This window comes from Neopsephotus bourkii, unplaced genomic scaffold, assembly GCF_033783945.1.
Source record: "Neopsephotus bourkii isolate Nb327-2 ecotype Australia unplaced genomic scaffold, CSIRO-AGI_Nbou_v1 NB_1462, whole genome shotgun sequence".
Taxonomy (NCBI): domain Eukaryota; kingdom Metazoa; phylum Chordata; class Aves; order Psittaciformes; family Psittacidae; genus Neopsephotus; species Neopsephotus bourkii.
In genome coordinates, this window is record NW_026901939.1 from 117230 (window position 1) to 253958 (window position 136729).

General features: G+C 50.0%; 1 protein-coding gene across 2 annotated transcripts; it reads left to right on the forward strand.

Moving 5' to 3' along the window:
* Positions 1-4173: 4173 nt before the first annotated feature.
* On the forward strand, positions 4174-97069 carry LOC133220634 (acid-sensing ion channel 2-like). 2 transcript variants are annotated; one of them, XR_009727767.1, is made up of 11 exons: positions 4174-4736; positions 48339-48489; positions 76989-77116; positions 88506-88656; positions 89307-89363; positions 89882-90035; positions 90567-90658; positions 91962-92041; positions 96173-96241; positions 96430-96605; positions 96965-97069. XR_009727767.1 is itself a non-coding variant. In XM_061368885.1 (10 exons), the coding sequence occupies exons 1-10, from the start codon at positions 4197-4199 to the stop codon at positions 96529-96531; spliced, it is 1524 nt and encodes a 507-aa protein (XP_061224869.1). In that variant the 5' UTR covers positions 4174-4196; the 3' UTR covers positions 96532-97069. The 2 variants fall into 2 exon arrangements, 1 of the variants encoding a protein (XP_061224869.1); XM_061368885.1 differs by having other exon boundaries at positions 96430-97069.
* Positions 97070-136729: the final 39660 nt, after the last annotated feature.

A 136729-nucleotide genomic window follows, 5' to 3' on the forward strand; every position in this document is an offset into this window, starting at 1 on the left:
TTAAGATCATCCAGTTCCAACCCCCCTGCCATGGGCAGGGACACCTCACACTAAACCATGGCACCCAAGGCTCTGTCCAACCTGGCCTTGAACACTGCCAGGGATGGAGCATTCACAGCTTCCCTGGGCAACCCATTCCAGTGCCTCAGCACCCTCACAGGAAAGAATTTCCTCCTTATATCCAATCTAAACTTCCCCTGTTTCAGTTTTAACCCATCACCCCTTGTCCTGTCACTGCAGTCCCTAATGAAGAGTCCCTCCCCAGCATCCCTATAGGCCCCCTTCAGATACTGGAAGCTGCTCTGAGGTCTCCACGCAGCTTCTCTTCTCCAGGCTGAACAGCCCCAACTTTCTCAGCCTGGCTCCATACAGGAGCTGCTCCAGTCCCTGATCATCCTCGTGGCCTCCTCTGGACTTGTTCCAACAGTTCCATGTCCTTTTTATGTTGAGGACACCAGAACTGCACACAGTGCTCCTCCAAGTGAAGTCTCATTCCAACCAGGAGAAAACACCCTATTTTCTTCTTTGTCCTCCTGAAGATGGAATAATTTCTCCAGCTTCTGGCCATGTCTTATGCATCCCCCCAGCTCCCCATCCCACTTCCCACCTCCTGGGCTTCTCTTTAAAGGTGTTTGTGGGGGGTGAACCTCAGATGGCAACGAAGCGCCATACAGCTGCTTGTTCACTCACAGCTACTGAGGCGCTGGCACAGGGTGCCCAGAGAAGCTGTGGCTGCCCCATCCCTGGGGTTGGAACTGAATGAGCTTTAGGGTCCCTTCAACCCAAACCAGGCTATGATTCTGTGATGCTGTGATCAGCCTTTGCTTTCTTCATCAGCATCTCCAGCGGCTCCTGTGCAGGGAGATGGGTTCCCTTTCCTGACCAACAGTGGCTTGAGCCTCCTGCCTTGCAGTGTGTCAGCCCTGCTCCTGAGAGCTACAATCGAGCCCTTCATTTTTTCAGGGGCTTTGACAGCACAGACCCCAGTGCTGCCAGGTGGAGATCAGAGTCCTGCACCCTTTGATCCCATCCCTGTGATCTTATCTCCTGCTTTTAGGGACTTAAACTGCTATAAACCAGATGATATCGCAGCATTCGTGAAGCTATCCACATCCTGCAACTACCAACCCATAACTCCTTGTGGCTTCGAGCCAGAGACAAACCTGCCCACTCACCAGGAACTGCTCTGCGGAACTGAGCAATGGGATGCATCCCATAAATCCCCTGGGATGCCCCAATTCCCTTTCACGGGGCTGAAGAAAAGCTGCAGCCCCATGAGCCAAACCCTGAAACCTCAGAAACTCTTTTGCCCAAATCACGGTTATTGAGCTTTTAAGTCAAGGTCTCACTCTCCCCCAGGGGCTTGAAATGGGGCTTGTGGGGTTTCCAGCTTGCCAGTCCCACTGTGAGTCTGGAGGGGAAAGCATTGGGGGTTGAGTTTCCCCTCCTTTTGCTCCCTTTTGGGATGAACTAAATAATAACAACAAAAGGATGCAGCCGGAACAAAGTGTTGTGATTTACTTCCTGGGGGTTGTAAAGCTTTTATTTAATCCTTTTTGTCTTAACCTGAGTCAATGTTTGAAGTGGAAATGAAGTTTCCAAAGAAGGTGATGCTTTTGGTTTAGAATGTTTGTCTTTTCCATACCTTCCAGGGGCACACAGGTTACCAGGAGGAGAGAAAGGGTAGGACTCGCTCAAAATTATGCCCTTAGTTTCTCCCCCCCCGTTTTCCCCATCCCAATCCTTTCTGCAACAGAAGCAGCAAACTCACCCATCCCAAGGGATAACTCTAAAAGAGACTTGTTGATTAACCAGCAATATTTATTGATTCCAGCTCTATTGTTCCATCCATGCATTAAGCCGAATAAGCTTTTAAGCTGCTCTGGCTGCGAGAAGAATTAACCAGGACTCTGATGAAGCGAGTGCTCAGGAATGGGAACTGAGTGCATGGAATGGGAGCTGCTTTCCCCAGTAACTCACAAAACGGGGATGGTTTCCAAGGAGCGGGGGGCCAGGCGGGGTGAAGCAGCACCACACCAGCCGTGCAGGGGTTGGGTTTTATGGTCATGAGGTTTCCTCTGCTTTGTTCAGAACCTTTTCATGGGAAGCTCTTGAATTGCAGCACGGGGTGAAGTCAGCCTTGGCCACCCTACCCCTATTTACCATCAGTCAAATCAGGGAGGTTTGAGAAGCTCATTCAGAGTGGGTGCACTTAAAGGGGAAAAGCAGCTTTCCACGCAAGCCTGCTATGCTTTCCTTTACAACCCCTTTTTGCTGAGCTGCCTGCACCTGAAAGAAACCCACCAAGATGATAAAAACCCCTTAGAGAAGGGGAAGAGGTTGAAAACAAGCAAGTGGACAGAGTCCAGGCGCTGCCACAGAACCTGCCTTTGCTGCAGAGTAGCGATGAGGTGTGTGGGAGGGAGTATGGGAGGCTGTTTATAGCCAGGCACCTTTCATTTCCTCGGGTTTGTGTCAATATATCACGGGTGTAACAAACTCCGACGGCCTCGTGGCGAAGCAGTCGGGATGTTCATTACCCTGCGAGTGCGCCAAGGGGAAAAGCTCCCACTGATTTCAACAGGAGCCAGGAAAAAAGCCGAGCTCTGCTTCGAAACCGGGCTGGGAGGCGCAATGGCAGCTGCTAGACCCAGCGTTAGGATGAGCATGGGGACTCCTGCCCTTTTCCCAGTCGGCTTAAGAAAGGTCACAGCCGTCTTGCTGGGTTTGAAAAGGATCTGACCCCACATCGGGGTTCGCAGCTTTGCCACAGCCAAAAACTCTCCCAACGGGGGCTGGAGCCAAGCAGGCTGTAATGACTCCATCTATTGGGTGAAAATATATAACGGATCAAAATGCACATGGAAAATGAATTCAGAGAGAAAAAACACCCAACATCAGAGGGGATTCAAAGCAGTTATCGCCACTTACAGCTTAATTGGACACAATTAGAGGGATGCTTCTCAGTACTATTCAAAATCAGAATGAAGGTAACAGCAAGCTGCTTTGCAGAGATTACAGCTAAGCAAGCCCGCTGAGATGCCAACGTGTAGCACAAGTTACTGGTGTCTCATCGAGGTGTTGGGGGAAAGGGGCTTGCTTTTTGCGTGTCCGGTGCAAAATGAGCCCTCGGTCCCCCAAAGGGCAGCGTTGTGGCACGGGCAAATGCATAGCAAGGGTCGGGTCGGGGGTGATGCTTCCTTGAGTCCGCTTCTCCACAGAGAACCATAGAGTATCTTTGCCATGGAAAAGAAAAAGCATCATTCCCCCTCCCGCGGAATAATAACCCGCTTTCCTCCCCCCGAGAACAACCGCTACGAGCAGCCTATTGAGACCTACACACACACACACGGGTGTCTGGGGGCTTCGTTTGTGGCTGCGCGATCGTGTTTCCCCCCGGGGATGCTGAAAAACTCCAGCGGGAGGAGGGAGGGAGGCGGCTCCCCCAGTCCCAGCCGGTGCCATCGGCGGGTTCGGGAGCAGCGAGCAGATCCCCCCCCGGTGCTGCCGGGCGATAAGGGGGGGGCTGCTCTACTGAAGCAGCGGCGCGATCGGGGCCGAGCCTCCCTCCTTCCCTCCGCCTCCCGAGCGGGGCTGGCGCCGAGTGGCGGGGCTGGCCGCTGCAGCCGGGACTGGCACCTCGGGCGAGCTGCGCTCCTCTCCTCCTCCTCCTCCTCCTCCTCATCGCCGCGCAGGGCTCTGCCAGGGGGCGGGCAGCGGCCGCCCGGCCGGGGCAGCATGAGGACCGGCGGGGGCCGGAGGGGGTAGGCGGCCGGCCTGGGGAGGGGGGGGTCCCGCCGCGCTCACCCCGCGGGGAGGCGGTCGGTGCCGGGGAGCACCAGCGGACCCGGGGCGGGGGAGCCCGGTAGCGGGGTCGCGGTGGGGAAGGGAGCGGGGGGTGCGGCAGCATGTGAGCGGCGCGGCCCGGCGGGAGGCTCGCCCGGCGGCGGGGCGGCCCCGCTGCCCCCCGTAGAGCGCGGGGAGGCGTTGGCAGCGGGGCCCGGCATGCCGCGCTGCCGGAACTGCTGCCCGGCGGAGCGCTCGGTGCCGGTGCGGCGGGCGGCCCGCGCCCGCTCCCCCCGCCGCTCGGGGCCGCTGCCGGCCGCGGCGCGGGGCTCGGCGGGGCTCGGCATGGAGCGGCGCTGCTCGCACTGATCCCGGGGCGGCGGCGGCGGCGGCGGCGGCGGGGAGCGCCCATGGCGCGGGGGTGCCGGGCCCCGCCGCTGCGCACCCGGCTGCACGGGCTGCGGCACATGTGCTCGCGGCGGGCGGCGCTGCCGCGGCGGGCGCTGTGGGTGCTGGCGTTCTGCACCGCGCTGGGCTTGCTGCTGTCCTGGTCCTCCAACCGCCTGCTGCACTGGCTCTCCTTCCCGTCGCACACCCAAGTGCGTACCGAGTGGAGCCGGCAGCTGCCTTTCCCCGCCGTCACGCTCTGCAACAACAACCCGCTCCGCTTCCCCCGGCTTTCCAAGGGGGATCTTTACTACGCGGGTCATTGGCTGGGGTTGCTGCTGCCCAACCGCACCGCCCGCCCGCTGCTCACCGAGCTGCTGCGGGGCGACGAGGCGCGGCTGCGCTGGTTCGCCAAACTGGCCGATTTTCGCCTCTTTTTGCCGCCCCGGCACTACGAAGGCATCAGCGCCGAGTTCATGGACCGCCTGGGCCACCAGCTGGAGGACATGCTGCTCTCCTGCAAGTACCGCGGCGAGCTCTGCGGGCCCCACAACTTCTCCGCGGTGAGTTCTCCCGCACCCCCCTGGTCCTCCTAGCATCCCCAAGCGATCCCTGCCCGTGATCCCGACCGCTCATTCTCCCCCGGACTGCAGCTGATGCTTTCAGGGTAGTTGTGGCCATCGGCAGAGCGGGTGGGTGTTAAAGGCTGGCTGCCCTCTTAGTTTTGGATTAAACAGGTAATTGTGCAGCCATCGCGGCTGCTTCGGTCACATTTCCCCTGTTGCTTCCCTGCTCTCCGGGTAGGAAGCAAAGTTTCTTCGGTCTGGGCTCCCGAGGTGGGAGTTTGGCGCCCGATCCCAGTGCGTTCCCGGTGGGATAGAGCCTCCCCCCGCGCAGCTGTGTGGGGCTGGGCAGCCTGATTTGGTTTGCAAACGATGAGCTTTGGTAATTGGAGCCGGCGCCTTCACTTCCTAGGAGGCCCCTGCTCCCCTTTGTGTGAGCCCAGATGCTCCAGGCAGGAATTTCCCCTGAACTCAGTCCCTGCATTCCAAGTCACCAGGAGTATCTCTGCTTGAAAACCTTCCCATGGGACTGTTTGCAAGCTACAGCCGGTAAGAGGAGATACGCAATGGCAATAGCTCTAAATGAAGAGCTGAAACCAGGCTCTCTTGAATGATGCTTTCATACTTCATTGATAGCAGCAGGGTGTTTATTGTGCTGGAATATTCTGCTCTTTTAATCTCCGCAGTTATCTAGGAGGGAGAGGTGTACGCTGTGATTAAACACTCCTGCTGCTGGGAGTGGTGCTGGTGTCTGTAGAGAGATAACTATAGTTTGAGCTGTTGCTGCTCCGCATGCAGGAGAGGAGTTGAATTCCCAGTTCTGTGAGTGCTGCCTGAGATGCATGCCTAAAATCAGAGGAAATTGTCTCTTTGGACTTATCACATCAGCCGAGCTGGCTGCTACATTGCTAAAGGGGAGGAGAGAGAAAATCCCTATGGGATGAAGTGAGCTGCCTAGGACTGTGGAGTTACCGTATGCTGCTGCAAAGGTGAACAGAAGTGCCTCACTTTAAATGACATAAATGAAATAGCACGTTGAGATGGACCCTTTCTAGCAGGACAAGCCTGCAAACCCATACAGTGGCATAAGGCAACTTGGGAGTAACAGGCAGAACCTCTGGGCCACGAGGACCGGCCTCCCTCTTCCAGTTCCCCAGCTCACTGGTGTGATGAGGTTTGCCAGCCCTCAGCAGGGCCTGGCTGCAGGATTTGATGAGCTCTTGTTCATGATGCAGTGAGGGAGGCAGCACGACCCATGGTGTCCCAAGAAACATCAAGCCTGGTGCTTGGTTTTGTCTTGACACTGGTGAAGGATGCTGTGGGCAGTGATGCAGGAGTTGAGGGCAGGCTCTTTGATGTAACTGGTTACTCAGTGCTCTGCAGCAGCTCTTTGTACCACCAAGGTGGGCTGGTGACTGTGGTCTTCTCCAACCACCCTGCACAGATGTGAAGAGCTGCCTCTCAAGGGTAGCAGAGGAGGAGATGGGTGAGTGTCAGTCCCAAGAGTCTTACTGGGAGCTCTGGCACACTAGGACCTGGCCTGGGGCACAGGGGAGCACTTCCCATCTTCCCGTCTCCCATCAGACCTGTGCTGTCACTTGAAATCGCTCAGCTGAGGAAATAGAGTTGAATTCTTTCCCTTTTTCCCATCCCAAAGGGTATATGGCCCTGGGGGGACACTGGGGTGGAGGGAGATGGGAGCTCTGGGTGCCATGGGGAGCAGTTAGACCTGCCTTCCCTGTGCCAGGTTGCTGCATGGAGCTGGGTGAGGGGGGTTAGTGCCAACTCCTCCATCATGGCTCATTCATCCTCCTCTCAGTTTTAAAGCGGAAGAGATTGACCTCTACGTTGTCCTTGAGTAAAGAATGAGGAGCTTTCCCACCTGTGAGTGGGAATGGGAGATGCTGGGCACAGCTCCTCTGGGCTCTGGTGTGTGCCCAGAGAGCTCGCTCCTGTGGCACGTTGGCTTGGATCAAGGTGCCAGACCCAAGGCTTGGCAGCTGCTGTGAGGGCTGAGAGTTGGGCAGCCCAGGTCGTTCCTTTGGGTCTGGGTTAGCTGAAGCTTCTGCTTTTCCTCCTGAGTTGAGAGGGAATAACACCAGTGAGGGGTGAGAGAACTGTGTGGTTTGAGCTGGGCACAGATACAAGCCAAGTGGGTGCGAAGGATCAAATGCAAACTGATTAAATGATAGCGTAAAGAGTGTTTTGCAGTTTTTATACCTACTTGGATGCTCAAAAAGCATTTTCTGGCTCAAAAGATAACCGTGAGGCAATGCTTGCAGGGTTATAGCTTTCGCTGGGTAAAAGAAAAGCAAACAAGACCAAACCAGACTTGTTTTTGAGCAAACAAGTGCTTCCTTAGATCTGAAGCAGAAGAAAAGGCTGTGGATGAGAGAGAGCTGGTCTCCTTTTATACTCATAGTGCATCTCTTACAAGAGATTGCCTCTCCTTTCAACCTCACTTTGTTTATGCCATTAGGGTACGGTGGGAATTGCACAAAGGGCTACATGAGAGCAGGCACAGCAAAGGCAACATGTGTAGGTACCACTGCTTTTGGGTTCCCCAATGTATGTGAATACAGGGGCTTGCACTGATTTGTGGAGCTCAGCGCTCCGCAGGACTAATGGGGTTTGGTTGGGCTTGGTCTGTTTTATTCATGAGTGCTCAGGTTTGAGCTATTCTCTGGCTTGGGCAGGGGCTGTTGGCTATGGACAGTGTTCTCCAGCTGCATGAGGATGGTTGTACCCCTCAGTCAGTGTATGTGGCTTTACTTATGTCCACAGACTGGACCTAAAATCTTGTCCCTTCCCCTATGTGGTGGTTCTGTGCACATTAAACCCTTGACTCAAAGGGGAGCAACTGTTCAGCAGTTGGTGTCCGTCAGAAACCTCTTCCAATTTCTGATCTAAAGCTGTCAGAATTGGGCAATTTAATGCTCCAAGATGGTATTTGCTTTCCCTTGCAGGAACAACCCCATCTATCTGTAACTGAGTATCAGGATTAAGTGGATGATTGCTTTGCCTTGCATCGTTCGAGTTTGGGGGTTGATTTATTCCACAGAGCTCCCTTTGTTTCCAAGATATTTAATATTGGGCTTGGTTGTCCTGTGCTTATTGATTTCTTTTTGTATTTAATTTGCTTTTTCTTCTTTCTGAGCAAGTTATTAAAGCATCCCCCAGTTGGGATTTATGGGCTAATCCCCTCCTCCTGATTGCAGAACTTCCCAGATGAAACTTATCACCCATGGTTCTGCCTGGGACACTGTAATTCACGACTTGCCCATTGCACAGGGATGAGATGGGCTTTGCAGGGAGGGACAGGCTCATTCCTGGTCCCACCTCAGTGAAACAAGCCCTGGTGAAGGCTCTGATATATGGGGCTGCCTCAGGGCTCTGTAGTCAATACCTGTTAGTGTGTTTATTTCCTCACCATTTAGCTTTTAAAGCATTTTAATTTATTTTTTAGTATTTATATTTACATACTCATAATTTATTACATATGTTTAGATTTAATTTATTTTACTTATTCCCGGAACAGGGACTTTATGGGACAGCAGTTGTATAGAGACCCAGGTGCTGCTTTGCTGCAGGAAAGGGCGTTCTTAAAAGGACCCCTGAATGCTGGGGCTGGGGGGGGGTATATTCCTGTGTTCCCATCAGATAATCAGCTGTCCCCGTTGTGAACCTGACATCAAACTAAATGAATGAGACATTCCCAGCACTGGGTTGCACTGGGATTTGTGGTGGCTGCAGACGGGAGGCTCTGTGCCATGGGCTGGGATGGGTTGAGCCTGGGAGTAACTGTAAGCACCAGACTTATCATCGCCGTCACTAATGGCAGAGTAATTCCACTGTGTGTGTGTGTTTTTGTTTGGGAATTTTGCTAACTCAATACAAACCAACTGTTTTACCAAATTCCTTTTTATACCCCTGTTCTGTTATATTTTTACTTTAATTAATCTTTTTTTTTTTTTAGTGCCAGTTCCAAACGTAACTTCAATCTGGCTTGCTGTTACTATTGCTGTTGGAAGGGAAGTGTTTAATTCTGCTGATGTGGGGCTGGAGCTTTAAGTATGCTCCTGATTTGTGCAACTGCCATTGAAGGGAACTGCGAGTGAAGCCAGTTGGATTCGGTCTGGCTCATTCAAGCACCAGTGCCAAGTCAGTGCTCTCCTCACCAGACTGCAGCAGCTCAAAGGGATGCTGCTCATTTTGTGTTAGTTAGTGTCAAAGAATCCAAGGAGAAATTGGGACCAAACTGTATTAAGTGCTGCACAAAATGATGCTTGCTGTGAAAGATGGGCTGGTCCGGGGAGGGGTTTGGGGTGATTTCAGGTATGTTTGGGTCGATTGGTCCCTGTACTGCAGTTAGATACTCTTGTTTTCCTGCAGAGTTGGTAGTTGAGGTGATTCTAGCTGTGTGGAATAAAAATTGAGATGAGCTGGCTTGGAGCTTGGTACCTGACTGCTGGATCCTGGATTGGCATGAGGTGGGCATCAGGCTGATGAAGAAGAGGGGTAGAGACCATGGAGCATCCCTTTGCTGGTGCTGCAGTAGCCCTTTCAAAGCAGGTTTCCTCTGGAGAGTTTAAAAGATCCCAACTAAATCCACAGAGCCAGAAAAGCCAGTCAGCGTGCACGATCTGGGATCATAGGCTTCTGCTCACCTTACTGAGTTTGGAGCCTAATGCTTGTGGAGAACCAGCTCCTTCAGCAGCAGCTCTGCAAGGCTTTTTATTGTCGCATCTTCTTGATTTAGGAGTCTGAAATGGGATGCGGCTGGAATGTGGGTACCTAAGTCCTTTTTACTGTTATTTGTCTTGCTTTTGGGATTGATGGGCTGCATCAGTACCAGCAAACAAATGGGGAGGTTGGGGTGGAGCAGAGAAATATGGACCAAGAGGTTTCAAGGGTGGATAGAAACTTGCCTAATTGATCTCCTATTGGAGACAGGCTGTTGAGAACAGGCTGCAGGAACAATCCTGTCTCAAGAGTGATCGGTTTGGTCCAGAGAAGCTGCTCTGACTCTTGCCTCTTCTTTGGTCTTTTAATTTGAGAAATGAGGCTGGGTTTTAAGGGCTGGCATCAAACTGATGTGAGGAACGTGCCTGGCTGCTGGGTCAGCACTAATGTCTCGAGCTTCATCAATACACCACGCCGGCAGGGCCACAGGGACATCGTTCAAGCTGATGTGGAGATGCGCTGCCCAGGCTCTTCCTTCAGGCTGGGTAGGGTGAGGGTGTTGATGGAGACCTGCTCTCATTGCTAGTTAGTATGGAAGGTTCTTTATATGTTAAACCTTTACAGCCCCTTGGTCTTTATTTCTGGGTAGTACTGTGCTGCAAGTGAGCAGTGTGGAGGATATCCTTAAAGACTAAGTGTCTCTGGTGTCGGAGCCTGTGCTTGGGTCACTTTTCCTCTAGGTTTGGCCAGAAACTGGTCTGCAGCAGGAAGAGACCTTTGTATTAGGGCTTCTTGCTGGGCTGGTGGAGATGTGCTATGGATTGTGTGGCTCTAAAGGGAGGTGGGTTGCAGCTTTTTAGCCTGATGGGTTTGGGAAGAACAGAGCTGGGTTCTGCTGGTGCTGATAACGTGCTCCTGAATCCTTTGCATCCTGTTCTTTGCAGCCTGGGTCCAGATGCAAGCAGCTGTTTAAACTTTGCAGGATTGTAGCTTTTAACAAAATCTGGGCAAGTGTTTGGGGTGGAAAGGATGGGGACTGTTATTTCGGGCAGGAAAGAAGAGAAATGTGTTCCATGGGGCAACAGCTCGGGTTTCTCCACTCCCACCATGAAACTTCTGAGCTTCTCCCAGTGTCTTGTCCTGTTCTGTCCCTGGGTTGGAGCACAGGATGAAACCCCATTGCTTACCCCATCCCTGGCAGTGCTCAAGGCCAGGTTGGACACAGGGGCTTGGAGCAAGCTGCTCCAGTGGAAGGGGTCCCTGCCCGTGGCAGGGGTTGGAACTGGATGAGCTTTAAGGCCCCTTCCAACGCAAATCATTCCATGATTCCATGATTTTTTTTCTACATGCTTATTTTCCCCTCCTTCTTTTATACCAAAGCCAGCAGGCAGGAAGTGAAATCCCGGTTAGCTGCATGCTAAACGTGTAATCATCAACATAGGTTTGTTTTAGCTATATAATAGATTCCAAATAATTACTTGCCTCCCTACAGCAGAATTAATATAATTATGGCCATAATTACAGTTACCAACCACTCAGGGATGCTGCTGAGGCTTAATTAATATTTGCAAATTGCTTCAGGATCCGCCGACCATCTCCTAATACATAATGAACACGAAGAATAATAACTCTCAGATTGTTATGTAGGTACCAAAGGAAACTGGTGTCAGGAGGTTAAATAAACACAGTGGAAATCCAGGTCTTCTGCAGGATGGGAGTGAGTCGGAGCTGGGCTCCCTGCTGTCCCCACACACTTGGGAGATGCTGCCAGGAGTTTATTTAGTGGAAATGGCTGTGGGGAGCCTCTTACCCCCAAGAGGCTCCGGGGTTTGCTCTTTCCTCTGGGTGTCGTTGAGGATAATGTCATTTATCCTCAAATCCCCAGGCTGCCGCAGTGGTGGTTGTATGGTGCCATAAGGGCTTTGCAGCTCTCTGGCTCCAGAAGCAGTTGCTTTTCCCAGCGGGATGGCTGAAATTGCAGTTGGGATGAGCTTTTTCTTTTGGGTTTGCTTTTTCCATCCTGGCTGGGGGCTCATCACCTCCTGAGCTGGAGTGGAGCAGAACTGCTCCAACCGGTAGCGGGATGCCACTGCAAATGCATTATCCCTGCTTAGGGCTAATCCTGCCTGCAGGGCTGGTGCTTGTCCATCAGTTCTGCACCTTGCTGTCGTTCAGGGATTGTGTTTTCCATTCCCCATCCATGCAGGCAGAGGCCAGCCTGAAGTAGGATCTTTCCCTGTGGCTGCAAGGCAGGGATGGTGCCTTGGATGCTCTTATTGCCTCCTGTAGGGACCGCAGCCACTGTGTGCACATAGGGCCTGGGACTGACTGGGGCAGTCCTGCGTGTAATGGATTACCTGTGCTTCATAAGATACGAGTCAAACTCAAAAGACACCGTGCTGGCACATCAGCAGGCTCAGCCAGGGGTTAGCAGCAGGGCTGTTGTATTTCTTCTTCCTTTGCTTTCCTCTGCCCTTTTGCTTGATTGCAATCCCTTTCTGTGGCATTTTCACCCTTCCCTAATGTCCTTTCCCTTTTCCATTCCCCTCTGTCACCCAGCCAGGAGCCACCCATGAGCCTTGCTCTGTTGTGGAGTATGGTCTGAGCTACCCTGTTCAGGGTACCCTGTTGAGGGTTCAGGGGAACCCTGTTGTTGCAAACCTCGGTGATAATGCAGCTGATTCATTTTGCTCTCAGTGCTGGGAGCTCTTCCTCTTGGCTTCATTTCCTCCCTCACCCTGAGCACTGTAATTTCATGCAGTGGGAGCAGGTATTTGTAATCTGTTTTCAATTGTTCCAATCCCCTCCCTCCTAATTTACTTCTGGAATAAAACAAACTCCGGCAAAACATCTTCTTCAACACCCTTGAGCTTTCCATCTCTCAATAATAAAGTGTGAACATCAATTAAGAGCAGAAGCTGTTACTAATCTTATGACCACACTCTCTCACAGACCCATTTTCATATGGTATATTAAATCAAGAAGACTGGCCTATTATAATACAATTAGCTGTGAATCACAAGTAGGAATTACTGTCGCCAGTGTGGAGGAAAAGTTGCATAATATGATTGGAAGAGACTGAAACTTTGGGGGTTTGGGGGTTTTTCCTTTCCTTTTTGCCTTTTAAAAACACTGGAACCAGGGAAAACCTATGAAAGGGAATTCACTTTGTATTCTGTAGTAAATTTATGTCATGATTGAAAGTGTCTCCATTGTGGGCATGTAAATCTTTATAGGTTCCCAGCAGATGTTATGAAACAAAGAAATAATCTCATCCTATAGCTTTATTAGAGTTTGTGCATCAGCACATCCCAGCCCACTCGTGTGGAAGGACATCAATTTGAGCAGTGGGCAGGAGCAAAGGCCTTAGAGCTGTGTTCCTTTAGCTCCAGAACTCAAGTTCTTCCCTGTGAGGGTGCTGAGGCGCTGGCACAGGGTGCCCAGAGAAGCTGTGGCTGCCCCATCCCTGGCAGTGCTCAAGGCCAGGTTGGACACAGGGGCTTGGAGCAAGCTGCTCCAGTGGAAGGGGTCCCTGCCGATGGCAGGGGTTGGGACTGGATGAGCTTTAGTGTCCCTCCAACCCAAATCAGTCTGGGATGCTATGATTCTACCTCCCTCTGGCTTGAGGGCTTGCTGGAACATCTCCATGTGCAGTGCTGTGTGTCTGCTCAGGGTTGCATTTCATTACTGTGGCCTCTTAGAGGAGTTGCTTGGAGCTGTGGACCCCAAACTGTGTGTTTTGTGGGAGGATGCTTTGAGGTTCATCCAAACTCATATGGATTTGGTGCCTGAAGTCCTTTGGGCTCTGTCTGACCTAGGCTTGTTCTCCTTGAAGCCTTGTTGTTCCAGTGAGGAATCTTTGCCTTTTCTCCATCCAGGTGGCAATGTCAGTAAGAGCCACTCCTGGGTGTTTTGTCCCTCTTGCTTTTTGGGTGGGATGTTTGATAACTTCCTTCTGCATGCGGGAGAAGAAAACCGCTCTCTTGCCTCACTGTCTTTAACCAGGCAGTGGGAAGAGACCTGATTATCTCCTACTGTGCCTGAGGGCAAACACAGTGACCAAAATATCCAGGAAAATGGGTCTGGAAATCACTTGCAAAACTGTAAGTGAAATTTAAGTCTATTTGTGTCTGCAGCTCTTTCTCAAGGTGCTGGGGTCTGCTTCCCCTTATGCAGAGATTTAATGAGCTGTGTTAGAGAGATGGAGAGTGAGAAGGTCAAATGGGCCTTTCCCGTTGCAGTCTAGAAAGCATTTGTCTGTCTTGGTCTGATCCTTCTCTTGGGAATTGTCCCCCATCACCTTCAAGAGCTCAGGGAGAGGCTTTTCCCTTTCTGCAGGTAGGGAGGTGAGGAGATGCTGAGGATGGTGCTAGGTCCCAAGGCAAGCTGCAGATGTGCTCATACACCTCCCGGCTCCATGGGGAATGGAAACAAGGCCTTGAGGCTGCTTTTCTCTGCACAACCGCATGGGACACCCACTACCATGTCACCAGACTCCTCCCTGTTGTGGAGCTTCATCTCTCAGACCTTACTCCTTGTGAAATTTAGGAGAAACTCCCAAATTCCTCCAAAAGTAGTGGAAAGCAGGCAAGTTTTTCTGCTGTACTTCAGAAGGAAAGCAGCCTGAATGGTACCCTAAAACACACCAGTATGCGTTGTATGGTTCCCTAAAGCACACCAGTATGTGTCGTATGGTTCCCTAAAACACACCAGTATGTGTCGTATGGTTCCCTAAAACACACCAGTATGTGTCGTATGGTTCCCTAAAACACACCAGTATGTGTCGTATGGTTCCCTAAAACACACCAGTATGTGTCGTATGGTTCCCTAAAACACACCAGTATGTGTCTTATGGTTCCCTCAGGTGCATATGACTTTATGATAAACATTTTGCAATAGCAATGGATTCCGTAAGGTCTTTACCCTCTATTATCTTCCCTCTACCACCTACTTGGCATAATGCATGGAAATGTGTGCTGCTTATGGTGGGATCGGGAGTATTGAGGCTGGAATACCCGTTTGGAGCTGGAGCAGCATCTTGGTGTGTACTAGTCAAGATAACCAGCTAATTCCCTGCCCTGGGTGGTAATGAAGCATCTCCTGGTCTCTAAACTCGTTTATGCTCAGCTGAATGCAGAAATAGCTTCCTTCCAGAGTGTATTTTCAATGTAAGGTATCACCCTGCCTCGAGTGAAACAATCCTTAAAATATTTACTGCAGAAGGTGACAAATCCAGACGCTGCATGCACATAATCCCAGCTACCTACATCATCCTCAAATCAACACGCTCCATAACATCAAACACATCAATCACTCTGTTTCTAATAGTGTCTGCATCCATATACTGTCTGTGTCAAAACCTCCCACAGGTCTGGGATGACTTAGTGTGCCCGGGGCTGCGGCTGGATTCTGTGCTGTGTGCTTTAGTAGTGGTTGATGACACTGGCTCTCGTGCACCCACCAGTATATTTCAACTGAGCAACCAGCCAAGGCTGCACATAAAACTGGCTGATGGTTTTCTCTTGAAAATACTTTGTTTTCTGTCTTTACAGACTTCACCTCCCTTCTCTGCCCCTCTGTTGGACGTAGCTCTGATTTCCCCCATCCTTCTCCCTCCATTCAGGTTTATCAGTCTCCAGTTGTTTGGAAACATTAATCCTCCATCCTTCCTGCCCTCTCTGCTCTCAGCCCACCCCTTTCCCCCTGCATGCTGGGGTTGGGGACACAGAAATCCCCAACCTTTTGATGAGATAATGGCCCCTTGCTGTGCAGGGGTGGGTTTGTGGTAAGAGGCTATTTCAGCATCATGGTTTCTGCTTGCTGCTCTCTCATTAAATAATTAAAATGCAGTTTCCAGGCATTAAAAGAATGATCTTCCTGACTCCAAGGTCATCTGTTTTCATGACCCTGGAGGGCAGAGCCTTTGCCGTGGCTCTTCTGCCAGGCACGTGGAGCAAGGAGATAGACAGGACAGATGGATGCTCCTGCCTTGGCTGGGTTTCCTTCCTCCCGCTTGCAAGCTCCCAGCTACTCCCTACTGTTGGCACACACAGGAAGAAGGCTCCTTCCTTGGTGCTCTGTGTCACTTTGACTGACTTCCCCTGGTCTTCCCTCTCCTTTCCATCACCTCCCTGCTGTTCTTGTCACATTTGCCATTGTCCTGTTCCCATTTCAACTCCCAGTTTTTAGATGTGGTCGGTTTTTGAGCATCCAGCTGTGGTGCTGCTTGGTGGCCTGAGTCCAACCCCTATTGCTCTGATGGCTGAGCAATGTAACACATGGAAATACTACGTTTTCCATGTAATATTGAACACAAACCTTTTTGTGTTTTAAGCATGCTTCTTAAATGGTGGGGTCCAGCAGTGTGCACACCAGTGCCTTACCTTGAGCCCTGTGTGCTCCCTACAGCTTCCTGAGGAGGGGACATGGAGAGGGAGCTGCTGAGCTCTTGAGATCCAGGGACAGGACCCCTGGGAATGGTTCAAAGCTGCATCAGGAGAGGTTCAGACTGAGCATGAGGAAGCTATTTCTAACCAAGAGAAGAGGTTGTAGAGATTATAGTGAGAGTGACTCCTGGACTCAAGATCTGTCACCTCTTGGGAAGGATAATCCATAGATGGGGAGGAGATACATCAACATGAATTGCAGGGTTTGTATCTTTACACAGGCTGGTACCCTGCGTGCAAGCAGCTCTGTTGCAGTTTGTGTGTATGGGCACAGGAGAGGGTTACACCTGAAGATGCAGGGCTGAATCCTGATAGTTAATCCCATTTGAAGATGGTTAAAGATTTTCTTAGGTATTTGTGTTTTGCTTTCTGTCTGAGGCATTGCTAGAGGTGAAACATCCAAGCTTTCCTTTATGGTTGTAAGGATTAAGCACTTAGATTACAAAACCCATTCACCCCATGGTGAATTCACGTTCCCGAGTGTCCTTAGTGCTGGCCTTTAAACATTGAGTACTGTGAGTTCACACAGTGCAGGGGTTTGGCTGGGTGGGATGAAAGCCCAGGGTGATTTTGTGATGTCTGTGCATGTTGTTCATGATGTGGTCACCTAAAAATGGTTACCAGCTTTAGGCTTGGACATGAGGAATATGGGAGTGAATAGGAAATACTTTGGGTTTTTACCATCCCAATAGGACCTGCCAAGGGGGTTTCATTTATCCTTTGCTTCAGTTAAGGAGAAGCAGTGTGGATTTGATAAAATGCTCTGATCTGTTTCAAGAGCTCTGCTCGTGCTGATGGAAACATCTGCAGAGGCTTGCAGACGGTCAGCCAAGACAGGCAGAAAGATGCCAAGTGCTGGGAAAGAGCCTTGAGTTTGTGGTAGGTGGGTGGTGGGGTTTGTGCTATCCAAACAGCAAAAATAGCACATGATGCTCTCCTCACTGCATTTTATAGCCTGGCTGAGTCATCCATCTACCTTTTTATTAGCACTATGGGCGCTGCTGTGTCGGGGATCTTCCTTGTTGGCTTGTCATCCTGTCTTGGGTGGTGATTGCTTCTCGGGGAGGATGCTGGTGGGATTTGCCTGCGTTCTCGCGCTGCTGATTGAGCTCCCAGGGTGAGTGATGGAGAGGAGACTTGGAAAAGGGGGAAGATTTTCTTGTACAAATCACCCTACACAATCATAATATATATATAAGAGAAATGAAAAACAGCCCTCTGCTTCAGAGAGCAAATTAAGCTTTGTGTGATAAGGGAAAAGAACAGAGAAGGGTCTCTACAGAAAGTCTTTCATCCTATCCTAGTGTGCTAGGATGGGGGGAAGCTAGGGATCCTCTCTAGCCTCTGAAAGGGGCGTGGGCTCCTTGTTGCCTGCATCTCTGCAAGGGCAATTACATTTTGTCTGAGATCTCATGAACCCCATCCTTGCCCAGTCTCTGCTCTTGACTCTTTATCCCTTCTCCTCCCTGTTTCAGCTCATTGCTTGAAAACCACAGATTGGCAGAGGTGGTTCCTGCTGCTATCCATGGAATACGTGGTGTAGGGAGGCAAGTGCTTGTATGGGCTTCTGGAACTAGTGTGGAGCCACCAGCTGTGTAGGGTTAATGGAAATGTTTGGTCCACTGATTATCCTGCTTGGCAAAGGAGGTCAGAAATCAGGTTGTCACTGGCAGCTTAGAGATGTTAGAACAGAGTAGGTCAATTGGAACAGACCTACATTCTGGTCCATGTTCACCTCCTGCAGATGGTGGAGAGCTCAACTCCAGGCTGAGTTCCCCAGAGTGATGTGAGAAGAGAAAAAAGTATGAAAAGGGAAGAAGGAGAGAAATAAAACATGAGAGCAGCTTTGAAACATGCAGGTGACTCTGGGCAGCTTCTGCAACGGGAGAAGAGAGATGCTTGTGAGGGTTTTCATCTGTGTGGTCATCATAATGCTGAGGTTTTTGGGGCCTACGAATCCCAAATGTTTAAATGCCTCGTTTCTAAGAGGAGAGTTTTAAGAAGGTGAAATAGAAATGCTAGAACAGCTCTTGTTCATTTTAAATACGTTCTTAGCAGCAAGGCTGGCTACAGTGCTACTATGAGGGATGCTCCGCAGCGAGGGGTGCATAGGGATGCTCTCCAGGAGTATTGCTTGGAGGTACCAAGATAGGTTAAATGATTAAGTGGGAAAGTTGAATAGAATTGAATAGATAGACATCCTCACTGTGGCTCTGGAGAAGACAACCTTCTCAAGCAGCACCAAGCTGGTGTGATCTTCTGTACAGCCAGGCACACAAATCTGAGCAACTTCCCATGGAACATACTGCATTGTGGTTTGGTTCCCCTCCACTGTTTTGAAGTGGTTTTGTTTCTTTGGCCTCTGTTTCCTGCCTGCCTTATTAAAGATGATCTCCAGTGGAGATGAAGGGAAGACCAAGCCATTGGTGCCAATCGTGTGAGCCCTTCTGCTGTGTTGAGACAGGTTATTAGTGGGACTGCTGACTGCTTGGTCTTAAAAAGCCCAGCGCCGAGAGGGGCGGCAGCACCGTGGTTGGGTCTTCACCTCTCATTTTCCCATCCAAAGGATCACAGTCTCCTCTCACCTCCCTGCTGGCATTGGATGGACTCACTCCAGGAGTTTTGACTTCTCTCAAGGAACAGGGAGTAAGTGCAAAAGGGTCTGAGATGCCTCAAAAGAGGCGGTTTCCCAGCAACTAAAGAAGAACAGGAAGAAACCCAGACAAAATACTTGATATCTGGCAACCTGTTTGTTTTAGAAGCTGTTCCTGAGAACATCAGTGCTTGTTAGCATTAATCTGACACTTCTTTGGTTTTCATCTTGCTCTCTGGGTGGGGAAAAGCAGTGCTTTTTTTGATGTTAGACATCAAGAAAACAGGCTCCTGTCTGCTGATTTGGGGATCCCAGCCGGAGCGGGGGGATGCAGCCTGCCTGCAGCCTGCTGATTGCATTATGCACAGAGCTCATGTTTCTAATTCATACTTCCTTATCTTTTAAATGTAAACAGCACCCACAACTAAATAATGGGGGGAAGAAAAGCTGGTGCATAATAAGGCTAAAGCTCACTGTGATGAAGGCATGCTGCTGCTGTGGAAGATCAGCATCAGGCTGGGATATGCTGTGGGGTAGTTCATGCTCTGCCTCTTGAATAAGGTTTTTGGAAGGAGGAATTAGTGCACATTTATAACTTTATAAATGGCTCTATTTAGTGTTGTATCAACACCGGTGTGGAAAGCCTTGAAGGGAGATTTCACTCTTGTATGGATGGGCAGGGCATTGAGGCGCTGATGGTTGGAGAACTTGGTTCAAAAGCTGAGCAAAACCCAGCACAAACCATGCAGTGAGTGAAATCCTGGTTAAACAAATGATGTAAAACCTGGGCCCTTGAGGGAGGACTCATAAACTTTGCAATACAAATTGCTCCTGATGTGATAAAGCAGGAGAATATTAGCTGCTGGTGAGCTTTCATGGGTCAGAAAGAGCTTTGTCGTCTCTCTCGTGCTGGAGGAGGTGGTGGGATTGAAGGTGTCGGCACAAGGGCTTCAGCCCTGGCTTGGGGTAATTGGTTGTAGGTTTGCTTGTGGTTTTATTTCATTACCTCTACGCTGATTCTCTGTTATGCCTTGAGGTGGAGGAGCTGGTCTTGGGCTCCACATCACTCCACGTGCATCCTGCATGTGAGCATGGGCTCGAAGTCCAACTCCCCTAGGCCCATGCTGTAGCAGAGTGATGAGCCGCAGGGAAGGTGGGTGCAAAACTGCTCCAATGTCCTTACCCTGCGCTCAGGGACGTGCTTCCCCCAAACGTGGATAGAGTGAGCTGTGCTTGGATGGATGCTGCCTCATGTCCCTCCTGCTTCTCGGCTATTGTCCATGGCAGAGGGTGTGCGGGGTAGGTAGGACCCTCAATGTCCAGCATGGCACAGAGCAAAACAACCAGCAATGATAAAGAGACTTTGCAAAAAGACAGATCTATGCATCAACCACCAGCTCACACCATGCAGTTCCTCAGTTCTCTGGTGTAGCTGGGACACCGCAGCTCCAAAGCAGCAGCCCTACACTAACCCCCCATGACTCCTTGTTCCTCCAGCAAGGTCACCTCGCCAACATCTGCCTTGCCTCCTCCCATGATTGCTTTTTACCTCCCAGCACCCAGCTGGGCTCAGCTCATGAATCTTCAGTCTCCCTGCGAGCGTGAGGGTTGGAACCGCCTCTGCATTGACAAAGTTCAGATGAACTTTGAGGAGGGAGCCGTTATGTCGGGGCGAAAAGGGTTGGGGTTTTTTTGCCATTGCTGTAGGTGTTTTTGTTGCTGTTTAATGAGATCAGTGCTTGAGGTTTGGGGTCCAGCTGTTGCTTTGCAGACAGGCAGAAGAACCGCCAGCATCACACTCCCGCTGCTTTCATCATGTAATGAGCTTGTTAGCAATTAGCTCCTATTGGAACCAGCTGCTGTGGTGGGGAGCAGCAACGCAAGGAGCTTGGTGTTGGGAAAGTGGGGTTTTAGTGGGAACTGAGTGGAGAGGGGCTGGAATGTAAATGGGTTCAAGACTGATGGGCAGGACATGTCAGCGCAAGTGGCTCGTGCTTATGGTAGTTCCTTTGGCTTTTTGTGGATAGTTTGGGATTGTAATACACAGATCTAGTTTGAGGCTTCATATATACATCTCAACTGGGGATATGAAGACAGGCTGAGAAAGTTGGGGCTGTTCAGCCTGGAGAAGAGAAGCGGCGTGGAGACCTCAGAGCAGCTTCCAGTGTCTGAAGGGGGCTACAAGGATGCTGGAGAGGGACTCTTCATCAGGGACTGTAGCAATAGAACAAGGGGTGATGGGTTCAAACTGAGATAGGGGAAGTTCAGGTTAGATACAAGAAGAAGTTCTTTACTGTGAAGGTGCTGAGGCATTGGCACAGGGTGCCCAGAGAAGTGGTAAATGCTGTATCCCTGTCAGTGTTCAAGGCCAGGGTGGACAGAGCCTTGGGTGATATGGTCTGGCATGAGGCGTCCCTGCCCGTGGCAGAGGGTTGGGACTGGATGATCTTTGGTCGTTTCCATCCCAAACCATTGTGTGATTCTATGATTCTATATATTTTCTATTTTAAACATTTCCAGCCTGGGAATTTTGCCTTCTCTCCTAATCAGCGTGCTGGGGAATTCATTGAAGAACTTCATTCTCTCTAAAGTCTTTTCCCAACCCAGCCCTGCCCATCTCTGCAAGGAGATGTGGACGGCACAGCGTATCTTGGGGAGAACGGGATGTGCTTCAGGGGATGCTTTCTGGGGGAAAAGGAAGGTTTTACAGCATGGGGCTGATGCAGGACACAGCTGAGCCTGGCAGGGCTCTGAGCTGTGGGCTCTGCTGTGGACTGCTTTGAGGTTTAAACCCCCCCCAGTTAGCTAAAAGCAGACCCAGTTTCTTCCCAAGCAAAGTTGGGCATCTGGGTTAAGCAACCTCTTGCTGGTCCAAACTCTGTATTTCAAAGCTGGGCTGCTCCAAGGAGCCTTTCTAAAAATGACCCCTGTATTAGAAACAAAAAATGGAGATGGAATTGTTGCTTTTACGTGGTTCCTGTTGCTCTCCCCCTATTCTGTTTCATTCATCTTCCTTTCCAAAACCCACCAAACCGTAATGGCTCAAATACCCTAAGCAAATTAATCCTTGGAAAGGCTCACGAGTGGAGGTGGGGGAAGGGCAATAATAAATGTGACTTTTGGGAATGTCCTAAGGAAAGAACAAATCAAGAAAGAAATGAAGCTTATTCTTGCAAGCTGCTTTAATTTAACCCTAACGACCGTGGCCCTCCCACTCCGCAGATGCATTTGCAAGTCACTGAGGCTTTGCAGATGCCACACACGTGTGTGTCCAGCTTCCTGGCCATCGTGGCCACGTGCAGCAAGGAATTGCTGTTTCCCTTCCTGGCTCACATGGCTATCGGATGGAGGAAGTTGATAATTAAATGAAGCTGGAGGCTTGTATTGGCAGCGAAGTTTGCATGCAAAGGGGGACTTACTCTTATTTAGCAATGAATAAAGGAACCCACTGAGATTTGCTCATGACACACAACCAGAGTTCTGTATTTGGACCAGAGATGTGTTTTCCCAGGGGCTCTGCTCTCTCTGAGCTGCAGCCAGGGGTTAATGAGGGTTAAAGTTAGCCTGCAGCCACCGATGCTCTGTGTGTGTTCACATGCGCGGTACATGTGAGGATGTGGATGAGTGGCTGATGAGAACTTCTGATGTTCTAGCCAAAAAGCTGTTTGTTAAGGAAAGGCAGGGTCGCTGGCTTCTTTATTTACCGTCACAGAGATGCTCTTAGTATAGGAATGCATGTGCTTACTCCAAACAAGATGCGAGTGGTTTCTCTGGGCTGCTACAATGAAAGCGAAGGCTCGCAGCAGAAAAACCAGTCGTTGTCTGCTGCCTCTTTTGTACCCGATGACTAACAGGAGCAAAAAATACCATCTCTGGGAAAACAGCTCCAGGTTCTTCCAGCTAAATGTGTCATTTTATCTACTTTACACATTCACTTCCTTCAATCCCTTATACTCTCTGTCTGGTTTGCATATTTACTCCTCTGCTCTGTGGGGATGGTGTTACAACCAGGCCTGGCAGCCATCTCATCCAAATGCCTTGTACCAAGGTGATGTGGGATTTAGGCTGGAAGCAATCAAACCACTGCACCTTTTCTGCCCGTTCCCCAGCTCTACAAGGTCGGTTGTGATTTCCCTGTTAACACAAACCTTACACGACTTCGTGTGTTTCAACACAAACTCCTACATGTGTCATCTCGCACATCAGCGATTACTGATGCCAAGTGCCCAAGATCCTCATTAGCTCCTCAACGTTCCTCTTGCCTGGCTTTAGGTGAGCCCTTTACATGGTCAGAGGGTGGAAGCGGCAGCAATGCAGGGATGCTATGGGAGCTATGGTGTGCTATGGAGTTTGACACTACCTGGCTTAGGAGCAGAGGGGAAGGTGGGGGCAGCCCTGCTGCTCAGAGGGTGCTCAGGTACTTCCACTGAGATGAGTGAGAATCACTCCCAGTTTTGGGTCTGGCATCTGCTGCAAGTGCAGAAGGGCACCCAGCACAAGAGGGATATGGACCTGCTTGAGCAAGTCCAGAGAAGGGCCACAAAGGTGCTGCAAGAGCTGGAGCAGCTCTGCTCTGGAGCCAGGCTGAGAGAGCTGGGCTGGGGCAGCCTGGAGAAGAGAAGGCTCCTGAAGGGGAGACCTTAGAGCAGCTCCAGTGCCTAAAGGGGCTGCAGGAAACCTGGAGAGGGGCTTGGGACAAGGGATGTAGGGACAGGGCAAGGGGAATGGCTTGAACCTGCCCGAGGGGAGACTGAGCTGAGCTCTTAGGCAGAAGCTCTTCCCTGTGAGGGTGCTGAGGCGCTGGCACAGGGTGCCCAGAGAAGCTGTGGCTGCCCCATCCCTGGCTGTGTTCAAGGCCAGGTTGGACACAGGGGCTTGGAGCAAGCTGCTCCAGTGGAAGGGGTCCCTGCCCATGGCAGGGGTTGGAGCTGGAGAATCCTTAAGGTCCCTTGCACCCAAACAGTCTGGGGTTCTATGACTGGTGGCATAAGGATGTAAAGACATTGTGGAAACTTGGCAGCTAGTGCCCCTGCCAAATTAGTGATGTGTCAATCACTGCTCTGAGTCCAGTACAGTGACTGTGACTGATGCTGGGGGCGATGGCTCCATGTCATGTCTGGGGGGTTGCTGTGCTGCAAAAGGGACCCCAAGCTGTGGGCTTAGCAGGAGGCTGCTCACTTGGGAGATGTTGCAGTGTTACTTCATTATCCGCAATGATGCAGCGATGGTGCAGCTGCAAGAAGTCTAATAGGAAAACGAATCTTGCCATGTATAATGCATCAGTTCCCCCCTCACCTGTATTCAAGGGGAAATAAGAAAATAGGCAGTTTCCTAGCAAGGAAGAGTGACATTTCTATTTTTAATAGACCATTTATAAATAGTGGCATTATTTCAGTCTTTGGCAGGGTGCGGGTGCAATGCATCGACCTACAACGGACTGAGCTTTGCTGCAGCCTGTCCAAGTTCCACTCTCTGTTTATGCTGTGCAGGCACGTTTTGTCTTGACCTATTTTCTTTGGCATGTGTTTGTGATAAGCCCCAGATGTAATGGTTCTTTTTGTGTGAGTTACTGGAGCCATGGATTCGGAAGGAAGGTTTTGACGCGTTGGCTGATTGCTTACCTGCGCTGTTGTTTTATGCCTTGGTGGGTTCAGTCTGTGGTGCGTGCATGAGGAGGAGGGATGATGGGGAGTTGTAGCTGTTTTATGTAGCATGGTGAGTGGGAAATGCTGCTTCATGTCTTTTAACACAAACCCTTTCCTTGCCCTTGCTGGTGGGGTGGAGGTACGTTGCTTTCATGCACCTCCATGTGAATTGATGGCAGTGACAACCTGCTCTGCAGGCTGCTCTCCTGGGTTTGCCCAGGAGGGAGATGGAAGCTGCAGCTTTGGGCTGATGGGCAGAAAGGGGCTGGTTGAACGAGGATGCAGGGAAGGGACAAATAAAGCATCTCCTGCCGACCTCTCTAGGCATCCACAGTGGAAATTCTCATGTGCTTTAAGGTCTCACTGCAATTTATTTGTCTGATGAGAAAGCACAACAGCAAGTGCATTTCTGCGTCATAGAAATACCAACTTGAGCAGCTGCTTTATATCAGGCTTTAATGCCAGCTCTGCCTGGGCAGCCCTTTGTCCATGCTGCCAGCTTCAAGCCCCTGCTAAGTCGGCAAGGAAATGCAGCATCAGGGCAAGGCACTCATTGCTCTCCCCTGCTGCCAGGAAGGCTGAGATCATTGCTTCCATGCTCAATGCTTCCTCAATGAGAGTGGGAAAGATCCACCCATAGATCTAACCTGGATTTCTCCTGGATGGAGATAACTCTGTCAGTCCTCCCTGTCTGGCCTCCAACCCGCAGGGCTGCCAGTGCCCTGTCAGCATATGTATGTCTAAGATAAGATGTGGCTGTGGCCTGTGTATGGCACTGGGTTTAAAGCAGGTTATTTCACCAAGAACAGCTCTGTGTGAGTCCTGGGGCTGTAATGAATAATCTCACTGCCTGGTGACAGATTGCTTCTTCTCATTGATGCTATGAGCTGGTCAGTACGAGCTCTGCTGCAGCATGAAACCATTGGGGCCCTTCTCCCTGCCTTGGTTAAGCCTGGCTGATGCTGATGGGGTTTGCAGGTGGGTTCTAGCGATGGGTTCCCTCAAGGTCACTTAAAGCAGTTTCTTAGATGCAGCTGAGATTGGGGGTTTTTTAGTTCTTAAGCTCCAGCATGGGGCTGAGCACTTTGATGCTCAGTGAGAGCGGGGTGGTGAGGCCTGAGGGTCCAAAGGCAGTGGGTAGACAAGATCCAAACTTTATTATGTGACAAAACAGAGAACTATTCCAGAGAGGAGATATTCTGGAGAGAAAGGAACAAATATGGTTTATGGGTGAGGAAAGCCTGTAGTTGGGTCTGGACTCTGCCAGTACCTATTGATGGCACAAGCTTTGGTTTGTGGGGAGCTTCAGATGAAGCATCCATGGACAGAAGGACGTTCCTGACACCCGAGCTCCTGAAAGGGCTTTGCACCTTGTCCTTCCATTATTTTGGCCACTCTTAGGGTTAGGGTTAAAACCAGTAATAATAATCCTCCAATCTTTATCAGTCCCCTTAGATACATTAAAATCTCCAGTAAATTGTGGCTGTGTCATAGGAAATCATGGCCCAAACCTGCTATTACATGCGGAGCCGCACTGATGGAGGAAGGAATTCCTTTTGCTGTTCAGTGGTTTTCCTGTTCTTTCAGCTTTGGTTCAGGAGGTCTTAGCTGCCTTTTGGAAAGGTTGGATGGTTTTTCTTGCCTGTTTAGTGAGGTAAATCAGCCCCACCAGGTGGGTGCCTGGGGAGGCTCTAAATCACCATCACCAGGTAAGATAAAAAGCATGCTGAAAGATTAGAAGCAAATGAATTCCTGTCATTTCTGGCTCTTTGGGAAAGTCATTTTCCATTTTTGGGTATTGTAGGGATGCCGAGATGCTCTCAGTGCCTGGAAGAAGAGTGATGGAGCGCTCAGCTTTTGGGTGGTGCATTCAACCCAGGAGAAGAAGGTTGTAAATCCCCCAGTGTGAGCATGGAGGGGATTTTGCCTTTGTGCAAGAGAAAATAATAGGGGAAAAGAGTGAAGTAGAGAAAGCTAGTGTAAGCACAGGCAAGGTTTTTAATTGTAGTCTGCTAAAGGCATCAGTGGGGCACGGAGATGGGAGTCTTGGGGCTCTTGAGAGGGCCTGGGCATGGCAAGGATTGTGCTGCAGGGAGTAGCATCATGTTGGGTTTCCAGGAGCAGAAGGGACCATAGGAGCCTTTTAATTTCCATAGCAGAGACAAGGTGCTGCTGGGGATGTCGCCGCATGGACATCATGGACTTGTCCTCATACAGCCCAAGAGCTGGATGGTAAAACCACATGCGTTGAGCAGTGTTTGCTTCGAGGGTGTAATTTCCTACTTAATCTTGTTGAACAACATTAAAACAGCAGCTCTGCGGTTTGTATTTAAGGACCTTTGTCACAGCAGACAGGCTGTGCTGCAGCACATCTTTTCCCAGAGTGTTTGTGTGGGTTAGAATATACTTATTAATTTTCATTTCCTTGTGTATCGTATAATCAGGAGCACTTAGAAGAGAAAGAGAAAGCATGGACATGGCTAAGTGATTCGATTAATCATGGCTTTCCCGTCCAGCCTCTGGAGCTGTGGTTTACCAACAAGGTTTCTTATTGTTAAATAATACATATATTAGAGGTAATTTTCACATGGAGACTTTTGGAATAAGATGATTGGGCTGGATTGCATAATAACTATGTTGATATGACTCGTTAGCCTTCATAACATCATCTTTGTATTGCTGCCACTGATAGTTGCAGTTAAAGCTGCTGCGCAGTCGGAAGATGCAGCACTAAAGCTATCCCTAAAGACAAATAACAGTGTCACGTGTTTTCAGCAATGGAGATCACAAGCAAACCTTCATTAACCATCCCAGCATCAACCTTTGTTCTGTCTCATGTGCATTGTTTAGCATGATCATGCTTGTACTAGACAGTTATTTCACCATAGACTGTTTGGGTTGGAAGGGACCTTAAAGCTCATCCAGTTCCAACCCCTGCCACAGGCAGGGACATTTCCACTACACCAGGTTGCTCCAAGCCTCCTCCAGCCTGGCCTTCAATACTTTTTTCCTACAAATTTGCTGGTTTTTTGAACATTTTGGGGGTTTTATCCCAAATTCACATTTTGAACAGTGCGGGGATGTCTCTGGGTGAGCTCCCAAAGCGTTTCTGTGCCGCAGGATGTGTCACCTCTCCATAGCACATACTTAAATTTGAGCTGATTCCAGTGGCTGACCTTGAATGGAAGGGTTTGATCTTTCACACTTGATGAACATTGGACTTTGACTTCTGGGATGACTTTCTGTCCTTTGGGAAGCTGTGATTTGTCTCTTTTCTGGGGATGGGCCACTGCTAAAACCTGAAACCGCTCCTACTGTGTGATGAGTTCTGTGTTTCCTCCCTCCTTGCTGCAGCTCTTGAGCCTGGCAGTTTTGGGAGCAGGGAACCAGGAGATCAGCATCCCAATTATGTCTTCTAAAAAGAGAAGAGAGGAAGAAAAATCCCTGCCTTCCCCCCAGAATCCCTCATGGGACCTAATCATTTTGGGTTTATTCTCCAAGCTGAAGAGAAGGAGCTTCCCTTCACTGCCAGGTTTTAATATGTTATTTTATTACCTGATGGGGTGATCAATTAGATGAAATACCCAGCATCCACATAGCCTCGCATGGACCAGAGGTGAAATTGAGAATTTTAAGCATTTTGCCGAAAGCCATCAGCATTTTAGAGGGGATTGTGCTGTAATAGCATATAAAACCTTGAGAGCTACAATCAGCATTGCCAGCTCCGAGGATGTTTTAATTAAAGATCCTGCCATTAGAGACAAGTGATGTGCAAATTCCTATTTGCTTCCCTGTTTGTCTTGAGGAGAAATACACATTGCCCTGGCAAAGGCAGGCTCTGATACACCCCAAGGACTGCGTGAGTGTTTCACACTGGTGCTTAGGCTCTCACCCAAACTTCCTTATGCCGTTTAGTTAGCTAACCTTGATATCATGTTCGTATATGTCTGTGTGTCTGGACTGGTTCTAGGTGTGCACAGCAGCAAGTTTGGGGAAGGAGGGTGCAGTCCCTGCTCCATTGCTCTTTCTCCTTACCCTGCAGCTCCCTTTTCCCCCTTCATTTTTGAGGAAAAAATGGGTTTGTTGCAGAAAATGTGGCTCTGCTTCAAAGTATGGGAGACTCATCAGGAATAGAGTTGCCATTACAATGAAAAAGTGGGGATTTGAGCTGTTTGGGCAGAGGTGTTGCTTGTGTCTGCATGACTTATATGAGGGTTTGCTGCAGGAATTACCATAATGCTTCACAGTAAGGAGATGCTGTCCTGGATGGCACAGGGGCAGAGCTGGCTCCCCCCCATAGCAACACCAGTGTCTAAAGCCAGCACATGTGAAGACATCTGCCTATCTGAAATGGCTTTCAGATATGTTAAGGGTCTGTAAAACAAATCCACATGGGCATTGGCAGCACGAGAGATTCGAAGGGGCTCTATGTTGGCACCTATTCAGCCCAGACAATATATACAAGGCTTGATGGAGCTGCAGGAAAGCTTTATCTCTGCCTTTTGTTGTGTGGCCTGAAAATCTTGCAGGTATATGGTTATCTGCCTGGTTTGCTGCCTGTGGTCACTCTATGATGTGAATGATGCCTTCTTGTGAGTAGGGGTGGCCACCGAAGCCCAAAGTATCAGTGCTATGAAGGCGAACCCTTTGTAATGCAAAACCCAAGGGCATCCACCCTTAACTCCACACCGATAGCAGCAGCAGAGTAAATCCATAACATTGAATTGATTGGGCATTCTGCTTAGTTCCCAAAATGAGATCTACCCTTCTTACTCCTGGGGGATAATTGGAACTGTGCATCTCTGCCAGGCTCCCTCATCTCATTAGGTGCTAGGGTGATTAATGGTGATGCTCTACTCTCAGCACGCTGGTGATGTTCTCCTCTGTAAGGAGCAAAACATTCCCCAGGACTGGAGCCCAGAAAGAGCAGCGATGCTTCATCAGATGGTTTGTTTGTTTGCCCACAAAACCCATCAAAGTGTGTTATTTACCTTTAGCTGTACCAGGATTTCTGGCTTAGCTTGGAAGGCGGAGAAGAGCATCGGTGTCGAGGGTTTTACTGTGCTGTGGCATTACAGGAGCTGTAGTTTATCCATAAATGTCACTGGCAGGATATATGTATTTTGAATGTATAAGGCAGATACCATCCCTGAAATGAGAAAGAGCATTGTAGAGCAATGTGAACAGCCTGCCAGCACAAAGCACCCGCATGTGTGCATGAAAAGAGACACTGGATAAGCTGTTTCAGATAGCAGATTATACTGCCAGGAAGCTCTGGAGGAGAGATGTGTCCTGCCACTCTTGGTTTGTGTAGCTGTGTGTCCCAGCAGCTCCTTAAACATGGTAATGACAACAAGATGTTCATATTTAAATCTCATCATCTGGGATGCTGCTGGGTACCAGGGGTTTCCATGAGGAAGGCAGAGAAAGCCTTGGGGAGGTGGGTGCTGCCTTTGTGCTGGGTGCCTGTGCTGAGGCAAGGTGTAAGTCCTGTTGAGCTTCAGTATTAGTTTCAAATGTGATGTGTAAGTTTGCTGTTTCTTTGACCTCAAATTCTGTAGTCCTTGGACCCTCCTACAGCTCTAAAACACCTCCAGGTAGTTTAATGCTGCCTCTGGAGAGCATTGGTCCAGGGGACATCTGCGTTTACATTTGCTCAGCATCCAGTTCATCTCACTGTGAATCTAAATAACTCATGATGGGTGGCCACTCTGCTCCTGGAGCTCCTGGCTTCCAGCCTCTTATCCTCCATGGGCAGCATCACCTTGTTCTTTGCCTCAGCAGAATGAAGGTTCCCCTGTTGTGGCATCCAGCTGGTGTGTGATGCTTACCCCAGCTTGCCATGTTTTCGCCTCATCCACCACCATTGCCCAAGGGGATTTGTGCTTTCATGGAGCGTTACCATGAAAAAACACCAACTCCTGAGTGCTTCTTAAGTTGTCACCTCTTTGAATTTTGTACAAACTACTGGAAAAAAGTGTGGAAATCGAGAAAACCCCTATTTGGAGACTGGAATTTCAAACCAAGGATGTGTAGGACACTTCCCAGGTTGCCCTATGATGCTGGGGAGCTGGAGATGCTGCTCTGCAGAGGAAGATTGAGCCATCTGGCAGGGCTTGTGGAGTCTTAGAGTTGCTTTTCTTTCAGGGCCCCCTGATCTTAGCTTCTGGGTAGGGCTGGCTTGTCCCTGGCTTCCACTTCCTTTAGTGCTTCTATTCAAAGGAACTGGAAGTAGGCTGTCTCTAAATTAACAGTTTTAGGTGTCTCCTTGCTTCTTTTCAAACCAACCTTCCCAAAGTAGGTTAAATTGCAAAAGAACTGGGAAAGGGAGTCCAAGGTATGCAGGTCACATGCTTGTTGTGGTGACTGTCAAAACACATCAGTGACAAGAAGGGGACAGCCACCACTCTACTCTGCAAACAGCAGTGGCAGATGATAGATGTGTTATTGTGGTTAGGGGTAGCAGGGACCACTTTGGAGGTCCCTCCCTGTTCCTCTCCTCAAAGGAGAGCAAACCTCCATGGAGAATCACTGATGTTCAGCACCGCTTCTCAGCCTCATCACCAGAGACAGCTCTGAAATGGGGACCTGGGCAACCTCCCCATCCTGCACGGGCTGCAGGGTTCAGGTTTCTTTGTAGAATGAGAAGAGAGGAGGAAAACGAGTCCCTTTCTTTAGCCAGCCCTGGTGTGTGTCTGGTACCACAGCTTGCTGATAGCTGCATTCCTGAGGAGAAAAACCACTTATCCCCAGGCGCTCCCTGTCCTCTCTCCTCCCCTCACTACCCGCTTGTGGGGGAGGCTGTTCCTTGCTTGCTGTGTTTTGGTGGTGTTTTTAGTCCTCCCTCCCAAATGCATCTTTCTTGACTTACTCATGCAAAAATCTGTTGCCTTTGTGTCTTTTCCCCACGCCTGCTCACCGTGTGGCTTTCAGTCATCCCAGAGACAATCTGTGCCACTGCCGGTATTAATACTTCCACTCGACAGACTTAGCCTGGTCATTAATAAGCAAAGCCAACAGCTAACAGGGTCTCGCTGACCCACATCTGCTTGAGGTGACCTCCCACCTCCATCCCTGTAGCCAATTTGTTACCCAATTTATAGCCCATGCCCTTGGTTTGAGGTGACTAAGAGCAAAGCACGTGTGCCTGTCACACCGTTACCCTCCTTGTTAATGCATCTCCTTCCTGCTCCGGTTCCAGGCTTTCCTGCCGTGAGCATGTAATGAAAAGCCTGCTGTCCCCTGGTAAACAGCCCTCTGCCTGCAATTAGTGTGAGCTCTTTCTGAGCCGTGTTTAATTGGGATCACATTTGGCCAGATTTACCTGCAGGTCAGCTTGTGACGTGACTGTCAAGGCAGTGCGTGAAGAAGGGTGTGTAGAAAGCCTCTTAGTGGAACCTGAGGAGTAGTTGGGCTTGTTTAAACATTATATCTGCTTTTATAGCTCTGCATGCTTGGCCAGCTTGTTTTCCTGCTGGAAAAGCTTTTAGAGCATCCAATTTCCCCAGCAGTGCTTTTCCCATCCATCTCCCAAGCAGAGCGGAGCAGCTCTCTAGTGAGGCTGAGGGATGCTGGCCCAGGATGTTTTTCCTCACTGCCTTCATGGATTCACATCTCTTGGCTCAATAACTACATTTCTCTGTGCTTTCCCTATACTGGAGATTACAGAGATGTTGCAGAGCCTGCACACGGCACTGACCTGGATAGAGAAGGAGACCTGGGACGCGTGCCCATAGCCGGACGCTTGCATCGGGTATTTTCCAGGGACTGTTGACAGCTCAAGATAATAATAATAAGCTTCATTTTTTTTGCACCATATTCTCTTCCCATCTACAGGCTAATTTCAAGCTTTATTATGATTTCAATGTTTTAGTTTATGCTGCGAGTGGAAAATTATGTTAGGATTCAGAGAAGCTCATTAGAGCACATTAAAGCTCTTTGTGAGATGGTCCTCCGGAATTAGAGGCTTTAACCTTGTTTAGTTAAAATTCAAAGCCAAGTCTGGCCATGACAGGACGGGAAGGGACAGTTCGCTCTGAGGTTAATGCTCTTTATCAATCCACTTTAAATCCCCTCTGCCATTTCACTGGCTGCTGCATGTGCTCATCCAGACAAGCCTTGCTGAGTCCTAGGATAAAGCAAGCACGCTGCTTCTGAGAGCCACCATGGGCCAGGGGGGTTAGTGCAGATTTTGGTAGGTTTTGGGAAAGAATCAAGCATAAAAGGTGTTTTTTCTTCCCCCCAGATTTGATGCTGTGATTGGCTGCTCACCTTGGGGTGGCTTTAAAAGCTGGCTTTAGGGAGTTTAGCCACGCTGTACCTGAGTCCATCCTACAGCCACTTTAAAGCCAAACTCCCCCGTTCCCAGATAAATTCATGATCTTTGTCACTTCTAATTTTCCAGTTATTTCCAGCTCAGTGTTGGCTTTAGGGAGTTAGAGCTTTTCTTAGTGCTCATGTAGCACTTACCAACCCCAGTACTGAGCCAAGAACCTGTTTCGTTTAAGATACCTGCCCAAGGACTGTGCTGGATTGCAGCCATAAGCCCTGCACCCTTCCAAAGCTGCCTTTGGTCCCATCCAGGTTTTTATCACCCACTGCCACTCAGTCCCCTTCTTTCATGGAGGAGAGGAATGGATTTATTATCTACAAAGCTTGCCTGGCTGTGGTGGGGTGACACCTCCCCAGCTTCTGGTAGGGCTGTATAGCAGCAGTACTTCAGGGAGCATCACTCGCACCACCACAAACATAACTGATGTGTAGAAGCAGATTTGGTCAGTGCTTATATTTGATTTATTTATAGCTACATTGGAAAGGGATTTGGGATTAGAGCTCTGCTCTGCAGGTGCCAGGCAATAGCAGCTGTGAATAGGATATGGTGAGTTACAGCAGGAGAGCAACATGGGGGTTCACTGGTGTGGTGGGAACCGCGTAAGACAAATGACATGACCAAGGTCACATGCAGAGTCTGTGGCAGAGGATGGAGATGGATGGCAGTTTCATTGCCTAAAGGCTCATGCTCAGATATTATCAGGGTGGCCTAAAGGGCCTTTGTGTCAGTTGGGTTCAACTCCCAAGGTTTCTTTTCATGGGCTGAATTCCCTTTGTCTGGAATTTGACAAGGGAAATATCCCTGAGAAGACCTCTGAAGAGCTGACTTCAGAGGTTTGGACTGGAAAGCCCTTGCAAAGTGCCTGCTTGTGTAGAGACAGTGGGGATAGTGAAGAGGCTGTCCTGAGTTTAAGACTTCGTTTTGGACGTGTTTTACATCAAGCAGATGTGGAATGTGGACAGGGCATGGAGCAGAGCAGCGGTGATGTGGGACAGGGCATGGAGCAGCCCCACTAGCAGTTTGGATTACGGAAGAGGATGGTTACAGTGCAGAAATGATTGTGAGTTAAGATATTGCTTCATCTATCTTTTTTATGAGCTATAATAGCAGTAATATATATAATAGAGCTATAATATGTGGTTTGTTAGGGTGCAAGCAGGGCTTTTCCGCAACTCAGATACCTGCTTTAAGAGCACATTTGCATCCCAGTTGTGATACGTCTTTGCACAGAGGGTAAATGAATTACCCTGAGCTGTGAAGCCAAAACATCCTGGCCATATTTCCCATGCTTCAGTATTGCTGCTGTGGTCCTTGCATGGGAGGGTGCTGAGGCGCTGGCACAGGGTGCCCAGAGAAGCTGTGGCTGCCCCATCCCTGGCAGTGCTCAAGGCCAGGTTGGACACAGGGGGTTGGAGCAAGCTGCTCCAGTGGAAGGGGTCCCTGCCCATGGCAGGGGTTGGGGCTGGAGGAGCTTTAAGGTCCCTTCATCCCAACCCAGGCTGGGATTCTGTGATTTGCAAAAACCACTTCCTAAGTAAGTAAGATCAATGCATCGGGGAGGGTGGGGAGCAGGGGACATTACTGTTCTGAATTACCTTGCTTGTTCTTAATGCAGGGGCAGCAGGTGGTTGGGGTTAGCACAGGAGTTGGAATTTGAGCCACAAGTTGGGAAGCAGGTGGCTCGTTCCAAATGAACTGGTTGAGAAACGATGGGCAGAGAGAGGTCTGGCTCCATTGTACCCACCACAGCTGGGGGCAGTGGGAAGCGGTGTGGAGCATCACTGTGCACCAAAGGCATCGTCGCAGCAGGAGCCCACATGCCTGCTGCTTCCTCAGGGAATAGTTAACATCTGCAAGCGGTTTTGATATGTCTTTTTTCCAGTAAAACCTGAAAGTCTGATGAAAGCAAAGTGATGCTCCCAGGGTGCTGGTCGTGTGCAGGGAGAGAGGAGCTGAACCACAGGTTTCCCTTGTAGTTAGCAAAGAGAGGTAGAACCACGCAGGCATCATTCAGCTTATCCTAAGGTGCTCATGGAAGGGAATGGGTACTCTGTGCCCTTGCAGCATTTATTGTGGTACCTAGCATGTTGCTGATAGATAACATTAAGTGAGATTGTGTTCTTGCTGTCTCACCTCTATCACTCTTTAAGATGTATAAAGCACCTCGAAACCTTAACCAGGGAGTTTACCATGTTTTACTCTGGATAAAAACAGTTGTTTCATATGGCCACTGTATGCAGGGGAGAGCGGTGGCCATGGAGGACCCACATACCATGGGGCCTTGTGGAGACACAGAGAGATGGACTCCAAAGGCACCTGGTTGTGGTGCTTGGTCAGAGCAAAACAAACTACTTGATCTAGTCATGTATATCAAATACATGTATATGAAGAACATTAGAAGTCTTTTTAGACTTGAAGGTCCTTAAACATCAATCTGCCTTCCTCAAAATCCATTGACCTGGGTAAGATAGACCAGGTAGCTGTTAACCCTGATGAGCTGATGGGATTCATCTGAGCTCATAAATGTCATGAAATGATGGGTAATGTAATAGGGACATACAAGAGCAGCAGAGCAAAGGCATCCGAGTCATAAAATCTGAGACCTCTCCACTGCCTTCAGCTTTCTTCTTCTCTGGATTCCCACCATTGTGTACCCATCTCCTGAGGTACCCAAACTTCTTTTCTTGCCTGACTTTCTGCAGTGAAACCCAACAGCATCCCACCATACCACAACCTGCCACATCAGGACCACCTCTATGCTCAGCTGTAACATCTCTCTGGGCAGAGGAACCTTAACAAAAGCCATCTCCACCCTGCTAGGTCCTGTAGGTCGGCAAATAATAGTGGGGTAACACCAACATGGAGTCTTCAACTTCAGGAGTAAAATCCATGCTTCACTTCCCTGCTTCCATTGCAACTTGGGCTCTTTGTGGATATGGCCACAGTTCATCCCAGCACATGTCAGAAGGAGAAGGCTGGAGGGATTTTCACTCTGCTTGGTTTCCAGCTCCAGTTTGCTTGTGTGGGGTCAGCCCCTTGCCTCTGCAGTTTGTAATTTGCTTCTACACCAGGTCTGTTCTTCTGCTAAGAACAATCAACTTCCAAGCTGTCAGCCCCTGTTTTGCTGTGAATAAAAACACATATGGAACAACACAGCTTTGTAGGGCAGCTAAGTACCCCAGGAGCATGAGAAATAACCCAGTGGATGACTACAAAATGATAAGGTGTGGAGGGAATAATGACCCAAGTTATTACATTGCGTTACAGAAGCTTTTAGTGTTTCGGACAGCTACAGTTGTTCTAACCTGATGCTGCGTTGCTTTTAATTGACTCCTGATTGCTGGTCCATAAAGATGGCTCTTGGGACACAGAGCATTTCCTCACTGGTTGATTAGTCAGGGGAGGTCCCATTTTGATTATGTCTCTGATAATCTATCTCCATTGAATTGCTTTGGGCAAGGAAACACTTGTTCTGTCACTGGAGCTGGTCCTTTACGTCTTCAGTGTTCTTTTAGACCACCTTGGTCCCGTATCTGTGTTGTGTTTGAGGTGTGTATTTGTACACCTATAATGTATATGGAGCAGCTTATCTCCTAGAGGCACCTAACCGGTATAGGAGCTAAGCCCTTCTCAGAGGGTGTAAGACAGGCTGGTGAAGACCCACTGAGCTGCTGAGATCCAGGAAGACCAAGGGGAGTGGGGAGCATGTATTCCCCCAGAGTGCTCGGCTGTTTGCAGTGGGGGCCCTTGGTGGTATGGTTTAGTGGTGGCCTTGGCAGTCCTGCGGTAAAGGTTGGACTTGATCTTAAAGATCTTTTCCAACCTAGTTGATTCTATGATGCCAGGCTGCATGACACAACACAGAGGATGCTTGGTATGTTCCCTCTTGTTGAAACCCAAAGGGCTGGGAAATGGGTTTTTCCATGATGGATAACACTGTGGTGGCCAGGACTGGGGCTACAGAACTTAATTATGGCTCCAAGCCCAGCCTTGGCCACAGTGCTGGAACAGGAGGTGCACGGGGATGGTCCCTGCCCCAGGAGTTTGCAGCCAGCTCATACAGGAGCATCAGTCTCATAGCAGGGTCAGTTTGAGCCTTTATTTCTTACTGGTGTGGACCTAAGCATGAAGAGAGGGATTTCCCTCACTCAGTAAGGCTGAAGGCAGAAGCAGAACAAGTGATCTCAGGGAAAATATCACAAAAGGGTCTTTCAGGATGAGCCAGTGTTTCGCCTTCTGGCAGCCTTTCTCATTGAAGCAGGACCATCTCCACACCACAAACTCCTCCCTGCTATTCCCTATTAGCTATTTTTTTATCTCCACTAACTCAGTTTCCTCCTTTCTCTATTGCTTTGTCATCTCAGACAGGTCAGCTGTGAAAGCTGCTGTGATCCAAGATGCGCCAGCTCAGTCTAGGTTAGTTCAGACAAGTAATATCTACAAGGCTGACTTGGAATAGCTGACTTGATTGGGAACAAGTAGCTGCAAAAGCCCTCGACAGAGCAGATGAGGCTTTCCAGGATCTGGCAATGCTTTTAAGAAGTCACCAGGGAGACATGAAAGTGCAGAGAGCTTCCAGAAATTCTTCTGTATTTCTTATATCATTGCAAAGGATGGAGGCGGTGAGACGGTGTCTGCTCACCCACGGCCAAGGGAATGCTCAGGGCAGCAAATCCAGGGGGGGAAAAAGGAAAACTGACTGTATTAAAAATGCAGAGCCCTGATGAAGCTGTCACAGATTCCCTTGGTGAGGCTGAAACCTCCATGGGAAGCCTTCCAATGTCTGAAGGAGGGTACAAGGATGCTGGAGAGGGACTCTTCATCAGGGACTGTGGTGATAGGATAAAGGGTGATGGTTTCTAAGTGGAACAGGGGAAGTTCAGGTTAGATCTAAGGAAGAAGTTCTTCACTGTGAGGGTGCTGAGGCACTGGCACAGGGTGCCCAGAGAAGCTGTGGCTGTCCCATCCCTGGCAGTGCTCAAGGCCAGGTTGCACAGACCCTTGGGTGACATGGTTTAGTGGGAGGTGTCCTTGCTCATGGCAGAGGAGTTGGAACTGGATGATCTTAAGCTCCTTTCCAACCCAAACCGTTCTATGATTCTATGTAAGAAGTCCCTCCAGATAACGATGCGTATTTGGAGTAACAACAGTAAATGGTTTTGGAAAGAAAAAAGAAATGTGGTAGAAGGAGCAAGAATTGCTCCTTCCCCACTTTGCACTCAGGGGAAGGTTTTGGGCTGGGGCTCTTGGGTTTAACTGCTTCGGTGATGCCCGTTTTTATTTCCTGGGCATGTGGGGCAGGCTGCAGACCCCAGAGACCTGTGGATTTGCTTTGCCAGTGGCAGGATGGTCAGGAAATATATTCATTTGGGGTTGCATTTTAGGAGTTGATCCCATTGAAGAGTTTCTCCATTGACGTAGTTTAATCAATCAGCCTCACATTTGGGTCATGCAGTGCCTCTTCATTCCCAAGTGCAACACCCTGGTTTCAAACACAGCCCAGTTTTGGCTGTAAAAAGAGTTTTGACTGCAGCCAGGCGTCACTCCCTGTTTGCATCCTTCCACAGGCAGGTCCCTTGCTGTGGCAGCTTTGTGTCCTCAGCATCCAGCCACCACAATCCCTGCAGCATCCCGACTCCCAGCAACATCTACACAAGGCAGCTCCTTGAGCTCCCAGCCCTTCACCTGCCTGCAGAGTGCTGCCTCCTTTCCCAACTGCCTGCAGGATGCTGCCATGTGCCACCTCTTGGTTTTCCTGCATAGGAATTGCATGGCTTAACCTAAAATCCCCTTTTCCTAGGTAGGTTTGGTGTCAGAGTGCCTCTCAAGTCCACTTGGAGGGATTTATGAAATAGGCTTTCTTATTGGTGCTGCAAAGCAAATGGAGCTGCATGTATTTGTGTGCTGGATGTGCAGGATATCATTGGGCATAGAAATTGCATCAAATCAATTCTTTGAAATGGAAAGAAGGAAAATCTGTGTTAGGTGAGCTCCTCGAGCAGAGTGTTAAAGAACAGGGACTTTTAGTCAAATTAATTACAAAATAAAGCCTTTACATTTCTCAGCAGCTGGTTTTAACGTCTTTAGAGTGGAATTTTGCTCGTGATTACCATAGGCTTACTCCTGTGAAGCAAGCCATAAAATAAGAGCAAGGGAAAGCTATTAAAGGAGTCATGATATCTGTAATTTCAGGGCCTGGCTGCCGTGTGCATGCTGAGGGTTCAGGGATTTTGGTCCTGGGTATTTTCCTACTGTGTATATTCTCCTTTAGGCAGTTTTTCTAGGGCTTTGATTAGTTAGGAGGACAGGAGGCGATGTGTGCTGCTTGCATCAAAGCTAAAATAAAACGCAGAAAGAGGACGGGTTTAAAGACACTTTATGAAGTCCTTTTGGAAGCCTTTGTGCTGTGCTTTTAGGGTCATTCACGTTTGGATCAGAGGATGCTCCCACCGCTGTGGCATCTGCCCTGGTTCAGAGCAGCTTTGGTTGCTGTACTGTGAACTTCCACTGCAGTGAATGGGAGCGAAGGCGAAGCAGAGCTGTTGAGCAGCATCCAAGGGAGTGCTTGAAAGGAAAAATGTTTGTTTTTTGGAGTGCAGCTTCTCAGCATTTTGCATTATTGCAAATTCCTGCCTCTTCCCATGGCTGCACAGCGCGGTGGTGGGGTTTGTCCAACAAATGCTCTTCCCTCCCGGCATAGCCTTGTCCAGAGGCAAAGTGCTTCTGCCTTTACATTAAACAGAAACATCTCTATAGGTGCTTGGCTACCAAACTGTGTAGTTTGGATGGAGGTTGGGTAATTGTGCTGAAGATTTAGCACTTGGTGCCAAAAGGGTCTTTGTGGTATGGGTAAAGCCTTGTCTCAGCATGGTGAAGGTGAAGCAGGCAGCACTTTCTAGGGGCCAACAAGTGTTATATATCACACACAGATACATCTCTGTGTGTATGTGTATATATATATATGTGTGTGTATATATATATACATATAAATGCTTGGCAAGCTAATTAAAAGGCTATTTTTCTACTTGAAAACCATGCTGTGTGCACTGAACAAACTCATTTCCTTGCCTGGGTTATGGATATCTTCTGAGGTTATTATGAGCTAGAAACAGCTAAAAGTACTGAATCAAGCCACACTGGTTTTGTTTTCATGTGTACTCAGCCCCAAGTTCCAGACCCTTGGTTTGAGGATGCTCCAGAGAGCAGAAGGGTGGTGTGGATCAAGCTAAAGTTTAATTGCACATTGTCTTGCTTCTCTCACAGCTTGGGGTCTGTCTGTAGTTCAAACTGTCACATTTGTGTCTCATGTGCCCCAAGTAGCACATGGGATGCTCTTGGAAACTGTGTTTGCCCCTAAAGTCTTTTGAGACCTCCTTGAGTGTGACATGCAGTAAAACTGTGAAGAAGGAGCCAGCAGATGACTAAGCTCTTTGGTAACAAATAAACAGACTTTAGACTGTACTACACCATAATAGGTGGAGGTCTCCACCAAAAATATCAAGTGTTGGATATAGGAAGGGATGTAGATGAGCTGCCCAGCTCCCTTGTGTCCTGTCACACTTATGCTTGTGCTGATGATCTCCCTTTCCTACTCTTGCATTGCTGCCTTTCATACTTGTGTTTCCAAAGCAAATGGTCCCCATCTCAGGGTTTGGGCACATCCTTGCGCAAAGCCAGTAACAAATGTAATGAGAATTAACCTGAAATTCCACATGTATCAGGATCTTTTGGGCACGTTTTGGGTTGAATGAAGAGTTAAGGGATAAAATAATCTTGCCTTTGGACTAACTGAGCTTTCATCCATCGTCACTGATGGAACAAGATTGCCCCAGCCCTGGAGGAGGGATGCAGGAGGAGATGCTCCTGTCTGGACAGTCCTTCATGTCTTGTGCTGAGTACCGTGTTGCTGCTGCTCAGCTGAGGGATGTATACACCAAATACACCCAGCTCATGGCAAAGCTGGGGTTTTGCTCTGTGTGCCTGTTCCTGGGGCTTAGATCGAGTGTTTCTGAGGTCATTCCTAATGACACCCTGTAACTCGAAGCACCAGCTCTGTGCTATGGGGTTCTATGTGCCACCACCTTCCTGGAGCAGTGAGGGGCTGCTTGGAGCTGTACAAATAGTAAATAGTGGCTATAAAATCTCTTGCTGAATCGGCTCCTTGAGCAGTGATTTAAATGAAAGGGCTCACTGAGGTTAAGCCTTTAGCCAAAGGATGCTAAAAGGGTGTCTGCACTGCTCTGGCTGCGGGAGGATGATACCATCACCTGGCCATGTGGTCATGGTCCTTCACACTGGCCATGGTGGTCCTGAGCATCACCCCAAGCCCTGTGCTGGGTGGGACAGGCTTTGCTTTTTCTTGTACCCCAAATATTTCACTCCAGGCAGGAGCCATAAGCAGTAAAAGCCTCCCAGGGCTTTAAGCTTCACTGGCTACAGAGCAATGCTGTTTTCAGTATGACGTTTAGTACTACTCTGTGTAAAGATGTGGGAGCAGTTGTTGCTTTTCTTTCACAGAAGGCATGAGATGAAGTTGTCCCATTGGGAGTATTTGGATCTGTTTGTCCTTTTCCACGAGGCTGACGCCTGCCTCCTGTGCAGCTCTGCAGAAAGGCAGGGGATAGCCTAAAAAGCTCAACATGAGAACAATTCTGTAGCAAGGAGCAAAACACTTCTGGCATTGGCTGGGGAGGAACCTGTGTTCTCAGTATCTCAGGAGGGTTGTGGAGGAGGTGAAGGCCATGGCTAAGGAGTCTTCAGCCAGTCTTGCCCTCGATGACCAGGATGGTCCAGCTCAGGAGCATTTCTCCATCTCTCCTTTGGTTTTGCAGTGCTACTTAATGGCTTTAAGGTACATGGGAGGTCTGAAGATGCTTGCTCAGCATTTTCCAGAGAACTCATTTGGTTCGTGATGCCCTTCCTTAGCTGGAGGAGTTTGGATCTGACACTGACATTTCAAGTCCTGATGTTTTATCCACCCTCTATGAGAAGGTTCCATAGCACCTCCATAAGTATCTTTACAAGGTTGAGTGCTGGGGAGATCCATGGGCTCCCGTTGGGTGCTCTCAAGGTGTTTTTGGCAGGGCCATACAGCAGTATTGCCATTGCCAGTCCCAGAGCTGCTGCTGAGCTGGAGACAGGGCTGTGCTGCTGCTCAATAGGGAGTTCAGCAAAGGGTAATGACGAGCAATTCATTAACTGAATCAGTGGGGAGAGGTTAGGAAGACAGATTGTAATTATTATCAGAATGAATCCTGGCCTTCGAGCCGTGTGCTGGCACCTGGTAAAAGGCTCCAGGGCTCCTGCTGCTGGGATGCACAGAGCTTGTCCATGCGTTGCTGCTGGTGGAGGGACAGCCTTGGTGGTCACGAAGGAGGAACACAGTGCACCATCACCTCTTCCCACACCATCTGCTGCTTCCTGAGGGCATCATCCCAGTTATTGCCTTGTCTGACCTCGTTCAACCCAAGTCTGGTGATACCACGGTCCCAGCCTGACGTGTCTCAGGCCACTGACCTTATCTCACCTGCGTACGATGCATATCCATATGCGCCCCTCATGCTTGTGCTGGGGCACTGATTTTCAGAACATGAGAAATTCTTGTTCAAAAACCCTCACCTTCTCCTCCCCAACCATTCCAAACCAGTAAAAAGCAGAGGATGCTGTTCTGCATCACGGTATGGATGGACCAGTGGATGGTGTTCTGCAAACCAAGTCTTGGGAAACAAGAAATGTTCATGGGTTAATTTGTGTTCACATGGGAGGTGAACTTTTGTGGGAGCATGCTGTTTCCTGCAGTTAATACCTTATGGTCTGATAGAACAGAGCTCCTGCCGCATGGTTCTGCATCACTTTGTTGTGTGTGGAAGTAATCAGGGCTGGATGGGAATCAGAGAAGAGCGTCGCAGTTTTCTTAGTTTATGGACCAACATAATTCTCAAATATTTGGAGCTTCACCATTATAGTTTATTCATTTGCTGTCAGAATATTAGTGCTATATTTCTTTTTAAATACCCACTCAACCCGCACTAAATTGCAGTGAGGGCTGTGGAGGTGATTTATGCCAGCTCTAAGGACCCTCCACAAGCACTCACCATTCCAACAAATGCTTGCCCCAATGTGCCATTACAGGGAGGGGCTGATTAAACAAATAAGAAGAAAATGGCAATATCTCTGAGTGAATTAAATGCCAGTGTGTGGTGCCTCTGCATTAGTGCTGCTTGAGTTTCACTGTTCTTGAAGGGTGGAACACAGAGGGATGAACTGTGATCCACTGAGCGATGCCTAATGCCATCCTTTAATAAACAAATTAAAAAGAGAGTTGGTCCTGTCCAGTGGCAAAAAGTGGTTTTGGAGGTGGAGATGGATGTATTAGGAGTGTTATGCATTATATACAGCAGCTTGGCACAGTGGTAGGCTTACATTTGGGATGCTGGTCGGTGCTAGTTTGTGAAAGCAAGTCTTGTGCTGGCATTAATGTTCTAGCTTAGCCTCAGGTGGTACCTAGGATGACTTCTTACTCAAAGCAGCAGACATGTATAAAAGCAGAGCTGACATCCTTGCTGTTCCCATGCAGTCACGGAACAGCGGTGCCCAGCGGGATGTGGGCAGACACTGGACTAATTTCAAGGAAACATCTCCCTGCTTGACAAGCCCCACTGGGATATCTCCATCTTGGAGGCCTAAAGGAAAACCCTCTCTTTGTAAACACATCTCTGACAACTTCTATGGCTCTGCTTTCCGGAGCTCCATCCCCATTACTTTTCTCTTGTGAAATTAAACCTGACACTGTGAAGGAGGGATCGTATTTTGCTTGTCTGACATGCTCCTGTGCCAGATTTCCAACAATATAAAAACATGGATGTAAAGAGAAATCCATGGCTAAACCTCCTTTGAGAGGAAGAAGATAGCAAAGTATGTCACCTGTATGTGTTTCCCCTAGTGGTTTATGTTAATATCTGAAGGAGCTGTGCCTTGCCTTACAGTCGCTTTAGACTGACTGACCAAATCACCTCCTGAATGCATGGGTCTGTAAGGTTTTTGTATTCTCCCAGTGTTTTTGTAGGACTGGGATGCATAATCCCTGCCAACAAAGAGGGTGCCCTAAAAGCTGGTTAGGCTTGGGCCCCCCTGTGTGGGATAGGGACTTAATCCCTTCTTACTTCTGCACTTTGGAAGGGAGATGTAGTCTTTTTTTTCCTATTCGTATGAGTTCCCTCTTTACCAAGCTGTAATTGGAGGCTTGTTCTCCCTTTCAAAGAGATCCCCTTGGGATTTGATGCTTCAGAAACCTGTTTATTGTAGGCATCTGTTGCAATTTGCTCTTCACAGCCGTCATTTCATTTCAAATAATGTACAGCAACCTCCTGCCGGGGTGTGAACAAATGGACCATAGTGATGTGCTTGCATGGAGCCAACCAGACCTTGCTGCTCCTCACACCTCGAGTGAAATGATGACATGGCTCAACGCCACCGCCGGCACAGCTGGTGCCATGGGAGACCTGGTAGTGACGGGGATATATGGCTCTGCCAAGCCCTCAGAAATAAGGTCTTCTTTCCTCCTAAACAGGATCATTTCCCCATCATCTCATGTGTGTTCCTGCCCAAACCCATTTCCATTCCCTCCAGCCCTTTCAGCTTCATGTTCACTTTCTCTTGAACCTATCTGAAAGCCCCTTTGTTTTCCTTTTTGCTGTGTTGTCCATGATGCTGTTGGATGTGGCTTGATAGGATACGTGTCTCTGAACCATGCGTACTACAATAGCAGAGAAGATGGTAGTGAAGGATGCTAATTTACTCTCTTCAGTGGTTGGAACCTTTATCTGACAAGTGATGTCTTGCCTTGTCAGTGAGCTCTAGCTTGTGTCTTTGTCTGGATTTAGAAAAGTAATTTATGGGCTCCAAATTACTTGGTTTTACCATCATTTTGCTCAATATTGAAAGGATAATTCATCAGCAGACATGCTTGTCTTGTGTCTGCTGGTTATAAACCATGAAATACCTTTTTCTCTATTAGTTTGGTCAGGCTTGCTTGCTTTTTGAATATCAGTCTTTTTTGGACTATTTGTTTGACACACAGCAGGGTGTACATTGATGTCTCGGAGCTCTTGATGCTTGTGTCTTCTGTTCTGTATGTAAGATCCACATGGTCTGCTTTTTAATTTCACAGGATACGCATTTTTCCCTTTACACACTAAAAAAAGAGCTCATTGTGTCACTCAAATACTGTTTTACAGACTTTCAGCATGTTTACCCTGGTACTTCAATGGGGATTTTCAGAGGAGCTGTCAAAAGTAACGGGTGATCCATCAATATAAAGAAACATTGGTATTTTATAGTCTATTCTCAAGGTTCGTGTTTGTATTTTTGTTTCTGGCTTCTGCTGGACCTTTGTTCTATTGCAAGTTAAAGCATTACTAACAGCAAGGAGTGCTGTGTTCCCCTAAGAATAATAAACTGAGGTTAAATCATTCTGCTTTGCCTCGTGTCTACTGTCTCAGGCGTATCGTGGCAGTTAGTATAAACTGATGGTGGCCTTTCTGAACAGCTCTATACTTTTATCCCAGTGATCTGGCAACACTTTGAATCCTTCCGTGTTATCAGGGAGCCCAAAAGAGCCTAAAACCAAGAAGATCCAATGGAACAATAAGTTGCATCTTCCCAACAGTTCCTCCCCGGCTTTTTTGCTCGGTAGGTCTCCTTGTCCATGCTGTTTGCTGATGTATCCCCATGTTGGTGTCCTCTTGAGCACTAGTTCTTTGCTTAGCTGCTTAGCCTAGAGGTAGCCCTACCCCAAGGTTTTCGTGCTGCTTGCTAGCTCTGGGTAATTCATCCAAGATACCTGATTCCTCATTAGGGCAAGCGTTCAAGTTCTCTGTCATATCACAGTCATGGCTCCGGTGTGGTATTTGGCTATACAAAGCCATAAGTAACTGCCTGGTTTGCAGAGATGAAATGATGGATAAATGCCAGGAGCTTTAATGAGGATCTGTGCTTTCTGATGGCCCTGTCAAGGAGCTGGACGATGGGACTGGGCCTACCCTCAGAAGTCTGCAGATGACACCAAGTTGGGCAGGAGCATTGATCTGCTGGAGAGGAGGAGGTTCTACAGAGGGATCGGGACAGGTTAGATCAATGGGTGAATGCCAATTGCATGGGTTGTTTAGCCTGGAGAAAAGGAGGCTCGGGGGGGACCTTCTTGCTTTCTACAGCTACCTGAAAGGAGGTTGTAGGGAGGTGAGGTCTGTCTATTCTCCGAGGTTACAAGCAATAGGACAGAGGAAACAGACTCAAGCTGCACCAGGGGAGGTTTAGGTTGGATATTAGGGAAAAGTTATCCACTGAAAGGGTTGTCAAGCACTGGAACAAGCTGCCCAGGGCAGTGGTGGAGTCACCATCCCTGAGGGTATTTAGAGGATGTGTAGATGTGGCACTTAGGGACATGGTTTAGTGGTGGGCTTGGCAGTGCTGGAGTAACAGTGGGGCTCGATGATTGTAAAGGTTTTTTCCAACCTGAACGATTCTGTTCTGAAGAGCAGCAGAAAATCATGAGGGTTCCTTGGAAACGAGTCCCAGGAGCGATGCAGCTGATGCCAGCAGCACCTGGATTTAAGCTGTGTGTCAGATGGTCCCTGGGGTCTGCTGCTGCTGGGGAGCAGATGTTGGGAAGCAGGGAGAAGCAGTTGCATTTCTTCCAGACATGTGTCAACGCATCCCAGGTTGTGTGTGGCTGGAGAGGTTTCACATCTCCTACTGTGCAAGAGAGTCATCTACTGAGGTTGTGACAGATGAGCTCTTGGCCATGACCAGAACCTTTCATGGACCTGGATGGTCACTTGCTGAATGTGGACTGGAGGGGATGGAGCAACATCCCTTCCTTTTCCAAGTCACAATTGGTTTTCTCTTGCTGGGATTGGGTCCCAGACATGCAGCCTTGGGCCCTGTCACTTTACATCTTGTTTGCTGGATAATCATGCCCTAACTGAAGGTTTTACACTTCAATTTTTACAGCTGCAAAGGGCCATATAAAAAGCCCAATAAAATTGCCTGCATGTATTTGGCTGAAGCCTGCACTGGCTTCAGCAGCATCTAAATCCTTAATCAGCATTTACATTGCGTGCTTGCACTCAAGATAAACTTGCCTGTTTTCCCTTCGTTCTCCCTAATGCAGGTTTTGTTCTTGCTGTATTTTTAACTATCCTAATTAGAAACTGTTGACTTCTGCCTTCAAAGCTTATCTGGGCAAACCCATCTACGGGGCACTGGCTGCTGACACTGGCTTGCTGTTGCGCAGCTTATCTTTCCAGCTTGAGTGGTTTAATAGGTCAAGTATTAAAATGAGATTTTCACTTGGATATAAATTATTTTTTAAAGGGCATATTCCCCCCCCCCAGCAAATGTTTTATGTTCTCTGCAGCCTTTTTTGCTCTGATTGAAAGTTTTAAACTTGGATGCGATTTCTGACTTCTCTGATCCCACCCGCTTCCCTCATGCTGTAATTCTAAGGCATGTGTCAATATTTGAGGGGAATAAATTGCTGATGACTCCAGCTTCTGTGTAGTCTTATGAGTCATTGTGGGGTCATATGAGCTCAGCAACTGCGTTAGTGACTTGTGATTCCCGGTGGGAGCACAGCCAGCAGCAGTGTGTGCTGTCGGTGGTGGGATCCCTTCCCTCTGAATATTCATTTCTGATGTTTGCTGGTTGCTTCCCGATTGCAGAGCCCAGACTCTCTGGCTCTGAGCCATTTTATCCTCTTTTAGTACAGTAGGAAGTTCTGCACATCTACATGTCCCTGGTCTGTCAGTGCAAGCCATAGGAGGGACTCGTGGTTTAGTCTTTCGTTTTCCATATGTTCTTCCACTTTGGGGGAAGGCTGAGCAAGAGCATCAGTGACCAAAATCATCAGTGCCACTGCCATCAAAGGTGTCACATCTCTGCTGCCCCACTAAGATTCATCCTCCTTGAAATCCATGTCCCCCCCATTGGAAAACCATGTCCATCCCACTTGGAAACCTGTGGCAAGCCCTGCTTTACAGAGCTGGTGGTGGCCAGGGAGCCCCCAGCTGGGCTTTGCCCAGTTTCTTTCAAGGGACAGGCCAAAATGGGACTAAAGAGGAGCAAAAGTGGTGAAGGAAATCTTTCCTCATTTGTCCACGTGCTTTTAACTCTTTATTAGTTGCCAAATAGTAGCAGAGTGAGAAGTTCATGGGAATTTGTGTTGTCATTGTGTTGGGAGAGCGCAGGCATCGTTCACATTGCTCCCTTTGGGTGGGAAGCAGTGAGTGAGATGGGCTTTGGACAAGGGCCTGTAGGGACAGGCCAAGGGGAATGGCTTGAACCTGCCAGAGGGGAGACTGAGCTGAGCTCTTAGGCAGAAGCTCTTCCCTGTGAGGGTGCTGAGGCGCTGGCACAGGGTGCCCAGAGAAGCTGTGGCTGCCCCATCCCTGGCAGTGCTCAAGGCCAGGTTGGACACAGGGGCTTGGAGCAAGCTGCTCCAGTGGAAGGGGTCCCTGCCTGTGGCAGGGGTTGGAGCTGGATCAGCTTTAAGGTCCCTTCCACCCAAACCAGTCTGTGGTTCTATGATTCTGTGAATTGCATTATATTTTAGTACAAGCTCCATCACAACGTGTACACGTGCTTCTTGGGGACTCAACGTGATACGGCTCTGGTGAGCTGCTGAAGGCATTTGTTCACTGCTGTAAACCACCTTTCCTTTCTTCCATCTTTTCTCTCAGGAGAACACCATATGCTAAATGATCAGACTAGGTTAGATTTACCTGCAGACATTTCCCTTGGAGCTGTGGTGTGTGGCTGTTTCTCATCACTCCGCCCTTTTTCATGTGGGAATAGGAGTTGATTATATGGAACATATTATGTTATTTCTGTTTTGTCTCCTCGCAGGTGTTTACAAAATATGGGAAATGCTACATGTTTAACTCAGGAGAAGAAGGACGGCCTCTTCTTACCACAGTTAAGGGTGGGACAGGCAATGGACTGGAAATCATGCTAGACATACAGCAGGACGAATATTTGCCCATATGGGGAGAAACAGGTAAGACCTTCTTTTTCCTCCTGCAAACATGCATGTATTGGTGATTTTTGCTGAAAGACCATCCCATCCCATCCCATCCTTCCCAGGCAATATCTAAACCAGCTCTTGAAAGCAAGAGGAGCTCAGTCTGTACAGAAACCAGTTGTTTTGCAGTGTCTGTAGCTGCCACTTGGGACCAGCCTTTCTATAGTTCAGCTCATCAGTGAGTGCTGGACTTGGGTGTCTCAGCATCAACGTTTGAGTGTCACCACCTCTCCTGGGACCAGGGTGGCTGCTTGTGTGTGACAGGAGGTGTAGTGCCTCTTTCAGATGCTCCAACATCTCCCTCTTCCCTAGAAGGGGACTTTGGAGGCCTTGTTCAAGGTCAAACTGTTTGTGTTTTCCTCCTCCTTGGAACCTGGGGACATTTGTTGCCCTGACTGTTGTCTTTGTGTGGGTTGCTTTATGGTTGGCTCATTGCACTTGGAGGATGTGGGATGAACGGCACCTTCCTTTAATGAACCCAACTAAGCTGAGCATCTTCTGAAGAGCCAGCATGCTGCACTGCAGCCCCCTCTAGTCCTGGCACAGAGAAGGGCAGAAGGTGCTGATTGGAAGGGCTGTGGCTGTCTTGCAGCTCATGGGTTGGGATGGCAGCACTCGGAATGAACACAGAAATGCTGTCTCCTGCAAGGGCAGCTCAGCAGCTCCCATCATCTGAACCCTGAATGATGGTAGAAGTTGCTGGCACTGCTGGTACCAGTTCCCTTAATGAATCCTGCTGCCAAAACAGAGGCTTGGCTCTACAAGGGGGTGACATGGGCAGGGGACAGCATGAGGAGGGACATGTACCACCAAAGGCACCCAGCGGTGCTGCACTCTTCATGGATCTGTGTTGGCATTTGAAGCAAAACAGCCCCAAAAGGGTTGGAAAACTTGCCAGCAGCTCCATTCCTCTGGCAGTTGCAGGCAGAACATTGTGGTGGGAGTTATTTGTTTATTATGGGGTGTCAGAAAAGGGAGAGGAGCAATTACCCCTTAAGGTTTTATGTCATCGTTGCACCGTCATCGTGTGCAAACGAGTCTCTTCAAGCACCTTCTTCTCAACAGTGAAGAGGAGAGTTGGCTGCCTTCATTCAGAACTTACAATGTATTTGTGTGGTGGTTGATGCTGACAATTTAAACAGATTCCCATGGTACCATCAATCATTTCAAATTGCACAGGCTTTTATAGCAAGGGCTTTGCCTTCCAGTGCTTAGCTCGTACTCAGAATCAGCCTGATGTGGCCCAGGTGAGGAGGAGGAGAGAGTGATTTGGAATAATCATTTCTGACTCGTAGCATTTGTTTGAAGTCTTGTCCTTGTAAAGGCAAACCAGGTTCTCAGTAAAGAGTGGGAAGATGAAGTGCATTTTCTACCTCCGATGCTTTATTGCTTACAGGCTGCCTTGGGGGAGCTCATGGGGGCAGGAAAACCACCACATTGATGGCCTGGGGATGTAGCAGGCTTGGACAGCCACACTATGAGCTCTCTGTGTTCAACCTTGTCGGGTTTTGGATTGCCCATAAGGTTCCCCATGGAGGCACAGACCCTGTGGCACACTGTTCTCACTGCAGGCCTGCTTTATTCTGAGGAATTCTTCACTGTGAGGGTGGTGAAGGGCTGCCCCATCCCTGGCAGTGTTCAAGGCCAGGTTGGACACAGGGGCTTGGAGCAAGCTGCTCCAGTGGAAGGGGTCCCTGCCTGTGGCAGGGGTTGGAGCTGGATGAGCTTTAAGGTCCCTTCAACACAAACCAGCCTATGATGATTCCGTGAATCTTTAGGAAGAACCCATCCAGGAATGTGCTGCCTTTAGAGCTGTGCTTTTCTATCACTGCTGTTCTGAGAAGGTCTCAGCTGGGTGAACCAGATGCTCGTTATACAGGAGGCAAAAAAGAAAAGGTATTAAGGAAGCAAATGGGGAACTGAAGTGTGAGGTTAAAAGGTGAATCAGGAAGATCAGCCAGGTCTTGTTGTTGCCATCTGGCAGGAGAGCCTGTGGCAATGGGGAGGAGGTTTCCAGTCTGGTACCCCTGTGTCTGTGAGCATCACTGTCATCCAGAGGTTAGGTGGGATGGCAGCTCCTGCTCTGGTCATATTCATCAGGCAGCTTTCAAGCCCTGCATGTGGCAAAGGAGCTTGAAACCTGGCCATGGCTGAGGGCGTGAAACCTGAGAGGGGAGGAAACAACCCCGAGTGCATTCATTTTTCCAGAATCTTGTGCTTTTTAGAGTCTTTTAAGCTCCAGCTTGATTTTTGACCACACATGGAAGGGAGAAATGTGCCTCTTTGATTTTCAAGAGGCCCCTAATGGTGTCCTGCCCCCATACGGCCTCACCACTGCTAATCTCATTCGTATTTAAGTTAAATTTATGCTCAGGTAAAGACTGAGGCATAGAGAGGGATTCTCATGCCTCTAGAACTGGGTTGATATTATGGGGCTAGTTGTTAAGGTCTTTGTCTGATCGTGAAATGCTGTAGGATTCAAGGTGGAACGATGTAAATAGGACTGTTGATTCAGTTAAATGGTGTAGGACAAGCTCCTGGACTCGTTGCAAGCAAACTTGGCCATGTTCTTACAGGTCTAGGTAGAACTGGTACTTGATTGCGAAGTTCATAAAACATTAACCTTTGCCTTTCAATAAGGGACTCTTTCATCCTCCACGTTCATACAGCGCCTTGTACAAGCTCTCTTCAATCTTCATTGAGCTGTCTGGACAGTACCAGAATGAAAACATTAACTATAGTGGTTAATACTTGCTGTTCCCATGGAAACACTTAACTCAGCTTTGTAGGTAAGTGAGGGAGTTGATTATTTCCAAATATTTGCATAAGAATGTAAATGTGTTTGGAATTAAATCCCCTCAGCTGCTTCCACTGGGACTGCGCCGGTTTGGCTCTCCAGTGGAAAGCTTTAGCAAGGACACACAGCTCTTAATAGTGAACTTCAGCCCTGGCTATGGACAGGGATGAGGAGGGCATGGGGTGAGATCTTCACGGTGCAGTACACATGTAGGCATGGGGAGGTTAGCCATTAGGATGCCTTCAGGATGGAAGGAGTTAGTTTTTTCTTCCCAGTGAGTTAGTATCTCCATTATAACCTGAACTATTCCGTTGCAGATATTTCTACAGCCCAGTTTTGCTGCTCCTCTTTCCCCACTTGCTGTACCCAGCAACTGCTCTTTTAGTGGCCTTTTAGGCAATGATTTTTATGTGGTTGAGTTATTTGACCTTCTTTTCCTCAGTTTCCGACTTCCGCATCATCCCTCAGACGTGGATACTCAAACCCTACTCAAAAACCAAACTTTTCCCAGCTGGCTGTCCCATGTTAGTCTAAGTTCTCCCAGAACTATCTGGAGCTGCCCCCACTGAGCTGCTGTCTCAGACATGGTGTTTGTACCCCCTTAGGGCTTCAGAAATGCTGATTCCATCACCAGAGAGAGGTCTTCACATGGAAAAATATGCTTTTCTTTGGCCTGTTATGATGGCCTTGGCTCGTGCTTCCTGCAAGGGAAAACAGCCACCCAAAGAACCATCCAGGTTCTAGTTCACTGCCTCTTCATCCCAGCCATGGCCACAACATCTTCCTCCTGCACCCCAGGATGCTCAGGTCCTCAGAGCAGTTGTGGTTCTGTTGGATGCAGGACTGATTCTTACTAATGCCAGGCCCAAATGGTGACATCCAACTCTGTGCTTAGTCCCGCAGCTGCTTCTCTTTTTGCTCCAGATTTGGAGATGCCATAAAACCACGTTCTCCTTCAGAGCCCCAAAACCTCCTCATTTGCTGCCTCGGGATCCTGTCCTTTGCAATTCAAATAAGCTAAGAAGGAAAATATTGGTTCGTAGCTTGGGTTATGGCTGCTCAGGAGCTGCTGCCACCGTGTCACATGGGCATATGCTTTGTAATCTAAAAAGTGATTTAATTGTTACTGGCTCAGCAAACAAAATGAAGTGCATTGTCAGTTTGAAAAGGCCTTTTCTGGGTGTCCATTAATATCTTGGGAAGATGAAATGTCTTCTCTAACAAGTTACTTGTAATAGGAAAATATACCTCTAGCTTGACTGTCTGCATATGCAAGCCCGTTATTTGAACATGTTAAATTTATGTGCAGTCTAATTTTGGAATAGCGAGTGTACACAGACTGCTTCAGTCTTGAATTTCAAGTGCAAAGAACAGGGTATTTTGACTGTATCTGGATGGCATGGCATCAGGCAGCTTTGCCATCGTTGGGGGTGCAAAAATATTGTGTCAGGACTGTCAAAATCCTGGGAAAAATAGGATGGTACAAAGAAAAAGAGATGGAAATCTTGTCTTTTGAGTTTTGCACTGCTGGGATTTGTATTTTCTAGGATTGTGCTTTAGCTGTGAGCTCGCTACATATGGAAAGAGTTGAGGAAATAAGTTCTGGCTGAAGTCTTCGCATCACCTTTGTGTTTTAAAGAAAGCCTTAAATGTTCCAGCTGGGAATCATGATGCAAACAGCCCCCAAACATAGCAATACTGCAGGAAGTTCAGTTGAAGATGGAAAAAACTGATAGCAGGGAAAACTCCTTCCAGGAACTGAGAGGGAAAAGGCAAACCACAGACTCAGAGCAGCGTAGGTGGGAGCCATACATATGGCTCGGAGTCTCCCAAATTCCATGGTTACGCATCTTTGTCTCGCAGGATGAGGCACCGGCGTGTGGCAGGGCTGTGGAGGGGGGTTGCTTTATTGCACTTGATAGGGAAAGTGGCAGGAATGCCATCAAATAGAGAAAAGAAACTAATTTATAGTGGCAGCTATTTGATTGCAAAGGGAATCCACTTGGGGTTAATCTTTCTGGAGTGGTCCATGGTATTATATAGTGACCTCATACAGCAGCACAGTAAATTGAAAGCCACTCAGGCTACAGGGCTGTAAATAAGAAATACAGTCAAGAGTTCTGCATCTGTGTTTCAGGAATTGTTGGGTAACGATGAGCATTTCATACCAATTAACCAAGTAACACGCAGAATAAAGAGAAAGGGGATGAGAAATGCGCTATAAAACTGCACTAAGAAGAAGCATGAAATCTATAAAGCTTGAGGCTTCAATCCACTTAGGAGACTATCACATAGTATTATGGGCTGCTATTACTTAGCTCGGTGAAAAACATGGGCTACAAGGAAGACTTCTGATCTAGGTCATGCAGAGGAAGATCTCAAGCCTGTTTCCTTCACACCCAACTCATTTGGGTTGGAATTGATTCTTTGCTTCCCTTCAGGGCTTTTCATGCTGTTAGAAGTGGTACATACCACCCCCTGCCATCAAATTATGGATGCAAGGGAAAACCATCTCTTGGTGGCTTGAAGAAGCCCTTCTCCAGGGAGTTGTTTGGGAAAAGGAAAAGCTGATGGTGAGAGATGGAGACAGAGCTCTGCTATGCTCAAGGTGCTGGATGCTCCCCTCCCTCTGGGCTTTGCTGAGGCCTGTCTGTAGGATTAATTCAAATTAGCCAGAGGTACAGGTGGTTTTGATACCATTGAATTTCCATGTTGCTGCTTTTCGTCCTCATTAAAGCTGCCTTAATTCTGCTAACCTCTTTCCATTTCCAAATTGAATTTAGGGAAATTGAATTAGCACAGATTTATTTTTTAACCGGGGTCTTCACAAAAGCCCTGATGCTGGAGAAGTTAGCTTGGGTGTATTTGTGACTGCTGCCTCATCTGGAAAGGGCCATTTGGGTCCTTCTTGGGTTTCTAAAGGGAAGAAGAGTGACAGTGGTGACATCCATGCTGCAGCAAGCAGCACTGTGAGCCAGCCCTGACCTTCCTCCTGTATCTCCCTGGGGACCAGCTGCCAGTGGGATGCCTGCAAAGCAGAGACATACACTGGGACATCATAGGATCACAGCCTGGTCTGAGTTGGAAGGGACCTTAAAGCTCCTCCAGCTCCAACCCCTGCCACGGGCAGGGACCCCTTCCACTGGAGCAGCTTGCTCCAAGCCCCTGTGTCCAACCTGGCCTTGAGCACTGCCAGGGATGGGGCAGCCACAGCTTCTCTGGGCACCCTGTGCCAGCGCCTCAGCACCCTCACAGGGAAGAGCTTCTGCCTAAGAGCTCAGCTCAGTCTCCCCTTGGGCAGGTTCAAGCCATTCCCCTTGGCCTGTCCCTACAGGCCCTTGTCCCAAGCCCCTCTCCAGGTTTCCTGCAGCCCCTTTAGGCACTGGAGCTGCTCTAAGGTCTCCCCTTCAGGAGCCTTCTCTTCTCCAGGCTGCCCCAGCCCAGCTCTCTCAGCCTGGCTCCAGAACAGAGCTGCTCCAGCCCTCGCAGCATCTCCATGGCCTCCTCTGGGCTTGCTCCAACTCCACGTCCCTCTTGTGCTGCTGCCCCAGAGCTGGATGCAGGAGTGCAGGGGGGTCATCATGCCAACATGGGCACAAGTCTTGCTGCCTGGCTTTGTGCACAGCTTGGGGTTGGTCATATTTTATAGAAGGTGTCTCTGGTAACTCTTTTCCTGGTAAAGAATAGGTAATCAGGGCTGTGTAGATGGGTCTACTGCCTGCTTTGAGTATGGGGACCTGCAGTGGAGCATCTCCAAGACCTGCCCAAAGTTCAGGATGCTCCAGGCATCAGTTCAAAGGGATTTGCCGCACAAATCATCCACATTCACTCCTTGCAACCAGCACCAAAGTGATGCTTTCGGCTGGAGGCAAGGCTGTTCCTGCTATTGCTCACAAAAGCCCAGATAACCTTTGGGATCTTGCAGCCAAATCACTACGGAAGGGACTTTGTGAGGGCCAGGGTGACTCCAGTCAGGCATGGTGTGGCTGGAGGCCAATGCTGCTAACCCTGGAAATCCATCTCGGGCAAGTTTCCTGGTGTGGGCACAAATTGAGAGTGTTTCCATGGTTTCTGTCATTTTTATTTATTTATTTTCCACCCGCTGCCCTCTGGGATTTTGTGCCAGGCAAAACAGATTTAAACAGCATCTCCATGCTGCTGAGGTGGGTCAGCAGGGTTCCTGCTCTCCTACAGCATTGTCATTGCAAGGGCTTTGACGGTGAGCAAGAGCAGTTGGTTTAGCTCAGTGGTCAGATGTCCCCCCTTTCCCCAAAGCCCCTCCAGCACCACCACTTGGTCTCCAGCTGTGCAGCTTCTGTGCATAATAAGCCCAAGCCCTGGAGCATTTGCTTTGCCAGCTGTGGAGATGCGCAAAGCCCTCGCTGTAATTTACTTCTGCATATTAAGATGATTCATGGCAGTTCTTCACAAACCCACGCCTCCTTTTCCTTACCAAAGATGTGAGTTCAAGGGGTGGAAGAGGCAGCCTGGGCTCTCCCAGGCCATTGCTGCAAATGCACTGGGTTCCTGACATGGTCCAAGGGGCTGTTTTGGATTTAGACCATGGGGTCTGCAGGCTTTGAGCCACCAGCGTTAATGACAGAGTTTGGGAATAGGAAATGTGTGCATCTGCTTCACTCACAGTTTGTGGAGGTCTGAGTGGAATAATCCTGATCAATATAAAACTCATCTGTAAATATAAAGTGAGTAGGAAATGAGCAGGGAATGAAGAAGCGATGGGTAGCAGCAGGCACGCACCATGGTCGGTAGTGGGGTTGCAGGGGGATACCTCATACATGTGTGCATGGAAAACCATGAGCCCATTTTAAAGCAGGAATACACGTCCTTAAAAGTCTGTGAGGTCAGTGCTGACTCCAGGGCTTCTTAGAGCTTTGGCAATTTCTTTTCCATTATGGGATGTTGCCTCCCGCATGCAGCTGTGGCTGCCTCAGGGCACTTCTTTGCAGATGAAACTTGTTTGCCTTGGAAGGGTCGTTCTCGGTTTCATTTATCAGTTAAAATAACAAAGGATATTAAGGACAGAAGAAGAAAGCCCAAGGTGTGTGTATGAGTAACTTGCTTTCTCCAGCACTTTTTAGCTGGGAGCATTTTCAACAACGCAGGCAGATGAACGCTGCTCCCTCTGGAAAGGGAAAAGACCAAAAAAGGCTTTTCTTATGCACAGTAAGAATGCAGAATGGTTTAAGATGGCGAAAACGACACTGAATTCATCTGCAAACTGCAGCTATGACCTGGGGAGATGGAGGGGGCCAGCTTTAACTGAGGCGTTTGGGTTGATGCAGTGGGTTTGGTGATGCCATGTGGTGGCAGCGCTGGTGGACATCCCTCCCCGGCTCCTCTCCCACCCCTGTCTCCCAGCAAGCCAGAGTACAGAAATGAATCTTGGGTAGTGCTGGATTTCAGTTCTTGCTGGAGCAGAGAGCCCCAGAGAGGCACAAAATCTAAGTCAAGACAGCCGCAAGGCCATAAACCTGGTATCTCCCATCACCAAGGGCGAGCTGCAAGCATTGGCTGCTTATGAAAGCATGGGGCTGGCGTGATCAGTGTGTTCAGAGCCCTGCACAGACACCTCTGTGCCAGAAATACTGTAGATTACAATCTGCAATGAGAGCCCATAAAAGCAATGAGGAAGATTGAGCTAGGACAGTAATTGGTTGAGTGACATCAAACTCATCCTTAGAGAGTCAAATTATCCTTTGCTGCTTTATCCTTGAGTCAAATTATCCTTGATGCCCCTTTCTGCAAAATGAAGACAAGCTTCCACTGCATAAATCTCCTCTTGCTTTAATATAAGCTATTAAATGCTACCTCAAAATGACTTCTGCTGCACCACAGGCAGTGCTGCAAAGGCAGAACACTGCTTTATTTGAAATGATGTGAAAGTTTGGCATTACCAGCCAGCCATAATTAGGCAATGCGACAGAAAACCACCCCAAATCCCAATGACACAGGGTTGATTCATCCTTCTGAAGACTTAAACATCCGAAGAGATAAATGGTGTCTATACAGCAGCAGTGGCCTTCAGCAGAAATGACTCTGAGGGGTTTGGGCTAGGAGAACTCAATGCTTTTTTGCAATAGGAAACTCTGATCTCTTGTGAACTCATCAAAGACAGTTTGACCTTTAGGAGACTGGTTGATGTCACCTAAAGGGAGGCATAAAACGTGCTGCATCTTGGACCTTTTCCTAATGAGAGCAAGAATTCATTCAATTAGCCAGGTTTCCCAGGGAGAAAAGGTCAACGCTATTTCCACCTTCCACCAGCCCCCTGACAACCAGAGCATCCACAGAAGGAGGCTGCTGCTGAAATTAATTGTTTGCCTGAACACACTCATCAATAGCTCCAGAGTGAAGAGAGGCAGCTCAAAGGTTACTCAGGGTTTTGTGTCTGGGCTGTGTCATTAAGGTTGTCACATAACCAATAGACTCCTGTTTGTGGTGAATTGCTCTCCAGGGCCTCTCGATGTTATCATGGAGCTGGAAAAAAACAATGTGTGGTTGGAAAAGCTGGGTTTCCTCTTTTGTGATGGAGCAGGAACCCAGGAGATTGTCAGGGGCTGACCCAGGCTTGGGTTGCCCAAGGATTGGTGTTGTTGGCCATCCAACAAAGCTTATGGAATGAAAGGACTTGCCCGTGAGGGTGCTGAGGCGCTGGCACAGGGTGCCCAGAGAAGCTGTGGCTGCCCCATCCCTGGCAGTGCTCAAGGCCAGATTGGACACAGGGGCTTGGAGCAAGCTGCTCCAGTGGAAGGGGTCCCTGCCTGTGGCAGGGGTTGGAGCTGAAGGAGCTGTAAGGTCCCTTCCAACCCAAACCAGGCTGGGATTCTGTGACCTGGGGAGAAGGGAAGTGGAGGGGGGAAGATTTCAAAATCAAATGCTTGTGTGTTTTCACTAAATAGGAGGACATTTTCATGTGTAGCCAGTCTTTAAGCTTTTGGGTTTCTGAACCCAAAGCAGATGCTTTTTGTAGCCGTTGTGGAGAGCAACTTAACAGCTTTGACAGCTTGTAGGTGAACACGAGCCTGTGGGCTTTTTGCAAGGGATTTCCTGACCAAGAAGTGCAGGCAAGTCAGTGGCGTCCCTGTGTCTTGTCCAGCAACCCTTCTGATCCCCAGGATGAGCCCGATGCTGAGGTCCTGGCCCACAAGCTCATCTAAGGAGTGTGTTTCAGCCCCTCCTAGTGCAATCAGCACATCACACAATGTCCTCCAGGTCCAATTTGGCAGTTAAACACCACAAATTAAACTAAGGATAAGATGAAATCACAGTGTTTGCTGCTGCAGTTATCTCATCTCTTCCTTTCCCAGCACCCAGTCCCCTATCCAGACACATATGTGCAGAGCAGGTAAGATATGGCTGGGAAAGCTGCTCTTATTCCTGTGCTCCTGCTTGAGGAGGTGTGTGACAGCAAGGCTTTATCCCACCACAGGTCTGGTGTAGCAAGCACAGGCAGATGTCCCAGTCACATAATGTTGATGAACTGAAGGCTGTAAATACTTATCAGTGACTTAATGGGAAAACCCTTTAAGGGATGAGGATGCTTCAAAAGCTTTTCTTTAAGGAAGAAAAAAGCCCCAAAGCCAGGAAATGTTCATTTAAGACAAAACTAGAGGAATAAAAGCTGGAAACTGGCTTTGGAAATGTGGTAAAGCAGAGAAAAGGCACCTCAAATCAGCAGACACACGACAAAGCAAGGCCATGCAGCATTAGAATTAAGTACGCATTTCATGCTGCGGCTTTCATTCAAGTCTTTGTGGCTGGTGGGTGAATTTTAATGTCTGTAGCCAAAATAGCAGAGCTCAGAATAGAATTCATAGGGTAAAAGGAGACATGAGAAGAAGCCTGGCACAGTCAATGTTGTGGCTACCAGCCGGTGCGGGGGGGACTCACCCCAGGGTGGCAAGGTTTGGGTGCTGCAGCCTCAGCCTTTGCTGTCCCAGGAGCTGCAAAGGCACCTGCAAACATCTGGGTTCTATTGCTGTTTATTCTGAGGGGGGAGTGAGGTATGGGTGTCTCTGGTGGGGTTTTGGGATGCTCCCTGGATTCACCAGTTTTATGCGGGGATCATCCACATCATTATCCCCCACGTCAGGTCTTGACCCTCCCCACAGTGTCTTCATTTCCCTCTTGGGAGATGGAGACCTCAGCACTTGCTAATCAATCTCACAGAGCTACCAAGAGGTTTTGCAGCTAGAAAACGCTTTGCAGATCAAAGTCTTTTGCAAGGACTAATTGAATGCAATTGTATTCATCTCTCTGGTGCAGGGATCATCGTTTTGCTCTGTCTTTGTCCAGCCCGGAGTGACACGGGCTCCGGTTGACGTTTGAGACCTCCTAGGTCCTTCCCAAGGCAAATTGGTGTAGTCCCTGGGTGGTGTAAAGCTGTGCTGAGGCTGATGGCAGGGGGGTTGGAACTTGATGATCTTAAGGTCCTTTCCAACCCTAACTATTCGATGATTCTATGAGGGAAAGGCTTTCCACTCCTGTAGATGCTCTGGAAGCATTTCACTTGTGCTGAGCCACACAGATAGAGTGCAGTGGTCTCTTAAAAGCATCGTTGCTTCAGCCAGCTCTGAAGGAGCCAATGATCTGTCTTTCCTGAGATATGGAGCAAATAAACTATGTATTTCCTGTGATAATGCAGGACTTCATGAAAGCAGTCGAGCAGCCCCAGTGGCCATGCACCATTTGGGTGTGTTCCCTGGGGGTTTCCTGCAGCTCTTGATGGTTGCTCCTTCCCTCATCTCATTTCATCCTCAGGCAGCATCACCTAATTCTCGTTGTCCTTTCAGTTATGGCTCTCTCATGTCTTGTTTACAAGACAAAATAGGCAACGGTCCATGTTGAGCATCTCTGTTGAAGAGCACAGCTGCCTCTGGTTGTTCTGTGGCTCATTGCCGTAATACAAAGCACTCAAAGCAATCACAGATGGCAAAGAGCATCTCGGGCATGCTTCTGGGTGGCTGGAGAGCAGGTAAAGACTCAGCAAAACAGAAGAGCAGGGAGGAAAGAAGGAAAAAAAAGAGATGTGATTAATCATTCAGCTTTTATGGAGGTTAAAAGGAGGGCAGAGAAGAGTCAAAGCTGCTCTCATCAGCCTGGGAACAGTGCACTCCTGCTGCTGTATTTAGAAGAGCTGTGATGGTCGGATGTATGGAGGAAGGATGAAAAGGGAGAAAGAGAACTTGCGTGTTAAAGGTCTTTCTCGTCTCTCCTGAGTCTGTTCTGGAGATCCAGCCATTGCAATGATGTGATGGTGGGGCCTGCTACCATGTGAGGTCTTCTGCTGCACAGTGTTACTGCAGCAGCACTAGGGCTCATTTGAGATGGTTGAAATGTGGAAGGAGTTGACACTGTGATGTGGAGAGGATGAAGGGAAAACCCTGATAAGTCTGGAGATATGGGAGAGACTAAGCTGGGTAGAAAGAGAGGGGCAAGCATGGTGGGAAGGGGAAGGATGAATGGGTGTAAGTGGTAGGGCATAAAGCCCTGAAAAGGTGCCTTCTCCTATGTTGTCCTTGTACCCATAATGGACTGAGGGAAGCCGTCTTCACTGGAGCCTTAGGTACAGGTTTGGTGATGGTCCCTCAGAGGAGGCTGGGATGGCCGTGACACAGCCCACATGGCATCACGTGTGGGTGATGTTACTGGTGACCCATGCTGCTGGCGTGTTGGCATCTTTGCTTCTTCAGGACGTGTTTCCAACACATGCTCTTTTCTGTTTGGCAAGGTGAGATGTCCCAGGCCACGACTGTTGATGGGGCTGGATGACTTCTGTGCTCAGTGACGGCAGAGTGAGACTGCAAAGCCACGTAGCAATAAAAACTGAGCTGTTTTAATGCTGCGAGGAACACAGAGGTTGGGATGAAGCCTGAGCATTCTGGGGCTACCTGGGGTTGGATTTCGCTTGCTGCCACCACTGATGCACCCTGTGCTTCCAAGCACACCGGGAAACTGGGGAGCTTTAGGGAAGAGGGCTGTGCCTATGTTCTGTTGATCAGTTTTAATATTTTTGTTGTGGTTCTTCCTTCCACTGCTCCTATTTAAGGAGAAGCTTAGAAAGATGAAGAGAGGGAAATGCCATCTGCAGAGTTTGGCCAAGTGACAAATTCTAGTACGCGATGTCGTTACTCAAATATTTTGGAGAGTGGGAACAGCAGAGCAGGGAAGTGGTTGCCATTGCCTTCTCTCAAGTGTATACATGCAGAAGGAAAAGTCTTCTTTCTTCTCATGGAAGGTCAGCGTGAGAAAAGGAAAACAGGTGTCTCTGGAGGCGGGGATGTGAAAGAGATTCCTGCTGTTAAACAGCCTTGTATGTATCTGAAAAGAGCTACAAGGATGCTGGAGAGGGACTCTTCAGTCAGAGCTACAGCGATAGGACAAGGGATGATGGGTTCAAACTGAAACAGGGGAAGTTCAGGTTGGAGATAAGGCAGAAGCTCTTCCCTATGAAGGTGCTGAGGCGCTGGCACAGGGTGCCCAGAGAAGCTGTGGCTGCCCCATCCCTGGCAGTGCTCAAGGCCAGGTTGGACACAGGGGCTTGGAGCAAGCTGCTCCAGTGGAAGGGGTCCCTGCCTGTGTCAGGGGTTGGAGCTGGAGGAGCTTTAAGGTCCCTCCAACCCAAACCAGGCTGGGATTCTGTGTCCCAGAATGTGCCAGGCAGTCTCAGTTTCAGGCAAGAAACCCATTTTCCACCAGTTCTGAGTACTGCACTGGTGTACACTGAGTATGGCACTGGTGTTTTAACCATCCAGCATCCTCCCCACACTTTATCTTCTTCACTTGCTGAAACATCTTTATTTGTCCAGGCTGCTGATCACAGTGGGGGAGCAGAAGGGCCCCCCAGTTTGCTCCTCCATGATCCAGGCTGTTTCAGTGATGGCTTCTCTCCATCACTTCACTAGCCTTCTCCTCCAAGATATTTAGGTCATGGAGATTTGACTCCTATCTAATTCCAGGCCAGGGCTGAAACTGCTCTGGTGTAGCCACATCGCAAGGGATGTCAGAGCCAATTCTGGAGGGAAAAATGGCAAAAAATCCTGTTTATTTCAGTGATGTCCCAGTTGAGTTGGATTTCTTATGCTCCAGACTCTTCCCCGACTGTGTTCCCAAGGGAAAAAGTGACACATTTTAACATTACACAGCAGTTTGTTATACTCCATCCCAGGAACTATTTCTCTTCAGTGTCTCATTGTAATGCCCTTCAGTGCAGATATTTATTTCTCTAACAGTAATAATGGCCTCACGGGGTTGTTTGTATTGTGGTGCATGGGCTTCCATAAATACTTGCATAGGCAAAGCAAGAATTAAGCATTAGTGCTGCAATACAAGTTAGTATTGAACTTGTGGCTGCTGGCTCCATCCCACACTGCTGCAGCCAAGGGAGCAGGGCTGGGCTTTGGATTGGAGTGGACCAAGGTTTTAGGGGCTGGATATGGGCATTTTGATGCCCCGGGGTTGGATGTTGACATGGAGGTGAGCCCAGGGATGTTGCCATAAAGATGTCGACTGGGTTCCATTTGTGCAGGAGCCCCTCACTGTGCCAGGGTGAGAATTGAGGTGTCCACAGGCAAAAGCTTTCCATGGGGTTGGAGTTGGGGTCCATAAAACATAATGATGCAGATCATTGGGGTTGGGTAAGAGCAAGGAGGTGCAGGAGGCAGCTTTTGCATCTTCATCACCTTGATGATCTGTTCACCTGCTCAGTTCCCTGATGGTTTCACTTTCTGGGTGCAGGACAGACGTGGTGCCCACCAGGATGGAGGAGAACCTCATCCTTTCACCATGAACTGTAGAGCCCTGAAATGGCTCTACATGTCCATGAGCCCTTGCAGCCAAAACCCTTTTGGGCTTTAAAAGGACAGTGCTTCTTCTCAAGAGCAGATGATTGCACTGTGGTATTTAAGCTGCCCATGTTACCAATACACTTCCTCCACAGCTCTGTATTGTTGGTTCAAGACCTTTTCTAGGTTAAGTTGACCCACCGTTAGCTTATCCTAGCTCCGATTAATGGTTTATTGCAAATATTTTCCTATTGGAAATGCTGTGTTCCTGTCTGTTGTTTGCTTTTGGTGTTATTTATAGAGAGGATTCATAGCCTTCATCTCGCCAGACGACACACAACCCAAGCTGTGTTGGACTCCTCCCAGGTGCCAGGTTCCCTGCTCCTTTTCCCATCCCAGCATCTCTGGTGTGCTCCTTTCCCTGTGTGCATCCATCAGGCTCCAGTGACCAGAACCAATGACCCTATTTCAGATGTGGTTCCCTTACTGAGACTCTATTAGAGAATAGAATCATAGAATAGTTTGGGTTGGAAGGGACCTTCAAAGCTCATCTGGTCCAACCCCCTGCTCGTTGCATCTTCAGCTAGATCAGGTTGACTCTTGGAGTCCCCTGGCTTGCAGGCATCATTTCTTTGTGTGTGTTGGCACCCAAGAAGGTGGATTTGAGTGATGAACATGGTAGCTGAGCTCTGACAGCTGGAGTGGAAGCATCCCACCCTCTGTTACCCATTGAAAAGAGGTTTCTCACCTGAATAAGTCAAAGGATGGGGTGATTAATCACCCATCCCACTGCACTGGCTGTGGAGGGACCTTGGTGACCTCCTGGGGGTTGATGGACAAATCTTGAGGAGCTGAACATTTCCCTCACCTTGTCTCTTGCAAAGTCCCCCCATTTCCCCAAAAGCTCAGCAAGGAAAAGCCCTGCTTTGTGTTCTGTCCTGTTGCTGTGTTCCACCTCCTGTCCCCTCTGTTGTGCTGCTGTTTTCAACGTCCAGTATCAGCAACGCTGTTTTCAGCTTACATCTCCAGGAGAGCATTGATTGATTCTTCTTCTTCCCCCCAGCTCCATCAGAACCCATTGCAGCGCCGCGGGCTGCACTAGATGTGATGTTCACAGATTATTTATATCAGAGGAAAATACTAGACTGCCTGCTGCCATGGCATGTCTGTGCCCCACCGGCCTTCCCGTGGGCAGCACCCACAGCACAGCACCAAGAGGTTTATATATAGCATCCTCCATATGTTGTATTGGGGGATGGAAGGAGGAGAGGGCTGGGGGGGATCATTGGAGGCTTAGGAGGGACAAAGGGAGGTGGAGGTGCTGTGAGGATGCAGTGATGCTTTGGGCTGCAGGTGAGACAGGGAATAAGAGAGGGGAAATCCTTTCCTGGAGCAAAATGGGTTTGGTTTTGGTGAGCAGATGATGGAAGAGGTGAAGCAATCATAAAGGGTCTGCTTGTGGGAAGCTGAGGCTGGAGGAGCAAAAGGGACTGTCACCTCCTGTGGCGCCTGCTCTTCCCCCTTTCATGACTCTCATCCTGAAAAATTGCTGTAAAAGAGGATATAAAAATAAGGTTTTGATAGGAAATTCTCTGCTCCCCAGGCCCATGGACTTTTAGTTTTTCTTCTGTTGACATCTAAAATCCATTTGGCTCCTGGGGTAAAAATTCCTCGGTGGGGAATTGTCTAAGGAGGAACTGAAACTTCTGTAGAAATATGTGGAAAAAGCTAAAGCTCTCCACATCCCATTGCTGGAGCATTGCTTTGGATGTGAAACCAAGACTTACACTCCCGTTTCCTGAGTTAGAGCAGGGGTTTCATAGAATCCCAGACTGGTTTGGGTGGGAAGGGACCTTAAAGCTCATCCAGCTCCAATTGGATGCAGGAGAAGCATTTCCCTCACTGATGTAACTAAACTACTTGGGTTTTTTTTCCCTGCTCTGATAGACAAGCTCTTTGCTGGCATTTTGTAATCAGAGCCCCCATCTGAGGCACATCCTTTTCCATTAAAATAAGTGTTTACTTAGTTGCCAGGTTCACCAAAGTGCTTTGAAATCACATCACTCGAAGCACTGACATTTATAGGCGATGCCAATTAAACGGACATAACCACAGCTGTCAGAGCAGTTGCAGCAGGGCACGGAGTCAGGGTTTCTTGCGGTGGTAAAAACCTCTCTGCCCACTGCCTGTCTTCAGATGTCCTTGTACCAGCAGCAAGTCTGTTTAATCACACGATGACTTCAAAGCTTTCCCATCCAGCCAGGTTTGTGTTAGGAGAGAAATCACTTTTTCCTAAAGGATGCAAAAGCAAACAGGACCAGCTCCGAAGCTGAATCCCGCCTGCAGGGACTGCTGTGCTTCAGCATGCCAAGTGCAAGGTCCTACACCTGGGTCGGAGCAATCCCAGGCACAGCTACAGGCTGGGCAGAGAAGAGATTCAGAGCAGCCCTGCAGAGAAGGACTTGGGGGTGCTGGTCGATGAGAAAATGAACATGAGCAGGCTTCAGTGTGCGCTTGCAGCCCAGAAAGCAACCGTATCCTGGGCTGCATCAAAAGGAGCGTGACCAGCAGGTCGGAGGAGGTGATCCTGCCCCTCTGCTCTGCTCTTGTGAGACCTCACCTGGAGCATTGTGTGCAGTTCTGGTGTCCCCAACATAAAAAGGACATGGAGCTGTTGAAACGAGTCCAGAGGAGGCCATGAGAATGATCAGGGGCTGGAGCACCTCCTGTATGGAGCCAGGCTGAGAAAGTTGGGGCTGTTCAGCCTGGAGAAGAGAAGGCTGCGTGGAGACCTCATAGCAGCCTTCCAGTATCTGAAGGGGGCCTATAGGGATGCTGGGGATGGACTCTTCATTAGGGACTGTAGTGATAGGACAAGGGGTAATGGGTTAAAACTGAAACAGGGGAAGTTTAGATTGGATCTAAGGAGGAAATTCTTTCCTGTGAGGGTGCTGAGGCACTGGAATGGGTTGCCCAGGGAGGTTGTGAATGCTCCATCCCTGGCAGTGTTCAGGGCCAGCTTGGACGAGGCCTTGGGTGATACGGTTTAGAGCGAGGTGTCCCTGCCCATGGCAGGGGGTTTGGATCTTGATGATCTTAAGGTCCTTTCCAACCCAAACCTTTCTATGATTCTATGGAGAGGGACCAGGAGCAAACAGAGCAAAGTTATTACTCATTGGAGTGGCTGCAAAATGGTAAGAGCTAGCAGGTGATGGGGAGCCATGAGCTTGGCTGCGGAATGAAGTCTTGTCCTTGCAGGAGCAAATCCTGGTTATCCCCTGGTGGTGCTGGACTGCTATGAGTTACACAGCATCTTCCAAGCTGGAAAGCTAAGCACAGATCCTGTGGAGGAGCTGGACATGGCACAGGTGGGTCTGAAGACCCACATGGACCTTACAGTCCCATGGAGGCTCTCAGCACAGGTCAGGGTGATGATAGCGGTGGGATCACTGTTTGGGATGGTGACTGCTTGGGGTGGTCACCCACTGCAGTCATCTTCTTTAGTCCCAGTTTGGGACTGTTGTGCCTTCCCATGGGACCCACTTTCCTGGAGAGGTGTCAGGATTCGGAGGGGCTTTCTGGGGGCAGCAATGCTCAGAGGTGGAAGATCTCCCTGGCACCTCTTCAGACATCCAGTTTGAGAACCCACATCCTCCTGACTACCAAGTACATAGAGACGCCATCTCCCTTTAACCAGTGCCAAAAGCTGGCTGGACCCCTGGGCTCTGCCTCCGAGGTATCCCAGTCCCCTCCATCCATCTGCCCCAACAGGAGCAGCAGCAGAGCCTGGCTCCAGCACTGGGAAATCTGCTTCCATCTGGCTCTGCTACCAGCCAAAATTAGCAGCAGCTCCTTCACTGTTTAATATTTCAAGATGTTCTGGGGGAAGCAGCGAGGCTTCTGAAGCGGGGGGATGTGAGGGCTGCTCCTGTGCCTTTAAACCCTTGCCTTCCTTCAGCTTTTTCCTTTTTTCCTTCTTTTTGGGTTTTTTTTTCCATCTTTTTGGATCATCCCTGTCCCTGCGGTGGCAGCAGCTTGCTGAAGCAAAAGCCGGCAGATGGGTGGCCCAGGAGGCTGGCACCCCCCGCTCTGGATGCGGGGAATATTGCTTCCTTCCAGAGGGAATTTCTCCCTTCCTCCCACAGTATCCCTGGCAGCAGCTTCTAGGGATGGAGGTGATACCTGTATTTTTGGCCATCCTTCTTCCCATGGTCACTCTTCCCAAAGGATGCTGAGGTGGGAAGAGCATTTCTTTACCTTCCTCACTGAGAAGCATCATATAAACAGCATAACGTGGCAGGAACAACCCTCCCTGCCCTGGTATGACCCCGTCAGAGAAGCAGGTTGTGTGCCACTTTATTGATGATTGAAGCTTGAGCTTAACAGGAGAGAAGCAAGGAACTGAAATATTCATTTGCTGGCTCCTCGTGTCCAGCAGAAGCAGTTTAACAGCCCTGGGCTCGGCTTGCTGCCTGCTCCTCCTGCCCCGTATATTATGTAAGGAGCTTCTTAATAATATACGTTGAGACATATGGCCTCTCAGATTTAGTATGCAAATGCAATATGCTCAACTAAAAATAGCAGATATGCTTAATGTAGTTTTGTTATAACACCTTCTGGTACTTGGTGAGTAATGAATTGCGACTGCGCTTTACAGAGAGCTTGGAACGGGGTGAGCAGGGATAAACCTCCTCTCCGGGCTTAGGTTTTGTGGTGGAGGAGCTCGGCTGTGCTCCATCTCCTGCCTCTTCCAGCACAGTGACCACATAATCAAGTAGAAGATGCTCAAGTAAATGCTCAGTGGGAGATGAAGTGCGGTGGGAAAAGCTTTGGCTCCCAGCTAGGTGTAGTTGTTGCCTTGTATAGTGTGGAGCATTCACTTGCGGTTTGGGGTTTATAGCTTCTATATATTATCAGAGTTCACACTGTAAGGGTTGTGCAGTGGTTAAATCCCAGCAGTGCAGTGTGAAAACATCAGCTCTGTGCCCTTATCCCTTAGGATTAGATGCAGAGGCTTTGCTGCTGCTTTTCCAGCCTTTGGGCTATGGGAATAGGGAGAAGGACACAAGATCCATCTCCTGCCCTTCCCAAATCTCCCTTTCAGTCTCCCTCTCACAGGCTGTGCAGGCACAAGGCTTTTTTCCTACTGTCTGGGTGCAAGTCCCTTCTCATTGAAGCAAAGAGAAATAACAAACCAGGGGGGTGATTTCATGGTGACAGCGTTGCTCCTGTCCCCTTTGCCGTGCAGTCAAGGTGGGGAAGCAGCCCTCGTGCTCCTTCTATGCCCTTTTGGGTACAAGGAGGTGAGGTTTTTCAGTGTTCTTTCAATAAAATACAAGAATAAAGGGGAGAAAACCCCTGTGAAATACTGTGACTGTATCCCAAGAGGTAAGAGGAAGGATTGATTTACTTCTGTAGATAATACCACTACCTTGCTTGCCTTTAACGCAAGCTGGTGGCCTTTTGTGCTGGTGCCTCTTTCAGATGCGGGTCTTTGGGGTTTGTTTTCCCAGAACAGATCTTTAACCTCACACATGAAGTACCTTATGGCTTGCTGCAGTGGAGCTTGTCCCATGGTGCTTTTGTGCTGTTCTTCATCTGCTCTCCATCATTATCAGAACCTCCAGCACTCTTGAGGTCACCACCGATGTGCTGGAGCCACGTCTGCCTGGGTTTTCCAGTTCCTGACCGATGTTTGAGGGTCTCAGGTCACTTCCCACCACCACAAGAATCCACCAGGAAATGATCCTTTTCCCCCCATCATCCCAACACTGTTCAAGAGGACCAGGGGAACACGAAGCTCCTGCTGCACGTTGCCAGCAGCACCTTGAAGCAGCAAGGTTTGATTTCATAGCTGCAGGGAAGGGTTTATAGAGAGATAAGCTGGTTACCTCTGTTGGTTCCTAAGCTCTGAAAAGGGAACGCCAGGATTTCCCATTGGGACTCACTTCTGCTTATCCAACCCTATCGTAGTTGGTTATGGAGATTAAGGAGCTGCCTTGGCTCAGTGGAGGGAAGTTGTAGTGTACTCCTCCTGCTGTACACACCTCCCTGAGATGGGATGAATCACTCTGGAGCTGCCTCCCTTGCTCCTTCAATGACAGGAGAAGCCTGAAGGTAGATGTAAGTGTCCAGAGCAGGGCACAGGGCTCACCCAGAGCTTGTGTTGGTGCTGTCAGCAGCAGTGAGTCCTCTGGCAGCAATGGGGACCCCGGGAATGTCACTGCAGCATCCACAGGACCCAATGTGGACCATGGCAAGGAGATCACATTGGAGGGAAAAGGCAGTGTTCCTTGTGTGCTCGAAAGGTTGTGAAGGGAATAGCCTTGGAGGTGGTGTCCTGCTTTTTGGAGTCCCAGCAGAAAGAGGATGAGGTTGAGACCTGTCCTTAAAGGACTGGGTTGACTGTATCCATCCTTTATATAGGGCTGTATCCATCCTCTCTATAGGACTATAACCTGTAGATTGTAGGACTTCCCATCCCAACACCCACAGCCTAAATGCAATACACACCTCCTGGAAAGATGTTAGTGAGGTTTTCACCTCTTCTACAACAGGGGCTCTTCTGCAGCTGTTTTGGGGACGTTTTAGTCTCCTCCATCATCAACTTATTCCCATTCCCTTGGTCCAGCACTGACCCTATGATGCGTTCAGTAGCAGCCAGACCTCTCTGAAGCTTGGCCAGATGGATGAGACCAGGATGGGCTCCCCACTGCTATCACACAGGGGTTTCTGTACCTCTTCAATGCAGGTGAGCAGCCAGGCTGGGGTCACAGACACTCAGCACAGCCCCACTGGGGCCCTCCCTCCTACTGCAGCTGAGCAGGACACGAGGGATTTTTCCCAGACATCTCATTTTCATCCCTGGGGAAATCTGTAGTCCCTGATTGATCCCAAACCAGCAGCCAAAGCTCAGCCCACGGCAGCAAAATACACAGGACCAATTTCAAGCTGCTGCTTTTGAGTGGGGAAAGCGGCGTCAACTCAGTCGCCTGTCAAACGGATGCTCCCAAGCCTCCCTAAACCCTGTTGTGAAGACTCTTATTTCAGCTTCACTTAATCCTGTTACCAAGCAACTTCAAGCGAAGCAAAACATAACGCTTCCACAGAAACGGGAGCACGCACAGGGGAGCGGAACTGGTTTCACTGGTGCTAAACTGGTTTCCTTATCATTTCCCATTTTCCATGGTAGGTAGGCTTGTGGGTCCTGCTTTCTTGCAGGTTTCCATGGTGATTGTTGGGGATTTTTTTCCATCTATAAGTTTTTGTCTAGGAGCAATGTAAATGTTGGGCATTGTTTGAGGTTTCTGCATGGATACAGCCTGGGTGAAGCAGCAAGTTGGCTTCCCCAAGGCTGGGACCACAAGGCACAGCCTCTGGGTCAGCATGGGTCCTGGCTGCCCCACTGATGTGATGAGGACAACGTGCTCAGGAGGTGCTGTGCCGCAAGCACAGACACTGGTGGGTAATCTGAGGACACAGACAAGTCCCATGTGCTGCTGAGTTACATTGGAGGCGTGCAGGAGGGATTTAAGGGTTTGGTGGGAATGGGGGTGTTGCCATGGTATTTTGCACAACCAGAGCATCTCAGGGTGCTCAGCTTGGTGCTGGAGTAGTAGCCCAGGTGATGGGATGGTGGTGGAGGAGCAGTTGCTCTGATGCCCATCATTTCCATGGTGATAATGAGCAAAGGATGCTGTAAAAATTAGAGGTGAACCTTAGCATCTCACAGCATCTTCTGGGCATGTCTGTGCTGCAACAGCAACCCCTCTGCTCCTGGGGAGCCTTCCTCTCTAAGGAAGACAAGAAACCATGGTCTCAACATGCCCTTCATGGGTGCAGTGCAGCCAGCACAGGATGAACCTCTGTGCTACCTTCCAGAAGCTGTACTTGGTGCTGCCCCTACCACTTGTGGACACTCTCCCATGAAGTTGTCCCTGTCTTTGCTCCTCAGTAACACTGGGATGTGAACTGAGCTTTGAAAAGCGTGGAGGAGGCACTGGTGACTCTTCCAGCCCAGTAAGCAGTAACATGGTTTAGTGGTAGACTTGGCAGTCCTGGGATAGCAGTTGGATTTGATGGTCTTAAAGATCTTTTCCAACCTAGTTGATTCTGTGATTGCTTTCCGTTTACTGAGGAAAACTGAGGGAAACTGAGGCACAGGACAACGAGGGTCTAGGGAGAACCCAAACCTCCCAGCCCTGTGCTTACTTCTGAACAGCACAGGAGAAGATTTATCACCCAAAATAAACCTTTGGGCCACTGAAGTGCAGTCATAATGTGAACAGCTGAGAAAATCCTATCTGCTTTCCTCAGGTCGAGCTGTGTAGGATCTGCTTTGGTCTTCTCCAAGTAGGAGCATCTTCTGTGCTGGCAGGTGACAGCTCCAGCTCGAAAGGACACGACACAAGGCTGGATCTTCAGTTCTCAATCAATTAGTGCCAAGCACAGCTTCAGATGTTAATTGCCAGCAAGAACTGGATCCATTTGGACATAATCAGGCAGGGAGAGAGGGTCTTTGGCATCATTTCTTCTTCTAATTGCAGCTTCTTGCATGTTCACAAGGATGAACTTTGTAGCCCGCACCCGAAGCATACTGGAGCTTTATTAAGCTCTTCCGAGCGATGCTGTGAGCAGAAAGCCCAGACGAAGTCATGGAAAGCCAAGCCCAGAAATAGAACGCTGTGCAATCTGCAACATATAATGCTCTGCAGCCAGCTTGATGCTGAATTAATCCCCAATTTAATTAACGCTACTCTAATCCTTCCATGAAAAGAGCAGCTCGGGATTTGTTTGGAAACACAGTGCTGTGTACAGTCATATATATAAATGCATTTTAAAATGCAGTCCTCAAGCAGTTTTTGCTCTGTTCTCAACCTGGATGGACTGAGAAATGAATTTACAGGCACTGGTCCTCTGAAATGTAGGAATGGAGATGGAGTGAAGGGCTGTGATTGGGCTTCCCAGCATCACAAAATCAGTTTAAAAATGGTAAGGTATGACCCAAATCCTGGGTCACTGCAATTTAGTTTTAGTTTCTCTGCCGTTTGAGCTAGTTATAGCATCATAGAATGGTTTGGGTTGGAAAGGACCTTAAGATCATCCAGTTCCAACCCCACTGCCACGTGCAGGGACGCCTCACACTAAACCATGTCACCCAAGGCTATGTCCAACCTGGCCTTGAACACTGCAGGGATGGGACACCTACCACTTCTTCGGGCACCCTGTGCCAGTGCCTCAGCACCCTCACAAGGAAGAACTTCTTCCTTATCTCCATTCTGAGCTTCCCCTGTTGAAGTTTGAACCCGTCACCCCTTGTCCTATCACTGCAGTCCGTGATGAAGAGTCCCTCTCCAGCATCCTTGTAGCTCCCTTCAGATACTGTCAAAGGGTTTTCAGGGTTATTTTTCACCCTATTGATGGGTGATTAACAGAAACAGGCTCAACGAAGCAGCAGGACCAGTGTTCAGGCCTGTGCCTGCAGGAGGTACTACTGGAAGAAGCCATTCCAAATGATGCTAAAACTGCAAGAATTGGCAAAACCATGGCTGGGACACGTCTCTGTGGGTGTTCACAGCCCTGGATGCACCCATCCAGAATCAGGATGATGGCCAGGGTGATGGCCGGGGTTTGCCACAGAACCTTTTGGGCTCTGCTCTGCTTCAGGGATGTTCATTTTAGCTGGATGCACCCAGAACCAGACAAGTCTTGTGCTTCTGGGTCCTGTGAGACCTTCCTCTTCCTTATGCTTGCAGCAAGTGTTTAACCCACATTAACGGTTCTCAGGCCCAGCACGGAGCTTGGAACCATTTGAGATGCAGCTAATGAGGACTGGTCCAGGCATATTTCATCAAAGGGTTTCATAGTTGGGCTTTTAATGTCTCTCTCGTGGTGGCAAATGGGAGTTTGTAGTAAATGATTTCTTAGAAGTAGAGTATTCAAAGCCAGTTTCATGTTTATAGCTTCATCCTCGCATGGTTCTTGCAGGAAAATCATGGAATGCTGCTGGGGGGTTGGCAGCTTCTCCACAAAAAATGCTGTTTATGCTGCTTTTCATCACTGATGAAAATTAATAACTGCATGTTTTAAAAGCAGAGCTTCTTCTATGGCCTCAAAACTGCTGTCCCCTCCCCGGCCGTGGTTACAGCTGCCTGCATGCCATGGTTTTCTGTTTAAAAATACAAATCCTGTTGCTTTTAAGCCTCGTATGGATAGTTGCAAGCTATAGGCAGTCCTGGGGTAATAGTTGGACTTGATGATTTTAAAGGCCTTTTCCAATCTAGTTGATCTATGATTGTATGATTCCATTAGATTTGTTTGTTTGATATGGATTTGATATGAATGTACAGGGGTTTATCCACAGATAGACTTCAGGGCAACACCTAGGCATGGGAAATACATGGAATTGAGTCAGAGCAGAGCAGATCCTGGTGTAAAAAAAGGGCAGAATAATTTGGGATGGAAAATGTTTCGACAAAACTGTTCCCGTTGCCCAACAAGTGAGACTAAATAGAAGCGTTCTCCTCCAACTTGGCAGGTAACTGCTGAAGGGAGCATATGGTATCTCCTCTGAAGTGTTGGAAGGGGATCAACACCAGGCAAAGTGATGGAGCAGGTGGGATCAGTAGGAGTGGGCGTCATGTGGGAATAACAGGATGGGGATTGACACTGGAGGAGTTGGTGGGTGCTTGGGAAGGGGTTTGAACCCGTTCTGGTGTGTGCTCACCCATGGGGCATCTGGGTGCTGAACCCTCTGCAGAGCTCAGGGCCGCTGTGGTGCTGTTGAGCAGTGATGAGGTTGGATGGGGACACTGCATTGACAAAGGCTCTGGGGAAAGGTGGCTTGACCCTCAGCACTGGGGTGTTTCAGAGGGTCAGCTCTGAGGAGGTGTTGGCAGGGAGGAGACCCTCAAATGGAACCCCCATGTGTTGGGAATGCAAAGCTTGAGCTGACAGGGAGCTTGAATGTGTCAACATCCATGTAATGCCTCTTGGAGCAACGGGAGCCCAATTACAGCTGAGCAAAAGCAAGGCAGGGTTTTGTCACAGTAGGGTTGTGTTGCCTCCATCACGGGAAGGTGGTGGGGAGTGATTTGGGTTGTGGATGTTGGATCTTGCACATAAGTACAGGCCAAGAGCAAGGATGGTCAATGCCAGTCTTGCTCTGGGAGGCTTCAGTGTAGGGAAAAGCCGAAATTAACTTGTACTTTCTGTGGCAGCATCCCACCAGGATGGGATTCAGAGGAGATGCACTCAAGCTCCGCATTCACTCAAGCTCCGCATTCACTGCATGCCATCCCATGCAGCAAGCAATGCTCCGTGCCCTAAGTCATGGCAATATTTAGCTACCAAAAGCACTTTTGTCACAAGGAAGCAAAAATAAATGATTAGTTTGCATGGAGCACTGCAGAGCTCATGCATGGGCAGGTAGGTAAGTGTGAGCGCCAGAGGCATCAATCGATGAGAGCGTGTGTTTAAGAGTGAGCCCTGCAGGTCAATACATCTCTGGCTGAAAGTCCAGCTCCAACTGCTTGGAACTGAGCCCTGACCAAGTGTGTGGAGAGCTCACTGCCATCCCGGATATTTGCAGCTGTATGCAAGACCTGGGGAGGGAACTTTGTGCAAGTCCTGTTTGTCTTCAATTTGTGCCTTAGGTAGAAAAGATGGAGTTTGAAAGTTTCAGAGCTCCATCTGCAAAGGTTGCCAGGGTCAAATGCTTGAGATGTGGAGATGCTGTTGGATGAGATGTGGCTGCGGGTGCAGAGCATCAGGTTTTGTGGAGCCAATGTGTAAAGCAGCTTTGCTGTCACGGTGAGGCTTTAAAAATGTTGTTTGCTCCTTAAAGCTGAAGGCAATTCTCAGCCTGGAGAAGAGAAGGCTCCTGAAGGGGAGACCTTAGAGCAGCTCCAGTGCCTAAAGGGGCTGCAGGAAACCTGGAGAGGGGCTTGGGACAAGGGCCTGTAGGGACAGGGCAAGGGGAATGGCTTGAACCTGCCCGAGGGGAGACTGAGCTGAGCTCTTAGGCAGAAGCTCTTCCCTGTGAGGGTGCTGAGGCGCTGGCACAGGGTGCCCAGAGAAGCTGTGGCTGCCCCATCCCTGGCAGTGCTCAAGGCCAGGTTGGACACAGGGGCTTGGAGCAAGCTGCTCCAGTGGAAGGGGTCCCTGCCTGTGGCAGGGGTTGGAGCTGGAGGAGCTTTAAGGTCCCTTTAACCCAAAGCAGTGTGGGGTTCTCTGATATGATTTTATGCAGTCTGTGGTTTGAGGTTGGCAGGGAGGGTTTATTTGCTCAGTGGGAGTGAAGGTGACAGCAGCGTATCTTGCTGGGGTCTCCAGAGGTCTCCGGTGCAACCTTCTTGGACCATCACTTGTTAAGCACTGTCACTGTCATGTTCAGCATGACAAATCCATGCATAAGCCCATTCCCATCCTTGCAGTCTCTGGCTTCATTTGCCTTGAGAGCTATGAGGTGAGCAGGGTCCAAGAAAGTCCTCTTGGGAGAGGAAGGCTGATGTGTTTGCTGCCCAATTGAGTCAGCAGTTACATCTTCTTAAGCAGTGTGGTCCCAATATCTGATCTGTAAATCCCATGTCATCCAGTATCACCTTACTCAGCCCTTGCCCTTTTCCTGTGACCCTATCATCCCCTGCTCTAGTGTCTTCTGTTGTCTCCTGGTGTAACAGCTCTGTGGCTATGATTCCTTGGTGCTGAGTTTCTGTCAGTGCTTCTGACTGAACACAGTGCTGTTCAATACATAACAAAATAGTAGAAAAACACCACAAAATAGTAAGAAAATAAAGAATGATTCATCTTTAAACAGAAGCTGTTTAGACATGGAGGTGGTATTGCTGGCCAGAGGCATGGATTCGTATTAGTGGGTAACACAGTATTGAAACCAAATTATGCAGAGTTAACAACTAACTTTGCATATCAGCCCCCCACCCCTTAGGCCCATATGCTCCCTCCAGTTGGCTGAGATGTGAGACCATAGCAGCAATACTAAGGAGAGGAAGGTTGCATGCCCCAGCTGTGTGGAGATGCCTATGTGATGAGAGGAGCCCAGAGTGTTCCTATGTCACACTCGGGGCTGATTTGCATCCCATTAATTCTGCTTCATAAAGTCTCTTTTAGGTTGGTTTTAGCTCCTAGTGGAAGAGGGGGACTGACCTCAAGTTACTTGGTATTCAGCATAGCTTTGGGATGTGGGAACCTTGCGTCACCCTTAACTCAGTGATGTGTCAGCCTCTGGGCTGCAAATGCCTTTGTCCAGCTTGGAGCAACTTCAGCTTGCCAAAAACATGAGCTCCTTTGAATGTAACCCACTTTTTGGTTATTTAATTCCCTACATTGTCTCCCAAGTGGCCTCCGGCTGCATCAAAGGCTTTCAGCATAGGAGACCTTATGGACAGTAGAAACCTCTGTATGGAGGAAAGAGTTTATTTGTTTCAGTAATAAGGGAATGAATTCTGTAACTAAACAGCAGCTAGAAAGTAGATGTCACCTCCTGTTTTCTCTAGCTTGGACGTACAGAGCAAGCTGGAGAAATCATGCATCTGTGTTATAGACAGGGTGAGTCCTTGGGATAGGCAGCAGTGTAAAGGACCAGGAGCGTGGGGATGCTCTTGGTCCCGATGGGCAGCACTGGTGCTGTGGGCTGAGTCCAGGCTGTCCTCTGCTCATGCTGCTGCTGCTGGGTTTTCTTCCTCAATGCCCAGAAGTGTCACCATGCAGGTGGAGCGCTCCCAACTGCTTGTCTCCTGCTCCCGAGCAGCACAGCTTTACCAGACACTGTATTCCATGGAGGGGCAGAGAGGCCCGTGCAGGGAGACACCATTCAAGCCACCACAGCCTCCTAACCTCCTGCCTTCTTCTTCCAGAGGAGACAACGTTTGAGGCTGGAGTCAAAGTCCAGATCCACAGCCAGTCTGAGCCACCCTTTGTCCAGGAGCTGGGATTCGGGGTGGCCCCTGGATTCCAGACCTTTGTGGCCACCCAGGAGCAAAGGGTAAGTCCTGCATTTCATTTACACACCAAGATCATTCCAGGGGGTCTGTGGGAGAGCTTGCTTCTATGTGCCAGTGCCCCTTAATAGTCATCCTCATCATTAACAGTAGTTTTTATACCTGGCTTCAATTTGGTTGGGATGATGGCAGGTTTTTCAGTGTTGCTTCCCATGCATTGCCCATGATCCTTTTAATTCTGGCCACAGAAGAGGCTTCATCCCTGGTAATTTCCCTGCCTTGTTGCCAACATGAACGTTGGGATTGAACACCCATAGCAAGTTTGCCAATGACACCGAGCTGTGAGGTGTCATTGATGCTCTGTACGGAAGGGATGGGATCCAGAGGGACGTGGACAGCCTGGAGAGGTGAGACCGTGTGAAGCTCATGGAGTTCAACAAGGCCAAGTGCAAGGTCCTGCACATGGGTCAGGGCAATCTCAGCACAAACACAGGCTGAGGGAGCCTGGATGGAGCAGCCTGAGGAGAAGGACTTGGGGTGCTGGGTGAGGAGAAGCTCCCCATGACCCAGCTTCAGTGTGCGCTTGAGCCCAGAACCCCCCCATGTGCCGGGTGCACCCCCAGAGCGTGAGCAGCAGCTCAAGGAGGGGATCCTGCCCCTCTGCTGTGCTCTGGGGAGACCCCCCCTGCAGCCCTGATCCAGCTCTGGGGCAGCAGCACAGGGGGACGTGGAGCTGTTGGAGTGAGGCCAGAGGAGGCTGTGGAGATGCTGCGAGGGCTGGAGCAGCTCTGCTCTGGAGCCAGGCTGAGAGAGCTGGGCTGGGGCAGCCTGGAGAAGAGAAGGCTCCTGAAGGGGAGACCTTAGAGCAGCTCCAGTGCCTAAAGGGGCTGCAGGAAACCTGGAGAGGGGCTTGGGACAAGGGCCTGTAGGGACAGGCCAAGGGGAATGGCTTGAACCTGCCCGAGGGGAGACTGAGCTGAGCTCTTAGGCAGAAGCTCTTCCCTGTGAGGGTGCTGAGGCGCTGGCACAGGGTGCCCAGAGAAGCTGTGGCTGCCCCATCCCTGGCAGTGCTCAAGGCCAGGTTGGACACAGGGGCTTGGAGCAAGCTGCTCCAGTAGAAGGGGTCCCTGCCCGTGGCAGGGGTTGGGACTGGATGGGCTTTAAGGTCCCTTCCAACACAAAGCATGCTGTGATTCTGTGGTTCAGCTCTGGCAGTTGCTCTGTGCGTTGGGTACCTTCCAACCCACCAAGAACGGATGCTTTTTGCCAAAAAGCTTTCACACTCCAGGGGCATAAAAGAGACGAAGAGGAGAGTATTTCATTATGTAGAACAGCGTGAATCCTTTCAGGTAACACAGAAATAGTCACATTATTCATTATAAGCTGTGGTGGGATGCCCATGGCTCAGAATCACCCTCCCTGAGTACTGACAGTGACACATCATCATGGTGTGGATGGATGTGATGTGATGCGGTGTCATTACATCCAAATCCTCATCAGGGGTACAGGAAGCAGGCCAGCAGAATGATTTTTTCCCCCCATCCTGGCACTAGTGCTTTCATTCCAGCCCTCCTGCCTCATTGCTTCTCTCATTTTCTTCCCTGCTCTTGCATCCACCCTCAAATGAGACATAAATCAAGTTGAGGAAAGCAAGACCAAGCTGTTGAAGGGTTTGCTTTGATTAAACGTCCGTGGAGATCAGAGCTGTAGTTGTCCTCAGAGCAACGTGAGGAATTCATCCCCACATACATTGCCACGTACCAAAATACACCTGAAGGTGCTGCGTTTGGGTTAGCCCGGATGCAGCTCTTCTGTCCTTCCTTACGGTGGGCTTGTGTGTAATCACCCAGGAGATAATGAACGTTGTGGGATCCCAGTGGGCGAGCTCAGTTAAAGCAGAGAAATGTTTCGCTGCTGTCGGTTCCTATCTGGTGGGAGGTCTGGTGGGCAGGAGAAAATGAGCAGCTTTATTAGCACGCAGGGCTTTCGCTGGGAGAGTAACAGCCAAGGCAAAGAGCTTTTCAGGTCTGAGGCAGCAGCTGCTGCTGGCCAAAGCAGAAAGAGGCTTGAAAACCCATTGTGGGCAGTTTTCACACCCATTCCCTAGGCACAAACCCTTCCTCTCATCCCCAAGGTCCTCACCTCCCTCTGCAACTGCTTTCTGCTGCCCCAGGAGACCCGGCATTGCTTCTGCAAGGTAAAGAGCCTGGAGGGCTGGAACACTGATTAACAAGCATGAGAACTGTTGACAGCAATTACCAGGCATTGGATGTCTTATCCATTGCCTCTTGAGCATCTCAGGGAGCACGCTGGGTGAGCCCCATGCCTGTGGCTGCTGTGGGCATACACACTGCAGAACGGTGTGGGCTGGATACCAGGGTTAGGGTTCCCAGCTCCGGGATTAGGGCCAGATATTCCCTGTAATGGCTCCAGATGGGAAACAGCAGCTCCTGGCAGAAAGCTTGGAGATGTTGAGTTGGCCCAGGGAGCAACTTGCCAAAGGGGACAGAGGAAGTCGGTGTCGGAGCATAGCATCCCATGTCTTGGCATCACCACCCATTTACATGGCACTTCTCATGCCCCATAAGCAGGCTGGGGATGTGTTGTGCGTGATGCCGAAGGGGTTTGGCAGCACCTCCTCAAATCAGACTCACTTGGCAGCACAAGTGGTAATGGGAACGATTTGTCTTCCTTAAACATCCCGGCTTCAGCAAGATGTGGGAGCGTGGCTGGGAGCTGGAGCCTGCAGCGAGGATCTCGAGGACTTGCTTTTAAGATAGAAATAGCATACATGCTGGAGACTTTTCAGACAGCTGCTGTAAATCTTCCCCATCCCATTGCCAGCATTAACTGTTGCATTATTTCTATTAAAAAATCAGATTTCCTATCAGAAGACAGCAAGCTGAGAGGGAAAAAAAAAACCATCCCTCCTGCCAGGCAGGGAAGATACAGAGGATGACAAGAAAAATAGATCTGGGGTTGCTCTTTGTTCAAGCAGGTCCCCTCTTCTGCAGGTTTTCCCAGTGTTTTGATGCTGGGAGTGGGAAAGGCACGTTTCTGGTTGGGGCCAGGGCTTCTGTATCTGGTTTAAAGTCGTACCATGTAAAGGCTTTAACTGGAGATCCAGAGGTTCTTCAAGCTGCCTGCCTGGAGCAGCCTCAGCTCCATGGGCAGTGCTGCCTACCCCAGTCCCTCCTCTCCATAAAGACATTCTTCTACCTAATTACAACCATTACAGCACACATGTGCTTCTGCCTCCTCATAGGAGGTGCCCATAGGGGCCAGCTGGGCATCACCCACCTTCTCAAGCCCTGAATGCACATCTTTTGTCCACATCTGGGGGAAGTACATGCTGCTCCTTCACTAAGGCAGAGCGTAAGGAAAAGCCCATGAGCAGCACCCAGAGGGCTGAGTCCAGCCGGTTACTGGGGTCCTAAGCCATGAAACATAAATGAAATGACCCTCCAGCTATTCCAGAGGAATAGAAGTAAAAGTAGAGACGTCTCCCAGCTCAGAGCAGCCTGTGTGTTAGTTAAAAGCACTTCTCAGGTGTGGAATTGGGCAGACTCTCCTTGGTGTGATGCTAGAAGATGTGCATTGTCTTTGAGACAGGCTTTAGCGTGTAGGGGATTGATTTGTGGCTGGCTTAGAGGCTCCTGGTGTTATTTGTGGCTCTGTTCCTATTCCGTTTGCCTGTGCTCCAGTGGAACCCTTCATCCCCCATCCCAGTCTTGGAAATAAGAGTATTTAGTGGGCTTTACTTCCCGATTTCTTGCCTTTCCAGGTATGCAGCCGCTTAATGCAAGTGAGGGCTTTCATCTTGGTACCAGAGTGATAAATCCTGGATCTTTATACCCAGAGCTTTCCAAAAGCCCCTTGTCAACAGCAAACTCTGGCTCCGTGATGGTGCGTGATCTCCTTAAGTCTCCCTTTAAAATTAGCTGTCAGTCTAAAAAGAGGAACAAAATCAGCTTTTCCCCTCCTCCTGCAGTGGCTGAGCCCTCTGATTCCTGCAGACTGACACTTTTAAGATGCATTTACCAGTTTTGGAACTGCATCATTAATGCAGTAATGATCTCATGCAGGTTTGCACTCATAGCATCATAAGAGGGACTTTACATGCACATTGGTGGTGTGTGCCGAGTCAGCAAAGGCAATGCCAGCGAGAGGTTTCCTCCATCAAACAGGGTTGTTGGGGTGTATAGGCCAAGCTGTTTCTGTGCTGTGGACTCGTGGCTGAAGGGAGATGCTTTCTGTCTGAAATCTCAGACTGAAGCCATGCCCTGAAGTTTAAGCGGAGCCAGGACAGAGGCCCCTAAAGTGATTTGGGAGGTAGCACAGCAGAAGGAAGCGCATAATGGGCAGTTGCAATTAAAACAAGAGTGTCTTGATGAGGAAGGGTGGAAAGCATCTCTGGGTTCTTGCTGCAGCAGTGACTGTGTCTGAATGCAGTGTGGAAGGAGCCAGAGTGGTTTACATGGATGTGCCAGGCCATAGCTGCTGTTTTGGGGGGGTTTCACACCATTTCACATGGGGAGATCCCTGTACAGTGAGAGATGCTCCAGCCACGCTGGGGAACGGTTTCCATGGCAATTCCTGAGCCTAATGAATAAGGTTTGTTTTCTCATGAATGGGCAAAGCCCTGAGCTGTGCAGGAGCTGGCTTGGGGCACACTGTGCTGTCACCCCCCTTGATGGGTCCCAAGGGAGGGCAGGACTACCCCGAGCAGGGCAGTGCCTTCAGCTCCTGCTACTTTGGCTTCAGAGGGATCCACCTCAATTCTTCCCTTTTCCTGGCTCTTTTGGCTGAGCCTGCTGCTTTAACAAGCCTCTTGTGTTGTGCACAGCCCTGGGGAGGCTGCAGCATCCCCCCAGCATCAGGCATGGCACCAAGGCTGGGTGAACACACTGGACATTCCATGTCAGAAGGCTAATCCCCTGGGAAAAGATAAATCCCCCCCGGCTTTAGCTCCCCTTTTCCCAGCTGAGTTTACCTCGTCTTGGCAGCACCACCCGAGCCTCTCCCATCATGGACGGGATCAGATGATGGTACTTCCCAAGCTCAGCTGCTCCCCATCGGCACGGCACGTTAAGAGAAGATGAAAAGCCCACTAAAAATGGCAATTTCTGCCAACTTGGCAATAAAAATTTAAGAGGCTTCAATTAAGCAACAGGTTCGAAGATGGAGCAATATTGTTTAATAGGGTTCTAGTGTGCCTTGGAGACTCATCCCCTCGTAACGCTTGCACGGGACAGAGAGCATCAGCTACCAACAACTGCAGTACCACAAGTGTAATTACAGAGGCAGGAAAAAGGGGCTCGGGGTCTGGCAGTGATCGCTCTGAAACCTGCATTTCCCAACAGGGTGTAGGCAGTGGCTCTGGAAAACAAGGAGCAATTAAATAGCATTTCCCATGTTTCCTAACCCTCGCGCAGAGCATCTTCTCCTACCTACAGTCTTACACCTCCTCCTAGAAGAACATTCACTCTCTGATTCCTTTCCCTCAATCCCACACACTCTCCCAGTTGATTTTCTCCAGTATATGGGCAGACTGAATGGATTCAATCCACAAGAAGCAGAACTGGCAGGCAGCAGGGGCCAGCCGCAGAGAAAACATCATTGCAATAGGGGTGGTTCAAAGCAGGAGATGGAAGGAAACAATTGCACGGCTGGTTTTGTAGGGCATCAGAGAGGTTTTGCTTCAAAAACAGCGTTAGGAGTGATTCAGCCTGTTGGTAAAAGGATACAAAAGAAAATGGGTTTAGAGGTAACTGATGGAAATGAATCAAGGCCAGGAACGGTGCATGTGAACAGGCAGGGGTTGGAAAGGGCTCACTTAGGAAGGTCAGGAAGAGAAAACATAAGGGATGTAGATGGCATAATGGTCTGGATGCTCCTGCCAACCGTACTGTATGGGTGAGATGGAAAGCTGCTCACTGAGGCCAGGAGAGATTCAGACAGCTCCACCACACAAGCCCCAGATAAGGTACCTCTGTAAGACTGAGCCCAACAAACCCAGCCAACAGTGCCCAGCAGCATGAGGGGGACACTTCTGGTGCTTACAGATGTGCCAAGGAGGGGACCAGGAGGGAGAGGGCGCAGTGCATTGCAATTATACCGCTCATTGAGAGCAGTGCTAGATGTGAGTTTGTGGATGGTCAGTGCAGCAAATGCCAGGAGCATCCATCCGGTGGATCCTGGGAGCAAACCTGGGATGAAGCTCAGGATTGGCTGCCCTTGACTTTTTGGGGAGCCACAGGAGGTTTTGATATTGCTTATTATTATTATTTCTAAGGAATTGGGGACCCAAAACCACGTTCTTCTGGTGCTGGAAGGGTTAAGCTCTTATCCTTAAAGACAACGACTTCTTTAGTGCTTTTGTAAAGGGAGCAAATGGGAAGGAACAGCACCCAGCAAAGGGAGACAGCAAATAGACAACTTCCAGCATCATTAACTGGGAGATGGTGCCAACCAGCTGTGTCTGAGCTGAGTTTCTTAAGCATTTTACAAGTGCTAAAGCTGTCTGGGATTGAAATTCTATTAACTTGATGTTATTTGATGTCTCATTAAAGAATGGAGGTTTCTGCTTATTGAAGCAAATGCAAACACACCCCATACAGGTTTTGCCACATTCAGGAGAGGTTTGCATTCCTCCTCCGTGGTTGCTGCCTCAGTTTGGTGGCATCGGGTGGGACCCACATGTGAAGGAGGTGGGAGAAGGGCTGAGCTGTAGCAGGATGCAGGATACATCCCCAAAGCCGGATTCATCGCAGAGCCCAGCTGAAAAATGAGCTGAAACTGCCCCAGCCTCATGCTGGAAGCGTCTCTGCCATGTTTCCACATCATCCCTATTACATCAAATTACACAGGCAGAAAAAAAGAGAGATTCCACTTAAAATAAATGGGGAAAAAAAAGACCTCTCTGGCTGCAGACAGATGTTGGCGGTTATTGGGAGGCTGAGTGCCAGGAGCAGCGTGTGAAGGGCAGCAGCGTGGCCAGGGAAAAGGGCTGTGACAAGGACAGGGCTGTGCTGAACGGCCCCCACCACCCTGACCCACTTCCCCCCGGTTTGCCGAAAGCAGCCCTTCCTTTCCTTGTGTTTCAGGCAAGCAAGATCCATCCTGAGCTTAAGGAGACGAGTCAATTTGTTCCTTCTCTTTTCGGCGCCCTCCAGTTTGTAACAGATCGTGGTAATTCCTAATAGCTGGGATGAAGAGAACTCAAAAAGCATTTCATTAATTAATGAAGTATTAATGATTGTGAGAGTGAGAGGACGTGAGTTTGTCAACCCCAATTAGAGGCTGAAGCTGAATCTCTATCAGCATGAGACGGCGCAGTGCTGGGGAGGGATGTGTGCCCTTGGGAAGCTGCCACAGCAGCAGAGCAAAGCTAGTGCTCAGCACTGTTTTCCTGCAGGAACCCAGGGCAGGAACTGCCTTTACCCCTGCTTTTCTTATTGCTTTCATGCTTCTTTTCCCTTCCTGGCTTCAAAGAAAAGCAGCTTTGGTGATAGCAGAGCAGATGAGAGGGGAGCAGCTCAGCATCCTTGGACAGGCTCCACTGGTCCAGCGCCTGAACCCTCCTGCCAACCCCAAATCAGGATCATCTAGAAGAAGGGAAGACATTTCTCTCAAGCGGAGGAGATGTCTGTGTGGCTGCAAGGGAGAGGAATCAAATCCAAGTAGTGTCTGTCCCATTCGTGTTGTTTATGTGGCCATGGAGTAATGGTTTAAACTTAAACAGGGGGATTTCAGGTTAGATATAAGGAAGAAGTTGTTCCCTATGAGGGTGCTGAGGTGCTGGCACAGGGTGCCCAGAGAAGCTGTGGCTGCCCCATCCCTGGCAGTGTTCAAGGCCAGGTTGGACACAGGGGCTTGGAGCAAGCTGCTCCAGTGGAAGGGGTCCCTGCCCATGGCAGGGGGTTGGAATTAGATGATCACAAGGTTGTTTCCAACCCAAACCATTCCATGATTCTGTGATCATGTGTGTTCCTGTTCCTGGGTTGGCTCCCCAGTGTGCTCTTCTGTCGGCCCCGTTAGCATCACGGGCAGGAAATTCAGATGTCAAATTGGTAAAATGAGTCTCTCAGGTAGCTCTCTGGGGCCACGTGCTTTGGATGTCGGTGCTTTGCTTTAGATTGCAGCCCTGTTTTGCTGAGGAGGGGGTTAAGGAGGGATGCTGCTGTGGATGGAGCATTGACCCCAGGGCTTGCAGGGCACTAGGACTCCTGTGCCAAAGCAGGAAAGGAAACGGCAGTAAGGATGGGGCTGGTCTGCAGGGGAGAAACCTGTGATCCTGCTCCATTGCTCTTCAGGACAGGAAGCTCTGCAGAAGCATCTGACCCCTTGGTTTGAGTCTTTCAGTGGAAGGTGCAGTATTTGATGGGTAAAACCATACCCAGCTCTGTGTCTCAATAATGGCTTCTTTGAAGGACGATGCTGAGCATTTCGGAGGGCGCAGCACAGCAGCCCTTGCACTCACCTTGTACCTGTGAGCGATGCTGCTGTGGCTCCAATCACAGTTACTGAACAGCTGCCTTCAGAGTTAATTGGAAATAAAAGGTCAGGACAAGTGTTGTCTGCATCAGAGACTTGGTACGTTGGGGCCTGCTCACCAAAACCACCTGGGAAATGCAAAGGGAGCTTTCCTGGGACCAAATTATCTTAGGATGCTGAGGCAGAGTCTGGGGAATGTGCCCCCCCTATTCACTGCAGAGCCCTGTCCCTAATGATGTGCTTCTCTCTGTGAGAGTTTGCTTCTGATTGCAAATTACAGAGCAGGAGGGAAGCGATGAGCCTTTCAAGCTGTCATTACCATGGAGGATCCGGGTAATAACCCTTGATGAGCCCCTCAGAGAGAGCCGAGTTCACTGACTTGCTCAAGGGAGGGAGGGTTCGACCCTGCCACCGCAGGGAGCATTGTCTCTAAGCTCTTGCCCATAAGGAATAAGCATGGATTTGCCTGTCACACTTCAAATGAACCTTTGCTGCTTCACCAAGCCAGTGATGGAGGGGGAAGCACATGGATTCCCAGTGCTGCAGGAGATGCTTTGGTTACTGCTTGGAGGCATGGCCAGCGGCAAGAAATCCTGCCTTGCAATACAGGGATGGAGGAGGTAGGGATTGATGTAGAGCAATGCAGCAGCGAGGTACCTCTGTCACACCCGATGGGGATCTGCTGCATGGCCAGGAGTTTCACTGGGGAAATTTCCTTCTAAAAGGAGAAATTGGATCTTCCCTGGAGTCACTTTTCCATCCCAGATTCCATCCCAGATGTGACAAGCTTTTCTCCAAAGCAGGGAAAGCTTTTATACTGCAGAGCAAAACAAAACCCGAACTCCACCAGTGTTAAATGTGCCAAGAAGCTTTTTCTGCTCATTAGTATCAGTGATGCAGAAAGCAGAGGGAGAGCAAGGGGAGGTCAGGGGAGATGTGCTGCACCTATTCCTGCATGGTCAAGGAGCCAAAGAGAAGTGAACTACACTTGTACATTTGTGTGTGGTTATGTGTGTGGCAAGGCAGCCTGTTCCAGTTTAAACCCATCACCCATTGTCCTGTTGCTGCAGACCCTGATGAAGGGTCCCTCTCCAGCATCCTTGTAGCCCCCTTCAGACAATGGAAGCTGCTCTGAGGTCGCCATGCTTTTGGAGAGATGCAAACCAGCTTTGCTTTGTGCTATGGGCTAGTCGGTGCTTGTGTCCTGGCTACAAACCAGGCCGTAACTCTGTTAATGAAGCTGCATTGATTAGAGTTTTAATTAATCATTCAGCCCATGCACCTCATGTGGACATGGTGCCAGCTCACAAGCGCCGTGGCTCCAACCCAGCGCTGGCTGAGCAAAGGAGTGGCTAAGATAAAATATCTGATCGTGAATCCATCGTTTTCGGATCCCATCACCTTCATTCAGGCCAGAATTTAATGGGCTTAAAAGATTTGTGTGTAGCTGCGCTTGAAAGAAAGCTGATGCCATCTGAGACCACAATTATTTATTCTCCTTTATCATACAACAGGCAACATATGGGCTCCTTTCTCCACCGCGGATGACTAAGTGATGGCATCTGGTACTCTATTATATTGCAAGTGTAAAGCAAATGAGAAAAGATCCCCTTCAAACAGCACTTTGCTATTGTCAGGAAGGCACTCTTGAGATTTTCATTCCAAGGTGCTGCTTTGCTGGCTCTCAAACTCATCCCATTCGGAGCCTGTTTCTGGATGCTGAGATTGCTGGCAACCAGGTTTTTTTCCCTTGATGCTTTGTCTGGTCCCCACAGATGGGATCCCTCCATCACCTGCTGCGTCTTCACACCCCATGTAGGTGCGTCTGCTCTTCAGATTGGAGCTGCTGAGCACAGAGATTGGTGCCTGTCACCCTGAGCAGCTGAATAGCTCCAGCCACTGCTGGTTTTCAAAGCAGCTTGAGCAGCAGTGTGGGTTGAGGCAGATTTGGGGAGTGCCAATGCTCATGGCCCTCAGGGAGCAGCCTGGGCACCCTTAGGTGATGCTGGCTCCTGCATGTACAGAGCATCCTAGGTCTTTGCCATGCAGAAAAGTTCTTAGAGAAGGGATTACTTGTCCAGTCCCACAGGGCAGGGTCATGCTCTAAGGCCTGGGATCTTCCCCAAACTCTCCTTTAGCTTCCAGGTTTCATGCCCCTCCAAGGCAGAGTGTTCCCATACCCAACTGCTATCACCACAAGCCGTGTTCATTCCCACAGCTCATCTTTCACTTCCTGGCTGCAGTTTAAGCCCATTATGGGTTTTTAGTGACTGAATGGTTCATAAGAGAAAGCCTCACCCTAGACCATGTTGGCCAAGGCTCTGCCCAACCTGGCCTTGAGCACTGCCAGGGATGGGGCAGCCACAGCTTCTCTGGGCACCCTGTGACAGCGCCTCAGCACCCTCACAGGGAAGAGCTTCTTCCTTATATCTGTCCTGAACTCCCCTATTTCAGTTTGAACCCATCACCCCTTGTCCTATCACTCCAGTCCCCGATGAAGAGTCCCTCTCCAGCATCCTTGTAGTCCCCTTCAGACACTGGAAGCTGCTCTGAGGTCTCCACGCAGCTTCTCTTCTCCAGGCTGAACAGCCCCAGTGTTCCCAGCCTGTCTCCATACAGGAGCTGCTCCAGCCCCTGAGCATCCTTGTGGCCTCCTCTGGACTTGTTCCAACAGCTCCATGTCCTTTTTATGCTGAGGACACCAGAACTGCACACAGTGCTGTAAGTGGGGTCCCATGAGAGCAGAGGGGCAGGATCACCTCTTTCAACCTGCTGGTTGTGCTCCTTTGGATGCAGCCCAGAATATGGTTGGTTTCTGGGCATCATTCAGTTTGTGCTCCAGTGGCCTCTCTGTGGCAAGAGGAGGGAGATGCTGTGCCCCATCCTCAGTGCCGGTCCCCAGTGTCCCCTGACACCCCACTCCTCCCTCTCTTGCAGCTGACGTACCTGCCTCCGCCGTGGGGTGAATGCCGCTCGTCAGATATGGGCTTAGACTTCTTTCCCGTTTACAGCATCACGGCCTGCAGGATCGACTGCGAGACCCGCTACATTGTGGAAAACTGCAACTGCAGAATGGTTCACATGCCAGGTCAGTGTGTGGGGCAAGGGACGGAGGAGCGGGGGCCTCTCCCTCCACCCAGCCCATGTCATTCAGTGCTAACAAGCTGGAAGGGGACCATGGGTTAAAGGATGCTTCTCTATGGAAAGAAAGATGTAATAGCCATTGTAGAATGCCTTGAAATAGGGGCGGGATGTGGCAGAAAGTCATTTGATTTGCTCCGTTTAGCCCCACTTAACACCCATGGGTGTGATTTCCAGCAGACCCCCCTCCTCTGTTTGCAAGAAAAGGTCCCTGCAGCAGGCAGATAGAATCACAGACTGGTTTGGGTTGGAAAGGACCTTAAGATCATCAAGTTCCAACCGCTGCCATGGGCAGGGACCCCTTCCACTGGAGCAGCTTGCTCCAAGCCCCTGTGTCCAACCTGGCCTTGAGCACTGCCAGGGATGGGGCAGCCACAGCTTCTCTGGGCACCCTGTGCCAGCGCCTCAGCACCCTCACAGGGAAGAGCTTCTGCCTTATCTCCATCCTGAACTTCCCCTCTTTAAGTTACCTCTGCCGTCCATCCCCAGCCTGGGTTCCCTTTGCTAAAGGGAGCTCCTTGTGGTCCCTAAGGAGAGCCCAGTGGTCCCCAGCAGTGGTGGCTGATGCCCACTGATGGATGTGTCCTTCCCATGCAGGAGATGCTCCCTTCTGTACCCCGGAGCAGTACAAGGAATGCGCAGAGCCTGCGCTTGGTGAGTACCAAGAGATATCCCTGGGTACCACTGGTGTCCCAACCTGGGGGACTTCCAGCAGCCCGTGTCCTCCTGGGTGGCAGGACTGGGGTGATCTAGAGCAGCTGATGGGTTTGCATGAGAGCCATCTCTTTGGGAAGGGCTGGGTGCACCTTGGGATAGTTTCTTCTGTTTGTACATGGGGCATGGGCTCCATCAGTGCAGAAACCCATGGGATAATGGGCACCCAGGATAAGTTGGAGGGAAGCATCTCTGGGTCTGGGTTTGGGATGGAGGAACCCATTCTAGGTCTGGATTGAGGAGACTCGATCACCACGTGTTCCCTGAGCACATGCTGGTAACAGAGTGTAGCCTCCAGCAGAGGCATCTCTCAGACAGTGGGGATGGCCATGCAATGAACTGGGAGAGAACTGGCCAGAAATGGGTTTCCCTTGGCCCTCTCTGGGTGCACAACCTCTGCTCCCACAGCTGCTGTATGTCCCTGACTCCACATGATGTAACTCTGTGATCTCCTCCAGGTTTGCTTGCTGAAAAGGACAGCAATTACTGCATCTGCAGGACACCCTGTAACCTGACAAGATACAACAAAGAGCTCTCCATGGTCAAGATCCCCAGCAAGACCTCAGCCAAGTACCTGGAGAAGAAGTTCAACAAGTCAGAAAAATACATCTCGTGAGTGCTTGAGAACACAGATCTCCTTTGCTTGATGGGGGACAGTGTCTGCAAAGGCCCTTTGGCTGTTTAAACCACCCTGTGCTATGTCCTCCAGAGAGTGCTAGGGCAAAACCCTTGAAGAGATGATGTGTAAGTTGCTTTCTTCTCAGCTGATGTGTTTGCAGACAACTGGATGCCCCTTCCCTGGCCTTGTTGTCACGAGCTGTTTTGGCCCTTTCCCAGCCCTGGCCACAGTATTGTGGAGGCAGCAAGAGCTATTCCATATGAAGCATCCCTCAGACTCTTGCTGTTACCAAATTGAGATCCAGAGCTCAGATCCTGAGAGATCTTCCATCTTCTGCTAAGGCTGCTGGAGTCCTAATGGTGCCCTATGGTCTTGGTCTCCAAGAGGACCAAGTGTCTGTGGACCCCATGAAAAGAACAGTCAGGGCAGAGAGGGGAATAAAGCCCCCAGTTGCTGTTTCTTACCCCAAAGCACACGAGGCTGCTGGTGGCTGATGGGTTGATGCTGTTCTCCTCTTTCTACAGAGAGAATATTCTTGTGCTGGACATATTTTTTGAAGCACTCAACTATGAGACAATTGAGCAGAAGAAAGCCTATGAAGTGGCAGCCTTACTTGGTAAGAGATCAGGGGTGCAGTGTGGAGTCTGCGTGAGCCTTTGTTGCAGTCTGTGTGTGGTTAAGGGATGTACAGAGTGTGCACAGTGCATTGCCTTGAAAACCACAGCAAGCTCCAGATACCTTCCTGGACAGTTTCCAACCCCATCTCTTCTTTTCCTTCCAACACCAAGCCATCCCAGGAATGTCCCAGGAACTAAGCTAGTCCGTGTGTCACCATGACAGGTTAACATGAGCTGCTCCATCTCTACTTGCTATCAGGGCCCTATCGTTTGTGGCTGAGCAGGTGATGGATGCTTGCTGTGGTGCCCCCATGCTGGAAGTGCAGTGTGTGGAGGACAGTTCTTCTATCATTTACCCATCACCTCTTAGATGCTCCAAATCCATCCTCCTTTCCAGCCCTTCTGCACATGCTATGAGTTCCCCAGGAGTGCTACAGTGGGGAAGAGGAGGCTGGTAATGAAGCCTCTTTAACACAAAGCTCCCTATTTGCATGACTTTGCATGAGCCTTGTTCCCAGGGCACTGCAGGCTTTGGGCAGAGTCTCATCTCCCCCCAGTCCTCAGCCCCTTTTGAACCAGCGCTTTGCCCCCAGGCACCTTCTTGAGTGCTTGAGTCCTCTTTCTTCTCTCTCTGTCTTGTGGATACCCACAGCAAAGGCCCCATAGCTCCTCCACCCATGGGTGCCTTTCTCTGGGGAGTATCACAGCCAAACCACGGGTGTTCTGCAGCAGAATCCATGAGATTTATCCTCCCTAAGCACAGCACCTCACGTCAGCAGTTCCCTTCCCAGCAGATTCCTGGGAAGTCTCCTCTCCCCATGGTGCCTCCTTCACAGCCCTTCCCCAGCCCTGGGGCACTGCAGCAGAGGCAGCTTTGCGATGCTCCCCTACAAAGCAGCATCTCCCTTAACTCTCTTTGTCAGGTTTGGGTTTTTTCTCAGCTCCCAGGGACGTTACCTGATTCTGCTCCAGCATCTTTTTCCTTCCCCCACCCAGTTTGGGAATTGGGCTTTGGGATGCCTGGGATGGAGCCTGCTGTCTCACTCTCACAGATGGCTTCCTCAGGTGCCACTGTGCGGCATCACACCCCCATTAGGCTTCCAGCTGATGGCCTCATTAGCAGAAAACCTACTTCGGTGGCAGGCAGCATCCTTCCCGGGATGCTTGGAAGTGTTTCTGGGGTCATTTCCCCACTCTCTGGGGCCAGCGGCTCCCAGGGCAACTGCACTGTTGTTGCATGGATGCCTTGAAGAGCTTCCACCCCAGCAGTAAAACCCATCCCCATGTTGTTCTCTCTCCTAGGTGACATTGGAGGCCAGATGGGGCTCTTTATCGGTGCTAGCATCCTCACTATACTAGAGCTCTTTGATTATATATATGAGGTAAGACCTTCCTTATTCCTCTGGCAGGGTGTGGGTTTGCCAGCCTTGACACCAGGCTGGGGTGGTCGTGGACCAGGACTCTCCATGCCCAAGTTTAATTAATGATACCATATAATTAATGCTCTACAATAGTGCTGTATCATCAGTCATGACTATGTAATGTGATGGGGAGATCCCTGCCTCTGGAGGGGCTCTCCATGGAGGGGCTGCCATGCAGCCATGGTTCATGTGGACCCTGCCTCTGCTAATGAGATTTGCTTCTTGCTTGGGCTAATGAAGCACCACCTTCATGTGGCTGTGCTGCTCCCTCCCCCCCGAAGCTTGTACTGCCTGGGCTGGTGGCTGGGACCTGCTGCTGCACCCTCCTGACCCCATTCCCAATGGGACTTCTCCCAGCAGCATGTTATCATCTTGTCCTTAACACACCTTTAATCAGTGCTCAAGTCCCAGTCCAGCCATTAGGGAGGAGAAGCAGCAAGTCCAGACCTTGTACCACTGTCAGGGGGTGAGGAATCCCAGTCCCTGGTATCTGATGTCTGTGGTTCTGGAGCAAAGAGCTTTCTAGGAAGCACCAAGAGGAGATCAGGCATGGCCATGTGGCTCCATAGTGGCCGAGAGCATCTGCTCCAGAGGGAAGTGCAACCCTCCAATTCCCATTAATGGGAATTAATGCAATAAGCACTCCAGAGGGGATGTTGCTTTCTGCCAGCATCCCTCCTCCTGCCCCCCAGCAGCAGAGTCATGACCCTTGTATATTTGGAATGTCTTTTTGCCTGAGCAGGTCCCCCAGCACAGCTTAGCATCTCCCAGAGGATTTTGGCTTTCCTATGCCACAGTGCCAACCCAGACCTCAGTGGTGTCATGCTGTCACAGCCACCCTGTGGGCATCATCCCTCCAGCATCCTCTGCCACTGCCCCTGCAAGCGCAGACACAGATTCCAGCTGCTTTCTGCACCCTCCTGCCATTTGGACTCATTTCTTCACCTAAATGGGTCCCAGTCCAAAATAACCCTTTCTGGAGCATCCTCCCCCCTGATTTCCCTTCCCAGTCTTTATTGCAGATGGCTTTGTGTTGGGGGTCAGGCTGCTGATTCTGTTTATGAAAGGGGAAACTGAGGCAGGGAGAAGGCCTGCAGCTGGGTGTGAGCTGCTGAGGAGCACCTGGTTTGTATCAAGGTGACGCCAGCGACCCAAACACAGGCACGTGTGTCCTGTTTTATAGCAGGGAAGAATGAGTTTATGGCTTGGGATAGTTTCAAAGAGGATGCAAACGCCTATGGAAATGGGTCATTCTCAGCAAATTTGGCTCATTCCAGTCCAAAGCCTTTTCCCTTGTCCCTGGGAAGGTGCCTTCTGCTAATTCAGCCTCTCTACTCATTGCCCTCATTGTGAGTTCAGTGCAGTGGCTTTGCACCCTTGCACCCATATACGCAGCATCTCAGACCTGCATAGCCCTTTCTCAGCCCCATATTGTGAAGGGACCAGGATCCCACAGGATGTTGCAGTCAGGGATCGTTGGTGGCTGTTGCATCCAGGCCAGATGGGTGCACAGGGACGTCAGGCACTCACAGTCTCTGCTCCAAACTTCATGTTATTAAAGTTGGGATGCTGGCTTTTCGTTTCAAGCCCATCACAGTTTAAGTCCCCATCACAGCCCCCCTCTGGGCAGCTCTTAGCACTTGGTGGCATTATTCTGCAATAAAATATATTGGAAATTACAAGCATAAAGCTCATAATGGCTTTGGAGCACAAACAAAACCTGTGCCTGGGTTTAGATCTCAGCCTGAATGCACACAGTATTTCATTAAAGTCACCTATTCCTCCCTTTCTCAGGGTTCTTTCATAAGAAGATAATAAGACACCTCACAAAGCTTGGATTTTTCTTCCCTGTTTTACTCCTTTGTTTGAGATCTGCTTATAAAACTTGGCAAATAGTTTCCTGTTGGTGTTTTTCTTCTCTTCTTTTGGGGCAAAATGGCTTAGGAGAGGAGCCTGTCCCCTTGGAGAGGCTCCCTGTGCACACCTGACGATGCAGCAGCAGGTCCACCCAGTATGTCCTACACGGGGCATCTTCATGGTCACCCCTATTTAACCCACACCAGACAGGGATAAAATGTCTTAAATGATGCATGAAACATGGTTGAACTAATCTGCTCCAGGTTACATGAGGGCACGGTTCCGTGCACCTAAAACTCATTGAGTTTTCAATCAGAGCCTTTGTAAACCCTGAGATGGTCAGCAAAGGGACATCCTTTTCATGTGGCTTAGCCAAAAGCAGATGCAGTATTGACCTTTGAGATGTTGGCTTGCATTGTTCACTCACCTCAGTCCTCCTCTTGGTGCTGCCCCATGGCAGAGTCATGCTCCAGGGCTTACTGGGGTCCCAGATCCCCACCACACATCTCTGCATCTCGTGCACCCAGCACCCACCTCACTCCCTGGCAACTGACCCCATTTTTTTCATGTTTTTAGCTTTCTTCTTTCTTTTTTATTTTCCTCCAGTGGCATTTTTTCAGGAAAACATTCACTTTTCAACCTTTCTGGGATTTCCCTTGGAAATACATTCTTCAGCGGCAGTTGCCAGGGAAGTAACGTGGCTGTGAAGGGAAACAGCACTCCCAGCGCTGACATTTCTCAATAGACTCCTAAATACATTTAAAAAACTAGAGGTTTGGTTTGGTTTTTTTTCCATGTGAGGAATTCCAGTTTGACCCATGGGGTGGTCCTTCTCCATACCCGTGGGGGGGTTCAGAGGGTTGTCATCAGCGGAGCAGTTGGAGGCCTGTAGACAGTGGCATTCCCCAGGGATCAATACTGGGTCCACTGTTACTCAGCTTGTTTATCAACGACCTGGGTGAAGGGCTGGAGTGGTCCCACAGCAAGTCTGTGGTGATACAAAGCTGGGGGCAGTGGTTGATACAGGTCTATGAGGATGCTGGAAGAGGGACTCTTCATCAGGAACTGCAGTGACAGGACAAGGGGTGATGGGTTTAAACTGAAACAGGGAAAGTTCAGGTTGGAGATAAGGAGGAAGTTCTTTACTATGAGGGTGCTGAGGCACTGGCACAGGGTGCCCAAAGCAGTGGTAATGCTCTACCCCTGGCAGTGTTCAAGGCCAGGTTGGACAGAGCCTTGGGTGCCATGGTTTAGTGCGAGGCGTCCCTGCCCATGGCAGGGAGTTGGAACTGGGTGATCTTTGGTCCTTTCCAACCCAAACCATTGTGTGATTCTAGGATGCACTTCAAGGCTGTGCTGCCATTGAGCGGGTTCTTGAGAGGCTGGAGAGTTGGGAAGGGAGAAACCTGATGAGGTTCAACAAGGACAAGTGTAGGGTCCTGCCCCTGGTGAGGAAGAACGCCAAGTACAAGCAGAGGTTGGGGGTGACCTACTAGAGAGCAGTTCAGCTGAGAAGGACCAGGGAGTGTTGGGGGATGAGGAGTTGATAGGAGGGACAAGAGGACCCTGGGCAGTGTGGCAGCAGCTCAAGGGAGATGATTCCTCCCCTCTACTTAACCCCAGTGAGGCCACATCTGGAGTCCTGTGTCCAGTCCTGAGCTCCCCAGGACAAGAGAGATGGTTCAGCTGGAGAGGGTCCAGCAGGGCCACAAGGATGCTCAGGGATCTGGAGCATCTTACGAGGGGAAACTGTGGGAGCTGGGCCTGTTTAGCCTAAAGAAGAGCAGACAGAGGGGATCCCATCAGTGCAAATCAATGTCTCAAAGGAGGTACCAGGTGGATGATGCCAGACTCTTCCCAGTGGTGCCCAGCAACAGGACAAGGAGCAGTGGCCATAAACTAAACTACAACAAGTTCCACCTCAACATGAGGAAGATCTTTCTGTTGAGGGTGGCAGAGCCCTGCCACAGGCTGCCATGGGGGGCTGTGGGGTCTCCCTCTCTGGAGACATTGAGACCCACCATGGACACGTTCCTGTGTGACCTGCTCTGGGTGGCCCTGCCTTGGCAGGGGTTGGACTGGATGATCTCCAGAGGTCCCTTCAACCCTAATGGTCCTGTGAATCCCAGTACATCCCCTGGGCCCTTTGGGTGAGGCTGGTGGATGCCCATGCAGGCAGTCTTTGGATGTGTCTCCTGTTCCTCCCCGCCTTAACCCAAGCTCCCTCTTTTGCAGCTGATCAAGGAGAAATTATTAGACCTACTTGGAAAAGAGGAAGAGGAAGGGAGCCATGATGAAAACGTGGTAAGGAGCCCCATTGGGAGACAAGGGGCAGAAGCCACTCGATACAGATGCAGTGTTCGGCCACTGATTGAGTTATTCTCAAAGGATTGATGCCATGGTTCGGCTACAGAAAGGAGAGAGCAGCTGGGGAGGGACAGGGAGCATGCGGAGGCTCTGGGATAACCCTGTCCCCCGCTCTCCATCCGCAGAGCACTTGTGACCCCATGCCAAACCATTCGGAATCCATCAGCCACACTGTGACCGTGCCGCTGCAGGCCACCCTGGGAACGCTGGAGGAGATTGCCTGCTGACACCACCCGACCGCTCCACAGTGCCAACACCTAAGGAAGGGAAAACTGCACAGGGAAGCAGGGACCGAGCTCAGGTTTGCCACGGGGGAAAAAAAACTAAACAGATAATGACAAAAATAGAGTAAAAAGTTAAAAAAAAGGAAGAAAATCGCTATGCATTAAACCAATAAATATATATATTATATATATACACTCTGCCAAAACCAAGCGAGAGGCGCCTTGGACTTGACTTGTGTTGTCCTTTCCTGTGGGGGGGTTGTCTTCAAGATGTGAAGGCAGCAGCTCGTTTTCGAACTGTACAAAACAAAGAGAGCACCACCAACCCCAGCCCTGCCATGTCACAAACTGCCACGTGTATAAAGCACTTGCATGCCAGTTCTTTTTACGGCACTATATTCCTATCTGTCTTTATAAGCTCTGTTCCTCTTTACAGTCTCTGATTTTCACTACAAGAAGGAACTCGCGGGCCCAGCCATCCCCTGAAATCACCATTACTAACGTCGTAGGCTGAATTAGAATAAAGAAACAAAAAGTCGCAGCTCTCGGATTCTTCTTACGTTCTTGTCCTTCGTGTCAGTCTGTGATGAATCTTAAGCTAAGCCGGGTCCCCCCGAGGCCGGGCCACCTCAACGTTACCAGTCACCCCAAGGTGAGCATCCCTGGAGAGGGGACGGACCGGGTGGCCCTTGGTGGATCATCCCCCCCCGGCTGCTGGGTCGTGCTCCTCCATCTGCAGTGCCTGGATTAGTCTGTGCGCAGCGGGTGGGCACGGGGGGGAGGGAGGGACGGGGTCTTTCTTTCTTTTTCTCTTTCTTTCTTTGTTTCTTTTTAATATTTCTAATTTTTTTTAAGATTTTTCTTTTCATTTTTTATGTTGGATTTTGTGCTTTCTCCTCGTTCTCATGACTGATATTAAAGCTGGTCTTGTGGAAATGGCCGGGCTGTGTCATTCCTGCCTTGCCCCCCCACGACCCCTTGCCTTGCCCCCCTCAAAACCCACCCCAAGCTGGAGTCCCCAGCACAGCCTCAGCAGAGGGTAAGGGGCAGACACCAGGATAAGACACCCTTCACCCCCCTTTATCCCTTCCACCACATCTTCACACACATCCCAGTGGGGTGGGCATGATGCGCAGCCTCTGGTGCTCACCTGCATCCCTGTCTGCTCTGTGATGAGGGTCCAGCTCTGATGTTGTGCATTGAGGTCATCTCTTGGAGCCTCATTTGTTAGTAACCAGGAGTTTAAATAGAACTGGGTGATGCTGCTTTACCCCGGTAAGGAGAGAAGGCAGGTTTCCTGCAGCTCCAAACCCTGCTGGTCCTGTAGGAATGGGAGGAGGATGTGATGAGAAGGGATGTTCGTATCTCTGGTAGCTCATGGCTGGGGGTTGCTGAACAGCCAATGACCTCCACCAGTGCGGTGTCCACAGCAGGGAGGAACACAGCTGGACTCTGCAAAGCTGTTCTGGGAGAGCTGATGGAGTCCCCAAGGCTTTGGGAGGGCATTAAACCCAAATCATGCCCCCCCCCATCACATGCCACCAAACCTGATCCCAACAACAGGGCCTTGGAGTGATGCTCCCACGTCTGCCGCTGCGGCTGCCCAAAATGACTTGTGTGAAGCAGCATATTGGTAGGGCAGCCCCAGCAATGGGCTCTTTCCATGTGTCCTTCCCTGTCCATCCCAAGCTCAGGCTCCCAAGCAGTGCTCACGGTTTTCCCAAGCCCACAGGACATGACTCTTGGCTTTTCCTCCAGCAGCTGGGTTGGGGTCTTCTCTGGCTGCTGCAGAGCTGGTCCCTGTAAGGAACAGTAAGGGTTGGGATTGAGCACACCCCAGAAACCTTCACCAAGCAGGGAGGCAGAGTCCTTGAAGACATCCAGGAGCAGCAGACGGGTTCCAACCTAATCCTCTCTAGGCTGGGAGAGAAGTGCTTAGAGGATGTGTGCTCAGATGTGTGCCCTTTGAAGGGTTAAGAGTGACAGTGACTCCAAGATTCAAATCCAGGCATATAAATTTCTCCAGTTGGTAGTTTATTAAACCTCCATTAAAAGATTTTGGTGGAGTCATTAGGAAAGTGGATGAGGTTGGACTCCACGGGGGTGCCCAGGGGTACTGTGAAGAGCTTTGCTAATACCATCTATAGAGGAAAGCCACTTAGAGCAGGGAGGGCAGGGCTTGGCATGAGGATGACATCGCTGATTGCTCTTGAAGAGCACATACTCCAAATGCCTTGCTGAAGAGCTCATTTTGTGTTGTCAGGTTGGATTATCTCCTGAGACCTGGATGCTGGCCATATGTTCATTAGCCATGGGATGCCCAGGAGCTCATCGGCAGCCTGGCTGCAGAGCTATGGAGCTGCCAAGCTCTGTCTCCCCTTGCCAAACCCCTGGTCCCTGTAGTCCCTTTTGGACCAGTGGAGGGAATTGGTGCCAGGCCTGGCTCAAGGTGATGCACTGCAACATCTGCAGGCTCTTGGCCATGCCCATGACACTGATTGAACCAGCCAGCTCCTCATGCAGACTGGTCCTTCTATCCCTTACACTCATTAGTGCTGGAAAGGAGCTGGCCTTCTTTATCCATGGTGGACTTTTGTACTGTATTTGTGCTTGAAGGAGCAGGAGTGTCTCCACCTTTGGGTTGGAGTCTAAGGGTGAACTTGGGACTTTACAAGATCCAGCTCCCAAACACAAAAACAACTCAGTGACAAAGTGTGGCCATCAGGAGAGGATGGGGAATGAGCAGTGAGAGGCTGCTGACAGTGCCCAACCCTAGCAGATAATCTGGTACCATTTGACAGCTAACAGTGGAGGAGGTACTACTCAACTGGGCAGATTCAGAAAGCTCAGATCCTGTCCTACTTGGCTAATCTCATGGGACAGACCTTTATTAAAGGAAGTATTTGAAAACTGAGCCCGTGTATCAACCCTGAACAGCCCCGTAGGCACCTTTGGGACCACCACCAAACTGTGTCACATCAGCACACTGGAACAGCAGCAGTGTAAGGGGTAGGATGAGGGACAGACACTGCCCCACACTGAGAGCGACCAACCCACAACCCAGCCTCTCTGAGGCTTGCAGAGCTCTTGGCTGCCTTGTGTCCTTTTGCGCTGTGAATCCAGCATACCACAACCATACCCCATGATGGAGATGCACCCCACATCCAGAGCTGGGGGCTGCCCTGCTTTCAGGAGGCTGCTGTGACTGCAAACACACGGCTCTGGCTCGGTGCTGATGTAGTGCTCTGCTTGCACTGCTGCTTGAGCAGGAGGCCAGCAGAAGGTGGAATAAGATGAGCTTCAGCCATGATGTCTTCCATCCCCCTGTGTAAGGTGGGTCATGCTGGGGCACTCGCAGTGGGTTTGGCAGCTTCAACACTGGTGGGTTTATGCTTGCCCAGAAGGGCTCCCCCATTCAGCCTGATGATGAGAAGCTGCATGGAGACCTCAGAGCAGCTTCCAGTGCCTGAAGGGGGCTACAAGGATGCTGGAGAGGGACTCTTCATCAGGGGCCAGAGGGATAGGACAAGGGGTGATGGGTTCAAACTGAAACAGGGGAGTTCAGGACAGATACAAGGCAGAAGCTCTTCCCTGTGAGGGTGCTGAGGCGCTGGCACAGGGTGCCCAGAGAAGCTGTGGCTGCCCCATCCCTGGCAGTGTTCAAGGCCAGGTTGGACACAGGGGCTTGGAGCAAGCTGCTCCAGTGGAAGGGGTCCCTGCCCGTGGCAGGGGTTGGAGCTGAATGAGCTCTAACTCCCAACCCAAACCAGTCTGGGATTCTATGATTCTGTTATTCTCAACTCCTGACATGGGATGGATCTGCCCCTGAGCTGGGGTTTCTCCAGCAGCGATGCTGATGGGCCACACTGCCCAGTTCGTGTAAGCCCACAGCTTGAAGGCCCCTGATGGAATCAGCACTGATTGGAAACACCTCAGCTCAGTCTCTCAGCACAGGACCTGATTTAAGAACCCTCATCCCTTTGGCTGCCTGCCTTCCCCTGCCTGAAGAGCCTGTATATGGGGAACAGAGGGGGTGGGTGGTGGGAGAAAGGGAGCTGGAGGAATCGGAACACATGGTCAGTGCAATACTCCCCATATTTAAAAGCCTCACATTGCCCTAAGGCAGGACATATCCCTGTGGGCCACAGTTACCCCACTGCCACCCTCCCTCCCATGCAATGTGAGGACCAGTTCTGGAAGCAGCTCCGCGGAAGGATGCTGGTGCATCACAAAGGCTTCATCCGAGAGCTGCAAGGGCGGCCGTGGGGCTTGGCGAGCTGCCTGCAGCAAGATGAAAGTTCAATTCATTCAGTTTAACAAAGGGAAGGTGAAGAGGTGACTCCATCAGCCCATAAATTTCTCAGGGGAGAGATTTCTAATAAAGGGTTCTTCAATCTGGCAGACAAATGGGAAGGATAGGGAGGAGCTAAATGCATCCAAATGGAAGAGCCTCTCTGGGACCATGAAGGATCTCTCAGCTCCTACATCTTTAAATCAAGATATCCAAGAGATGTGTTCCCAGAGCAGATCCCCATCTCTTCAGCACTCTCTGGGATGGCTTGTGGGGAAGACCTTGCCAGTGGTAGTAAAGGTCTTAGAAGTGAAGACCTCAAAACTTTCCTTTTCTGTCTGTTGGTGTCTGAGTTCAGCCAAGCCCTCAGCAATCTGGATTTGTACTCAGTTCTCCCACTGTTAGACATCCACAAACCTTCGTCTTCCCAAGGAATTCACGACAAGAGCTTGGACAGGGGAGACTGAGCTGAGCTCTTAGGCAGAAGCTCTTCCCTGTGAGGGTGCTGAGGCGCTGGCACAGGGTGCCCAGAGAAGCTGTGGCTGCCCCATCCCTGGCAGTGCTCAAGGCCAGGTTGGACACAGGGGCTTGGAGCAAGCTGCTCCAGTGGAAGGCGTCCCTGCCCGTGGCAGGGGTTGGAGCTGGAGGAGCTTTAAGGTCTCTCCAACCCAAACCAGTCTGGGGTTCTATGATATGAGAGGTCTTTGCACCAGTCACTCCTCCACTGCTGGTTGTTTCTGGGTTTGATGTCTTTGGCAGTCAGCCTCGGAGCTGTGGTTTAAAGCAAAGGCCGTATTTCAATCACTCATCACACCGTGTGACCTCCACGACCCGCAGGGAACAACCACCACTGGGTACAAAGTGTTGCTCTGTTGAGGATCGAGCATGTCAGTTGATGAGAGGCAGTGCACGTCGTGTCGACTCTGGCTGTCTTATCCATCAGCTGCAAAGCCAAATTCATACTGGAATAAAGGGAACATTAAACCACATCCTGGGAGCGGCCAAGGACACGCCTGCCAGCTCTCTGCACTAACACAAGCACTAATAAAGAGCTCAGCTTTATGGGGCTGTTGTGTTCAATGGCATCTCAATGGCAGCAGGGAGGAAGACAGCATGAGGTGATGCTGGGCTCAGCCTGAAGGCAGGTGCTGCTGCAGGGGCCCACATGGAATGGGATAAGGAGTCAATGTACGTCAACCAACAGCTCTCATGTTGGCTGTAGAACAGGGTTTGAAGCTGTTCTCCCCATTCTCCTACCTTACAGATCAGTTTGTCCCATTTTTACCTGTTCTTCTGCTGAATGCCCAGCCCACCACACACCCATGGTGCTGCGAAGTGAAGGAGCTGGTTCATCCTTCTGATTCTCCTTAGCAGACAGCAGAGATTCACATCCTGCTGCTTCCCTGCTTGTGGACCTGGGTAACAAGCCTTCTATGACCTCTCCTGGTGCCACCACACTCATAGGAGCTACAGAGCCCAGGTCTAAGAGAAAAGTCCCACCCTTGGGCTTAAAAAGCTCTTTGCAACCCTCTGCTCTCATCCATGTGGCTACAGATGTCTTACAACCATCCACAGCCACAAAATCCCCTTGCACAGATGACAAAATCCCCTTCAAGGTGACAAAAAATGTGAGGCTTAACTTCCCAGGCTGTGAAATGTGTTTTGTTTCAGTCACTGGGAAAAAAAACCAAACCCAACCCAAACCAAACCCCTTAATTTCACCTCCCGATCCTCTCACCAATTTCCTGATGTTCTCACCTACCTCTTGATGCTCTTACCTTCACCTTGATGCTCTTTCCCACCTGCATCCTGATCCTCCCACCTGCCTTCTGATGCTCTTGACCTCCTGATGCTCCCACACCCCCTTTCCTGGCATCCCAGTGATGAAGCGTTCGCATCTTGGAGCTGTGAATCAAGTGAGGTGGGAGAAACTTCATAGATTCATAGAATCATGGAATGGGTTGTATTGGAAGGGACCTTAAGCTCATCCATTTCCAACCCCCTACCATGGGCAGGGATGCCTCACACTAGATCATGTATCCCAGGGCTCTGTCCAACCTGAACACTGCCAGGTATGGGGTAACTGCAGGTTCTCTGGGCATCCTGTTCCAGCACCTCACCACCCTCACAGTAAAGAACTTCTCCTGTTTCAGTTTGAACCCATCACCCCTTGTCCTACCACTACAGAATCCTCATGAGAGGGTGCATCATCCCATGAGAGCTTAGACCCTTTGGTGCTGTGATCCCCAGGCAGGAACTCATCAACCATTTCTGGAAGCTATTCAACAGTTGGGCATTTCTCCATGCTCACCTTCGCTCTGCATCCCCAGAGCAACACCCAGCAACAAACCCCACCACCGCCACGAGGTTGCCTTTAAGAACCACAAGCATCTTCTCTAAAAGGAACGAGAAGATCCAAATGCGGTGCTGTTTTCTCTTCCCGTTCCTCCCACTGCCAGAGTGAGCAAGGTGACATCCACTTCACAGTTTCCAACGCTCGGCAGGAAGCCTGGGAACATGCAAAGAAAACTGCGATTCTCACACAAATCCTCTGCTCCCTCCCACAAGGAGCTGGTGACTCTCAGGGTGCGCTCACAGGGCTTGGCAGCACGGTCCCACCAGCTTAAAGCCCATGGCACAGCGTGCTGGAGGATGTTCTCCTACCCAGTTAACCAGCCTCCTCCTGGCTCTTGTCCTCATGCCCACCAAGCTCTGCCAGAAGATCCGCTGTGCCTGGATGGAGAGGTGAAGAAGCCAGCCTATTTCATGATGCGTGCAATAGAAAATCATTACTTTGACCCCATCTCCAAATGCTTTAGGGGAGCTTCCTGTTCAACCCCTTTCCCTGCTCATTCATCACCCCTGGCAGCTTCCAAAAGCACGAGCTGGTTCCAAGAAGATTTGGCAGTCACTTCTCAGATGTGATTCAGGTTCTGCATGAGTACCTCTGGTTGAGTACAAGTGGGGAAACAGAGTTAGCAGCTCGGCTGGGTTGAAGATAAACTCAGCCCAAGCAGCAATGGGGCTGGTGAACCATGCACATGGCTCCGAGCTGTTCCTAGCACTTGCTGCCTTCTCCTGAAAGCATTGTCCTAGGAGGTGGGGGATGAACACACATGGCTGGAGGCAAAGGGGACTGGAGAGGGATAATGGGCAGGAAGCCATAAGAAATCAGGTTTCTTTCATGCCATTGCTCAAGGAGCAATCGATTTCCACCACGCCACAGATCTCAGCAGCTCTGTGACACCACAGAGCGGGGGCTGCAGGGCTGCAGCATCACAACCCTGGCAGCTGATTACACCTTTTCCTTTACAAACCAACTTGAACCAGCTCCAAAGAGTCACAAGAAAACGAAGTGACGTTCAAGTGCGTCCCCTCAAGCCCCCTCCTTTAACAAGTATGTTGGCATTGGCTTCATTCCTGGGTTCAGAGACCACGTGGCAGCTCTGCCACTTCCGCAGCAGTGGGAGAGACCTTAATTTTTCATGAAATTTTCTTTTTTTATATATATTTTTGTTATTGAGAACAGCCCTCAGGAGAAGGATTTGGGGCTGCTGGGTGAGGAGAAGCTCCCCATGACCCAGCTTCAGTGTACGCTTGAGCCCAGAACCCCCCCGTGTGCTGGATGCACCCCCAGAGCGTGAGCAGCAGCTCAGGGAGGGGATCCTGCCCCTCTGCTGTGCTCTGGGGAGACCCCCCCTGCAGTCCTGATCCAGCTCTGGGGCAGCAGCACCAGAGGGACGTGGAGCTGTTGGAGCGAGGCCAGAGGAGGCCATGGAGATGCTGCGAGGGCTGGAGCAGCTCTGCTCTGGAGCCAGGCTGAGAGAGCTGGGCTGGGGCAGCCTGGAGAAGAGAAGGCTCCTGAAGGGGAGACCTCAGAGCAGCTCCAGTGCCTAAAGGGGCTGCAGGAAACCTGGAGAGGGGCTTGGGACAAGGGCCTGTAGGGACAGGCCAAGGGGAATGGCTTGAACCTGCCCGAGGGGAGACTGAGCTGAGCTCTTAGGCAGAAGCTCTTCCCTGTGAGGGTGCTGAGGCGCTGGCACAGGGTGCCCAGAGAAGCTGTGGCTGCCCCATCCCTGGCAGTGCTCAAGGCCAGGTTGGACACAGGGGCTTGGAGCAAGCTGCTCCAGTGGAAGGGGTCCCTGCCTGTGGGAGGGGGTTGGAGCATCACTACCAAACCTGCTGAGCAAGCCCAGAGAAGAGCCATGCTCAAGGATTTGCCAAGCAGAAAGGGCAGCTCTAAGCACTTGACAAACGATTTGCTGCAGATTAGCTGTCTTGGAGTCCAATAAAAGGCAAAAGGAACGTGAAAGAGATGGCACAGTTCATCCCCACCCCTCTAGGACTGCCTATTTATTGTTGTGCTATATCTGCACTGTTCAAGGCACTTCACATTCAGTCTTCAGAGCTCTCTGAAGAAGGGGACCAGGGCTGTACTGAAGAGACTGGATTCTCTCAACTGGTGAAGGTCCTTCACGTCTGCACTGCCCCTATACAGTGCTTCTGCAGATTCCTATCTCAGATGCTGCATCTTCTCTGGAAATCACAGCTTTTCCCTGAAAAACAACATTCCTCGTTATTTATTAATAGTTGCTCCAGCTGGGAATGCCTATGGGGACCAGCCTCCTGCTGCCTGGACTTAGGAAAACTGCTCCTGGGTAAGCTGGTTCTAAGAGCATGGGGATTTAGACGTTTTCTGGTTCCACTTTCTCCTAAGCTGATTTCACCAGCCCTATTGTTATTGATGCATCTTATCTGTTGGGTGTTTCATGGAAGAGCAGAGACTGAAGGCTCCCATCCAACATCTCTCCTTTCCCATTAGAATCAGGAGAAATAACTCCAGGTCTCCACGTGTTCCATCCTCCTATCTGAGACTGCACCCCACGATGTGTCCTGTCTCTGATGTACCTTGTGAAGTCGGTGCTCCTGCTGTTGGAATGCTGCTGCAGCTCCCTGTGGCTCTGGGAGGAGTAGGAATAACAGACAAATAAACACTGGGAAAGCACCTGCTCCTCTTGGGATCAACAGCTGATGGAGATGTGCGGTACAGCTGATGGAATGGGTATAAAAGCAAAGCAGGTCACTGCTGTCGGCTTGATAAGGGAACATGACAAAGCTGTTACGTTTCCCAACCTTCCCCTTCAAGCTGACAGGTCTTGGAAGATTAAAAAGCACATGCACACGTGTGAGTCTGTCACATCCTTCCCTCTGGCATTCGTGTGCAAGCAAGAGCTCAAAATAGCAAAGTGATGACATTGGACCACTTTGCAGGATGCCCAAGTGCCAGCTCTGAGTGCCAGCACTGCTGTCACACCACACCTGGCTCAAAACACACATGAGAATGGTGGGACAATACTGGTGGCATGCTCAAGCTCCTGATTCCTTGTGGATTCTCCCCTCTCTGATTCACAGCAGCACCAGAATCATTTTTCTGGGTGCATCCAAGCAAAATGGGTTCTGCTTTGGAGTCTCCTTTCCAAAGCCATCGCATTTGTGGTGTTTGTCATCATGCAGTAGAAGGGAAGGAGCCTCAATCACAGCTTTTCCCTCCTGCTTTCTTCCATTCCAAGGAGTTGAGTTCAAACTAAAGCACTATGATTTTATCTTGGTTCATGCACCCCATTATACAAGCCTTACCTCCACATAAAATGCCTCTTGGAGGTGAACCACTTCCCTTGCAGTTTGGCAAGTCCAACCATTGCAACTGCCCCCTTATTGACTTTGCAGTTTCAATCCAGCCTTTCTCAAGAGGAACCCCTTCAAACTGAGCATCTTCTTTTCATCAGAGAAGCTTTGTCCTGCAGCTACAATGGAAACTTGGGGATGGTTCCATCCAGCTCCTGCCACCAGATCCAGCTTTGTGGATCTCCAATTTCTTCCCTCCGTCAGCACTGCTTTTCAAACACTGTTAGAGGTTGTTCAGAAGATAACAGACTCTCTCTGCACATCCCTCAGCCAGCTTGTCTACAGGAAGCTGAGTTTTTCCTCCTCCTGTTCATTTTAATTGCTGAAATTTACTTCTCATATGGTTTTCCTTGTAAAAAATCTGAATTCATTTTGATCCCAATCGTGCCCATCAAGTCAAATTCAGCTCCTCTCTCATCTTTTTAATCTCTTCCTCTGTTGCTTTCTCTCCTGCTCCAGTAACATCAAAGAGCCTTTTCCTTGTTGCTGCCATACTCACACTTCTTCTTGGCATGTCACTTGTATTAATTTCTGCTTTCAGAGGTGTTCTCATCTTGGTGTCGGGGAGTATTAACTCCAGGCATCAGAAGCAAGCTGCTCAGCGTGGGGCTGACAGGTCACTGCAGTCTCCTAGGGATGCTCAGTGTATCCCAGGTTTTCCCTGGTGTATATTTGCTTCCAGAGGGACCAGGCACTCTGGAATGTTGCTGTCTGTGTATAAGAGAGCCAAAGAGGCCAGTGGGAGAGTTGAGCAAGGGAGAGGAGTTGGTCCAAGTGCTTGCATCCAAATGAGCGAAGATCCATCTGGTTTTCCAGCATGGGGATGGGCTCGTGGGTAAAGACATGGATGAAGGGGAATGTTGGGTGAAACAGGTTGCTCAGAGAGGTGGTAGGTGCCCCATCCCTGGCAGTGCTCAAGGCCAGGCTGGACACAGGGGCTTGGAGCAAACTGCTCTAGTGGAAGGGGTCCCTGCCCATGGCAGGGGTTGGAGCTGGATGAGCTTTAAGGTCCCTTCCAAACCAAACCATTCCATGACTCTATGCATGCCTGCACTCATGGCTGTGCACACACCAGCTGTGAGCAGAGCCATCACTCACAGCCCTGGTCCATGCTCAAGCATCTTGCTCAGCAAATCCATGTTTCCTGGTGCAGATCCAGTTCCAGTTCCAGTCCAGCTGGGAGGACCCCATGCCAATGACTTGTGGTGGTGTAGTCACACCAGCAAAGCCGGGGTGGGCAGCGCTTGGGCTCAGAGCAGTGTGTGGTGGTCAGTGCTTGAACAGATGGCGGGTTGCAGGCACAAGGGTTGCACATACCCACATCCATCCGGGTCATCTCACCCACATTCAGACAGTGGTCTGCCAGGTCCTGACACTTTGCTGGCACAAGTGTGACTGCACCTGAGTTCACAGCCACCAAGCTCCCTCCAGGCTCACTTTTCTAATGACACAAAGCCACATTCCTACCATTAAAGTGCTGTTATTGGCATGTTAATGTCACAGGCAGCAGCTCCAGCACACGCAACACCCATAACCATGGTGTTTACTCATCCATTAATGAAATAAATGGATACTGGGAATTAGAAATAGCCACTTGTCCCATCAAAGCCTATCAATTTCCATATCATTCCTCCCTAAGGACAGCCTCTAATTGCTTCCTGAATGATCTCAGTTCTCCTCTTCACAGCTTTGCCTCCCAGGCCCATGGAGGTGAAAAATGCATCCCTGTGCTTGCTCAGATTAACTTGTATTCAGATCTCTTGATATCCCAGTGAATTCCTAGGCTGCCTTCAGGCTGGTGGTGACTGCAGATGGCTGAAGGTGATGCTTTTAACCCAGGGTCTCAGCACTCTGAGTGGAGATGGGACCTTCATTGCACCTAACTCCTGTTGCCTGGAAGTGCAGCCTCTAGGCTGAGAGTCACTGAGGCATTTCCCATCAGTGGAAGTAAAGACACCTCTACGAGAAAGCTCATCCTCTGCCCTGCCTGCAATGGGAAGTGCTTCAGCAAAGAAGGTTTTAATCTCTTTCCAAGGTTTAGAAATAGCTCAGTGATGATTCAGTCTTTGCTGGGCTCAAATTGGCCCATTTCATGGCCACATGCATGGGGAGGTTGCTAACAACAACCAAGACACCAACTGGTGGCACTGAACATTTCACAGGGAGTCCAAGGAAGCACATTACACAAGAAGAGGTTAAAGACAAGTCTACAGCCACTAAAGATGGAACAAGATCAAGCAGTTGGCAAAACCAATGCGGAGAGATGCCATCAAACCCGTAGAAGAGCTGAGCGTGAGCGCATCACCCCAGTGGCAACAAGTGCTGAGTGTTGCAGATGAGCTTCCTCAATGAGCCATTGCAGCCTCAGCCCACCTGAGCTCATTGTAAAGTGGCCTGTCTCAGCTCTGTCACTGTCCTTAATGAATAACCTACACTTTATGCTCTTCTTTTTCCAGTGAGGAGCTGCTTCTCCCATTCCCAGTCAGAGGAGCTTTTGGAAGGTGTCAGGTTTTGCCCATGATCTCAGTGCTAAGTGTGCACCTGCAGCTACTTTTTGACCCGAGTTTGCAAAGCTACATCTGAGACACCTTGAGGAGAGCAAAAGTGACAGGCTCCTCACGCCAAGAGTCATCGTAGCAATGAAACTGGGGATGAGGAGTTTCCACAGGGGCCAGAAAAATATCCAGCAAATATTCAAGGAGCTATCATCTGCTGGAATATCTTCCATCACACGTAAGCACTGCAAGTCCAATGTCCCTGCTGGAAGAAGGGTCACTGTCATCTCCATTTCATGGCCACCCAGTTCAGGGTCACCCAACTACACAGGTGGAGGGTGGAGGGAAACCCATTTCTTCCGTACACCAGCTTCGTTTCTAGGTGTAGAACCTTCATTTCTAGGTGTAGGACCAGTGATATCACGGGTCCTCAGAGCGTGGTTATCACTCCCAATAATCACAAACTGTGAAGTACATTTCCATGGTCCATTCAACATGCACCTCCCTCCAGAGACTGCCAGCAAGGAGGTCAATTAGAAACAGTTTGACTCATGGTTTTAGTAGACAGAATGTCCTTGTTACATACTATTTTAGACAGAAAGAGCAGAAGCCTAATCCCAGCCCATGGGAATCGCTTGTTACAATGCTTCTCACACAGCTTGGTGGTTTCTGAAGGTTTTGTTGCCTTTTCCACCCCACGGTTGTTGATGGCAGTATAAGAGCTCAGGGCGTTTCTGGAGAGCTGCAGTCATTGTTGGTTTCTTGGCTGTATCTAAGAGCATGAATATTTATGTGCTTCATGTTTGACTTGAGGGTTACACTATCAGAAGCTGCTGGTTTTCCTTCCCTCCTCTGTGTGTTTCTCTGCATTGTTATTCCAGATACAGAAATATTCCTCAGTCTCCTTAAAAATGTAATATTGACACTGCAGGGTTCCTGCTCTTCCCTGAGCCAAGAAGCAGCGAGTTGCCACCGGCACGCTCAGAGCACACACATTGCATTGCCTGTGGACTAGGATGAGCCAGCATCACAGCTTGTCAACTGGGAAACACTGCAGAGGGGTATCAGTATAGGGAGAATCAGGCTAATCCCACCTGCAGCCCCTAAAGGACCATAGCATTGAAGCCCTCAGCCATGTCTCCAAGTGCCTGAAATCCATGTTTCAACTCCCTTGGTGGAGCTCTGAGGTGAGAGGTGATGGTGAGTCCTATGGTCAGTGGTGTGGGGCAGGACCTCTCTCAGGACACTGGTTTGAGGACTTCATAGAATCCCAACCTGGTTTGCGTTGAAGGGACCTTAAAGCCCATCCAGCTCCAACCCCTGCCACAGGCAGGACCCCTTCCACTGGAGCAGCTTGCTCCAAGCCCCTGTGTCCAACCTGGCCTTGAGCACTGCCAGGGATGGGGCAGCCACAGCTTCTCTGGGCACCCTGTGCCAGCGCCTCAGCACCCTCACAGGGAAGAGCTTCTGCCTAAGAGCTCAGCTCAGTCTCCCCTCGGGCAGGTTCAAGCCATTCCCCTTGGCCTGTCCCTACAGGCCCTTGTCCCAAGCCCCTCTCTAGGTTTCCTGCAGCCCCTTTAGGCACTGGAGATGCTCTACGTTCTCCCTTGAGCCTTCCTGCATTTTTGCCCTCTCTACACCTCCAAGCCCAAGGTTGCCCCATAGCCTTCCACATCTTTCCATACAGGCTGAATGGAGCAAAGGCACAATGAACCCTGGATCCTGGACAACACCAGGGCTATTAATGAATGCAGGTCTGGGAGACACCGTAGTCCATTCAGCTTATGGCTCTGACTCCCACAGTGTGCACTGCTGGCTACTTCACAAAATGTTGCACTAAACCAGCACTGAAATGATCTGCATAGGATGTTTCTTCTTAATCCTACTGGGTTACAGCCAATCCGTGATCTCCATGACAGCACCTTCTGCTGGTGTACAGCTCAGAGCAGGGATGTCATGCTCTCGAGTCCCTGGGCAAGAAGACAGACTAGGGAGAGGTGCCCAGTTGCCCTCATGGACCACTTACTTAGTTGCATCACTCTGCTCTTAGCCTCTCCTCTAAACTGCACACTTATAGTTGCTACCCTCCCTAAAATCACTGCATTCCTCAGGACCAGCATCTGAGCCCCCCGGGGCAGTGGGACATCAAAGTTGGATGTCCCTAGCTAAACACATTATTAAACAGCAAGTTACTTAAGAAGCTACTTTTAATCCAGACCCTGCTAAAACTGTAAGCACAATTAAAAGTGTTCATTCCAACACACACTGTTTTCGCTTGACAAGCATGAATTTCATTTCCCATCACCGTTCCCATCCGCCTGCCTTGACAAGGCACTTCCCAAGCTCCCTGGAGCCTTTTCTGGTCATGACTCACCTAAATAAGTGACAGGAGCTCCCAGGTTTGCCACCTTCCTGCTCACCCACCTCCTGCTCATTAATACATGAGGCTTTATGCTGTTGGGACCAAAGGTGATCACTGACCTTGGAAAGCAACAAGAGTGCCATTTGCAGACCCGATGGAAGGAGCACTGGAGCCCATTTCCATGGTGAAGCAGCAGAGAGGGGACGGGGCAGCAGCCTGATGCTGTGTGCCAGGGCTTGCCTTGGTTGCAAACTCCACCACAAGCTGGGTCTATTCCTGGTGCAGTTGTGCTCATCTGCAAAACCAAAAGCCCAAGAGCAGCCCCATTTGGAGGCAGAAACCAGGAGGGATGGGACCAGGACCTTGGGAGAAGGGCAGAGCATGGGGGACACCTCCATCCGTCTCCAACAGGGACTTCTCCAGATGCAGGCATGGAAAGGTCTTCACCAAAGGGAACCCCACCACTATCCACCACGAGCCCTGAGGGGAAGAGAAGCTGCTGCAGGGACTGGAAAGATGCAGAGGAAAGCATCCTTGTAAACTATGTGTTTGTTTGCTGAGTACAGGATCCAGTGTTTCAATTATGGATGACAAAATAAGGCATAATAGTTGCATTTACAAGCAGCAGTTTGTCATATGGGTCGCAGATGAAATATTTACAAGCAAAGTAAATGCCTTGTTGCCTGGATAGGATTCCTGGCCTTCTTCCTCACACACAGGTTTGCAAATGCTGTGCCAGGACCTAGGAAAAACACTCAAACCCCGGAACGGGCTCCCAGTTTGAATCTAAACCGTACATAAAATACTAGTTCCCATTTTATTTAATGGCTTGTGGTAGAGAATTCCCATGTGGGACTGCGAAAGAGATTTAAGGGCTGGTGGTGCTCGGGAGGGAGAAGTGTTTGCAGGGACCCAGAAGGGAAGGGGAGGAGGACCAGGCCCAGAGCCCACCAGCAGCTCTGCCAAACAGATCCCAAAAGGCTGGAAAGGCAACCTGCCACAGAAGGCAAGGATTAGGAAGAGCGGAGGGAGAAGGGATCTTATCCCCAGTGCTACCAATGCCCCTATGCTGGGGTCTCATGCACTGGAAATAGAGCGATGCAGTCAGAGCATCCCAGGCACCTCATCCCTCCCAGCAGGAAGGTGCTTTGCACATGGAGCTTTAAGATGCATAAACAGCACATTAGAGAAGATGAATCTTGTCCAGGCTGATACGATCCATCTCGCAGAGCATGCTCCATGTGAAATTTCATTAGCTTCCAGAGGGGAGTTGCTCTGCTTGTAATAATTGATAATTATCCCAAGTGATGCATGGCTTGGTGGTGGTGAATGATTGCTTCCCTCCATACCAGTGACTTCATCATTTTGCCTGGTTGAAGACTCACTTTTACACTCATATCCGTTTTAAGGGAGGCTTTGAGGAGAGTAATTCACACTTCTAAGGCCTCCTACAGCAACGCTCCACCCATCACCACTGAAATCTGCTCTTTAGATTTCCCTAATGATCCCACAAAGACCTGGGAAATCCACAGAGGGGTAGAAGTCATCGATCTACTGCAAAAGTCATTTGTCACCTTTCATTTGCCCCAAGCTCAGAAGCCTTCCCTGATGCCCACAGGGGAGAGGAACATAGCAAAGGCTCATTAGGCTGTGAGTCCCTCTGTGCATTGAATTCCCAATGAAACAGCAGTCTCAATCCTCGTGTCTTATCCTGACCCTTCTAGAGGGACACAACACAAGGCAGAGTGGATGAAAACAAGATGAGTCAGCTGGGAAATCAGGTCCATGAAGGAGACCAGATTTCTAGGTCAGATGTGGAAATCTGCTGCAGGAGTCACCAAGCTCTCCATGAGGTGGCCAATACGATCCATACCTGCCCCAGATGGCAACCTGGGATCAGTGACTTGAGATCATTTGAAAGAAACAGGGGAACTGGGATATTTCATTGCTGGGATCACCGGAGGGAGCTGCTCAGCTTCAGTTTGTCTGTTGTTGTGATGGTCCTGCCAAGGCAAAGTTAAACGTATGCATTAAATCAAGCTCAGTCCCACTTCTCCCAAGCCCCAGTGCGAATAGAATAAATCAGTTTCATTTAGAAGATCAAACCAGGCATCACTCACAGGTTTAAAAATAAAGCACTTCAGTACATGCATTAAAGAAACAACAAGCAATTTATCTTCCCCATCACTAGTTGTTCATTGTGAGCTGGGCTGGTGGTTAGGAGGAGCTCCGAGGTTCCCTGGCACCATGCAGAACCCCTTCTGTCTTGGGGGCCCAGGTTTGGGAATGGGCAGCCACATGCCCCTGTTAAGCACATCTCCTAGGGAAGCTTTGGGGTTTATTTTGGTGGCATGTGTGCTTGTATAACCTGAGAAAAGCCCAAGCCTGATGTAGAGGGAGATGAAGCTCCTGCAGATTATGCTCAGCAGAGGAAATGGCCAGCTCTGCTCCCCATGGGGCTGGACCTAGGGAAAGGGCTGGGAGTGGGGTGTTGACAGCAGGATTAGGAATGAATGCATGGTGCAGGGTGCTCTGCTTGTGTTGGAAAGAGCCTGGAGGTGAAGATGTGGCATGTTCCAAACTTGAAACACTTCATCCCTACCCTCAGACCCTTTAGTCCTGAAGTCACCATGATTTCCCCCATAAACCTGACTGAGTGGTGTCCCACCAGCACCCAAGGTCACCCCTGTGACTGCTCCTTGTGGAACGGAGGAACAAGACTGAAGGCAAGAGCCCAGATCCCCAGAATGTGGGGAGCTCAGCTCCTCTGCTAGCCGGAGAAGGATGGAGCCTCCAAAGGGAGTCAGTGACTTCTCCAAACCATGAGCTACCTCCGGACCCCATGTCCAGGATGGAAGAGTCCCCTCTATGGGTGGAAGAGTCCCCTATGGCCATGAGGACTGAGTTAGAGACACAAACGTGGGCAAAACCCCATAAACCTACTGGGGAACAGCTGTAGGACAACACCAGGATGCACCCATCCGTGGTCCTGTCCCCATGCCTTGGCCACCACATTGGTGGCAGGCAGAGTGCTCTGCAGAGGTCAACTCTCTGCCAGGCAGGGGCTTCCAACTTGTTTTTAATGGCATTGTTTACTGCTAGCAAAACCTCCCGGAGCCAAAACTTGTCTTTTCTACTAATAAACAAGCAAATAACAATGACAGGGAGAAGGAAGCACATTTTTAAGCCATCAGGGTTTGATTTGATTGATCCTGGTAATAAACCCCAGGAAAATGGAGTTGTTAAGCTGGAACGGTTGTAGATCTCCATCAATAATTTAAGAAGGGAGACAGGAATGAGAGCACTTCTTTGAGCATGCAAAAGCCCCACCAGACTCAATGCCAAGACAAGGTTAAGAAATGCAGAAAGGCTGAAGTGAAGGTTTCCTTGGTACTGCAAAGAGGATTCCACAGCATCCCAGTCCCAACTGGGGCAGGCTCAGAGGCCAAAAGGTGCTTCTACATAGGAGGCTTCAGATGCTAAACCACCCTGGCAGCATCCGGTCATCCTGCTCTGCCATCCTTTCCTATTCTGTTTTCTCCACTTCCATCCAGAGCCAGGAACCAGCCCCATTCCTTGCCTGGGCATCACTCAGCACATGCACAATTGAGACAGCAGAGGAGGGACTGAAGACCAAATCCTGATGCAAAATTAAGCTCTTCCCTGTGAGGGTGCTGAGGCACTGGCACAGGGTGCCCAGAGAAGCTGTGGCTGCCCCATCCCTGGCAGTGCTCAAGGCCAGGTTGGACACAGGGGCTTGGAGCACTGAAGAGGAAAACAGAACATTGGAAAGTAGGAAGCGTGGCCTTGTTCTCCACATTCACCTTTCTGCAGGGGGTCCTTCATACAAACAGCACTTGGTAAACAGGGGCTGCAGGAGGCAGAGCTGCTCTTTACAAACTGCAGGGAAAGAGGCAAGATGAGAGCTTAATCCTTTAAAGGCTGGCTGGGTAATGGGGAAGCCAATAGACTGTGCTGGGAACACTCCATCAGGCTGATTCTTATTTAAAATAGCAAATGGAAGACACTTCTGCTCCTGTCGGATTTAAAGGCAATAAGGCGTGACTAATACCCCCTTGCTGAGCTGGAGCAACAGCACTTCACCAGCCATGCAGATTGGAGATGCTCTAAGTGGCTCTCTAATTCCCCCCCCCCCCCCTTCCCATGTTTCATGCACTTGGAGAAGAGATGCTTCCAGCCTCACATCACTGGTGATTGCTTCTCCACCTCCAAGCTCCCACACCCATGGAGCAGCTCACTGCACCCAGAGCTTTCCGGCCTCCGTCATCCCATTCCCATTTCCCTCTGGAAGCACAAGACTGCTCAAGAGCAGTGCAGAGCAAGTGGGAACTTGCCATGGGACTTTCTCCACAGAGTCCATAGTAGGAGAGCCTGGGGCTGGTGCAGGCCATCTATATGTGACCACCTTAGAGCATGTTGTAGCATCCCTGACGCAGGTTTTGGCAGGGAAGGGCCATGGGATGATGGAGAACAGGGCCACCTGGGGTTACCTGCTCAAGTGAGCTGTTCATAAAAGCAGAGAGACACCCATAACCTGGCTCTCCATCAGAGAGATGGTCCAGGCTGCACACATGCACAGGGGTCCCTGCACAGCCAAGGACATGCTGGGTGCAATGGGCTGCCCAAGCTCTTCCTCTCATCTCCCTGCTGCTCAGCCATGGGTCCCTGGCTCCTCCTACTGCTGCAGGGCTAACCCCTCTGGGAAAAGGTTGTTTATAAACTGCTTTAAACCACCCTCTATCCTCTGACATTCAGTGGGAGTCCCTCCTTGCGAAGGGAGAGACAGCAGCGATGTGTGCACAAGTGAGAAAGGAAGATGAGAGGAGATGGAGAAACATCCTGCATTGACTGCTGCCTCCAGTAAAGGACCACGGGCCTTGAGCAAGCATCCTTGGTCATGGGAGCATGCAATCCATGTGCCTGCCTGGAGCAGTGAGGACATACACACTGTTAGACACCCTCAGCACACACAGGCAGCCCCACTGCCTTTACCTGCTCCTGCAGCACTGATGCTCGGGTGCTCACAAGCACTTCTCTGCAGACATCCAGTGTACCGGGATGCCCAGGAATGGTTTCCAAAGGCCAGGCTGACACCCAGGGCTGAGTTCAGGGGTGCAGGAGAGGAAGATGCTTTACTGAAAGGGACCTTCAAGGCTGGGACACTTGCTGGCTAGTCAGCTACCTGGAGCAGCCTCCTCAGGTTGCACCTTGAAGATAAGGACCAGAAACCTCCTCTCCTTCTGCCAGGGGCAGGAAAGAAGCTGGTAGCATCCTGTCTGGCCAGGTAAGAGGAGACTGGCTTGCACACATCCACCAGACCCCATCCTGCACAATGGCACAGCACCCTGAGCAATTTCCCACCCCAAATGATCAAACTTCACCTACCAGGTGTAAAAGCCCCAAACCCTGTGCAATGTCCCCAGTGTGAGAGGCTTCAGAGTCTCTCCTCTTCCTTCTCAAGTGCCCTGACCACTTGTGACAAGTGGCTCAGGGCTTTCTCCATCCCTGGTAATGGTTAGCGATGCAGATTGTGGGAACTTCCCCTTCCTGCTTCTACCACAGTAGGGACCAGGGTGAACATGGGGGAGAAGATAAAGGAGACTGCAGCCACCCTCCCAGGCATTGCCAGCAGGACCAGCATGGGCTGCTACAGAAGCAGGAGACCTTGTCCTCAACCAAGGCTCTTTGGCCTCACATGGCTGCAGGCTGGATGCCTCCAGTGGCATCCTGCAAGAGCTCCTCATTTCATTGCATTACCAATCACTGCACTTGGGGACAGGCACACAGTGCCCAAACTCCCCTCTTCCTCCCAGCACACACAGCTTGAACCCTGTGCAAAGCCCTGGGAAGGGGAAAGGATGGTGCACGGTGACATCCCTGTCACCGTTCCAGCCCACAGGCATCTGAAATTCAGAGCCACGCAGCTTTCCAGGAACAGCTGTGCCTCTGTCACCAGCACGAATTATGGCTAATGATAAGCTATGCTTATTAAGTATGTCAATAATTTACCCTCTCACAGACAGGAAGGACGTGGTTTATCTCTGCCTCAGAGGATGCTGCCTGTCCAATCGACCGGAGCTGAAGGCATCACAATCCCTGAGCTGGGCTGTGGAGCAAAATGCCCCTGTGGTACCAAGAGAGCTGCCCTGGGCACACACAGAGCAGGCAAACCCCCCTCTGCCCCTGCCCCAGACCCCCATCCCCATGGGGACCCAACAGGCCCTGTGTGATGCTGTTCCCCAGGGTAAAAGGGGAAGGTGCAGGGTGCAGAGCACCCATCCTCAGCACCTGAAAGACACAACGTGCCTCTATACCGATACATGCTCTGTATGGTTACAGGTCACACACTGGCTCCCCACATCCTAAGGACCTACCACACAAGCCTTGCCATGGGCAGCATGGCCCTGCAGAGCTGCTGGAGGGATGGGAAACACCAACAACGTCTTGAGGGACCACAGCCACAAACCCAAGATGCCCAGAGGAGGGGATGTGCCCAGGGTGCAAACACACCCCAAAGGCCAGCTTGGGGAGGCCCAGGTTAAGGAGCCTGATGCAAGCCACAGCATATTCAAAGCCAGGTCGGACAGAGCCTTGGGTGCCATGGTTTAGTGTGAGGTGTCCCTGCTCATGGCAGGGCAGTTGGAACTGGATGATCTTAAGGTCCTTTCCAACCCTAACTTTTCTATGATTCTATATCCCACGCTTTCTTCCATCCACTTCCCTTGTTGACAAGCTTTTCTCCTCCTTTGATTGCAGGGGGTGGGCTGGCTGGAAATTTGCCACTGCCAATTTTATCAATCAAAACCCAGAGGGTTTGATTACATGCAAATGTCTGCCCAAAACATCTGCTCGTCTCTGACACGTTAGATCACTCAGCTGAGAATAACATCCCCATCTCCCCTTCTGCTGCTCAGGGTAGACAATGTCCTTCCTTTCACTGAAGGATGCGGTCTCAAATGGCAGATCCAGCCTTGCTCACATCTCCCTCTGGCTCTTCGGGACCCATAGAATCATAGAACCACAAAATTGTTTGTTAGAAGGGACCTTAAAGTGGATTTCAGTCCCCGTTTCTTTTCAGCTTCTCTCAAACCTAAGAGTAGGGCTGGTGTCCCCCCACCACCCAAGGGTGCAAGCTGAAGCACACATTGGGAAGGGGAGCAGGGGCTGTGGAACTGTCAATGGATACACAGGGATGTGAATGCGCAAAAGGGTGATTTAGCTCTAAACTAATTTTCTCATTGAACAGAGGTGACAACAGTTATTACCTGCACCGCATCATAGTGGAAGAGCAATCATGAAGCTTGAAACAGATAAAACCCCAAGTCATTATATTAGCGAATTATCTGGTGGGGTCTGTTTCCTATTGACAGTATTAAGCTTATTCTCATTAATACTTCACTCTTCAGGGAAATTAAACTTTAATGAAAGCATGGTGCTTACAATGCCAGCCTGATGCTTTGCAAGGGAAAAAAAACAGCAAGGCCACGGCTGCCTGAATTACCCCTTGCAAATAAGTCATCTAAGAAGCACAGTCCTTACTTACCTGGATAAGGACCAGAGCCAGTTTCTGGGAAGAGACAGGTTATCTGTGAGCATTTACTGCACCAGACTTTAGGACAAGGGGTGATGGGTTCAAACTGAAACAGGGGAAGTTCAGGTTGGAGATAAGGCAGAAGCTCTTCCCTGTGAGGGTGCTGAGGCGCTGGCACAGGGTGCCCAGAGAAGCTGTGGCTGCCCCATCCCTGGCAGTGCTCAAGGCCAGGTTGGACACAGGGGCTTGGAGCAAGCTGCTCCAGTGGAAGGGGTCCCTGCCTGTGGCAGGGGTTGGAGCTGGACGAGCTTTAAGACCCCTTCAACCCAAACCAGGCTGGGATTGTGTGCTTCTATGTGACGGCCTCAGATAAGACAACCCAGGTGCTGTGGTCCCCTCAGGGTTATCTCCCACCAAGGCACTGCTTGTCCTGGGTCCTTTTTGCTTCAGCTCTGCCTTTTGCATCCTTCCCCTGCCAAGTTTCCTACTCAAAACACAGTAAGGGTGGGTGAGAGATGTCCGTGATGCCCCATCCCTGTGCCTGGCAGCACATGCTGGGATGAAACTGGTCCAGGAGCAAACAAGCAAGCTGAGCCCAATCTACAGCTGCCTGCGTGACAGTGATGTATGGGGCAACACATCACGTATCAAGCCTCATTTGGAGTCCGAATTAATCTTGTGTGGTCCCAGCTTTCCCCATTCCCTCCAGAGCTCAGCACTTTGAAAACCCAGCTACTGCTCAGCATTAAGGGAGGATTTTTCTCTGTCGCCACTTGACATTTCATTTTTGCCAAGACAAAGTAACTACGGCTGGAACTTGGGGGGTGCTGCTGCTGCTGCACAATGGCAACGCTCTCCTCTCTGCTCCAGGCTCTTGTTTGCTGCTGCTGCGGCTGCTGATGAGGGAAAATTAATTAACTTCTTGGAACGCATCCTGGGCACCCAACAGCCCCAGCGAGAGAAATCTTGTACAGAGAGATGCTGCCAGCCCAGCTCTGCCACTTCCCTCTCCTCCAGCATCCACTCATCCAGCAGCGATGACTTCCAAGCAAGCTGAACCCACTGCTTCGGTTTTCAAGGTATTTTTCCCCTTTACCATCACCCCTTGCAGCTCCAGGTCCCTGGGTGCTTGGCTTTGCCAGAAGGAGCCCAGCACTAAGCCCTCGCTGTGCTAAGATGAAGCATCACAACTGCTCGAACACGGTGTCTCTGGCAGCACCAAGAGGTCTTCACTTCCACTGCCTCAAGCTGCAGCTATCCCAAAGCCTACAAATGGTCACATCCATCAGCAAACCCACATGCTGCTTCACTGCTCAGCCAGAACCTGCTCCAGTCATCAGCAAGCACAACACAGCTCCTACAGACACCCACCTTGCCCTAGGGAAGTGCATTCTGCATCCTCTCCATCCACCCACCTAAGGGGTCCTGTAGCAGCTCAGCTCCTCAGTTAAACATCATCATTATGTGCCTTCATTTAATCCAGCTTTAATCTCCTCCCCTGGAGTTGAAGACAGACAAGTATATTAATCCATCTTCACCATGGTAAGTCCAGCTATGGACTCTAGGGACTCCCTGGTACCCTATTTGCCTCTCCGGGGAGGGAAAAAGAGCAGCTGTGGACTCCCATGGGTGATCCTCAGAGCGCAAAGAGCCAAGATCCCTCTCCAAGCCTGGAGAAGAGAAGCTGTGTGGAGACCTCAGAGCAGCTCCCAGTGTTTGCAGGGGGCTACAAGGATGCTGGGGGGGGTCTCTTCATCAGGGACTGCAGTGATAGGACAAGGGGTGATGGGGTCAAACTGAAACAGGGGAAGTTCAGGTTGGAGATAAGGCAGAAGCTCTTCCCTGTGAGGGTGCTGAGGCGCTGGCACAGGGTGCCCAGAGAAGCTGTGGCTGCCCCATCCCTGGCAGTGCTCAAGGCCAGTTGGACACAGGGGCTTGGAGCAAGCTGCTCCAGTGGGAGGTGTCCCTGCCCATGGCAGGGGTTGGAGCTGGATAATCTTAACTGGATGATCCTTTCCAACCCAAACCATTCTATGACCCCAGCACAGAGCATTCATTTCATTATGGCACACAGCTGAGTCTCAACTCTGTCTACCTTACCAGGAGCAAAGCCATTCTGGAGCCCTCTACACAGAGTCAAGCCATTTAGGAAACCAGGACCCAGGACTGGGCCATCCAACCTTGAGCAGCTCTGCTAAATCCTGGCTCCTTAAAACAATATTCCACCTGGACAAGCCAAAGAAACCCTCACCAGGGAAGCAAATCCCTTTTCAGCAGTCAGATGAGACCTTATGGAACATCCTCCACCATCTCTTGTCACGCTCAGTGCAGCCGATGAGTTACGTGTTATGAGACAGAACAGAGCAGTATTTTAGTTTCCTATGGGCAGCTTGACACCAGCGAGACAACTTTACAGCTCTGACAAGATTTCCATCTGCCTCGGGAGGAATTTGCTGCCGGAGGAGAGCTCTCCAATCGCCATCTGCAGAAAGGGAGGAGGAAAGGCTTTCATCCATTAAACATGAGGGCGGGCGGGAAAGAGCTGCAAAGGAAAACTGATACTGGTGCCAACTGCAAGCACCAGGGAGGAGAGAGCAGCCCCACGCAGATAATCAGCCTCCATCACTTGGTGGAGTTGATTTGTGGGACCATCTGAGATCACGAAACCCTTCTGAGCTTTCCTTAGGAGCCCATGAGCCCCGGAGCAGATGCACAGTTGGGGGACACTGTGATCGTCCTCTGACAGATCCTTTTGGGATCCCAGCCCTGCTCCTGTGGCCAGGGAAGCTGCCCTGTGCTGGCTGCACACATCCCACATCTGCAGAGGGGCAAGAAAAGGTCCCTCTGCAAACATCTAATAGCAAAGAGCATCTTAGCCCGCAGCCAGACATCATCAGTGGCATGGGCACAGCTCTGCCAAGCCAGGCACCAGGGGCCTCAGCTCCCTTTCTCCAACCCCACATCACCATCTCACCCACCCCACCACAGCATCTTGTCTTTACCAGACCCCTACTACACAACCCAGCAACGCATCACCCCTCTAATCCCAAGGTAGCACCACGGCATCTGCAATCCCTGTATTAAACCAGTAACTTGTGTTAACATCACCACTCCCAGTGGAGGTTTGTTACAGACCATAAGCACCCCAGAGCAGTGCCACACAGGCTTGAATAATTCATGTTATAACATCATTTAAGAGGATCTAATGGGCTGGGAAGTTTAAATATGAATAAGTTGTTATCCATGACTATTGCTGGCCATAAAAATGTTTATGCTGCTTCATATCGTGTCAGTGGCTACACAGGAATTTGCTAGAAGAATGTCAACATTTGGAAGTGCCATTTGAATGGCAGGTCTAATGTGGAGGGGACTGGGGTTGTCACAGTGGAGGATCTCTCCTAAAGGACACCCCAAAAGCAGTTGTGATGCCAAGGAGGGCCACTGTGAGTCCAAGGAGGAAGGAAAAACAGACTCAGAAAGAACAGCAAGAGACCCAAATCTGGGGTTTATTGCAGTAGGTGATGCTCGGGACCGCACTCCGCTGCTTGGCCCTCATAACCCAACCAGGGCTAACACACAGCATGATGCAAAAGCACCTAAACCCCCTGAATTTGACCCACTAAGACCCAAATGTGGCCCAGGCATGGCCACGGCAGGGTGCTGAGCCTGCCCACTTGGACCCACAGGCCCTGGTCCCCAAATCCCAGGGGTACCACACCAGGTTGAGAGCACAAGGGCTGCTCTGGCTCACACACAAGTTCAGCCCAATGCAGGTCACTGCTCTCCCAGTGGATCATTCCATTGGGAGCCTACAAGGGGCTTCCACGCTGGGGGCAAACACATCCTATGGAGACAGCAGACCAGATTTTGGGTAAACCAAAGTATTTCAGAGAGGTTTGAGAGACAAGAAACTGCTAAAACCCCCTAAAACCCCCTTTTCCAGGCACCACAGATGCACCGACTTTTTCTGCTGCTTCAGCAAAGTCACACATCTCCTCCTCCCCCAGAACTAATGACCCAGCACAATTAAAACCAGAAAGAGCCATCTCTTCCCTCCAAGTGACTGCAGCATGTTCAGAATGGTGGATAGGCTTGGATGCTTTTCTTCCGTAGCATCACTTATTACCTAGAATTATTAGCGCACCCGTGTTGGGTGTTTGTTTGTTCCCTCCAAGCAATCAGTTCTTATAATGACCTCACGTTTATGTGCCGTGTCACAGCCAAGTGGCTCCAACAGCACATTACAGAGTTGCTCTCCATCCCACGTACAACCCTCTGGCCAGCACTGAAATGCAGCCAAAGAAACAAGGGGGGGAACCCGAACACGTGCATCTCAAACGATGGATAAAGCCACCACTTGCTTCTATTATCATCTGATTAAGCACAGAGTGCTTTGTTTCCCACCCAAACAGATCCGAATCTCCTGTTCCCAAATAGCCCAGCAACACAAGCTGCAGAATGACTCTGTGTTCCAAGAGGCTGATGCAGAGCAAGCCAGAAATGGGCAAACTTCATCACCTTGGATGATGACAGGTCGCATTAGCACTCGGCAGCACTTGCTCACTGTGACCCACATGTGATGGAGGGAGCTCAAAGCAACTCGGCAGCTAATGGATTAGCATCACTGTGTCAGCAGCAGCGTTGCACATCACACTTGAAATGCAGTTTGCCTCCATTAACAGCAATTCAGGGGGAGAGGTGTTTGCCCCTGGCCCCGTCACCTGCCTGAGCAGGGTCTCCTCACATCACACCGACTCCATGTGTTGTGCTGGGTTCACAAAGCACTGGCCCCAGAGGAATGGGAACGTTTAGGAATAGCATTGGCTCAATATTTAATGATATTCTCTCTGCTGGGCTGGGAAGTCTTTGCTGTGGGATCCCAGGCAGAAGAGGTGATGCTGCAAGAAGCACCAAAAGGTTTCCTTATGCCCAGAAAGGGAAAGGAGACAATTCCGAGGGCTAAAACCCACTGAAATCCCACCAGTTCTCCAGAGGTTCTAAAACCCTGCAGGTTCCCCCATTCTGCCTGATTCACTGACAGCACAATTTACAGGGAAAGCAATAAATGAAATCAGATGATCTGCGGAGTTTATTCGCTACTGCTCTTCCCATAAAATACAGCTTAAGTTTCATTTCACCTGTGTTCTTGCTTAAATAAAGCCTCATCTTCAGCTCCAATCTGCCTAACAACCTTTTCCCACTTATGTTTTACCACCTTGAACATTTCACTCACATTCACTTACGTGATGCCAGTAAAATTGCTGGAGAAGCACCTTCAGGGAAAACTTCTCCACGGAAACAGGTTGCTATGAGTAAGGCAGAAGCTACAGGAGCTCAGCTGCACCCATCTCTGCTGCAGTCCCATCAGGGGTCAGGTTTAACCAAAACATCACTCAAAACCCACTCCAGGCTGATGAACAAACCCTCCCCTCTGGAGCCAGGCTGAGAGAGCTGGGCTGGGGCAGCCTGGAGAAGAGAAGGCTCCTGAAGGGGAGACCTTAGAGCAGCTCCAGTGCCTAAAGGGGCTGCAGGAAACCTGGAGAGGGGCTTGGGACAAGGGATGTAGGGACAGGCCAAGGGGAATGGCTTGAACCTGCCCGAGGGGAGACTGAGCTGAGCTCTTAGGCAGAAGCTCTTCCCTGTGAGGGTGCTGAGGCGCTGGCACAGGGTGCCCAGAGAAGCTGTGGCTGCCCCATCCCTGGCAGTGCTCAAGGCCAGGTTGGACACAGGGGCTTGGAGCAAGCTGCTCCAGTGGAAGGGGTCCCTGCCCGTGGCAGGGGTTGGAGCTGGAGGAGCTTTAAGGTCCCTCCAACCCAGGCTGTGATTCTATGATGAGGTCTCAAACACCTGGGCAGTCATCGGCTGGGGTGAAGTGCACCAGTAGAGGATGGGGAGGAGGCAAAGCCCATGTCCCAGGTGCTACAACTCCAGCATTTTCTTGCTGGAAACAGCCAGGTGAGATGGGATTTTGCTCCCCATGGCCATGAGCTAGTTCCAAGGTTGCAATATGCACAATGCAAATCCACTTCTGCCACACCAGACCCCACATCCCTTCACTTGGGGCTCCCCTTCTTTGCCTTTATGGCCATCAACACCACTACAGGTTGGCCCAGCCTCCTTCTTCTGGTGGGACCATCTTCCTCATACCACATCTCTGTTGGTGATCTTATAGATGTACTGCTGTCTGCAGAGAGCTGTTAGCAAACAGCCCTAATTACTGCACAGATGCTACCTGGGGCTAGCTGCAGAAAATGAAGTGCCAGCAGCAGCCGAAGCAGGCAAAGCACTTGGGAAAAGGGATCTTAGCCAAGGACAGGGAGAAGAGAAAGAAAACAGAATTATCGCTGCAGAGGAACAGCTCTCTGGGTGTTTGGCGGCTCAAGCCTGCGACCACCTTCCTCTGCTTGCATGCATGACAGAAACATCCACCCCATTCCTGCTGCCACTGCTCAATCCCTTCCCCATTAGGAATCCCACCCTTCCCCAAGTCCCTGCCCAAATTCCCCATGGGGACCCTGGTCCATTCATTCAGGCCACCACCACCTCCCAGCCGAGCAGTGACTGTCACCAACCTATCACCCCTTTCCTACACAACCACCTCCCATTAGCACCCGCTTTGCTCCAAGCCTCACCTGCACCATGAGTGGATTTAATGCACTTTTCACCTCCTGCTCACAAACTTCAGCCCAAACTTTAAGCCCATCCAAGCAAAACCCTGCAGGCAGCAGTGCTGTGCCTCTTGTTATTGCTATCTGCAGTGATTCTTCGCTTTTTAGCATCACAAATAAAGCCTCTTATCTCCTTTGCAGCTACACTGGTACTGCGATGCGGAGCCAGCCCTGCCTGGAGCACACACCCCCTGCCTTGGATTAATCTTCATCTGTTTACTGACAAATACACACATTTCATTTGTGCTGTGTAACTCTCCCATCTGTTGTTTGATGGGAACCTGCAAGTGAAGTGCTCGGAGCTCTTTACTCGCAGGTGCAAACAGATGCACCTCGATGAAAGCAAGGAGCAGCAAGACACTGCAGGCACACTGAGGTCCGTGTGCTTCACAGCAGCTCTCTGAAACCCTTAGAGGATTGCTTTGGGAGGGAGCACTGCCCTACAGGTCAGCATTAAGTATTCCCTTGCAGCCTTGCTAAGAGTTTGGAGTAGCACCTAAACCCCTTGGGAGATGCGTCCTGCTGGGGAAGCCCACCAGCCTCGGGCTGTTCACTCCTGGGATGCTATCACATTCTTGCACCTTTTTATTCTCTTTTAAGAGAACCAGAAAAGCTCCTGTAGGTTTTGGGATTGGTTTTTTTGCTTCTTCAGTGATGTTTTTCCAACACACACTTTTATACAGTCCAAAATAATCAAGCTCTTCTGCAGAAAACCTGTTTTTAGAGGAAAAAGATCACCAGGAGCTCCACACAGCCCTGACATGGAGCTGTTTTTGTTGGTTTTCTCTACTGCAGATGCCAAATAAACCCAGTCTGCCTGAGACAGATGAGATGCTGGATATCATCTTGTCTAACTTGTTGTTGCCATCACCAATAACTGATAACTGCATAAAGCACCGACCTTTCAAGGAAAGGTCTTACCATGCCCTTGAGCTAGAAGAAAACTGAGGGTTTTGATCCATCTTTCATGATCTACTGCACAAATAACAAGTATTGGATTTTCATACAGTCAGAATCCCATAACAAACGGATGTCCTGAAGTGCAAGGTTTTATCCTCAAAAACATAGGAACAAAATGAGCTGGAAACATCTGCAGGATTCTGAAAGCCCTGAAAAGATGTTTTCAAGACGCTACGGCTGAATCCACAACACTGGGGGGGGAATTTACTGCCCCTCAATCTTAACATAGACAGAAGGACCTGGATTTACACTCCCAGTTATAACAAATCATCTAAAGAACCTGCTTCCGATGGGCTAGTAGTCCAGGACTTCTCAATTTTCCAGCAAAACATCAAAACAGATCCTTTCTAGGGCAAAACTCTCCAATATTTAATGTAAAATCAGAGCTTTTGATTAGAAGTCATTTCATTAGGAGTTGTTTCAACCATTAGGCAAAAGCACTGTAAACACCTGATGGTTTCTTGTCTGCAGGAGCTCAGAAAAGCCTCTTTCCATAATAATTCTATCCCTTTGTTTTCTTTCTTCTCACTTGCATGGCAGGACAACTCCACAGCTGAGTTGTATTATTTGTTATTCCCAAGCATGATTACCTAGGTTCAGCCTGTGTGTTTGTCTCACTGCTTTTGCAGTCTAACCCCAAGAGCAAAAAACCAAGCCAAAAGGAGCATTAGCACAACAAAAGCAGGTTGGTTGGGGGTTTTGAAGCCAGAGGTTGATCAAGGAGTGCAGATTGGAGCAATGCCCACAGTCGCCAATCACAAAACCTCACACAGAACAGGGTTGTTTTAATCAGTCTGCTTCATTTGGTCTTCTTCTTTTAACGAGAAAAAAAGAAGCTTCTGCTTCATTCAGAGGCCCTCCAAGACAGGGCAGCATCATTTGCACCTCCACTGCAAACCCCATGCTTCAAGAGCCAAAGTTATGCCTCTAACACACACTACAAAGCAGATTACTCCAAGATTACTCAGCTGCCCCCTATTTACTCCTCAGTGCATGCTCTGCTTGATGCCACCACATGTTTTCAATGCAGAGGAATAAGAGAAAGGAGCAAAGGGCAGTCAGTGTCCATGGAATGCAGATGAACCTTCAGGGATGTTTTACCTTAATTTAACCACCAGTTCAGCTGCCAATAACAGGCTTCTCTTGCAATCAATCTTTAGTACCTTCAATATTAAACACTGAATTCTATTTTGGTTTTGGGGTGGGTTTAGCTTCTTCAGGGTTGTTTTTCTAACACACATTTTTTTATAGTCCAAAATTAAGATCTTCTGCATTGGATTCTATTCAATGCTTAATAGAATTGCTGAAGGCAGGGGTGCACAACACTGGAGAGCTTACTGAGAGCCATAGCATCAAATGGATATGGGAGAACCAGTGAAGCTGCAGGTAAATCCCCCAGCAGCCTGGAAGAAGGGTTTTGCATGACAGCCCATGATGGATGTGCCCAAGGGGCACAGGAAGGCAGTGATTGCTTTCCTCTTTGGAGAGGCAAATGCAATAGGCAAATGCAAAGCTTCTGGGGGTAGGGGAGGAAAGATCTGGAGGAAGGATGGAAGTATTTAAATGCATTTATGCAAACCCAAGGCCAGGTGAGATGGGGCTTGGAGCAACCTGCTCTAGTGGAAGGTGTCCCTGCCCATGCCAGGGGTTGGAACTGGATGGGCTTTAAGGTCCCTTCAACCCAGACCAATCTGGGATTCCATTTGATGATGTTTCCTTAAGTTTTACTTGTGATGGAGGAGAACAGAGCAAGGGAGAAACAGAAAAGGACTTTGTAAAAGACTTAAAAGAGACCCAGACCTGTGAACACAGGTTTTACAAGACTCCAATAAAGACCAGAACACCTTGAGAGCTAGCAGTAAAGAAAAGCTTCAAGTAGTTTCTTGAGGAGATGATTATGGAGCCAGGAAAAGCAATGTGTGTGAGCCAAGAGCTAAAAATCACAGAAAGAGGCCCAGAAAGAGTTTATGTGCTGAAGAGAAGCAGAGCTTTGGTTTATCCATACCCATCTGTGAACACAGACACTGGGCACCTGCAGTTGCCATTGCCCTGAAGAGGAACTCCAGGGCAGAGTTTGGGGCATCCCTGAACACCCGCATATCACAGTCTGCTTCTTCATCCAGGCACCGACCTATAGCACTGGCACAGGACCTCTTCTTCCACCAGGCAAGGGTCCAGTCAGTGGGGTCCTTCTCTGGAAAGGGTATTTCAGGCATGGCAGGAGTCCTTAGAATGGTTTGGGTTGGAAGGGACCTTAAAGCTCCTCCAGCTCCAATCCCTGCCACGGGCAGGGACCCCTTCCACTGGAGCAGCTTGCTCCAAGCCCCTGTGTCCAACCTGGCCTTGAGCACTGCAGGGATGGGGCAGCCACAGCTTCTCTGGGCACCCTGTGCCAGCGCCTCAGCACCCTCACAGGGAAGAGCTTCTGCCTAAGAGCTCAGCTCAGTCTCCCCTCGGGCAGGTTCAAGCCATTCCCCTTGGCCTGTCCCTACAGGCCCTTGTCCAAAGTCTGTTTCCAGATTCTTGTATTCATGGGGACAGAAACGTCCATCCCTGAAGGATGTGCATGAAACTGTAAAAAGGCAGAGCTGTGATCCCATCCCTGTGACCCCATCTCCGCTGTGACCAATTCACCACATCTCTGTGCAATAAAAGCCAAGTCCACACACTGTATGTCTCATTTCTTTGGCTTAACTTCCTCCAGGTTTCCAGAAAAGTTGCAGTAATCATGATGAATATCAGGGAAATTCAGTAAAGAAACACTTCATAAATCAAGGCAATTTAAACGCCATTAGCATTCAGAGCATATCTAACCCTGATTTCACATCACGCTACATTTGCTCGGCTGGTTGTTTGCATGCACCCTGAAGAAAACAGCTATGTACCAAAGAAAGACGTTCATTTGTGTTAGAGAGCTGCAAGCAGTGAATCAGTTTTACCTGGGTTACAAAGTAGGTGCAGCAAAGCAAACCCTAACTGCTGCATGGGCAGGGGGCACAGAGCTCCCCAGCTCTCTGCCATCACATCACAAAGCCCCTCACCATAACTCTTTTCCTCCCCTCAAAGGTACAGGTATCTCACATCCTGCTTTATACCCATTTATTCTGCAAGCAGCTGCTCTCATCTGTTTAGAGGCTTAAACCCCTGTTTTGCAAAGAGTTTTTCTCTCTTGGACATAGTACCAGAGTAAGTCCTGCCATGTGAGGTTAGAATGCTTCTTCCAGGACAGCACAAGAGGTGTTGGAGACTGTGGATGGAGGACATTGAGCAGGGAAGAGCCTTTTGCATCTGCTTGACCTGTCCCATAGCCCCGAATTCAACCTCATGAACAGCAGAGGAAGTTTAGGGCTAATAAATCTGAAATAAACCAATTGATGCATCCTGAGATATAAAAGGCAAGAGCAGGGGTGAGTTAAAGATGTTCCAGCATGATGTTTAGGAGACCTTAGAGCAGCCTAAAGGGGGCTAGAAGAAATCTGGAGAAGCTGTGGCTGCCCCATCCCTGGCAGTGTTCAAGGCCAGGTTGAACACAGGGGCTTGGAGCAAGCTGCTCCAGTGGAAGGGGTCCCTGCCTGTGGCAGGGGTTGGGACTGGATGAGCCTTAAGGTCCCTTCAACCCAAACCATTCCATGAATCTACAATTTTATGACCATGTTTGAGGAGAGACAAAATCATCATACCAGTGGACAATCCCTAGATGTTCTGGAGAAGGAAGGGAGGAAAATACCTATGTGAGTTTGCACTGAAAGCTTGTGATTTTCCCCCATTTCCAGGGCACTCTCTTCTTTCTTGGGATCCCGGTGATAACAGGAGGAGAGCAGTGACCTGTTTCCCAAAGTCCCATGGGTCTAAGCTCCTGATCTCTGTGTGACCATGGCCTCAGGGACCATGGGAGTGGAACAACCCCAAAAGAGAAAGGCTGGAGATGCTCCTGCAGCAGACGGTGGATGGGGGCCGCACTCATTCCCAAGCACCAACATTATTCCCCTCTCTCAGTAGAGGAGGGAAAAAGAATAATCAATGGCTGCATTTTCATTCTTGGGAATTAAACCTTCTTCCCAGGCTCTCGGCTCCTGGCCTCCCTAATACAATATAAACATGTAAATCCCAGCAAAGCCTCCCCATGCAGCAGGCAGAGCTTCCCTTCCCTCTCAAACCCAGCTGTCTGCTTAAGGAACGCGCTGCTAAAGCCCACACATCTATTGAGCCCAGGGAACCACCGTACCAGGAGATCAAATGCATCTCCTGGCCAGGAACAAAGCAAATTACACCCAACAGGACAAGGGCGGGTGGCAGCTTCCTACTAAACTGATGTGCCCATGGTAAAACAGCGAGGGCACATCAAGGAGCGCTCAGTGAGCCCCAAGTGGCTCCCAAGCTTCCAGAGCCTTGGGGTAGCTGCTGGGCTAAGGAAGGGGTGAAGCTGGTGGCTACGTTCTCCTTCCCCAAGCATGGTCCAGGTGCAGGGGAACAGCTTGTTCCGTTTTTATCTGATCCAGATCACACAAAGTGATGACATGACCTGCAAAGTGACCTGGGTTGCACCAGAAGTCCAGCAGGTCGAGGGAGGGGATTCTGGAATGCTCAGCATAAGAAGGACATGGAGCTGTTGGAGCAAGTCCACAGGAGGCCATGAGGATGCTCAGGGGTTGAAGCACCCCCTGTATGGAGAAAGGGTGAGAACATTGGGGCTGTTCAGCCTGGAGAAGAGAAGCTGCGTGGAGACCTCAGAGCAGCTTCCAGTGTCTGAAGGGGGCTACAAGGATGCTGGAGAGGGACTCTTCATCAGGGACTGGAGTGATAGGGCAAGGATTGTTTGAGATGAGCTCTAAGGTAGAAGCTCTTCCCTGTGAGGGTGCTGAGGTGCTGGCACAGGGTGCCCAGAGAAGCTGTGGCTGCCCCATCCCTGGCAGTGCTCAAGGCCAGGTTGGACACAGGGGCTTGGAGCAAGCTGCTCCAGTGGAAGGGGTCCCTGCCCATGGCAGGGGTTGGAGCTGGATGAGCTTTGAGGTCCCTTCAAGCTCCCTTCCAACCCAAACCAGGCTGGGATTCTATGATTCTCTCCCTCTACTGCATGGTGTGACCCCCCTGCAGTTCTGCACACAGGGGAGCTGATGCTCGCTCCTACAGAAGGAAGTGCTGGCCAAGTGGGCATTGCTCATTTGCTGCTTGTCTGTTAGTATTGTTTATTAATTAGCTAATAGATGCAAGTTTATATGAATTTCATTTCAAATGCCAGCAAAAGTGCTGGGCAAATATTAATAGCTCTAAACACCAAGAGGATAGCGGAACCGTGCACAGGTTTCCTAAGAACAAATCATGCTAGACAATCTTAATTACATTTCTGATAGACTTGCTAAATCAGGGGATGAAGCGAAGGCGGTCGACATTCATCTGTATCCTGATTCTTTGTTCTACTTGGCCAAGTGTGAATCGCTAGAAAATGTCATGTAAACTGGCAGGGACTCGGCTGCTGTCAAGGAAGAAGTGGGATAGTTGTGGGACCACAGTGATGAAAAGGGATGGGAACACTGCAGCCCACAGGAGCTTTCTGTTTGTGCTGGTGCTGGGATGCCCTGGTGAGCTGAGCTGTCTCACAAGGGAGTCACAAGCACCCAAATGTGTAGCAGGGGGAGCAGGGCTGGTGGTGTGAATGAGGGGTGCTGGGCATGATGATACTGCAGAGCAGCTTCCAGTGCCTGAAGGGGGCTACAAGGGTTCTGGAGAGGGACTCTTCATCAGGGGCTGGACAAGGGGTGATGGGTTCCAACTGAAGCAGGGGAAGTTCAGGTTGGAGATAAGGCAGAAGCTCTTCCCTGTGAGGGTGCTGAGGCGCTGGCACAGGGTGCCCAGAGAAGCTGTGGCTGCCCCATCCCTGGCAGTGCTCAAGGCCAGGTTGGACACAGGGGCTTGGAGCAAGCTGCTCCAGTGGAAGGGGTCCCTGCCTGTGGCAGGGGTTGGAGCTGGAGGAGCTTTAAGGTCCCTTCCAACCCAAACCAGGCTGGGATTCTATGATTCTGTTATCACCAGGGAATGGGAGCTACAGGGTTGCTGTTGGGCACCAGCTGCAGCAGCGAAGGTGGGGACCAGGACCTGACCCAGGGAGGCCAGAGGGAGGAAATGGGGAGCAGAGGGGCAGCATGGGGACTGGATTTAGTGGTGGCCTTGGCAGTGCTGGGGAATGGTTGGACTTGATGATCTTAAAGGTCTTTTCCACCTTGGTTGAGTCTATGAGTCTGTGCTGGAGCAGGGCAGACCTGGAGGAAGGCAGAGCCATCCCAGCAGCTCCTTCATGCTCCACCTTCATTTACCCAACAACTGCAGAGCCTGAACATGGGGCCTGTCCTTGAGAGAGCTACAAACTGGCTAAAAACGCAAGGGCTTTCCTGCAGCTTGATGGAGTTTGGCATCCATGCATGCAACGCTTTGGCAGCTCCAGGACCAGCTGCAGCTCCCCGGAGCTTCTCTTCCTCCAACGCTATCAGTTACAAGCCACCAAGGTGAAGATCCTGGGGGATATAAGGATGCTGTATTAGTGGGCAGCAAAGTGGTTTTTCTCCTTACCCCATGCATGGGTAGCTGCTGCACTCAGAGATCAGCACGTGGGTGAGCCCTGCATCAGAAATGGAGATTTCCACTTAATACAGCCACTGGGACTGCTAATGCTGCTATGAGGATAATGCTGTAATGCTAATATCAGTGTAACTCTGTAAGAGCTCCATCAGCACAACTGTCACAAAGAGAGTAAGAGATAACCACAATAAGCACTCACTCTTATTAAGACCCTAATCCCAGATCTGGGTTTTTTCCCTTTCTCCCCAGTTCAGATGGTGACGGAATAGATCATCAGCTTTATATATTGATTTTCCATTGCTACAAGCTCATCTCAGGTCACTTACGTTGGAGGGAAGCAGAAAACAGGACTCTGGGAGGGCTCATGGCCAGGGGGTACATAGGCAAGTTGGGCTGGTACCGGATGGGGTCCTTCTCTATTAGAATAGTAGAATCACAGCTTGGTTTGGGTGGGAAGGGAGCTTAAAGCTCATCCAGCTCCAACCACTGCCATGGACCCCTTGTCCTATCACTGTTCCAGACACCATTCATGTCTGGTGCTAGCAGTTTCAGCCATGGGGATGGGGAAACCAAGCCTAGAGGCAGTGGGTGACTGGTTGCAGCTGCGCCCAGAGCCAGGCTTCAAGGACAAGATGCAAGAGCAGGTTCACTTCTCTGCACCAAAACACCCAAGAGCATCCCCCTGTGTGAGCTGCCCCATGGGCACAGCAGAATTCACACGTTCTGATGATCTGCCCTCAAACCCCCATAGAGCTGGTCCACAGCCCCTTTCCCATCCCCTGGAGCTGGTGACAGAGCACTCTGCTCCCTGCTTTCCTCCTGGCAGCCACTTCGTGCCATTCCCCACTCTGACGCATTTAAAGGTGCATTTATAGCCCAAAGTAGATGTTTACAATTTATAATGGTGTTCCAATTACGGGCTGGGAAAGCGCCTGGAATTGAGCCTGTCTCCATTATTTATGGGCAGTGTAATCCTAACCCAATAGATACCTCTCACCAAGAAAGCTAACATTTTTCACTGGAGCACTGAAAGCAATACTTCATGCTAATAGATTCTGTTATCAGAGGGAAAGAAGCCTGAGAGCCCAGAGAAGAGCATCTCTGAGCACAGGGATCCAGAGGTCTTGTTCACAAAGCAACAGGCTGCTAAAACTGGAACGCTGCTTATGGGATCAACCCAAAAGATGGGACTGGGAGGAGGAGGAGGAGATGTCCACCTCCCACTGGGTGCAGGGATGGAGATGGAGGAGAATGGGGCAACATGTCGCTCCTTCGCATCCTAACAGCATCCCTCCTCTTCCCTTGTGCCCCATGGAAGTATCTGCATCTGGAGATTGTTTCACACCTCTGTGACACCACAGTTTTATCCAGAGCTTCTCCAAGAGGAGTTAGCCCTCCTGCAGCAGGGACAAGGGATGCTCATACCAGCCAAGCTAGGACAGAGAGCCAGCGGGTTCCTGGGACACTTAGGACACACCAAAGGCAAGACACAACCTGGTTGCCTTTCCCTTGCCTGTAAGGGAGGATTTGCCTACTGGGTGGTGACACCTCTTGCAAACTGGCAGGAGGAGAGCTCTAAAGCAGGTTTCAGCCACGTTTTGGAGGTAGCAAACCTTGTCTTCGTCTGTGTCTGCGCATGATGGGCTTCTCTGAGCATCCTTGTCCAGGGTGGAGCCTGATGGGCCTCTAGCACAGGAAACACTCTATGAAATAGAGATTGGGGTTATTAAGGCCCAGTGGGAGCTTGATCCTTGAACAAATCCTCTCCACTCTCCTCCAATATCTCCCCCCACTGTTCCCCAAGGATACCTGCTGTGCTGCGAGAAGAGCTGAGGTAGTGGGCCGTCATCTTCCTCTTAATCTTGATGACCTTGATTTTGCATGACATGCTGCATACTCCATTAATTAAAGAAAAAATCCCCTCCATTCCTTCTAAAAGGCCATTATTTTAATTTTGACAGGTAATTACAGGAGAAGAAATGATAAATTCTCTTGAACACTGTTTGTCTTCAGCAGAGGCATTAATTATGGATGTTTAAAGCTGAGCCTGGATGTAGCTGAAGATATGTCAATGGATGAAGAAGTGCTCGAGACCACCTTGAGCATGACTTCCTGATGAGCAGCCCCATCACTGCACTTCTTCCCGTAGCATAGGAGGGATCGTGCTCTTCTGCAGCTTCACGGCAGGAGTGAGGGATTAAAGCAGCTAAATAAGATTCACTAGAGAAACTCATAACAGCATGACACACTTGGCCTCTGGAACTCATTGCCATCATACATCATCCGGCAGCGTTTAAAAAGGGATCACCGTTTTATGCAGATAAGAAGAAAATCCAGAGTTATATCAAGGGGAGGGGGCAGAGAACCAAGATATTCTGTGAAATAAGAAACCTGGAAAGGGGCTTTGGACAAGGGCCTGTAGGGACAGGGCAAGGGGAATGGCTTGAACCTGCCCGAGGGGAGACTGAGCTGAGCTCTTAGGCAGAAGCTCTTCCCTGTGAGGGTGCTGAGGCGCTGGCACAGGGTGCCCAGAGAAGCTGTGGCTGCCCCATCCCTGGCAGTGCTCAAGGCCAGGTTGGACACAGGGGCTTGGAGCAAGCTGGGTAAGTGCACTCAGACCTTGCATAGAAACAGCAGCTTCGATGAGCCCAGGTTGGCCCTGCTCCTGCTCACGAGCTAAACCAGCTGCTGACACCCAGGGAATGGCATCAGCCTCTTTTGGGGCATGAAACCATTTACAACCCCAGCCCAGGAGCTCCACATTCAGCCACTGGTTGCTGCTGGGCAGAATGTGGTGCAGGGCACCAGCTGCTGTGATGAGGCTGGGAGAGAATGCAAAGGTTCTTGGTTCCACCCGAAGCATCCCCCTGTACCACTGCCCATTCCTGGCAAAACCCTGCATCAGCAGAGATATAATTCCTTCTCCTTGGTTTGTATTTCAGCTCTGCATTACTCACACCACAGAAAACGGGCTCATCCCCCCCATGTGCTGCGCCAACGAGCATCCCTGCATCGGGACTCCCTAGGAGGAAAACCCACACTCTGCTCCTACTCAATGGGAAAAGCCCATCCCACATCCAAGCTGCTGATGGGATTCTGGGGAAGTGGCCCAGCCAAGCAGTCACAAAGGAGATGATGCTCTCCCATCCCACTCTCACTCCTGACCCTTTGGCTTTAAATGATTTCCTCCCTGGCCGTAGGGATAAGCAAAGGCATTTGGCACATCTCCAAGTGTCATTAGCAAGGGAAGTTGCACCCACTGGAGTCCTAACCATCATTAAGAGGGTGATTGCTATATTAGCCAATTAGAGTTGATGTGGTATCGAACCCAGCGCCTGCCACCAGCGGGGAGCTGACAGGACCCCGGGATGGTGGCTTTTCCTCCTGCTTTTCCCAATCCTCCCATAAAGGCCAGGATTTAGGTGGTGCCCAGCTACTCAAGCTGCCAACTGTGCCAGTATCCAGTGAGTGTTAGACTAAAGCATGTGGTGGGGCCATGAATGCTCCAGGGGAGTGCTGGTACAGGGATAAAGGATCCAGCAGCATCCCATTGGCATTGATTTACTGAGACAGGCTTGGCTAGGGGGATCTGGTGGACCACGTACGGACAGGAGC

Excerpts from the sequence above, each read along its gene's own strand:
- LOC133220634 (XM_061368885.1), top strand. The coding sequence starts at position 4,197 with ATGGCGCGGGGGTGCCGGGCCCCGCCGCTGCGCACCCGGCTGCACGGG. Across the intron at positions 48,490-76,988 it reads GCCCATATGGGGAGAAACAG|AGGAGACAACGTTTGAGGCT; the intron begins GTAAGACCTTCT and ends TTCTTCTTCCAG. Across the intron at positions 92,042-96,172 it reads TCTTTGATTATATATATGAG|CTGATCAAGGAGAAATTATT; the intron begins GTAAGACCTTCC and ends CCTCTTTTGCAG.